The 144,179-nt window shown below is 39.1% G+C and overlaps 3 protein-coding genes across 3 annotated transcripts; all 3 read right to left on the reverse strand.

Annotated features, from left to right (window-relative positions):
- Positions 1-342: 342 nt before the first annotated feature.
- LOC128735919 (uncharacterized) lies at positions 343-828 on the reverse strand. Its single transcript, XM_053830400.1, has one exon. It carries the CDS (start codon positions 826-828, stop codon positions 343-345), a length of 486 nt encoding a protein of 161 aa, XP_053686375.1.
- A 66,723-nt stretch (positions 829-67,551) lies between these two features.
- On the reverse strand, positions 67,552-67,917 carry LOC128735920 (uncharacterized). The gene has a single exon (XM_053830401.1). The coding sequence runs from the start codon at positions 67,915-67,917 to the stop codon at positions 67,552-67,554; it is 366 nt and encodes a 121-aa protein (XP_053686376.1).
- Positions 67,918-70,255: 2,338 nt separating this feature from the next.
- On the reverse strand, positions 70,256-101,323 carry LOC128735921 (meiosis-specific nuclear structural protein 1-like). Its single transcript, XM_053830402.1, has 6 exons — positions 101,267-101,323; positions 91,689-91,779; positions 91,419-91,617; positions 89,542-90,745; positions 70,814-71,171; positions 70,256-70,626 (listed from the first exon to the last, which is right to left on the reverse strand). Exons 1-6 carry the CDS (start codon positions 101,321-101,323, stop codon positions 70,256-70,258), a joined length of 2,280 nt encoding a protein of 759 aa, XP_053686377.1.
- Between the last annotated feature and the right edge of the window lie 42,856 nt (positions 101,324-144,179).

Here is a 144,179-nt window from a genome sequence, read left to right on the forward strand (position 1 = left end):
ATTTTCAGGATGCCCAGTGCAAACGCCGTACTTTTACTTAGTATATTGGTCTGACCGTCGGGAGCAACCTACACATGTGCCTATATGCCTGTTTCTTCCCCGGGTATTTTGATTTCTGTTTCAAAAACGTCACTAAAGAATATTTTCTTGTTTGAAGCGAAAGGTGTCAGGTTCGTTTCATTTGGTGGGCATCGCGCATTCGTAATTTGTGCTCCTTGACATTTTAACTATTTATAACTCTCGCTATTCATAATGTTAGCCGGGGAACCGGAGTCCGCCAACATTTTCATGTTTACTCCCCCTATCTCCAGCATCAATACTTCGTTTAGTTGTTTATCATCGTTAATTGTGAATATCCCTTTTTGGTCCTGTCCACTGTTGGGAATCTCGTTTTCTCCTTCGACAACACGCTTTGAAATGCCCTTTGCCCTCACAACTATGGCAGGTCGCGTTCTTTGCTGCAAACTTGTCTAAATCCTTCGCTAGATGGCCTGGACGGTTGCAATTGTAACATCGTCTGCTGTCAGTATTTTGACTTTTTACCGGACGATTTACTAGTACGCGTTGTACCACTGCTCCTTCAAACGAAGTTGACTTTTCATATTGCTTAGACTGCCGCTGCACTTCTTCTAACGTTTTTCCTAGTGTCATAACATCATTCAGCTTCATATCCTCGGTTAACAATTTCTTGCGCAGCTCCGTAGATTTGCACCCTTCAATGACTTGATCGATCACCATGTCGTCCAAATCAACAAAATTACTCCGTTTCGCCTGGTTTTGTAATTTGAACACGAATTCATGGAAAGCCTCGCTGTCTTCTTGTTTCATTGCACGGAATAAATGACGCTCGAACCTTTTATTAAGCTGTGGTGCAAATTATCTCTCTAACGACGTTATAGCTGAATCATATTTCAGAACGACTACTTCCCCAGATTCTGAAACTTGTTGTACTTCATATTTATTAATTTTATCATAGTACTCTTGAAGCTCTATGCTTCCGAGAACTAGTAACAGATCAAATTTTTCCTCATCATCGTTGATTTTATTCGCCTGTAGAAAACGATCGAAGGCTCTTTGCCACCTCATCCAATCGTTCCGTGGGTCTACTCCCACCTTGAACGGAGGCATTACTGATGAGTCTAAAACAAATAAACAAAGCGACTTGTTGGCTACTTCATGAGATTTTTTTTCATTATTACTTTATAATATACCATCCAGTTACACCTTATAGCTTTGACACACTCAATAAAGATAAAAAAAAACTCAGAAATCATTCATTTTTTTTCCATCAACCATAGCATTTGTATATACAGTCCCAAAACAACAATATCATAGTGCTCGTTTTCATTTCCGTTTGCACGAATCCATGCAATACCATGAAACTTGCACGCAACAGAACCAGATTACAACAAAGCTAAGCAACAACACGCAGCTGCTCATCTTCTAGCATAGGATCAATTCACGATTTTACATAACAAACTTACAATTTCCAACCAGGTAAGCCCCAACAAGCAAAACAGCTCGACATCTCATAGCACGAAGCTAAACAATCTACAGCACGTAGCTTACCTTCTCCTAGCGCATAATCCATTCACAACCTGCACGTAGCCGATGCCTCTCTTCAATGAGCATGTCTTAATCTCAAGTAGCCCATAGCTACTAGCTAAATCTCACGCAGCACGTAGCTCGATCTCACTCAGCACGTAGTTAGACATCACAGCACAAAGCCAAGCATCGTACAGCACGTAGCAAATCTTCCTTGAGCACAGCATCAAACTTAACATTATCTAGCACACAAACTTTATACACCTCTCTTGTACTCATCAGCAGACGCAGCACTCCGAACAATTACTCGCATATACCCATCACTATCGCATACATTCCATCACAGTGGTATATTAATACCCGCACACACAAAAAAACGCCTTCCACATTCTTAGCCGACCGCGACACTCTTCAGCTTTTCAATTGACGCTCATTAATTCCCCCCCATTTTGTTTTACAGCCACACAAAAAAAATCACATCTATTGTTCATTTTCACATAAACCGGCCTTACGTAATTGATTCACTCTTTATTAAATCACAAGGAATAATAATTTCACGGTATTCTTCGCACTTTGCTCACAGAACACTTTATTTAGTATAAATTTCTTACCGATTCTTCTACTCGTCGCCATTGTAAAAGTCACGTCGCGTTGCTTTTGTTACGAGAGTTCATGCGCACCGTCAGATTGTCTACTCTAGAATAACCTATTTCTATCAAGCCGGTTTCTAGCAGGTCGGTATGAGCCGCTTCGTGTCGCGTGCAAGTAGTAGTTCTCGCTTTTACCTAGATGAGTGCAGGGTGGCCAGATCAACTCGTAGAGTTTACTCAGTATGAATAACACATCGTTACAGTTATCAAATATCTGAACTTATAGAACCTTGTTCTGTTTCGTTTCATGTAAATTTTTTGGATAAAAGTGGCGAAATATTGATCCGTCACCCTAGTATCGCAATCTAATCATAGTGTGAAAATGGCAGTTTAGATCCAATCAACTTTTTTACTTGGAACGCAAATGCTGTGCTACCGACATGTTTTAAGAAAACAATTTCCTGAAACTATTCACGTTTGAAACCGCTTGTTTGTTGGTCAACCTTTTAGTCATGAATATCAGCCCAATACTCAGCTGATGCTTCATCTCCAACAATAACATGTTAATCTTTGTATATTAAGGATGCAAACCGTTTCAAAAATTTCATGTTTCAAACAGTTCAGTGACTTTATTTCTACATGCATCCAATGCATCTGTATGTATCTTTGAGTTTTACGCCCCCAACATAAAAAATTAGGGCAGTTACTTGGACACTACGGAGTAAGACGACCAATTTTGAGCACCGCAGACACCGATAGCTGATATTCAGTAGTGTCTAATTTATTTTATTTCTATTTTCATCTTATCTAGTACCTATGACGGGAAAAAAATCCCACTGCAATTCGGAAATCGGAAATCGGAGGGGGGAGGGGGTGACATAAACTTTTTTTCAAATTTATATAAGCCTTATTTTAAACAAAAGGTTGTAGAATGTTTCGGTGGCACTTTCGACGTTTTCGACATTCAGTAAAATATTTTGCCAATCAATAACGTTTAATTTATCTCTAATGCTACCATAATTAGCTACTTGATAGTCAAAAAATTCCTCATATTCACAATCAAACGGCCTCTCATTGCCGTGTACAAATACAGAATATTCGATTGCCGTGTGGAGTGTTTCATTTCTCCATAGAGGCGCAAGTGATTCTCATACACAGAAATCTTCGCTAGTGTTTGTCAACAGAAAGTCTAGGTAACAATTTTGTTTGTTTTTGACGTGATTGATTTGATTAAGCCCTAAACGATTTTGTCAAATATGAAATGTAGCGTTTCGTTTTCTCCAACTACTGGAAGCAAAATGCTTTCGTTTTCCATGTCCGGAATAAAGTCAGCATTGCGTTGATTAAAATCACCAAATATATGCACTTTCACTACAGGTGGTAAACAAGCTATAATTTCTTCGGCAATGGAGAAAAACTTATCATTAATATCTTTACGGGCATTGTTTGGAGGAAAATATACAGAAACAAATATAGGCGTTTCGCCTGCTACTAGCACTTTCGCCCAAACGTGTTCAAAATCCTTAAACTTTCTTGTAGTGATTATTTCAGAGTTAAGTTTCATAGAGACGGCTATTAGGACTCCACCACCTGATTTTTTATCTGACATTTGATAATCTCGATCGTCTCTATAAACGTTGTAATTGTTGCCAAAGAGCTCTTCACTGATTACACTCTCATCCCAACTGGTTTTATTACCTAGAATCACAGTATAAGAGAAACTTAAAATTTTGTTTTGGATTTCGTTAATTTTGGCAGCGCTTCTCATGCGGTTGAAATTTTGATGCTATATTAAGATTTCATTACTGGTATTTAAATTGGGAGAAGAACAAGATGTGTTTAGATTTGGGCTTACTATTGCTGATTCAGATAAACTATTTAGATTTGTTGCCCGGTCGATGCCGCTAGATGATGCAAAACCATCCTCTAGGGAGTGCGTCGAGTGATCAGAAAACACGTGTGTCGAAATGAACACGCGTCATATGCTGCACCTGGAGGATGCCCTGGAGCCATCAGGTCGGAAGTGTGGGTCGGAAGAGATCGTTGTAGGTCACTATTTACCGAATACGGGTTTAAAATTTCACCTCTTTGAAACTGTATTGATGAATAATAATTAGCTGGTGGCCTAGAAAACTGATCTTTTCCTGCTGCAAGAAGTACTCTATCAGGTGGAAGCCAGGTATTTTGATTCTGAGTCCTAGTATGGTTGGAGTTACGATGGCTATTGTTGTTACGATTATTACGATTTGTGTTACGGTTATTATTGGAGTAATAATTGTTGGATCTGAAGTTCACGTTGTTATTATTGATATTTCTGCGGTGATTGTTGATGTTATTGTTGATATTTCTGCGGTTGTTGCTGTAGTTGTTTTGCCCACGGTAGTTATTTACGTTATTATAGTTGTTATGAGCGACGTCACGATTCCTGTTGTAATTATTATTATTGCTTCGTTGGTTGATGTAACGAGAATATAAATGCCTTCGATTTGGCCTCCTTCTACTTCTAGCTTGCTCAGGTCTTCTTTCCTGCTCCAGACGACGTAATTCCTTTTGATCGTACTCAAGCCGCGATGCTCTCCATACCTCTTTGTTGCCCAAAAATCGTCATCCAGAGTTGTCAGCCATAATTTCATTTTTATCGCCCGCGTTTAATTCGGCATACAAACTTGGACCCTCAGCCGGCGGCGAAGGCAAATGTACATTACTTTTATGAGCCACTGCAAAATTTGAAGATAGTATCCTCAACTTATGGAGAATTTCCAGCCCAATTTTTGGGTAGTGCTGCAAGGTTGAGTTAGCCACCATATCAATCGTTACAGTAGAAAGTCTTTTAATTTCGTCATTAAGCTCCGACATCCCTGACGACATTTATTGCAACGAAGAAACTGCATCTTTATTCGATGTCTGCATAGCCAAATCGACCAATGACGCCAGATGGTTTTTTATTCAACCAACTAGACCAGTAGTAACAGCACTCCTATACGCCGTCAGCTCTTTTTTCACGTCACCGAGAAGCGTTTCAATGCGATCCATCGCTTCGTGAATTATGTGTTCATTATTTTGCTGACTCGTGCGATGAACGATCTCCGTATTTTTGTTTATATTTTCACACAGCTGGGACTGTTGATTTACCAGCGCTTTGATGTCAAAGTTTATGGTGATTAGCGCTTGGCAAGTGTTGCAGCAAGGCAGGTAATATGACAGCGGATCAATGATTTTTTTTTCTTCAGTGGTTGAATCTGATTGGCAAATTTCACAGATCATTGTCACTTCACTTCACTTGACTTCACAATCAAATTAATTACGCAGGTCTGTGTTATCCAAACTTAAACGTTAAGCACGGTGAACATTCGCGACGGTTATTAAACCAAACAAACTAAAACAATGACAAACCGGCAGTGAATCCACAATGCATCCGTACTGCTTGGCGATTTATACTGAATGACTAAAATCTATGATATACAGGGCAACTTCGATACGTATATTTCGATTTTCAAGTTGTACGTTATATCGAATTGTACGTTATATCGAAGCACACTAAAAGAACTCAACAATATAGCTCATAGTACTTTATTTTATTGCTGTTTGACTCCGTTTAATAAATACTGTTGATATAATCCAACTAGAAGGGTGTTGTAGCTACCTTTTTCGTACTTTTTCTGTATACAGTCCTGTATACTTACTCTTTTTAAAGATATCATTAAATTTGGCAAATGGTAAGAAATATATAGTCACTGCATTCAGCAAAGTTGTTGATTTTGGTATGCTCTACAACTTTTAGGGTAAAAAAAAAATTTTTGGACGCATTTAAAAAAACAAAATTTTGTATCGCCCTTATAGGTACATTCACGGTCATATTAATAGCGTAATAAGATGCGCTGTACTAATAAACTTTTCCCAAGACACAACTCTTGAAAAATTGCTCTTTTTTTACGTAATAGCTATAATGGTGCTGTTTTTGCAACTCGGCATCACTGTGGTGAGAAATGCCCTGATTGGAACTCAGGATCCTTTACGGAGGCACTACGTGACCATTGCTGGTCTAACAAGGCAGTCGTCGTATGTTCGAATCTCGGCTAGGCGGTGCTTGCTAGTTAGAGTCAGTAGGATTGTTGCACTGGCCCCGTAATTTTCCTGTACTCTAACAGCCGGCTGCGAAGTCTGTCGATAAAGAAGGGTAATGTCTAAAGACGGTATAAACCCATGGCTTTTTTTACGTGACCATTGTGAATTTGTAAGTTTGACAGAATATTTAAATTATTGTGAATGAAACTTCAAATACAGTTTCTGAAGAGATTTGCAACAGTTGAAAATATATACTTTATATCGAGGTAAATTGTACGTTATATCGAATGACGTATCGATAACGAGGGTACGTTATATCGAAGTTCTCCTGTATTACATAATTGAAGTCAAGCATTTAAATCACTTATAGAAAAATTTTGAGGTCAATCTTTTTGTTCTAGATATCTTTTTTTTAAACGTGAAAAACAAAATATTCGCGCAATAATTATTTTTGTAATTATGCAGAATTCTTGTTTTTGATAGATGATAACTTTTGAGCGCATGTTTAAATCACTTTTAAATATAAAAAAGAAGGTGTTGATAAAGTAAATTAAATGACACTTACAAATATTGCACACCCTAGGAAAGAAAATATAATTATTGCACGTAGTACGTTCTTGTGAATTTTACTATTAAATATGGATTGTGAGGCTGATGTTTAAAAATAGAGTCAACTTAATTATAGATGTTCCTAAGAAAATAAAAATAATGATTGTTGCAGTAGAAAGGCTAGGTCACACCGCTAGGTGGATTTATTCGGGTTTTTATCATAAAATTACTAAGTGGGTACAATTGTACCCGGTAGATCAAAATCGGGGTAAATTTTTGACGATTAAAAACTCAAATTTTTTTCTGACACGTTTCCATGTAAATGATGGAATTTCCTTAAATTCGTCTAAAAATAAGGAGGTTCTGAAACCTTTCGGCATTATTTCAAAAGGAACATACCGAAACTGGAGCATAAAATATGGAAAGGTATACCCGGTTGATTAATTGAGGGTTAACACAGTACCCGCTACTTGTTGCATCATCCATCATCATCAGAGATGCCACTATTGCTAGATATTTGACACGCATAAGCTACGCATAATTATTTTTGGTTCCGAAAATACTGGTTCAACTAATGTTGCTAAAACTTAAACACTTCATAAGCAGTTTTTGTTATGCAAAAGATTAGAAAATAAGACTCCGCAGAAAATGATAGGGTCCCAAATTTATGCATGCCGAAATATCTGGCACTAGCTGAGTGCTCGATCTTACTCGGGGCGCCTTTGTCTCACAGCCACTTGTATATCAGTTATTGTAACCGAAATGCTTATAATGCAAAAATATAACGCTTGTTCCTCTTTTGGACGTCCCTCCCCATTTGTCAGCTCCGCCTTTTTTGTCTACCCGGCCACTTACACATCTGTTGTCTTTACGGAAATCCCTATAAAGCCCTATACAGAAAGAGCAACAAAGACATTTATCCTATTCGCAGCTTCCGCTAACAGCGGCCACCCTACCCACAGGTAATGAATAGTTTTGTTATTGTACTTTTCGAAAAAAGTAGAAGGTGCAACAGTTCCATGGATACAAAAAAACCTGTCATTTTTTTAATCTCACTTCAAGACAAAACATGGTGTTCTCAGATCAACTCCACACTGTTTGAATGATTGCCCCCGTGACTCAAATAGAGTCGGCCAGCTACACTTAGCACTAATGGTCGAAGACTTTTTATACGGGTCACTTTTATTCGGCGCATAATTACACGCTTACACTCAAATCTACAGCATCGCCGTTTAGTGTTTTGTATTTTGATTTTTTTCTGTTGTACGAATAAATTGTTACAGTCGTGTGGGCGTTACTCCCCCCTTCCTGTCAGCAACCTTCTGTCATCAGCTCCCTCTTTTGTCTCACCGTCACTTAAGGAAGAACTGTTCAAACATTTCGGAGTCTTCCCCCATCTTTTGTCTACCCCTTCAGTTCTGTTTCCCTTATATCAAGGAACATGTGTGCCAAGTTTGATAAAGAACGGTCAAGGCGTTTCGGAGTTATGCTCCCCCCCCTATTAGGGACCCTCCCCTCTTATCAGGGAACCTCCCTCCGTCGTTTTTGTTAACCCCCAATGCTGATTCTCTTATGCCAAGGAATAATTGTGCCAAGTTTGATAAATAACCGTCCAGCCATTTCGGAGTAATGGCCTTCCCCTTGTTACGAACTTCTCCCCCCGCCCTTTTGTCAACCCCTCAGTGCTGATTCTCTTATATCAAGGAACATGTGTGCCAAGTATGGTGAAGATCGGTCAAGGCGTTCTGGTGTTAAGGTGGAACATACAAACATACAAACCAGCCACGTAGCCAGGGGGAGGGTGGCCTTGCCCCCCCTGAAATATTTCGGCTTACATTTTTAAAAAAATTTCAATGCAGAATAACAATACACCAAGCTAAAACTTTAGCACAAATATATTTTTGTTGAATGCGCATTTGAATAACAATATAATCGACATCTTTTGTATCTCTCATAATCTTTGAACTATGTAGCTCTCCGTTACTCGGAACATTCGCCATGGACAAAGGCGACGAAGGACATGGAATGGAGACTTGGTGCCTGGAGCTGCAAATCGCTAAATTTCGTTGGTGGCGACAGGGTGCTGCTCGATCAGTTAGAACCCCGAAAGTTTGACATTGTGGCACTGCAGGAGATCTATCGCAAAGGCGAGAGGCCCAATTTTTCCGGAGCGGTTGGTCGACCAACTAGCTGGGAACGGGCTTCGTAGTGTTGGGCAAAATGCAGGATCGCGTAATGGACTGGAAAACGATCAACGAGAGGATGTGTGCGTTGAGGATAAAAGGCCGTTTCTTCAATTACACCATCTTAAACGTATATTGTCCACACGACGGTAGACCAGACGACGAGAGGGAAACGTTCTATGCGCAGCTGGAGGCAACGTACGATAGTTGCTCACGATAGGACATCAAGATCGTCATCGGGGATATGAACGCCCAGGTCGGCAAGGAACCAATGTATAGACCGGTGATCGGGCCCCATAGCTTACACACCGACACCAACGATAACGACCAGCGATGCATCAACTTTGCAGCTTTCCGAGACTTGGTGATCAGAAGCACATTCTTTTCCCACAAAGATATTCCTAAAGCCACCTGGAGATCACCTGACTAACGAACTTTTAACCAAATCGACCATATTCTCATCGAGGGCCGGTTTTTCTCGAACATCACCAACGTACGCTCCCTACGGGGTGCGGATATCGACTCGGACCATTACCTAGTAGCAGTACACGTGCGCTTAAAACTATCGGTTTATACCTTGCAACAAAGCCGCTCTCCTCGGTTAAACATTCGGCAGCTAAACAACCCATCAGTTGCCGAAAACTACGCGCAAGTACTGGATGAAGCTCTGCCTTGTTCTGTGGAGCTAGATGCTTCGACCCTCGAAAACGGATGGAGTATTTTACACTCGGCCGTCAACGAGGCCGCAACCGCGGTGCTAAGAGTGGAAGACTCGAGTGCACGAAATGATCAGTTTGATGGGGAATTCCACCAAGCAATAGAGCGGAAAAAAAGCTTGGTAAATCTGTCTAAGCATATCCACGTGAGAGAATTTGGCCTCCACGAGAGATTTGGTATCCACGAGCGCGGAATGATTTGACCACGATCCTGAGGAGCTGGAACAACAATTCCGGGCTAATGACACGTGCAAGATTTATGACAAGGTGAACCAAACTCATAAGGGCTACCCACCCAAACCTGACATGTGTAGGGACGAGGGAGGGGATCTAATCACAAACGAGCGCGAGGTGGTCGACAGGTGGAAGCAGTAATTCGATGAGCACCTCAATATATAGTGATATAGCAATAGGACAACAGCGTGCCGGCTCCCGATCTAGAAGGGATCCGGCGAGAAATTCGTCAGCTGAAGAATAGGACTATCGGTCTGATTAGCGCTTTGTACATCGTCAGCTTAGTGCGGCGTATGCTCCTTGATCGAAGCGTCTTGCAGAGGGAAAAGATGCGAGAGTGCCAGAAGCTATGCAGTCTTTAAAAATCCAGTAAAACATTCTTCTCGGCAGCAAACTAATTAGCAGAAACAATATTGTACGCAAACAAAAGTTCGTATCACCTTAATAGGTGATTTCACGGTCACCCTGATAGTGCAAAAAGATGCGCTATATTTTATTATTAAACTTCTCCAAAGTCACTATGCCTCAAAAATAACTCATTTTTGCATTATTTCAAACTATTGTGGTTTAGATGGTTTCATTAGGTTGATACAAATTTTCGTTTATTTAAATGCGTTCAAAAAGGTATGGTGTCTTCAACAAAGTTGTAGAACACATTAAAATAAGAAACTTTGTTAAATACAGTAACTCTCTCTCTTTTCCTTAACGAGCTATAATAAATTCTATTAAAAAATAACACATTTTTCAATTATTTTCAATCAATTATTTCAATTATGATATTCCTTCAGAGTGCTCCTAAAGGATTTTTTTTTTTCTAAGTAAAATATAATACTTTCATCTATTGGATGTCTGGTCTGTGCGAAGCTGCTGAAATTGTCAAAAAAAATTTTAATATTGCAATTTTTTTTTTTCAATTATTTTATGACTTATTAAATATGCGTCTTAGCGACAAACAGTCTTCGGTGATAATGTGTATTTTAGCATACTAAATAACTTTGGCGAACACTCGAAAGCAGTAAAAAATCGTGTGCAAAGTGATTGAGCATAATTGATTTTTAAGCGCTCCTTTTTTACACGTCATTATATTTCGCAACCGGTAAGAGATAGATAGTTACTATATTCAGCAAAATTGCTTATTTTAGTATGTTCTGCAACTTTTTGGAGAATTTTTTTTTTTTAAATTAAAAAAAAAACAAAAGTTCGTATCATCCTAATAGGTGAATTCACGGTCACCCTAATAGTGCAGAAAGATGCGCTATATTTTATTATTAAACTTCTCTGAAGACACCACCCTTGAAAACGCATTTTTACCCAATTGCTAATGTCCGCGTTTTTTCAAAATTTGACCACTGTGCCCCGGTGTGACGTCGTTCGTTACTATCGGCAGCGGCGGCGGCGTGCAAGTATTTTACACTGTAAAAATACCGCAAAATCTCTTAAAAAATCAAATTAAAGTTGACTAGTAAAACAAATCTTAATATGTAATGCATATTTTGTGAATGATTTTTAATAACACTTTAATCTATGAAATATTTTATATATATATATATTTGTGAATACGCAGTATGGTAGGCACTGGTACGTAAAAGGTAGGGAAGATTGGGACACGCATCCCATCTTTCGCTTTTATGCCATACATATGAACTTACGATTGCCATAAATCGAATTTCAATTTTAGTTTTCTGCCTATGTGTTTTTTTAAATTAAGAGGGGTATGAAATGGGGAAGGCAAATGAGGAGCGTCCAATATAGCTCTAGCCATCCCAAACCCCTCCACGTGGCCATACCTGGTAATGCCGAGGATTTTGACGCGCCCTTCTAGCACACAAATCATCACGCAAGAAGTCTATCCTGGAAGGAGTGTCTTATATTCCGTTGAATCATATAAGCGACATTGCTTATAGATCCACCCAACCCCTTTTGGTCCTTAACAAACAGCATTTACATGAAAGTTGCTAGGTAGATAAATTCGATTCTGCAGTAATTCTACTTGCATACAATGGAAAACCCTTGAGGTGATTAACCCCATACATACATACATACATACAAAGCAAAGCCATGGGTTTATACCGTCTTTAGACATTACCCTTCTTTATCGACAGACTTCGCAGCCGGCTGTTAGAGTACAGGAAAATTTCGGGGCCAATGCAACAATCCTACTGACTCTAACTAGCAAGCACCGCCTAGCCGAGATTCGAACATACGACGACTGGCTTGTTAGACCAGCATCGTACCTCGAAGCTAGCTGGGCTTTACATACATACATGTATTTTTGACGTAGGACTACGTCTTACGGCAAGTTTTGAGATAGGGTGTCATTCCAAAAAATCGAAAAATGCGAGCGTCACGAAAAATGAAAGGTTTTGAGCGCTAATAGCTCAGCGGTTTTCCTATCGATTTTCAATATTCTTACACCAATCGATCAGAAAATCTTCTAAGAATTGACCCAAATGAAGAAAAGTATGGATTCTTGATGTTGAACTATTGAAAAATTGAAAATAATGAACCTATGTTTTACCAGAATTCTCGCTTCGTGATTGGTTGGAAGATTCTTTACGATGATCTAAACCTATACCTATTTGATATCTGTGCTTGGGAAGTAAGCCAAAACAAGTGACCAAGTTTCCTCATTTCAACAAGATTTCTTAACAGCGCGGTTAAACCTAGACCATTTTGATGTCCTTGCTTGGGAAGTACGCCAGAAAGAGTAACAAAGCCCTCTCGTGCCAACAGATTTCTTACGAACGCGATTAAACCTAGTCCAATTTGATGTCTGTGTTAGGGAAGTGCGCCAGACAAAATGACACAAGCTCGTTGTCCCAACAGATCGCAAATTCTTTACTGCGAGACGATTAAACCTCGGCGAATTTGATATCTGTGTTGGAAAAATGTGCTACAGCTGTAGTGTTCGGTTATAATACGACTCTATATGAAGGTGAAATTAGTCATCATCGATTCTGCCAATTTCAAAAGCAGTTTTTTTGTTTGAAACAAAAATTCGGTTTATGAAAATATATTCGCTGTGTTCAGATTGGCAAGAAGAATGCAGTAGGGTAAGATCCCCATAATTGGCCCCAACCCCGGAATTCCCCCTCCCATTGGTATTCCCGTGATTTAACTCAATATATAGTTGAATTAGAAGTTGTTAGTTTAATTTATATTCAATTTAACTCAGTTTTCAGTTATTTGAATAGAATTCGTTGTGTTGTTTTATGTATTTTTATGATTTAATGTGATTTGAAAAATAGGTATTGTATTTAAGACATGATTTTTCCATTCTCAAGAGCGAGCACGCAAAATAAAATTGAGGAAAAATAATGGAAAATCGTGTCTCCTTGCACTTTTTTCGCATCAATTTGGTTATATCTGATTCAAATTTCATAATTGTGCTTTTATTTTAATATTTTATAGCAATTCTGCTGAAAATAGAACATAAATGCACTGGGCGAAAACTGGGTATTGTAAATCATATGAGTTCCAAAATTCGCCCCGGTCGAATCTGTATATACTTAACCGAACTTACTGCGTGAACCAATTTTCGCCCTCGTCTATCAAACATGCACAAATATGACAAACATAAGCAAAAGCAAGTCACAATCGATTAGTTTGTTTGCTGATTTATGTTTATCAAAATGGTGAGTAAAAGTATCGAATAAATAATATTTTGATGTAGAAAGCACATCATATCTTCATTTGAATTCATCTAACAAAAAAAATTACCTTCTAAACATGGGCTAATGGGGTTTCTACTAAACGAAATGTTGAATTAGCAATAATCGACATCGAAATTCACAATAAGATTAAAACCGCACGAATTAGTAAGACGCGCTTAATATTCTCAAAAATCATAATCTTTCTTGTCAGAAGAATAAACCTGACTATTGGAAAATCACGCAAAAAATCCGTCTATTATTTTAAAGCAGATAAGAGCAATAAAATTGTTATCATGCATAAAACTTTGAAAAGTATTTAAAGTGCAATGCAGACAACCAAGAAATAATCATGGTGATAAAACAGAATATTTTGATAATAGGCCTCTGTCAATAAAAGAGTTGAAGCAAATGCTCCCATAAGATTTACACGGGAAAAGCAAAGTAAACTGTTTTATTCATACGGCCTAATATCATGAAATCTCTAATATCTTAGCATTACAAACCCGGTCTAACCAATAATGCTAGTTAGGAATTCCACGTTATGTCAAAAAATATCCCGGTATTCCTAATTGAGTAGGTAAGATTGATATGCTTACCAGTTGCTGGAATATTTAATATAACCGGCATACCCATTTACAGATAGTGATTTATTGTTCCATTGAGTTGATCGCCGCAATTCAAATTGTATCACAAGAAGCAAACAGACAGTGATTTACTAAACAATTTTTTTCTTCATCTTTTTGCCTTTCTACTATATAAATATATAGTATAAAGGTATAGAAATCACTCGGAAAACCGGAAATTGAAAGAAGGTCCTGCGGACCGAATGTCATATACCATCCGACTCAGTTTCGAAAACTGAGCAATTTCTGTTTGTGTGTGTGTGTGTGTGTGTGTGTGTGTGTGTGTGTGTGTGTGTGTGTGTGTGTGTGTGTGTGTGTGTGTGTGTGTGTGTGTGTGTGTGTGTGTGTGTGTGTGTGTGTGTGTGTGTGTGTGTGTGTGTGTGTGTGTGTGTGTGTGTGTGTGTGTGTGTGTGTGTGTGTGTGTGTGTGTGTGTGTGTGTGTGTGTGTGTGTGTGTGTGTGTGTGTGTGTGTGTGTGTGTGTGTGTGTGTGTGTGTGTGTGTGTGTGTGTGTGTGTGTGTGTGTGTGTGTGTGTGTGTGTGTGTGTGTGTGTGTGTGTGTGTGTGTGTGTGTGTGTGTGTGTGTGTGTGTGTGTGTGTGTGTGTGTGTGTGTGTGTGTGTGTGTGTGTGTGTGTGTGTGTGTGTGTGTGTGTATGTGTGTGTATGTGTGTGTGTGTAACGCTTTAATTCTCACTCACTTTTCTCGGAGATGGCAGGACCGATTTTAATGTTCTTAGTGTCAAAGGAAAGGTCTAGGTGTCCCATAGCTCGCTATTGAATTTCATACTGATCGGACTTTTAGTTCAAAAATTATGTATAAAAATACGAAAAATATGGGACTTCATTATCTCATAAGTCCCTTAACCAATTTGAACAAAATTGATTGCATGTGAAAGGGGAGCCTTGCAAACCCTTAACTTCCTAATTTCACGACGATTGGACTTGTAGTTTGAAAGTTACATAAATAAATGTGAAAAAATTGTATTTAAAGCATATTTTTGTAACATATAAGCATCAATTCAATGAAAAACATCACACATTCTATTATTATTTGAAAATTATTGCTGAGATCTATCAAACGAAACCGAGTTATTTAAAATGGGACGGTTCATTCAAAAGTTATTCAAACTTTAACACTTGAGCACCGTATATTAAACCGTTAAAGCGTGTGAAATCAAACCATATCAATCAAATGTTGATTGTATCCAATGTGCGTGATGTATGTGTGTATGTATGTATGTATATATGTATGTATGTATGTATGTATGTATGTGTGTGTATGTATGTATGTATGTATGTATGACTATCTTTTCATGAAATTACATTCAAAAGAAGCTTAAGTTTTGATTTTCATGCAAAAATTATTATCTGAAGGTGCGCCAGCTAAGAAAAAGTTCAATTTCTCTTTTTCACATCTAATGCTTTATTCAGTTATTTTTTCTAATTCAGATATATTGCAAAATTCAAGTCAAGCAAACTTATAGTAAAATTTTGAGAGTAATCATTTTGTTGTAGATTTCCTTTTTCTTCAAAAGCGAAGCATAATAATAATTTTTCTGAACTCTTGTTTTTCAAAGATGCTAACTTTTGAACGCATGGTATTAATAAAAAAATATCAAAATATCAAAACATATGCTATAAACACATATTTCATATTGTCAATTCAAAACAAGTTTTGTATGTGGCTTTGAAGCCCGAAAGTTAAGGCCGTCTGTAGACCCGTTAGAGGGTTAATTTCTAATTTTCTATATATATTCATTCAAGTCTGCAAAAATTATCTCTTGTGTCTACATTATTTTTCTATAAATCACGTAAATATTATAAAACTAAATAAGGTGTTCATCAAGTAACATAAATGACGCTTACAAGTATTTACGCACCCAAGGAAAGAAAATATAATTATTCTACGCAATACGTTGTGAATTTTAGTGGCAAATGAGGATTTTGAGGAATACGGAACGGATATTCAAAAATATAGTCAAGTTAATTATAGATGTACCTGGGAAATTAAACAATGATTATTGCGGCAGTAGAAAGGCTAGGTCACGCCGCTAGGTGGATTAATTCGGGTTTTATTGACTATATATATACCAGTTAGGCTTACTTTTTTCTTGGGGAAGAGGTTGGGTTGTGGACTCGAGTCTCACCTTCGATTAGTCAATATAGATATAGCCCAATATCAAGATTTTCCAGTTCATCTAATTTTTGATTGTTACCAGTAAACATTTACTCTTTCCAAAAAAATTACTAAACTATGATATAAGTAATCATAATATAAATTTATTTAAACTATTAAAATAAACATTGTGCCATTCCGCATGCACTGAATTGTATTTGTTCGCCCACATATGAATAAATTCAAAAAATAACCGGAAAAAGAACCAACAGGACCATTCATTTTCAATATCTTTGACTGGTATCAAAAGCCTTATTTAACTGCAATGAAAATAAACATTTAGTAAAACCCCACCTTCTCTGTGTTTTTTTTAGTTTTACCGTATCAGGTATCAGGAGGTGATCAGTTTATTTCGATATAGATTTACATTTAACGAATCCCTGATACCAATTGATTGCCATATTAAGCAATAATCTTAACGTTAAATGATAGTAACAACAATTCTAACAAAATAATTGAGGTTATTTGAAAAATTTGCAACAAATAACAAGTAGGCGAAATTTGGGTCACATGGGGGACGAATTTTGGATCGCTATGGGCGAAATGTGGTACTAGAGGTTCCTGCTTAAAATTGAGTCTTTTACTATCAAATTTGAATTTTCGTTATTCCGAATAGCCAAAATAGATAGAATATTAATATATAGTCATACTTGTCTGAGTTCAGGGCTGATTTTTTAATAATATGGCGATTTATTCATTTTACAACATAAAAACCTGATAAAAGGGGCGAATTCTGGGTTCGTTACCCTATATACATTTTTATGAACACAATCCCGCTTTTGGGCTGAAAAGCTGCTTCCGAAATTGGGCTTTCCGCCGAAAAGTCAATGACTGCTACCCGAGCAGGAGCGAAGAGCAAAATAATACAAAAACAATATAAAACTGTGTTATAATGGTATATTTTGTTATTGAATAGATATGGAGATACATTGATAACACTTTTTGTTATTGAGTAGATATTTAAAACAGTGGTTGTAAGATGAGTATAATAACTGATTTTGTTATCATATCTTATTTTGGCCTTAAAATGACATTCGATATGTTTCATACAATTTTTTTTTATTGATTAACCGTTATGTGTGCGACAAAAAAAACACCTTTAGCAGGGCGACAAGGGTACCCGGGTACCCAAAATTGATATTGTTATAACATCAACAATTTTAAACCGATTTCGACGAAATAGGTGTCATTTGATTCGTTTATTTATCTAGTTTTGAATCATTTGGCCATTTGGCCACTAAAAGACATACGGGGCCCGAAAATCCGGAATTCCGACAGAGTGTCCGCTGTGAGGAAGAGAAATGATTGTATTGCAGGAAAATCAGTCATGCGGATATAAAAACTCTAAAAATTCATACAATGTACTATTTCATATAATGAGATGAATCAGGTTGGCCATTCCGGAGTAGGTTCCTGTGGGGTCATGGGTGGCCAGTCCAGGATTGGAGGTAAAACCTAGTAATATGGGTATCAAAGTTCTTGGAATTAGTTCGGTAGGTGATATTTTTTACATTTCGATGTATTTTGATTGGTTATTTCGAAAATGGTTTCTACGGGGTCACAGATGATACCGCAGGATTCAAGATAATGCTTAGCATTATCAGAACCGTTCAAAACGTAGAACCATCCGTTATACATTTGGAACCAGTTCCGAAATTATCAATCAGTACTAAACTGACCATTTCAGTTCAAAACATCTAAAAGATCCGCTAAACCAATTCTAATATTGGATTAGGCACCCAACTCGCCATCTGTATCCCTACAGGAACCAAATTCTGGAGTGGCCAATGCGATCTAAAGTCACCAATTTATATAATTAGATGAAAAAAGGGTCCACAGTGTCAAGTTCAAAGCTAATAGGTTTACTGAAAGCTGATATTCTTTCAAAACATGCGGCTTCCCACATTTTACCGGATGTTGCTCCGGAATTACCGATTCCCGGGAACTACTTGTCATTTGATGGCCAAACGTTTTATCTAATCAAAACTAGATAAATGTACGAATCAAATGCCACCGGTTTCATTCAAATCGGTTCAACATAACTAAAGTTATGAAGATAGCAAATCATGGGTACCCGGGTACCCTTGTCGCCCTCCTACGTAATAAAAAAATTCAAGTGACTCTCATTGCTAAACCCCTTTATGGATATGCACCAAAAAAACCTCAATTACTTAAGATCAACGAGTTTTACGATGTCGCAAAATTTCAATGACGTATGTTTTAAATTGAATGAGTTATAACTATTTTAAAACTGAAAAGGTACCCGGGTACCCTGTCGCACACATAACGGTTAAAGAAATTTTAGATTATAAATATTTGATAAAAGGATTTTTTAATATCTCATATACTACTTCATTTGTTATTTAATACCTTAATAATACTAAAATATGTTATTCTAAACTCTGAATACAGTCATGTTATTGCTTTGTTATTCAAATAACACAAGTGGTTATTCTTTTAGCTTTAAAGGAGTAAAATTTTGATATTATTTTTTGTTATTTTACCAACTATGTCAGCCAAAACAAGACCGAATTTTGATATGAGTTATTCGACTTCCAATAACACATTTTGATATCATTTTGTTATTCGCTCCTGCTCGGGTAGTTTCCCGTGAGTACGCATGCTTACCGTTTCATTAGAAGTGTATTGAAAAGATGTGCTGTTGGTAAAATAGGATTGATTTGGTAAAATCCCTTCAACGTGGAGAACCATGGGTAATAAAAACAATCTTTAATTTCAGTAAGGTAGCAGGAAAGCAATAGTTTGTGTTCTTGATTTTGTTAAATTGTTTTCAAATGCACAATCTTTTGAGAATTGAACGTATGCAATGTTACTACTTTGATAAATGTTACATACAACGCATGTAGGATGTATATATGTTGCATATAGCATGTATGAAGAATCGAATGATTACAAGCATGAATACATGCTACTATCACTACAAAGAGACTTATGTAGTCCTGCGTCACCTATATATGCGGTTGTGTCTTGTACACAACCCATCTGATTTTTTATTGGGGCAAATATTCGATTACATAAAATACTTAAGAGTAACTATCCTATGTCATATTGTGTGTTCAATCACAAGTGGTGACTTTTCAACACTATTAGAATTGCATTATATACTATTATTCTGATTTCTTATGATTTGTTACGACAATTAAGATTATTTAGCAGTAGGGATGTAAGGAAAAAATATATATATAAATCTTAACCTAATATCTAACCTAGCTAACTTATGATCTATAAAGAGACCTAATCATAGCAATAGAGGATTGCAACGATTTTTGTCGGAAATTTGAAATAATTTTGTTTGACATAGTTTCTAGGGTTTCAACACCAGTAAGTCTATGTAATTCTAATGTACTAAACCAAGGAGGACGCTTCAAAATCATTTTCAAAATTTTATTTTGAATCCTCTGAAGACTCTTCTTCCTTGTAATACAACAACTTGACCAAATTGGAACGGCATATAACATCGCCGGTCTAAAAATTTGTTTGTAAATCAATAGTTTATTTTTCAGACAAAGTCTAGAATTGCTGTTAATGAGAGGATATAAACATTTCATATATTTATTACATATTGCTTGAATACTTTCGATGTGGTCTTTAAAAGTAAGTTTTTTATCATAAATTAATCCCAAATATTTAACTTGGTCAGACCAACTCAAAGCAACTCCATTCATCTTGATAATGTGATTGCTATTTGGCTTAAGGGAAGAAGCTCTAGGCTTATGAGGAAAAATAATTAATTGAGTTTTACAAGCATTGGGAGAAATTTTCCACTTTTGCAAGTATTTGGAGAAAATATCCAAGCTTTTCTGCAGTCGACTACATATGACACGAAGACTTTTTCCTTTTACGGAAATGCTTGTATCGTCGCAGAATAACGACTTTGTGCAGTCAGTCGGTAATTCAGGAAGATCAGATGTGTATATGTTATACAGGATTGGGCCCAAGATCGAGCCTTGAGGCACACCTGCTTTAACAGGAAATTTATCAGATTTAGAATTCTGATAGACAGCCTGTAAAAATCGATCAGTTATTTTTTGTTATTTGTTATTTATTGATTATTTCATCCGACTTATCATAGTCTTAATGAATAAAGAATATGGCTGGGAAAAGCCACCTTGAAAATGCAGTTTTCAAAGCGGCGCAAAAACCCAGCATCTTTTATGCACATAGTTACATTGATATAACGCTTAACAACTAAACACACTTTACAATGATTTGAATGAACAGAAAACAGCAGTAGACACTAACACTAAAAATTAAAATTACTGTCATTTTCATTATATGCCAAAGCAAGTCGACGGATGGGTTCATGTTGACCATAATTCGTGCGATGAACGTTTACCCGTAGAAGACGTAAATGACGTTGCGGGCGCAGAGGACAATATATCTGGAGCATTGCGAGGATGCTGGGACAATCGTAGCTACCGGTCAGGATTTTGTTGGCCATTTGAGATATTATATCCTTGCGTCGCTGTTCGAGGGGTTTTATTCCAAAAAGAATGCAGAGATCATTATACGGTGGTAAGCTCTCGGGATTTCTAAATAATTTTGTTAAATAAAATTTTGTTAAGTTAAATAATTTTGTAAAATTTTTACAATGTAAATTGGAAAGTTAAAATTTAGCAATTTCGTGATTAAACCTTTATGCCACACACTGTCGAATGCTTTTTCTATGTCTAGAAGAGCAACTCCAGTAGAATAGCCGTCGGCTTTATTAGCTCGTATCATATTAGTAACTCTGAACAATTGATGAGTAGTGGAATGCCCATGTCGAAAACCAAATTGTTCATCTGCAAAAATGGAATGTTCAGTAATATGTGACATCATTCTGTTAAGAATTATTCTCTCAAATAATTTACTTATGGATGGAAGTAAACTAATTGGCCTATAGCTTGAAGCCTCCGCTGGCTTTTTATCTGGTTTCAGAATAGGTGTAATCTTAGCAGTTTTCCATAAGTCAGGAAAATATGCTAATTTAAAACAGTTATTAAATATTTTAACCAAAAGTTGATAAGCGATTTCAGGGAGTTTTTTAATTAAAATGTAAAATATCCCATCGTCACCGGGAACTTTCATATTCTTGAATTTTTTGATAATTGAACGAACCTCATCCAAGTCAGTTTCAAATACTTCATTAGGTGAGACGTTATAAGTAGAAATTTGATCATATTTTTGTGAGACATCGTTTTCAACTGAGCTCACCACGTTCAAATTAAAATTATGAACATTTTCAAACTGCTGAGCAAGTCTTTGAGCCTTTTGTTCATTTGTTAATAGAATATGATCGCCATCTTTAATTGCTGGAATAGGTTTTGATGGTTTCTTCAGAATTTTTGACAATTTCCAGAAAGGTTTTGAATAAGGCTTCAACTGCTCAATCTTATTCGCAAACTTTTCATTCCTCAAAGCAGTAAATTTTTGTTTTATCTCTTTTTGTAATTCTTTATAAATAATTTTCATAGCAGGGTCTCGAGTTCGTTGATATTGACGCCTACGTACATTTTTCAGCCTAATAAGCAATTGAAGATTTTCATCAACAATTGGAGTATCTAATTTCATTTGGACTTTCGGAACAGAATTGTCCCTGGCTTCAATAATAGCACTTCTCAAAGCTTCCAAAGCTGAATCAATATTGGTTTTACTTTGCAAACTTACTTCATGATTCAAATGATTCTCAATATGAGACCTGTATCTTTCCCAATTGGCCTTGTGATAATTAAAGACAGATTTAATAGGGTTTAAAATTGTCTCATGCGATAAACAAAAAGTGATTGAGAGATGATCCGAATCAAAATCAGCATGAGTATTTAACTCGCTGCACACATGACTTTGGTCGGTTAGAACCAAATCAATTGTAGAAGGATTTCTTGTAGAAGAAAAACATGTAGGCCCATTTGGACATAAAATGGAATAGTATCCAGATGAGCAATCATTAAAAATAATTTTTCCGTTAGAATTACATTGAGCATTATTCCATGATCGGTGTTTAGCATTAAAGTCACCGATAATTAGAAATTTTGAGCGATTCCTTGTAAGTTTTTGCAAGTCGCCTTTCAGAAAATTTATTTGTTCGTTTGTACACTGGTAAGGGAGATACGCATCCGCAACGAATAATATTCCAAGTTCCGTTTGAACTTCAATCCCCAAAGCTTCAATAACTTTTGTTTCAAGATGAGGAAGAGTGCGATGTTTAATTTGACGGTGGATAACAATAGCAACTCCACCGCCAGAACTATGAATTCTATCGAACCTATGTACCACGTAGTTGGGGCTATATTTTAGTTTGATATTTGGCTTTAAAAAAGTTTCGGTAATAACTGCAATGTTATTGACAGTTAAAAAATTGTAAAACTCATCTTCGTTCGCTTTTAATGAACGAGCGTTCCAATTTAGAAATTTTATTGAATTATTTAAAGTCATTGCTGAACTTCAACTTCATTACAATTTCATATGTATAATTTGTTCCAATTCGAATAGCTTCGGTCATGGAACTTGCTTGAAACAAAGAAGTCATTAGAGTAGACATTGCTTGTTGCAAAAATAAAAGTTTATCATACCTAGGTCGTCATTAATGGCATCGTCCCTAGGTAGCCCAGGATTAATGTATTTTTTGAACTGCCTGGAATAACAGGTAGGGGAACAAGGGGTAAGAAGGCCCGGCGGGGTAAGAGGGACCACTTCGATTTCGTCAAGAAATCCTTAAATTTTCTACAAATGCCCCAGTATGTTTTGTTTATTAGCCTATCTAAACACTTTCGAGACAACCTGTGGCACTCGGCCGTATCCAACGTCAAAACTAGAATCAAAACAAACTTTTCGTTTGCAGTGTCTTCATGCGATATAATTTCAGCAGTAACAAATTTAAGGTTTTTCAGCAAAAAAAGTATTTTGACGTTTCTCATACCACTGACTTTAATTAGGCAATTCTTGTTCTGCGTGTGGCGGAAAATATATATTAAATAGTACGGATTGAGAGATAAAAGCAAAATAATATAAATTGTTAGCTAGGGGTAAGACGGGCCATTTTTCACGGGGTAAAAGGGCCATACGTCATAGTGCTCATAATTGCCTAAAGTCCTTCTGTTTAGTGTCTTAATAGATTTTAAAAATATTGAATGAAAAAACTAACCTTTTTCCTGTTAAATTTGACTAACTATTTTATTATTCTGACAGATACGCATTTCGTTCACGACTTGCGGGCTTCATCAGTGTCTTTTTCGAAATAGAGTACACCTGTAATAAAAATTATCCTTGAATCTGAGATCATCCTGTCTAACACAGAGCCTCCCACGTCAAAAGAAGCCAACAAGTGCCATTCGAATAACACAATCAATGTAAATTTGGACCTAATGGAATCAAAATTCGATGATTACCTTCTTTACCTTCACCTAAAGTTAATGGTATTCGAAGAGTAAACGTCCTGCTGACAAATCAACAAAAATTACGCCAAGAAAAGAGTAAATAAAAACCAGTCGAGTAAAATAACGTCTACACTTATTTTCAAAATTGAACTAGTAGTAAAGTTCCTTCTTTTAGCAGGTGTCTAAATTAAACTATACCTTCTTTTAGCATGTACCTAAAAGCCCCTTAAGAACTTGTTCTTACTTAGTTAATAATATTGAAATTGTGTTTACAACTCAAAGAAACCATCAAATCTGCCATAATCAGCCTTACTCCGCCATGGTCCGTCTTACCCCTTTGGTGGTCCTTCTTACCCCGCCTGGTTATGAACGAGTAATTTTTAGACGTTTCGAAAATTGATGAAAAATCACGGAAAAACAAACTAATTAATTCTTTATATAATTTTTAATGATAGATACATGAATGCTTTTCCATGTGTGGAACAAGAAAATGTGAATTTTCGTACACATTTTATGCTAGCAATTTATTTGCTTAGGGGGGCCGTCTTACCCCGTCTTCCCCTATGTCCAAGTTTCCGGCTAAGACCGAAGCATATGATTTGCCTGACCTAGCTTGTACGGGTAGGTAATTCACAGGTTCTGCACTAACTACCGGTGGAATTTGCTCACGCTTAGGATTTTGTTTACCCTGATTTCTTCGCTGTAAAATAGCGATTCTAACAGGGCAATCAAAAGAATTACTTGTATGATTATTACCACAATTTGAGCATTTGAATTGGTTTTGCTCCTTCACTGGATAATCGTCCTTTTTGTGTGAAGGACTGCTGCAAATCATGCACTTGGAGTCCAAGTGACAATTTTTTGTGCTGTGACCATATTTTTGACATGAGCGACACTGAGTTAAATGAGGAATATTTCCTCCAAACTTTTTGTATAGTTCCCACTTTACACGCACGTGAAATAAAACACGTGCCTTTTCTAAAATATTTAAACTATTTATCTGATTTCTGTTAAAATGAACCAGGTAAAATTGCTGTGAATGCCCCCGGTTTCCCGAATTTGACGTTTTTTCTTCATTTGAATTACTTGGATAGGGGAAACGCCAAGTAATTCTGTTAATTCAAATTTGACCTCATCAACGGATTGATCGGTTGAGAGACCTTTTAAAACAGCCTTGAATGGTCTTTCATTCCGGCTGTCGAATGTATAAAATTTATACAACTTTTCAGTTTAATACTGAATAAGCAAATTAAATGAGTCTTCCGTTTCGGCCAGCACGCGACACTCGCCTCTACGGCCGATTTGATAATTGACCTTAGCGGTAGGAACTCGCAAAGAAAGCTCCTTCCGAAAATTTTGAAATTCGGTAACATATACCACAATAGGTGGAATTTTACCCCTTTTGTTAACAACATTTTTGCCTTTCTACTATATAAATATATAGTATAAAGGTATAGAAATCACTTGGAAAACCGGAAATGGAAAGAAGGTCCTGCGGGCCGAATGTCATATACCATTCGACTCAGTTTCGAAAACTGAGCATTTTCTGTGTGTGTGTGTGTGTGTGTGTGTGTGTGTGTGTGTGTGTGTGTGTGTGTGTGTGTGTGTGTGTGTGTGTGTAACGCTTTCAATCTCACTCACTTTTCTCGGAGATGGCTGGACCGATTTTAATGTTCTTAGTGTCAAATGAAAGGTCTAGGTGTCCCATAGGTCGCTATTGAATTTCGTACTGATCGGACTTTTAGTTAAAAAGTTATGTATAAAAATACGAAAAATATGGGACTTCATTATCTCATAGGTTCCTTAGCCGATTTGAACAAAATTGATTGCATATGAAGGAGGAGCCTTGCAAACCCTTAACTTCCAGATTTCATGACGATTGGACTTGTAGTTTGAAAGTTACATAAAGAAATGTGAAAAAATAGTATTTAAAACATATTTTTGTAACATATAAGCATTAATTCAATGAAAAACATCACACATTTTATTATTATTTGAAAACTGCTGCTGAGATCTATCATACGAAACCGAGTTATTTAAAATCGGACGGTTCATTCAAAAGTTATTCAAACTTTAACACTTAAGCAACGTATATTAAACCGTTAAAACGTGTGAAATTAAAACATATCAATCAAATGTTGATTGTTTTCAATGTGTGTGATGTATGTGTGTATGTATGTATGTATGTATGTAGGTATGTATGCATGTATGTATGTATGTATGTATGTATGTATGAATGTATGTAAGTATGTATGTATGTGTGTGTATGTGATGACAATTTGCATTTTGCCTTTCTACTATATAAATATATAGTATAAAGGTATAGAAATCACTTGGAAAACCGAAAATGGAAAGAAGGTCCTGCGGGCCGAATGTTATATACCATTCGACTCAGTTTCGAAAACTGAGCATTTTCTGTGTGTGTGTATGTATGTGTGTGTGTGTGTGTGTGTGTGTGTGTATGTAACGCTTTTAATCTCACTCACTTTTCTCGGAGATGGCTGGACCGATTTTAATGTTCTTAGTGTCAAATGAAAGGTCTAGGTGTCCCATTGGTCGCTATTGAATTTCATACTGATCGGACTTTTAGTTCAAAAGTTATGTATAAAAATACGAAAAATATGGGACTTCATTATCTCATAGATCCCTTAACCGATTTGAACAAAATTGATTGCATTTGAAAGAGGAGCCTTACAAACCCTTAACTTCCAAATTTCATGATGATTGGACTTGTAGTTTGAAAGTTACATAAAGAAATGTGAAAAAATAGTATTTAAAACATATTTTTGTAACATTTAAGAATTAATTCAATGAAAAACATCACACATTTTATTATTATTTGAAAATTACTGCTGAGATCTATCAAACGAAACCGAGTTATTTAAAATCAGACGGTTCATTCAAAAGTTATTCAAACTTTAACACTTAAGCACCGTATATTAAACCGTTAAAACGTGTGAAACCAAAACGTATCAATCAAATGTTGATTGTATTCAATGTGTACGATGTATGTATGTATGTATGTATGTATGTATGTATGTATGTATGTATGTATGTATGTATGTATGTATGTATGTATGTATGTATGTATGTATGTATGTATGTATGTATGTATGTATGTATGTATGTATGTATGTATGTATGTATGTATGTATGTATGTATGTATGTATGTATGTATGTATGTATGTATGTATGTATGTATGTATGTATGTATGTATGTATGTATGTATGTATGTGTATGTGATGACAATTTGCAATGAAATTCAAGAAAAGTGAGAAACATGTCAATAGTCAGAAGCTTTTGAAGCCTCTTAGTGGAATACGAACTCTGAAATAAAAGAAAAGAAAAAAACTTTTACCGACTAAATTCCACTATTTAATATTTATTCGCGACAGATACGTATACGCTTTGAAAAAAGACACTGATGAAGCCTGCACGTCGTAGGCGAACTACGTATCTGTCACAAATAAATATTAAATAGCGGGATTCAATTGCAACGTTTTTTCTTTTCTTTGATTTTAGATTTCAATTGTCATTTTCTTCACTTGCTGCTACTCACAATTGTACACGAAAAGCAAAAAGCGGAGAAAAGCAGTTAATTTAAGTATATAAGTATACCACTAGGTGTATAGGATCAAAATACTAGTGAGTTGATTTTTCCAAATAAATTTATACAAATTTCAAACACATTTTGCGCATCAATATATGCTCTTTTCAATCCATAGATACTAGAACTTAGCAATTTTATATGAAAAATAGGAAGTAAACGTTGCACGGTAGTAACTTTGTAAGATTTGTTTTCGTTAGTGACATTTTAAAGGACAGATGTCTTATGTCATGTATCATGTTTTAATAAATAAATCAAAAATGACAAGCACTGGAAATCATATCGATCATATTTCTCATTCTCAAGCATGTTTATGGCTCAGTTTTTGCACTATTTTTCGACCTCATCTTGTTTTCCTAACCCTCTAACATTGTAAAAACGATGCGATCAAGCTAATGACTATCTTTTCATGAAAGTACATTCAAAAGAAGCTCAAGTTTTGATTTCCATGCAAAAATAATTATCTGAAGGAGCGCCAGCTAAGAAAAAGTTCAATTTCTCTTTTTCATATCTAATGCTCTATTCAGTTATTTTTTCTGATTCAGATATATTGCACAATTGAAGCCAAGCAAACTAATAGTAAAATGTTGAGATTAATCATTTTGTCATCATCATTGTCGAAATCCTTTTTTTTTCAAAAGTGAAGTATATAATAATTTTTCTGAACTCTTGTTTTTCAAAGATGCTAACTTTTGAACGCATGGTATTAATATCAAAATATCAAAAAAATCTACCCTTTGGGCTAAAACCACTCAAAAAAAAATATCAAAAAATCTGCTATGAACATATATTTCATATTGTCAGTTCAAAACAAGTTTCGTATGTGGCTCTGAAACCCAAAAGTTAAGGCCGACCGATTATAAAACTAAATAAGGTGTTCATCAAATAACATAAATGACGCTTACAAGTATTTACGCACCCAAGGAAAGAAAATATAATTATTCTACGCAATACGTTGTGAATTTTACTGGCAAATAAGGATTTTGAGGAATACGGAACGGATATTTAAAAATATAGTCAAGTCAATTATAGATGTTCCTGAGAAATTAAATAATGACTATTGTGGCAGTAGAAAGGCTAGGTCACGCCGCTAGGTGGATTAATTCGGGTTTTTTAAATTTGCATTGAAATTCAAGAAAAGTGAGAAACATGTCAATTGTCTGAAGTTTTTGAAGCCTCTTCGTGGAATACGAACTCTGAAACTAAAAAAAACGAAAAAACTTTTACCGACTAAATTCCACTATTTGATATTTATTCGCAACAGATACGCTTTGAAACAAGACACTGATGAAGCCTGCACGTCGTAGGCGAACTACACATCTGTTGCAAATAAATATTAAATAGTGGGATTCAATCGAAAAGTTTTTTTCTTTTCTTTGATTTCAGATTTCAATTGTCATTTTCTTCACTTGCTGTTATTCACAATTGTACAAGAAAAGCAAAAAGTGAAGAAAAGAAGTTAATTTAAGCATGTAGGTATAGTGGTATATAGGATTAAAAATACTAGTGAGTTGATTTTTCCAAATAAATTTATACAAATTTCAAACAATTTTTACGCAACTTTAGATGCTCTTTTCAATCAGTAGATACTAGAACTTAGAAATGTTATATAAAAAATAGGAAGTAAACGTTGCACGATAGTAATTTTGTAATATTTGTTTTCGTTTGTGACATTTTAAAGGACAGATGTCTTATGTCATGTATCATGTTTTAATAAATAAATCAAAAAAGATAAGCACTGGGAGTCATATCGATCGTATTTCCCATTCTCAAGCATGTTTATGGCGCAGCTTTTGCACTATTTTTCGACCTCATCTTGTTTTCCTAACCCTCTAACATTGTAAAAACGATGCGATCAAGCTAATCAAGACTATCTTTTCATGAAAGTACATTCAAAAGAAGCTTAAGTTTTGATTTTCATGCAAAAATAATTATCTGAAGGAGCGCCAGCTAAGAAAAAGTTCAATTTCTCTTTTTCATATCTAATGCTCTATTCAGTTATTTTTTCTAATTCAGATATATTGCAAAATTGAAGCCAAGCAAACTAATAGTAAAGTTTTCAGATTAATCATTTTGGTGTAGATATCCTTTTTCTTCAAGAGCGAAGTATAATAATAATTTTTCTGAACTCTTGTTTTTCAAAGATGCTAACTTTTGAACGCATGGTATTAATATCAAAATATCAAAAAATCTGCTATGAACACATATTTCATATTGTCAATTCAAAACAAGTTTCGTATGTGGCTCTGAAGCCCGAAAGTTAAGGCCGACCGATTATAAAACTAAATAAGGTGTTCATCAAGTAACATAAATGACGCTTACAAGTATTTACGCACCCAAGGAAAGAAAATATAAATATTTTACGCAATACGTTGTGAATTTTACTGGCAAATAAGGATTTCGAGGAATACGGAACGGATATGTAAAAATATAGTCAAGTTAATTGTTGATGTTCCTGAGAAGATAAATATTCATTATTGTGGCAGTAGAAAGGCTAGGTCACGCCGCTAGGTGGATTAATTCGGGTTTTTCATTAATAATATTAGTATCTCCGGCTTCTTGCTCGGAGAGAACGGAAAATTGATTTTCACTAGCAACGCTAGAATTTAAAGAGGGTATATCCCTCTTTCTCTTCCCGAGGCGAGCTTCCTTACTTCGATCTGACATTTAGAAGAAATAAAATAGTTTTTCAAAAATAGGTAGACAAAAATGGATACACTAAAAATCTTTAGCCCTTCGGTAGCCTTTAGAAAGACTGATTACACACGTGGTGAATTTATAGGTAACCTAACCAACAGGCACCGCAAAAGAAATAATTTTAAACTCAGGGTAAAAACCAGGAGGTAGTAAAATATGCGACCGATCTGAACGACAGCTCGAATCACACTGCGAATCAAAGTGCTGATTTAGCGCACCTTTGTGGCTGGCGAAATATAGACACGCTATTGTGCAATCGCAACCAAGTTGCGAGCCTCTTGTGCATCTAAGAGTTGCATTGCACAGTGTGAGAGTTAAGCTAAGTGACTTCTCACCTGACTGAAATTATTTATCAGGGTTCTCTTTCGTCGCATTTTTGAGCGACCGGATGAACACCTGAGTGAACAGTGAAGGACGATGGCACTCAGACGAGGCGAGATAACTAATACACGTTAGAGTAGGTTGACATTAGTGTCATAGAGAGAAATTAAGCATAGAAGAGGGTTTTCCGCTCATTAGACTTAAGTAACAAAACGAATGTACGAAAAATATACGGGGTTCTTTGACTTGACCACCGGCCGGCTAAGGTCGGTGGAAAGGTAAATGCGCGTTTTTATCATTTTCGATCCGGTCGCAGTTCGATTCGATCCCTTCGCAGTTGTCTTAGTATCGAGGGGGCCCTTAAGGCCCCTTCATTTATGGTGACAGCGCAAACAAGGAGGGGAAATACTTCCCTCGGTGCGCCAATCCCGACTGGCTAAGCCACGGTGCTCACAAAACATTTTGCAGTGATTTTCGTGAAAATAGTGAAGAATTAGAACACGTTACAAAGTTGTGAAAACCATCAAAAACGCGACGAACAAGAGCTTATACAAGTGACTATAATCCATTTCCGATGAAAGTAAAATTAAAATGTCGCATGAAGAAGAAATAATCTCGCGTAATTGGGATCTATGGATATCAAATGAGTGAAACTGCAGAATAACGATCGGAGCCACAAAACGGAGTGAAAATAGACTTGCACAAGTAGTCGGTGTTGGCTAGTTGGTGATTTTTATTGCTATCGTACAAAGCATAGTATGAGAAATTAAGGAATTAGCGAAGTGTAGTTTTGAGGAAAGAAATAAGGATCAAAGAATATGTGGAGAAAGTGAGAGAAAAATTGAATTCGAAACTGCTCTAATGTGTGTTGGAAAGAACAAAATATTCTTACGTTCGGTGTGTGACTCAAGCGGCATAGATTAGGGCAAGGTGTGCAGTTATCGAAGATCCTAGTTGTACAAGTTTCGATGTTTTGTCTGAAAAAAAGAAAAAAAAAAAGAAAACGTGACGGGGGACAAAAGTGGGAATAAAGAATTTGATGCAGCAAGAGTAACAGCGGAGTGAAAAATTAACCCTCACCTTTGAGCATTAAGCAGGTAAATAGTGGATGTTGCATGAATATTAGTTTGGGTGTGTAAACTCGGTAGAAGAGTAGACATTTTTGACAGCGCAATTGTGCGAGCAAGTGAAGAAAATCCTGCGTTATTGGGTAGCAGAAAGAAGAAAACAAAGAAGTGAAGACAGGAACAGGAAAGCGTGATCAGCCGACGCCAGCGATGATCGGAATAATAAGCTTCGGGTGAGTTCATTCCATGTTGGTTTTTTTTGCAGAGCTTTTAAAAAAGTCCGCCTATAGCGGCGGTGCAAACACGCTCAGGAGTTTTGTTCTAAATCACGAAATCGCACCACCTAATTTATATAGGGTATGTTGCTGCTTCGTCGTGGGTGCCTGTTCCCGTCCTATCCAACACAAGTTATTAAAAATATCAGCATTTTTATGACTCACAGTGCAAAACTGGTTATTCCCTAATATTTTAGTTTGTTATCTATCATACGGGATCAATCGGGGTGAGCTGAGATCTATTTGAATGCTTTTTGTCGTTGAAGGGGTCCTACCAACCAAATTTCCTACGTTTTTTCGTGCGACGAGGAATGTCCATCGGTCATTAATGAAAATAACGGCTTAAATACGAGGACTTGAAGAAATAAAATCAGTTGCGTGATTACAATGGTATGCTTTCGTAACCGCTTTTCAGTGATTTCAAATTTCGCGGATTGGAGGGTGAGTGTGTTTTGGTCAAATCAGCACAGCAACTTTTGGTGTAGGGGAGAGACGTCTACAGTGAGACACTTTTTTCCAAAAAAAATTAAATTTTTTTGGTGATAGCTATCAACGAACTCTTCAGTCCATTTGGAAGGTATATCCTTCTAGTTGTCTGAAAAAAAATTTCAGTCGTTTTGATTATAAGCTAAATTAGTTATAACCACAAATGTGTAGGTATATTTTTGGCTCACTGTTCCCCAGTAGGTGGGAAGAGTGAGACAACGGGTATTGCCTACTGCGTGGAAGATGGATGTAGCGGAGAGTTTAGAGATTTATAAGAGGTGCTCCTCCACTTTACTAAATAAAGACCCTGGAAACGGTTACTCCTGGCTTTTCAAATATGTGCCAAAACACAGACATACAGGAATACACACAGACGTAACAACTTCTGGTTAAAAAACTTCAGTCTCTCTCCTTCCTCGGATCCCGATTTCACATTTTTCACATTTTTCACAATTTTCGCATAATCCCATTAGACCCTTTCAGGTTTTTCTTCATTTAACTAATATTTTATATTTTTTAGATTTCAGACTCCTGCAACAGAATTAGTTTACCAATAGAATATAGCTAACAATATTATCAGTTTACCTACACCAACTGTGTATACCTACACAGGTAGTTTTAAGCAAACATTGTATCGCTTTACACAGGTAGTCTTAAGCAAACATTGTATCGTTTGGCACAGGTAGTCTTAAGCAAACAATGTATCGCTTTACCTATCACCTTTTGTATACCAGCAGCAAGGAACCTTAAGCTCTTATAAAAACTGTAAAATTGCTTTGGCTAATTTAGTTCGAGAACAGACACTGAGGAAGCCTGCAAATCGTAGGCGAAATACGTATCTGTCATTGAATAAAATACACATAGTAGAATTAAATTGGATAAGTTTTCTTATTTTTTATTTTTAGAATAAATAATAGTTTAGAGGTCGTGCTGTTTATTGTGTCTATAAAGCATACATTATTATTGGATATGATTGAAAATTCCGACTATTTTCAGATATACATTTATACTCATATAAAACACAAATCCTGAACACCTGACTTTTAACTTACACTTTAGAATTCATTTACAGTCAATCCTTATGGATTAATTTGCAATTGAACACAAAAAAAATTTGCATGGCGAAAGCTATGTCTCAGTGTCACCAACGTCTCTGTGTCTCACCGTTGCCAATAGAAATGTTTTATGAAAAGCGCAGTTAGCAAATAATTTGATTGTCATATTTTTTCAAATATTAACTCTTATTGCTATGTGATGCCATGCAGTAATTTTAATTTTAATTTAATATGTATTTTGTTGTTGAAAATCACTTGAAAATGATTGCAAAAGAATTTACTTTGACCCCTCCAAAACTGATTTTTATTGAAAAATATATTAAAAAATCAACAAATTTTTCTCAAACTACATTGTGCGATGTAGGTTCACAAACTTCACTTTGCACCAAAATATCGTGGATCTTGGGTGTTTTATGAGGTAGCTGTTCTCGTTAACCGTTCCTGTTGTCTCACTGTTGACCACTCTCCCCTATTCATTGAATCCATCCAACAAGTGATGAGGATTGGAGTGGCTTTGCTTACTGCGACGGGAAGTAGAAATAAACCCTACTCTTGACTGAAGTTTTTGGAGAGTCTTAGTAGAACATAGAGTATACATAGTGAAATTGAATTGAATGGGTTTTCGTTTTTATTTTTAATTTCAGGTTATATACTATTGTTATATTTTTATCGATACCGTCATCCGGGGCGAGATTGTGACAAAAACCTGATTTAATCCACCTAGTGGTGAAAGGAACCTTTGTTATACGGTCTTACTTGCTATTTGAGATAGAAATCGACACGTCTTCGGAAAATAATTCATCTATTGGTTAAGATTGCGTGGTGCGTTTGTTTCCACAAAATTTTTTTAAACTGAATAAGTTTGCAAACTTTGAACGAAGTAGAAGTACCGTAAAACGAAGTAACATTGATCAGTTCAGGAAAGTTGGCAGTAGTGCTTTATTTCACTTATTTATGCGAATGGTTCATTTGATCAATGTTACCCCGGTGATCAATGTTAGCCCGTTTTACGGCAATTATAAATTTTGATAGTTCTTTTTCTTATGAAATTGCTGAGTAAGTTGTAAGTTGTAATGTGCGTAAGTGCAAGTAAAAGTAAGTTGTAAGAAGAAATATCATTCTTTAACATATACATTGAGTAGTAAAGGTCTAGTTTATGGGTTTTTGAACTATGCATAATTTCCTGTTATGCCATCTGATTCACATTAATAAAGTTTTCTTGAATAAATTTCATCAATTTTTATCAACCTTCGGTTTTTTTCCCGTGTTGGGGACTTACCACCGCGACCATTATTTTGATCTATTGTGGTGTGTCCTCTTTTAATTTATGCCATGTCGCATCGGGCTGGTACCGAATGGCCGAAACACAAATGGCCGAATCACGAATGGCCGAAATCCAAATGGCCGAATTTCAATAACAGTCACAGAAGGCCGCATCATGAAAGACCGAATCACGAATGGCCGAATTACGAAAGGCCGAATCACGAAAGGCCGAATCACGAATGGCCGAATCACGAAAGGCCGAAATTTTTCGAGATGCCTAAATAACTACTCAATAAAAAACCCGAATTAATCCACCTAGCGGCGTGACCTAGCCTTTCTACTGCCACAATAATCATTATTTAATTTCTCAGAAACATCTATAATTAACTTGACTATTTTCTTAAATATCCGTTCCGTATTCCTCGAAATCTTTATTTGCCAGTAAAATTCACAACGTATTGCGTAGAATAATTATATTTTCTTTCCTTCGGTGCGTAAATACTTGTAAGCGTCATTTATATTATTTGATGAACACCTTATTTAGTTTTATAATATTTACGTGATTTATAGAAAAATAATGTTAACACAAAAGATAATTTTTGCAGACTTGAATGAATATATATATAGAAAATTAGAAATTAACCCTCTAACGGGTCTACAGACGGCCTTAACTTTCGGACTTCAGAGCCACATACGAAACTTGTTTTGAATTGATAAAAAAGAAGTAAAATAAAAAGTTATTTATATTCTTTATTCCTACTACTGTGTTTTATTGATAAATACGTATTTCGGTCTCGACGTGTGACCTTCATCAGTATCTAACTAACTTAGACTGTTTTGTTTTGAATTGACAATATGAAATAAGTGTTCATAGTAGATGTTTTGATATTTTGATATTAATACCATGCGCTCAAAAGTTAGCATCTTTGAAAAACAAGAGTTCAGAAAAATTATTATTATACCTCGCTTTTGAAGAAAAAGGATATCTACAACAAAATGATTAATCTGAAAATTTTACTAATTTTGCAACATATCTGAATTAGAAAAAATAACTGAATAGAGCATTAGATATGAAAAAGAGAAATTTCTTAGCTGGTGCTCCTTCAGATAATTATTTTTGCATAAAAATCAAAACTTGAGCTTCTTTTGTACATTCAAAAGAAGCTCAAGTTTTGATTTCATGAAAAGATAGTCATTAGCTTGATCGCATCGTTTTTACAATGTTAGAGGGTTAGGAAAACTAGATGAGGTCGAAAAATAGTGCAAAAGCTGCGCCATAAACATGCTTGAGAATGAAAAGTATGATCGACATGATTTCCAGCGCTTGTCATTTTGGATTTATTTATTAAAACATGATACATGACATAGGACATCTGTCCTTTAAAATGTCACTAACGAACACAAATCTTACAAAATTACTACCGTGCACTGTTTACTTCCTATTTTTCATATAACATTTCTAAGCTCTAATATCTAATGATTGAAAAGAGCATCTATTGATGCGCAAAATTTGTTTGAAATTTGTATAAATTTATTTGGTAAAATCAACACACTTTAATCCTATACACCACTATACCTACATGCTTAAATTAACTGCTTTTCTTTGCAAAGAAAGAAAAAACTTTTCGATTGAATCCCACTATTTAATATTTATTTGCAATAGATACGTAGTTCGCCTACGACGTGCAGGCTTCATCAGTATCTTATTTCAAAGCGTATACATAACATACATACATACATACATACATACATACATACATACATACATACATACATACATACATACATACATACATACATACATGCATACATACATACATACATACATACATACATACATACATACATACATACATACATACATACATACATACATACATACATACATACATACATACATACATACATACATACATACATACATACATACATACATACATACATACATACACACATACATACATAAATACATACATACATACATACATACATACATACATACATACATACATACATACATACATACATACATACATACATACATACATACATACATACATACATACATACATACATACATACATACATACATACATACATACATACATACATACATACATACATACATACATACATACATACATACATACATACATACATACATACATACATACATACATACATACATACATACATACATACATACATACATACATACATACATACATACATACATACATACATACATACATACATACATACATACATACATACATACATACATACATACATACATACATACATACATACATACATACATACATACATACATACATACATACATACATACATACATACATACATACATACATACATACATACATACATACATACATACATACATACATACATACACACATACATCACGCACATTGGATACAATCAACATTTGATTGATACGTTTTGATTTCACACGTTTTAACGGTTTAATATACGGTGCTTAAGTGTTAAAGTTTGAATAACTTTTGAATGAACCGTCCGATTTTAAATAACTCGGTTTCGTTTGATAGATCTCAGCAGTAATTTTCAAATAATAATAAAATGTGTGATGTTTTTCATTGAATTAATGTTTATATGTTTCAAAAATATGTTTTAAATACTATTTTTTCACATTTCTTTATGTAACTTTCAAACTACAAGTCCAATCGTCATGAAATTTGGAAGTTAAGGGTTTGCAGGACTCCTCTTTCATATGCAATCAATTTTGTTCAAATCGGTTAAGGGACCTGTGAGATAATGAAATCCCATATTTTTTGTATTTTTATACATAACTTTTGAACTAAAAGTCCGATCAGTATGAAATTCAATAGCAACCTATGGGACACCTAGACCTTTCATTTGACACTAAGAACATTAAAATCGGTCCAGCCATCTTCGAGAAAAGTGAGTGAGATTGAAAGCGTTACATACACACACACATACATACACACACAAGAAAATGCTCAGTTTTCGAAACTGAGTCGAATGGTATATGACATTCGGCCCGCAGGACCTTCCTTCCATTGCCGGTTTTTCAAGTGATACTATATATTTATATAGTAGAAAGGCAAAACCATGAATTGGCAAGTAGTTAACAAATAACTTTAATCAAACAAAAAACAAACAACTACTATTAAACAAACAAAACATGCTTTACGAACGCCTTTGTTTAGTGCTTAATAAAAGCGCAACTGCGACAACAAAATTTTTGCTGCTCATTTTGTGAGCATTAACACATTTCGAGTAGATTTTTTCGTCTATTTCTCAGCGCGAATTCGGAACATCCCCCTGAAGAATTCTAAGGATGTTCCCCTCTATCGCCTTTTGCTCCACCCGCAGCTCTGTGATGATCCTGGTCATTGACAGGTGATTGGAACCAACAATGGTTGTCCATCGAACCAACAATAGTTGTCCATGCTTCCAAGCTGTTTGTGGTCCGCGGTAGCTTGTCAATGACAGGCTTAAAATTTGACCACAGAGTGGGGTGAAACAATGGCCTGTTGTTCCGGTTCCTCCCGCTTATGTAAGTATCCCGAAAATATCTACGAAAATTCTCCAATTCTTCAGGCATCGTTCCTTCCATCGCGTCGTACGCCTCCTGTATCCGATTTTGCGGCAGAAAAGACAAAGCCTAGAATTTTTATAACATTATAAAAATATCAAATAGTACTTTATCAACAAACCCGCAGCCGTTTTACCGCCATGAATATGTCTGTGTTGGTCAAGTAATGTTGTTTTAGTCCGCGTATACTGATTATATTTTGTGTGAAATGAAAAAAGCATAAGAAGCATAAAGCATTCCGCTTCTGCTTGTTTTTATTGAATAGTATCCCATCAATGGAAAGCATCGGGTTTCCTCTCTGCGACAACACAATTTTAACGACAGGTGCACTTTCTTCGTTGTTGAAACCAGCAACATCGGATGAATCGCCGGATGCACTCATTTTTCACAGGATAACTACCAACTACCATGCGTAAAGCAAACCGTGTTCAACAACAATGGACACAACTGTTGGATTTGCTATGTGCGGTCAACAAAGATGGACACGGCGAGATATTGAATGAAATATTTCGGCCGCTTTAGTAATAGGGTAATAAACTTGTAGTTTACTGCATTTACTTCTTACAATTATAATATAAGCATATATCTACGGAAGATAATTTTTATACTGGTTTTTACTTCATATTTCTTGATTATAAATACATCTTCATTATAAAGTGCGAGACGTATTTACCGTGTTAGTAGCAAATGTTTCCTAGATGATTCAGGGCGAGACGGCCGTAGGCCGCGAGTGTGCGCTGGTGACCCGCCGTCGGAAGCGCCGGCCACTGCGGGGGGGCAGCCCCCCCACAGGAACCACTACTATTTAGGTGCATGCATTTACCTAGGTTTACTGTCTATAAGGGATTATCCCTTAGTTAAGCCCGAACGAGCGGCAGCGAGTAAGGACAGCATGTACCCAATGTTTGCGCAAATTGAAGGCTATGAATATTTTCGGTCGAATATGACATTCGGCCATTCGTGTTTCGGCCATTTATGATTCGGCCATTAGTGATTCGGCCTTTTGTGATTCGGCCATTCGTGATTCAGCCATTTGATATATTATGCCATTCGTTATTTCGGCCATTTGTGCTTCGGCCATTCGTGATTCGGCCATTTGTGTTTCAGCCATTCGTAGGTAATCCGTCGTATCTGTGAGCTATCAAAGTTTGATGAGCCACCTCAACTACTGTCGGCATTTATCCCAATCATGTGATGCATTTCGTATGAAATTTCCAAATATCCAAATTCCAAATATCGCAGGGCTGAGTCAGCCCCTTATCAAGATATCTACGTCGTTTATGATATAGTGCAACACAGTCGCACAACAAATGTTCGGAGCTTTCAATATCATGATTACAAAAGCGACAGTTTGCTTCATTAAGTTTGCCGATGAGTTTCAGGTGGTACTTACAAGGACAATGTCCTGTTATCAAACTGGTGTATGTGCTCAAGTCGGATTTTGAAAGGTTTGCCGGGCTGGCAAATGAGTGAACATGTGCAAATATATCACCTCTGTTTCATAACTCCTATCTCTACCTCCACGAGGTGCCGGCTGGAAAACGGCAGCCAAAGTTGCGCACCTGGTGGTGCGCAACCTTGGCTGTCGTACGCAGACAGAGAAGGTGGAACACTCGCCGTGTGGTTTCCGGCTAGCTAATCATGCAGTTCGGCGCAGGTTTTTCTGAGGGTGTGGCTGCGGGGTGTGGGCGTACCGGGAGAGAGTTATTTTCTCTGCTGGCTTAGCACAGAGAGAGAGACTCTCAATCGGTCTATTTACACAATCTGCAGTTATGCCCTTTGGCGGTTGGTGCCGAATTATACGTTTGGGCAAAAACTGAGCCACGGGACCTGATCCTGCCGTGAGAGTCGGCAAATCAGGAGCCCCTAAGTCAAGGTCTAACTCCGTGCCGATGACTGAATGGCTGGAGGGGTGAAAACATGCCAGTCGCGAACGGAGTGCTTTGGGCATCTGGCCCCTACTGTGCCATGCGGGGCTCTGGTACGGTCGATCTTTGTTGTCCCTTGCGTTTCGTGGGAACAACATAGGAGTCCTGCCCAATTTCCCTTATGTCTGGTCTGGTCCCTTATGTCTGTCTGGTCTGTGTTGGAGATTGTGCATATACTCCGCTAGTCAAATAGTTAGAGTTGCACAAATAAATCTTCAACACAAACGCGCTGCAAATTTGTATTTATGCGAAAATCTTTTTAATAGCTCTGTCACCATCGCATTGGTTCAAGAGCCATATTTTCGCAAGGGGTACTTTCATTCGACGGCTATTGGAAACCAGAACTTTGCTGCTTTCAGCAAAACTGGTATGACAAATCGTTTGATGCCCAGGGCATGCATATTGTTGCATAGGTCAATAAGTGCATGCCTTATCTCTGAGTTGACTACTCCAGATATTTGTGCAGTCACAGTAGAACTCGTCGTGGATGATGTCCATAGGCGCTATGTCCACTGTTCTGCATACTTACCACACGATGAACCGTCTCCCAGCGACGATTTCAGAAATGTGGTGAGATACTGCAAATCTAATGGGCTTCCGCTCATTGTAGGCAGTGATGCCAATGCCCATCACGTCATTTGGGGCAGCTCGGATATCAATCTGAGAGGCTCTGATTTGATGGAATATTTGAGTAGTACCAACCTTGGAATACTCAACATTGGCAATTGTCCAACTTTCATATGAGCTGGTAGAGAGGAAGTGTTAGATATAACACTCTGCTCTAACAGGATCAGTCATGAGTTGACACAATGGCATGTTTCAAATGAGACACCAATATCTGATCATTACTTTATATATTTTGATCATTTGGGTGTCTCCTTGAACGCTGCAACATTTCGCAATCCGAGATTTTCCGACTGGGAACTCTTTGAGGAGGAACTGGCGACGAAATTTCAAGGATTCGAACCGACGATTGAGTCATCGATCGACTTGGATGTGGCTGTAGATGTCACAACATCTTTTATTGCGGAAGCTTTTGAAGTAGCCTGCCCGCTAAAAACTATTAAAACGACTAGAGGAACACCATTGGGGAACTCTCATCTCGCGGAACTAAAGAAACGATGCAGGAGAGCTTGGAATAGACGTCGTAGGGATGGCGTGAAGCCTTTCAAACAGGCCCGGAAAGCCTATGCATGCATATGATCTTCAGCACGCACGAGCTGGCACTGGCTCTGCAGCAACGTTTCCAGTTTCGGCGAGGCAAGTCGACTTAATAAAACACTGTCAAAATCGAAAGATTATCGGGTTAATAACATTCGAAGTTCGAACGGCGAATACTGTTCGAATGACAATGAAATCCTGGAATGTCTCTTTTATAGTCACTTTCCAGGCTGTGTGGAGGCTGAAGTTCGAAACGATCCAGAAATCGTTTTAGGTGGCTTAGACTCATGGGCTTTTGCTCGGAGACTTGTCACAACTGAAGCGATTGAGTGGGCCGTGGACAGCTTCTCTCCATACAAATATCCTGGAACAGATGGAATATACCCTATTCTATTGCAGAAATGATTCAAGTACTTCAAACACATTCTGAGAAGGATGTTTGTGTGTAGTATTGCTATTGGGTACATCCCAACTCAATGGCGCGAAATAACCATTAAGTTTATTCCTAAAAGTGGACGCGCGACATACGAGCAAGTAAAAAGTTTTAGACCAATCAGTCTAACGTCTTTCTTGCTTAAATCACTTGAGCGGGTTGTTGATTACCACTTTCGCAAAACAAGCTTAGTAGAAATTCCTCTTCATTCAGCACAACATGCTTATCAAAGCGGCAAGTCTACAACCACTTTATTACATGATGTGGTGGATAAAATTGAGGTTGCTTTTTCACAAAAGGAATCTTGCTTAGGAAATTGTTTGGATATTGAAGGCGCGTTTGATAACGTATCTTTCGCTTCCATTTTGGAGGCTGCTCGTTATCATAATGTGCCTTCAATAATCATAGAGTTGATAGAACAAATACTTAGTCACCGATTGCTTTTTTCGTCGTTACGGCCAGCAAGCATTTGGAAGCAAAGTGTGTGTGGATGTCCACAAGGTGGCGTTCTCTCGCCTCTTTTATGGAACCTTGTGGCGGATGGCCTACTGAGGAAACTCAATGGTCTAGGCTATCCGTCATATGGTTTTGCGGATGACTGTCTCATCCTAGTAGTTGGAAAGTGTATAAATACATTATTTGATTAAATGCAGCAGGCACTACGCGTCGTGGAAACGTTGTGCCGAGAAATTGCACTTTCGGTAAATCCGAACAAAACATCCATCGTCAAGACGTAGAAATACCAATAGAGCTCGCGCTCTACGCTTTTACGATTCGGATGTTGATGTTGTGAACGAGGTGAAGTACGTGGGGCTGATTCTCAACTCCAAGCTTGACTGGTCCACAAATATTGATTTCCGAGTTAGCGTGCATGGCCTTTGGGCAATGTAGGCGAGAAATTGGCAACTCTTGGGGGCTTAAACCCAAATACATACACTGGTTATACACGGTCGTTGTCAGACCAATACTGGCGTATGGTTGTCTTGTATGGTGGTAGAGAGTGGAAGTTGTGACTGTCCAGGCAAAGCTAAACCATCTTCAAAGGATGTGTTTAATGGCAATGTCTGGTGCATTTACTACAACTACTGCCGCCCTAGAAGCTATTTTCAATATTAAACCTCTACACTTCCACCTGAAGCAAGAGGCACTAATATGTGCTTATCGACTACACGCGATTGGCCTTTGGCAATCTGTGGACGGTTCCACTGATCATACTCGATTGTGGTCGCAAAATGTTGCTGAGGACAAGTTTTCCCTTGCTCCTAGCGATGTAACGCTCATGCGTAGTTTCCCGTATAGGACTTTCTCAAGTGTCTTTCACCCTAGAGAGGAGTGGATGTCAGACTACATGGAAAGGAAAATTTGCGACTATGTGGTCTGTTATACCGATGGTTCCTTGTACGAAGGTCGCGCGGGTGCTGGTGTTTACGGCCGTGAGCTGGAATTGGAAGAAATCTCTTCGTTGGGTACTTACTGCACCGTTTTTCAAGCTGAAATCTTTGCAATTATATGCGGAGCTCAGTTTGCACTTCAGAAAGAACTGATGGGGAAGATTATTACTTCTGTTCTGACAGTCAAGCCGCTATAAAAGCCCTTTGTGCGGCTAATTCTAAATCTAAAACAGTCATCACCTGCCACACCCAATTAGAAATACTAAGCATTCTAAATGCCGTTCATCTGGTGTGGGTTCCTGGCCATTCTGGTATAACCGGAAATGAATGTGCTGATGATCTAGCAAGATCTGGAGCAGAAAAGTCGGTTTTCGGACCGGAACCTGCTTTACCAATTGCGGCATGTTGGATAAAACAAAAGATTCGATCTTGGTTTTCATCTCAACAAGAACGTTATCTTGAAACTTGTCGTCAAACGAAAAGTTTCATTGTTAAGCCTTGTGAGAAGGTTGCGAAATTTCTTTTACAACACTCAAAGGTAAATTGCAGTATTCTTGTCAGATCACTGACTGGTCACTGCAGACTAAATTATCATATGGCTACGATTCAGCGAGCTGAATCGTTTCATTATAATTTATGTGAGTCCGTCTACGGTACACCATATCACGTAATTTGCAACTGTCCTGCAGTAGCACAATTGCGTCATAGGATCTTAGGATCCTACGTCTTAAATGAATCGGATTTTAGGAAACTAAAATTACAAGACATTTTGATGTTTCTTACCGAAAGCGGTATTGAGCTATAAGCTCTTATGTATCATGAGTATACCCCCCAGGGGGTGTACTTTTGATAAGTTAACTACCAAGGATTGCAGTATCCCCTCGGTGGTACAAAAATCTCTCGGTATGTATGTGTTTGTGTTTGTCCAAATTCCTCATCCACCCCTTCCTATTCCTCCTGTTTTCCTTCCCGTCCTCATCAGGTAAATGATGACACGGGCAAGATGGGCAAGGCACAAATCTTCCACATGATTGTGAGGAACGTGCTGCTCGAGCCAAAGATGCTGATACCTGTCATGCCATTCTATCTGATTCACATTAATAAAGTTTTCTTGAATAAATTTCATCAATTTTTATCAACCTTCGGTTTTTTTCCCGTGTTGGGGACTTATCACCGCGACCATTATTTTGATCTATTGTGGTGTGTCCTCCTTTAATTTATGCCATGTCGTATCAGTGAGCTATCAGACTGGCAATCACCACGCTAACGAAAAGCAACCGCACAATCGTATGGTTCAATACTACAAAAAAACAACCACTATATGTGCATGGAAGAAGTCGGTCGGACTCCGTCCAATACAAACGAATATTTTGCTTGCGTCGGACCGACGTCCGGGTGACAAACTATTACTGTGAGCAGCCGATTTGGAAACAAAAAGAGAAACGAAAAAATACGTCACCGTATGCTTCCAGTCAGTTTGCAGTTTATATTCTCAAAGCGCAAAGCAAAACGGGAGATCGACTGTTTGGTTTTGCTGAGATGCCGCATGAATTGTAAGACGGCAGCAGCGTAAGCGGCAGATTGACTGGATTCAAAAAACAGTCAAATGATCGTTCAAAAAGCGGAGTTTGAATGCGGAAAGTTTGCATTCACGGCAGTCACATTCAACTTGCGATCCCTTTTCAAGCCCTGTGCACAAGTAACGGTTTTACCATGCGGCAGACCACGCTGCAGTGGTAGGGATGCCTACTTTATACAAGAAAAATGAAACAGAAGAGAATTTAAAAGAGCATTTTTTTAAGTAAGAATTTGAAGGAATCATTCTTACCGAATTTGACAACAGAACAAGTCAAAACGGTTTTATCAAGGAGACAGACGGAAGAGTGCGGAAAACACCTCATCTTTAATATGACGTATAAGCAGCAAAGAACTGCCAAATTTTGCCTTTTTTCTCTCTCTCTACCAAAATACAATGAACATAAAAGACTTTTAAGGCCGAAAAGGTACATGACAACTTAAATTTAAGACGAACTCCCCACGTAGAAAACATAGGACACAACGAAAATATAAAACAGATTGAAACGGGGAAAAGATAGTAAGAAAATAATAAATATATCCGCAAAAAACGCGAAGGCCGGTGCTTAGAAAACATGAGACACTATGCACGCGCGCAAAAATAAAAAGGGATAGTGAAATCGGGAAAAGGTATTAAATACACAAGGACCGGTGCATAAAAAACGTGAAATACTATGCACACGAACAAATCTATAAAATATAATTTATGAAAAATAAAAAGACAAATATGGAGAAGAGCCAGAAAGAGCCACTCCTCAATAAAAACGCATACATAATGGCAACAGGGAGTCGTAGGACGATGTCTAGAATAAAGGCAGTTAAAAGATTTTTTTATACATACAAAATTATAAAAAGAAAATGGAACAATGCATGACAAGAGGCCATGATGGCTATGACAATGAAAGTTTTTTTTCAGTATCAAAAAAAATAGGCTACTGCATAATAAAGTGGGAAAGTTGGGAAAAGACAGACGATCAAAAACATATTTATTATTGAAGAAGTGTTAAAAGGTAGATGAGAAAGGGAGCGAAATGTGAAAAAGTGATAGAGAGAGAGTGAGAGAGGGGGGGGATATTTTTTTTTTAAAGATTTTATTTTTTATGCCAACGAGGAGCAAAACAGAACTTTTAATTGAATAACGAAGGTATGGGAAAAGTCACCAATCTTACGTTGAAACTTATGAATGAAAAAGGGTCATGAACCCATAGTTCGAACGAAGGCAAAGCGTTCGGCTCGAAGAAAAAAAAACTTATATATATATGCATAAATAAAACAATTAAATAGTAATCGAATCATATACGACTTAATTATATACAACCAAAATTATAACGAAAATGTTTATATTTATACATGTAAACTAAAAACCCCAAAACAATAAATCTAACAGGAATTAAACATTTAAACAAAACTATACATTAAATCAAGACTTGCTTGGAATAGCGTTAAGTAGCTAAATAGGGATCAAGAAAAATTACAGGCATAGGCTGTAAGAAACAGAACACAATAGATAGGAGCAGATAACTTTTTTTTTTCTCAAAAACTTAATAAACAAAGTCATATGAATTATAACGGCCCGCCAAGAGAAAGGTAATCCGCGGTAGCCATCAGGTAAATAAATGAACACAGCCGCTGTGTTTTATGAGAAACTAAAAAAATCGTGTTGAGTTACCGCCGGTTAACGTGTTTAGGAAGTGCTATTTTTAAGAAGTGAATATTACGTTTACACAAGTACGAAAAGACGACGAAAATCAGCCACGGGGATGTGTCGAGCAAGACACCAACGGGCTCAATGTCAGACGATTTTTTTTTTGAGACGACGAGGTGAGTGGGACTGGGGAGTCGCGAGCGTCAAGGATTGGCAGGATTCGAAGGAGACGAGAACCAAGGGACCACAACCAAGAAGCAACTAGTGAATACCAATGACGATAACATAAAATGAGGCCTTTAGTGGATTAAAGTGCCGTCGAATTCCATTCGATGCACACTCGTGAGCAATAGTTTGTTGGCATTCTGCAGTGTGAACCAGTTGACGTAGCTCGTTTGCTGCTCCCACAAAGTTGCGACCGTTGTCGCTATATAAGTCTGCACATTATCCACGACGGGACACAAAACGCCGCAACGCTTGCATAAATTTCGAAGTGGCAAGATCCGGAACCAGTTCTAAGTAAACAGCTTTCGTAGTGAAGCATACAAACACCGCCACATATGCCTTTCTCGGTGCAGCACGACGATGACATGGTTTTAGCATAATTGGACCCCAATAGTCCACTCCCGTTACCGAAAATGGTTTAGCTTCTGTAATGCGCGAGGCTGGAAGCTCTGCCATAAACTGCTCCACGAGCCGCGGGCGTGCTCGAAAACAAGCGATGCATTTGTAAATAATCCGTTTAGCAAGATTCCTAGCTCCGGTAATCCAGTAGCGAAGTCGAAGAATAGTCAGCAATAGTTGGGGGGCGGCATGTAAATGCCTTTCATGGTAATGTCGCACAAGCAAGCTGGAGAAAGCGTGAGTTGACGGGAGAAGAATTTGGTGCTTACTATCGAATGGCAAATGAGCTTGCCGAAGTTGGCCTCCAATGCGAATCAATTGATATTGTGCCATAATGGGGTAGAACCATTTAATACTTGATTTAACGGGAATTGGTTAAGAGGCTAGCACGCTGGCAAACGAACAGCGTTCACATGCAGTACCTTGTAAGTCGCAAGGGCCTGCATAATGTCGTCGTCCCGCCGGTAAACACAAAGTTAGATTAAACTTCTCGGTCGGTGGTCTCTACAGTAGGTGGAGGAAGAGGCACAATTTGTGTTTAAAAATATCCCAACACATGTCGCAACGTTAATAAGGTGGTTTGTGCAGACTCCTTTTGTCCAGCGCCTCTGTGGTTCATAGATACACGGGTACCAATGAGCTACATGCCCTGGCGGGTGTTGTGGGTTCAAATCCGGTTATAATCTTAGATTATAGCTTGGTTCGACTCGTGCACCTTCCAGCATTGGACAAAAGGTATGAGGCACAAAGACAACTTGTTGAGCGTAGCTACCTACTACCCCGTCCCCCTTCCTTTCCACTCTTTCCCCTCCAGTCCCAAAAAATCTTTGTTCATTACTTTCCCTTACCCTTCATCAATTGTAGAACCATCGTTTCAAAAAATACTAACAATAGTAGTTTTTAGTCGGTGTGTAAATTGCGCACGGCAATTATTCGCAAATCGTAAACAATACGCTGTCACACATAGTAAACGAGTGAAATTAGAAAATTTTTCAACATGTTCATCAATAAATGAAGGCTTAACCGCGATGCTAAATGTGTTTTTGGGTTTTGCGCGATGCTCAGGAATACCGGTAGGAATGTATTTGTATTTTGTATTTTGTATTTATTTACTGTATTATCGGAAGGGGAAAAGCAAAGTTGGAAATAACTACTTTAAAATGTAATTTCCTTCTCAGGCATAAAAACCCCTGAGTATCTAATTACAAAGAATTACTTATTGTCTAATAACAATACGATAGTTCATCTTATCTCATAATTTCCTCATCCGTGGATATAACGTATAGATTATTACTACAGACTTCAAACAGTCCTTAGGACTGATGGCGAAGTCTTTCTATCATGTTTATTCGACCAAGAGATAAATTAAGGTCTTTAGATCAACTTAATTCGTGAATCCCAATATATAGTTGCGCAATTCTTTTTTAAATTTATGTAGTGGTGAAATATTTCTTATATTTACTGGTATCTCGTTGAAGATTACAGTTGCGGAGAAAATACAACCTAATCGTAGGTAATTGGTTCGTGGAGCATCAGTTATTAAATTGCTAGCATTACGAGTGTTATATCTATGTGCTTCCGAAATACTTTGTAGAGTTACACTATGCTTAATCAAATTGTTTTTAATTTTATAAATTAGTAGTGCGGCTTCATAATGCTTCATTTGATTAACGTTCATCATGCTATTTAGCCAATATAAACTAATCGTATCAATATGCGGTGTATTGTATTGCTCCCAGAAAAAGGTTCTAACAAATTTGTTTAGCGTACAACTAATTTTAGATAAAACATAAGCTGGTGCATTTTGCCATACGACGCTGAGATATGTTAGATGAGAATAAGCATGTGCATAAAAAAGTGTTTTTCTTTCTTTGATGGGAAGCATAAAACAACAACGGCGAAGTATTCCCAAAAACTTTGACAATTTTTTGTTAACAGCGTCAACGTGGCCGTTCCACTTTAAATTTTGCTGTATGAGAAGCCCTAAATATACAATTAATGACACTCTTTCTAATGGATGATTTCCGAGTTGCAGTCTATTAGATATGTCTTTATACTTATCATTATTTGAAAATATCATGTATTTAGTTTTTGTAGCATTCACTGTGAGTCCATTATTACAGAACCAGCTTCTTATGAGCTCTAAGTCGTATTGCATATCTTCAAATAGGGTTCCAATATTAGAAGCACAATAAATAATTACAGCATCGTCGGCGTATAGCTGCAGTTTTCCTCTTAATGGAAGATTAAATACATCATTAACATACAGGGCCCTTGCTATCCCTCAGATAGATCCCTTTGGCACACCGAATTTAATAGATTGTTCGCTACTTTTATACTACCCTATTGCTACTATTTGTGTTCGATTACTCAAGTAAGATTAGCATAATCACGTACTCCATAATTGTGTAGTTTTTGTAGTAGAATGTCGTGAGGACAACAATCGAAAGCTTTTGAAACATCGATAAAAATACATGAACAGATATTATCTCGTTTATCAATATTTTTTTGAATACGATTGATAAGGGTGACTACAGCACTAGTAGTGTTAGATTTCGGTTGGAAACCAAATTGATCTTTGTGAATAATATTATTCCTTTGCAGAAAATCACTGAGTCTATTGAAAATCAATTTTTCATATGGTTTTGAAACAGCCGACAGTACAGATATTGGTCTATAATTTCCAATCTGATTTTTTAGCCCTTTTTGAAAATAGGCCGAACTTTTGCCTTTTTCAAATTATCGGGAAAAATCCCAGTCTCAACAGAAGCATTTATCAAACAGGTCAATTTTGGTACAATGATATCAGCATTGTACTTAAGCAGTTTAGTAGCAATATTATCCAATCCAGTAGTACTTGATGCGTTTAACTCACGAATGTAGTTTCTTATTTCTATTTCTGAAGCTGGCATCGAGTTGACATTAGATGTCCTTAGGGTGGGTGTTCTATCCATGTTGGCAGAAGATGCAGCTAAATCTATTGATAACTCTTGAGCAATGTTTGTAAAGTAACTATTAAACTCATTACAAATTTCAGTTTGATTTGTTAAAGTATTGTTTGCAAATTCAATTTCTTTGACATCCTCAATAGTTTTCGAAACCTTGCAAAAAACAATTTCGTTCATAATATTTCACACCTTCCTAACATTTAATCTATTAGCATTAATCAAGTTACGATAATAAATTCTCTTTCTATTACGGATTAGATTTGTTACCAAGTTTTTCTGATGCTTATAATTTAATTTAATTTGTACATTTTCAGGCCATAGCAACATTCGTTGATAAAGATAATCCCTTTGACGCATCTCTTGTAGAACATGTTCATTTATCCAAGGAAGATCGTTATCTCTTTTTTTACTTATTCTAGCTGTACTCGAACAATTCGAAATTATTGCGCTTAACGTATCACAGAAGCTATTCAGACCATGCATTTGATCCAGAGAACGAATAATATCCAATGATATCTGGCGATAGTCAAATCTAGTAACTTCACGGGTTCTATTCTCTGAGAGAGTCATTCCACTACAGATGCCAATGAGCAAAGCTCTATGATCAGTGAAATTAAGGTCTTCGAGAGCAATGTTGTATGTGTAACTGTCAGTAACAGTACATATCAGTAAGTACATGATCTAAAATCAATATGGATTGACTTCGTTTATAGGTGTAGCTATTATTATCTATTCTATTCAATAAAGCAAAGCCGTTAGATTCAATCATGGATTGATAACTGCTAGAGTTAGCATTTAGCAAATTAATGTTTATATCTCCTACGTAAACAATGTTCTTGTGTTTTTCTAAATTTGCATCGATGAAGCTTATGCTATCCGCCAAGTTGGCTTGCGGTGGTCTATAAATAACGCCTATCTTCAGATTCGCTGGTTTCAAAGACAACATTATTAGATTGCCTTCGAGAAACTCTTCTTTCGATTCAACATTGTAACGCAATGAATTATGAACAAGAATGCATGCCCCTCCTCCAGCTCGATTCGAGCGAGGACAACATATACTACCATATCCGGGCAATATTACATATCCGAGCAATATTACATAAATATAATTCACTGTCACTCAGCCTGATTTCGGTGACACAGATGACATGAACGGTCTGTCTGAGACGGTGAAGATACATTTTAAATCATCTATTTTATTACGTATGGAGTCAATGTTAATTGATATAATATTTAGTTGACTATTGCAAAAAACCTGATTTACATTTAGATAGTCGACTTTGAGACTGTCATTTAACTTGACTTGGTTCAGGAATTCATATTGTTCGTTTGCAGCCATTGAATGAATAAAAAGTACAAACTAAAACAGCACCGCAGCAACAACAGCAGCAGCAGCAGGACAACCCCTCATGGTTTCATTGGAGATGATTGAATTCTCTTGACATCATTCACACTGTCAATAATTCATACTTCGGAGTGTTCATCACGCTTACAGTAGATTATTCCGTTGTTACACCAGACAAATTTAAGACCGTGCGTCGAACGAAGAGATTTAGCTGCATTAAAGATGATTCTAGTTTCTTTCGTTAAATTCTCATTGATGAAAATTTGTTTTCGTACATTTGCATTGTTGGGTGACACTCGAGATGATCCAGATGGTAAGTTTCCAAAATCAATTTCGTCCAAGTAGAGAGATTTGCCTTTCCGTGCACGCAAAATATCATTTCTAACTCTGGTATTGTTAAGGCGCAACCGAAAGTGGCTAACGTTATTGTGTTAGTGCGACAAACACTGTACTGTACATCTCATGTGTTCGTTAAAAACCTAAACGTTTATTTGAATATTGCATTAGTATTGGTAATATATGTCAAATAGCGGAGCTTGCAAACATAAACAGCTGATCCGCAGCCAACCGCACTGACTACAAACATCCCGAAAAAGGGTTTGTTTTCTTTATCAAGGCATTCCGATTCAATAAAAATTAACAGCAGCAACTGAATAATGCGTAGGATCACTAGGATGTTTAATTAATCCGCTTGCATAGGATTGCGTTTTTGATTCCTGCGTTTGCGTTTTGTTTGTTTATTTTACTCTAAGCTCATCGATGCACAGAGGAGTAACTAGGGCAAAAGCTGGCCAAAATTATTTTCTTACGTATTAAGTAATATTTCGCTCGAATATGAAATGAAACGTAAAAATAGTTAATTTTGTAACTAACTGGCGCCATTACAAGTCATTTCAATTCACTTAATAGTGCAAATTATGCTTTTCTTCTATTCACTATTCACTATTTAGCCTTCTCCAAAACCTACAAATGCATGAGTAAATCAATGAGTATCTTGTTTGTCTCTGATTCATTAAAAAAATGACATTGATTAATACCAAATTGTTGATACTGGAGTAGACTGATTCTTCGACACTAAATCAACGTAGATGTCTTCTCTGTGATATATAACTTTTGTTATGCAATTTATCAAATAACAATCGCGCCACACATACTATTACATACTTTACCGTCACCCAACTAACATTTTTCCTACTATTCTTGTCAGCGAATTTTGTTGAATGGGAATGTAGATTCAAATAGTGACATATTTGGAGAACAGACCTCATAATCCCTAGACATGTAGTATTGCTAGTGTGCCCATTGTATTGAAGGTGAATTCTCTTGCACAGAAGATACGCAACTAGATGCGAATGGTCGATATTTCCTTCAAAACAATGTGAAACATACAATTTTCAAAAGGGTCGCAAATGCCAGTCCGGACGTTTCCGGATGAGCTTTAGGTACCGATTTGTTCAGAATACCACAAAGATTCATTCCTTCATAGAATGTATGACCAGATTCTGCAAGATTAGATAACTTTTTTACCGTTGAAAAAGCACAAAATTGCAAAAAAATAGTTGTTTGACAAAACTATTTAAAACAAGTCATATTTTCAAAATTTTAAATTTTCTTCCTACAAACCAGTTAGAATTACTTATGATGAACCTATGTTTTGATAAATATCCTTTGTTAATCTTTTTGTTTACTTCTGATGGAATCCGTTTCCTGATGCTTGATGGTTTTTAAAAAAAATGTTTCAAATATTGTCAATGTTTGTACACCTGCCAAAACTTACAGGTATGTTTCCGTGTGTTTTGACTAAGAGTACTTTGTGCAGCATCTATTTAAGCATACAAAAATATATATATTATATTAGAAGACCGAAAAACATGTTTTTCTTATTTTGGCCAGCTTTTTGCCCTAGTTACTCCTCTGTGCGATGCGGCGAAAGTTGAAAGCTCTTTAAAAGCTCATTGATGTGACGAAAGTTTGATACTGTGTTGCTGCTTTTTCGGAAATCGCTAGTTCAACGAAATATGTACGTAACCAAATATCTATTAACTAATTTCAAATTATACATTGGTCGCTTTTATGAACACGTAATGATCGATATGTTCAGTTAAATTTATTTTCCATTAGCAATTATGTTTTGCTGAGCGTTTATTGATACGCAGCAGATCGATAAATTGAATTACAAGTTTTAGGACATTATAACAGCGCTGGAAGCACTGATTACGTGGCGAAAGCGTGCTCTGCCAATACAGATGCAGTTTTAAGGCGCAAAACAATACATGCTTCGAATGGTAGCCATTTATCCAGCCATCTTTGAGCCACTTTCGGTTTCCCCTTAAACTCGATATGTATCATGCCATTTTTAGCTCGGCGAGCCTTTTCAATGTCAGGGGAGTACAATTGCACTCCAACGGCAGCAGTAATTTTAGTTACGATTGTAGTCTCAGAAGCAGAAATCCATTTAGGTACACCATTAATGATAAGTTCATTTTTTAGGGCAATTTGTTCAGCAATTCTTAATCTATTCTTCATATCGGATACAGAAGATTCTAAACAGCGTAGCTCATTTGAACCTTGTCAAATTTGTGTGATTTTTTAAGGCTGACTTTTAAACCACTTGTTTGTTTTCAATAAAACGTGGCACAAAGTTTAGCAATAGTAAGAGCTTCCATTTGGTACTAAATCGTTGAAATTGGTTGTGTGGTTCCGGAAAAAATCGTGTCACGTAGTTTTCACAATTTTGCTTGTAACTTTTAAACGAAAAGCCGGACCACGAAACAAGCGAATAGCAATATTCTCCACTATAATACCTTTCAAACAACAGTAATAGCAGACAAATCGGTTCAGCCATCTCCGAGAAATAGGCGATAGAAAATAAGCAGCGCACACACACTCATACACACACACACACTCATACACACACACACATACACACACACATACACACACACATACACACACACATACACACACACATACACACACACATACACACACACATACACACACACATACACACACACATACACACACACACACACACACACACACACACACACACACACACACACACACACACACACACACACACAAACACACACACACACACACACACACACACACACACACACACACACACACACACACACACACACACACACACACACACACACACACACACACACACACACACACACACACACACACACACACACACACACACACACACACACACACACACACACACACACACACACACACACACACACACACACACACACACACACACACACACACACACACACACACACACACACACACACACACACACACACACACACACACACACACACACACACACACACACACACACACACACACACACACACACACACACACACACACACACACACACACACACACACACACACACACACACACACACACACACACACACACACACACACACACACACACACACACACACACACACACACACACACACACACACACACCATACAATTGTCCTAGCGCTATCAAAACATCAGTATTCAGTCTAGATTTGAACTCTTTTGAACATTTTTTTAGATAATTTCATTTCTATAATGAGAAATCTTCCGATTTCTTATCAAAATGACTTAAACCGAGCTCTTGTAAAAAAATGGTCAGCAATTCACAGAGGGATATTTGAAAAATTGTTAATTTTGTCCCAAACAGATTAAAACAGGTCATCGAGAATGTAAATGGTCCTACAGTTGAGCGAGAAAGGACATTTCTTTCAACTAATAGTTAACTGTCCGAATACTTTTTTGGTTGCATTTTTCGCCAATTCAAACTATATGTAGTCTATCTTCAAAACGGAAAGCTTTTCCCCGAGTTTTTGTTGTGCATCTAAATATGCTTTAGTTAAACATTGTTTTAAAAAATATGTGTTACCATTCTTTGCAAAAATACTGCGAAAAATTACTAAAAGAAAAATTTATGCGCTGCTGTCCGAATACTTTTTTGGTTGACTGTATAAGTAGAGAGGAAATTTTATATACCTTAGGTTACTTTATATACACTCAAAATAATTTTCACGTCGAAATTACGGGAAAAGTTATGTGATTATTTTCCATGCAACTTTTCCCGTACTATTTACGTGAATTTCACGTAGTTGGTATTAGTATGCGTACATTTACGTGGAAATCAGATAGAAGTTTTTGTATTTTCCAATAATGTTCAACGTAAAGTCACGTAACTCCCTTTAGAGAAATTTACGTGATTTTTCACGTGGAAAGAACGTGCGGATTATTTTGCGTGTAGATTAAAAACAAATATATTTTTATGTTATCGACATTTATATCGCTACCAGTCAGAATGACTAAACAGCTGGTATATCTAATGTTCAAGAGAACATATATGCAAAGTATCAGCTAAATCAAAAATGCGAAATTTGCGAAACTCCGTGGAATCGCTCTATAATTTAAAATAGTTTAGTATGTAACATATTGAGGCCACTTGATTTATTCTGATTTCAGTTGCAATGATTAACAAAGATTCGTTACCTGAGCGGTGTTGCGGTGATATACCAGTTATAACTGAATTACCACCGGGTGTTAAATGCTGGGGTTTTTGCGTTAATGCTTTTTGCACTAAGCCTGTTAGATTCGCTAGTTGCCTCTCCATCAACTCCACGCGCATACGATGCAAGTTTTCAGGTCTGAAATCGAATAAATATCATACACTATAAATTAGATGTAGTTGTAGAAATAATTTAGTTATTATATTGTGTCTGAGATATTGTGCAACATTGAACTTTTCGCCTTCTATTATATATTTACAGGTATACCTCGTTAATGCGTACTCTCGATAGTACGTAACCTCGATATTAAGAACGTTTTTTAAAAATAATCTTTTCTTTTATTACCTTTGTTACACTATATAACAAAGGTTTAGAAATTGGTCGAAAAACACGAAATTGATCCGAGACCCGGAGTGCCGAATCACATATACCAATCGATCGAACAATCGAACTGAGCAATGTCTGTGTGTGTGTGTTTTTTTTTAACGAGTAGGGAAATCTGCTATCAGACACCTGAGAAGACAACTCAGGGAGTGGGGTTTGGTATCCCGACCCCCCTACTGGGGCGTGAGGATCCAGACCCACTAAAACCCTACTCGAGTCTCCAGTCTCAATCCCCCCTGGAACCACCTTATCGGTATTACTTCAGGGAGGGGCTATTGTGCTTAACGCACACTTTTAGATAACTACTGGACTATGGTAGTTAGGCTGTTTATTCGCCGTTGATCGGCTTTCCAGCGGTTTTGTAGCTCAAGTACGATCTGGGTAGCAGCCGCATTGACCGCACCCCAGACGTCCGAGCTAGAACACATCCTTTGGACTAAGTTATCAGGAGTGGTGTCCTGTCCGCTAACTGCCATCATGTTGCTTCTCACGCCCGCGAAACGAGGGCATATGAAGAAAGCATGTTCTGCAGTTTCCTCAACGTCCGCGCATTCGGGACACTCGGGGGACTCCGCATGCCCAAATTTGTGCAGATACTGTCTAAAACAACCATGCCCTGACAGAATCTGTGTCAGGTGGAAGTTGACTTCGCCATGACGCCTGTTGACCCATCCGGATAGTTCCGGGATAAGTCTATGTGTCCACCGGCCTTTTGTGGAATCAGACCATGCCCGCTGCCATGTGATCATCGAGGCCGATCTTGTGGTACTCCGTATGCCTCTAGTTCCACGTTGGTTGAAGCACTCTACGTCCTCGCTGATGATGATACCAATAGGCATCATACCCGCTAAGACGCAGATTGCGTCATGTGAAACTGTGCGGTACGCACTCGCCACTCTTAAGCACATGAGACGATAGGTGCTTTCCAGCTTGGCTAGATAGCTTTTGGTACCTAACGCCGATGACCACACCGGCCCGCCATACCTGAGTATGGACTGGACCACGTTGGCTAAAAGCCTTCGCTTGCTGCCATATACCGCAGAGCTATTAGACATCATACGAGACAATGCCGAAATAACTGTGGAAACCTTCTTGCAGGCATAGTCGACGTGGCTCCCGAACTTGAGCTTGTCGTCGACCATGACTCCAAGGAGTTTTAAGGACCGCGTTGACGAAATAGTGCAGTCCCCGACGCTGATATTTGCTTGCTGCACCGACTTGCGGTTGTTCACCACGATAACCTCCGTTTTATGATGCACTAGGTCCAGTTTCCTGGAACGCATCCAATCTTCAACAATGCTTATAGTGTGGGCAGTCGTCAACTCAACCTCTCTGATAGATTCACCGTAGACTTCCAAGGTGATATCGTCCGCAAAGCCGACAATCACCACCCCTACCGGGAACTTTAGCTTCAACACCTCGTCATACATGACGTTCCACAACACTGGGCCCAGTATGGAACCTTGCGGAACCCCTGAGGTGATTGGAACGCATTTCTGACCCTCCTCCGTGTTGTAGCATAGCACACGATTCTGGAAATAATTTTCCAGAATTCTGTACACCGACACCGGCACTTGGACGTTCCGAAGCGAGCTGGCTATGGAGTCCCAGCTAGCGCTATTAAACGCATTTCTCACGTCGAGCGTGACAACTGCGCAATAACGAATACCTATCCTCTTGGGCTGGATTGCCACCTCGGCTGTCTTAGTGACAGACAAGATGGCATCCACCGTAGATTTGCCTTTTCGGAAGCCGAATTGGTTCCTTGACAGACCGTTTGTACCCTCCGTGTACTGAACGAGTCTGTTAAGGATAACCCTCTCCAGCACCTTGCCGGCAGTATCGAGTAGACAGATCGGCCTATATGACGAGGGGACACCCGGAGGTTTTCCCGGTTTCGGCAATAGGACCATGTTCTGTCGCTTCCATCTGTCCGGGAAGTGGCTAGCTTCCAGGCATCTATTCATTACTGCCCCGAATAATTCGGGAGCCTCTAAAATAGCCGCTTTAATGGCCATATTCGGGATACCGTCTGGCCCCGGTGCCTTGCTCACCTTTAGGGATTTAGTGATATCAATGAGTTCCTCGTTCGTAACCGTCACTTCCTCCCCGACCTCCAAACCGCCGTCGCCCACGTTACTTTGGATGTTCGGCTGGGAGGCCGACCATCCTACGCTATGGTCTGAGATACTGGAACGTCGGCCGTGGGACGACTCAGCGACCTGGGGCCAGGGCCTTGGCTCGTGACGCGGAAAGAGGCCCTCGATGATCCGCTCCAGCATCTCTGGCGATTGCTCAGCGGGCGCCATCACACCCTTGGTCTTTGCCATTACGACTCTGTAGGCATCACCCCACGGGTTCGCATTGGCACTAGCACATAACCTTTCAAAGCAGGCTCGTTTACTAGCTTTTATCCCACTCTTAAGCGCTGCGCGTGCAGCAACAAGTGCTACTCGACATTCAGCCCTGCCTTCATCCGAACGAGCTCTTTGCTTAATTCTCCTCGCACGAAAGCACTCCGCGGAGTTCCGCAATTTCATCTGTCCACCAGTAAGCCGGTGACCTGCCATACCTAGGTCGACTTTTCCTAGGCATGGTAGCGTCACACGATCGCGACAGTACTTCAACCAAATGATCAGCGTTCGGATCGGGCATACCGCAATCACCGCACTCTCTCCGGATCGCTTCCACAAATACTTCGGGATCGAAGTATGATGTCTTTCATCCACGGGTGGTTGGAGTGTTGGCCCTACTCTCCGCCTGCCGCCTCGTTATCTGACCGACACCATAGCGGACCGCCTGATGGTCACTGTGAGCGTAGCCATTGTCTACCCTCCAGTCTCCTATCAGACCAGGACTGCCGAAAGTCACGTCGATGATAGACTCCGCACCGTTCCTACTGAAGGTACTTGTGTTGCCGACGTTGGCCAGATCTACGTTAAGCTTTGCCAGAGCTTCAAGCAGAATCCGACCCCTATGGTTCGTGCGACGACTTCCCCACTCTACCGCCCAAGCGTTAAAGTCGCCCGCCACAACCACCGGCCTTAAACCAGTCAGCACAACTGATACTCGGTCTACCATCCGCGTAAACTGCTCGATAGACCAACTCGGCGGAGCATAACAACTGCAGTAGAACACTCCACCCACTTTGGCAACCGCAAATCCCTCGTCTGCAGTTGACACAACCTCTTGAACCGGGAACCTGCTTGTCGTCCATATAGCCGCCGTCGCAGACCTATCCGAGACCCAGTTGCCGTTTCCGGCAGGGACGCGATATGGATCCGAGACTATGGCAATGTCCATTGCTGACTCAGAAACTGACACATTCCAGCGTTACGAGACACCATGAGCAACCGTTTTTTCGAAACAAATTTGTTCATATTTTACCAACAATCTGACGAATATCTTTCAAAATAGGTGTTTTGGGATGCTATTTAGTAGTACTTCCTCAATACGAGGGCGAAATATTTATTATAATAAGCATCATTGAATAGTGGCGGAATACTTTTCGTTACGGGACACCATCGCAGAAAATGCGTATTCTGAACATGATTCAAACATTTGCAAAGCTCTGCTCTCTTTCAAGTTTTTCAAAGTCGACATGTTCCGAAAATTTTAAGCTGAAGGCAGCCTGAAACTCAAACTGTAAAAGTATATTCAGGTTTTTGGTTTAGTTTTTAAGATATAATAAAAATCATTTCGTTACGGGACACCATGCGCTGTTGGGCAAACGGTATTCTGCAAATGGTGTCCCGTAACGAAAAAAGTAAACTGCATTATATGGTTTATTTTCTCTAGATTTCTGTTCAGGCCGTCATATTTTTACCTTTGTTATACTATAACAAAGGTTTAGGAATTGGTCGAAAAACACGAAATTGATCCGAGGCCCGGAGGGCCGAGCCACATATACCAATCGACAGGGTTCGACGAACTGAGCAATGTCTGTGTGTGTGTGTGTGTATGTGTGTATGTATGTGCGGGGCGCAACTTTTCTATCGCCTATTTCTCGGAGATGGCAGAACCGATTTGTTCGCTATTACTTTTGTTTGAAAGATATTTTTGCCTAGTATATCACTATTGAATTGTTTCGAGGTCCGACATTTCGTTTAAAAGTTATAAGTAAAAAAGTAAAAATTACGTGACACGATTTTCTCCGGACCCAAATGACCGATTTCAACGATCTTGGTATCGAATGAAAGCTCTTGTTAACACTAAATTTTTCGGATACATTTTATTGAAAACAAACAATCAGTTTAAAAGTTATGCTTAAAAAACCTGTTTTGACAAGGTAATAATTATCGCCTGTTTCTTAGAAATGACTAAACCGATTTAGACGCTATTAGTCTCATTTGACAGTTAACATAACCTAATAGATCACTATTGATTTGTTTTTTGATTGGACGTTTAATTTGAAAGTTATGATCAATTGAATACAACACATTAAAATTTACAATAATTTATAACGATTTCATCTAAGATGATTTATCTAGTTTGAATTATTTTGGCATCTAATTAGAGATTTTAATGCTACAAATATATCTGCAAAATTTCAGAAGAATCGGTTTTGCCGATCAAAAGATATTAACCCTCCAACACTCGCGCCGACTTTTGTAATTCGGTTACTCGCGCGCACAACCCAGCTAGCACCAACTCGTATATTAATGTACGAAAACTATCGTAAATATCTCCTAACAAACTCGAAATCGTAACTAAAGCTGGATAAAGTGGGATCAAGTTGATTTTTTGTCGTATATAATGACAATGACTGACATACATACGATTTTCAGCACCAAATCGTAGAGTAGTATGGAGCAACTCGCGCTTAATCGGATATTATCGTATATAAATACTTATACAGTCGTAACGCTCAAAATTATTCGTAATCACGTATATCGCCTCCAAAATAGTACGGATATGCCAATTTTGCGCGTGAAATACGATTTATTTAGCATGTATATCTGTACGCAATGCTGATTTTTACCTTTTTTATACGTATGAAAATGCTAGCTGGGAATGGCCCAAAGCCAAAAAGACATGCGCATTAGAATTTTGACTGGGAAAACTTGGTTTTAAGTTTATGGAACCTTCGGAAGAATTTCTTAAAATTGAAAGTTCTATCGTCTGGTGCAATTTAAATTTTGATTAATCCCCCTAAAAGTGAAATAAAAAAATTATTTTTCTTCAGTTTCAATATAACACATTGATGTGTTCTGCAAAGTTTTAGAACATATTATTACAAGAAATTTTGTTGAATACAGTAACCTTCTATCTATTAAGCGAAGAGAGAAAAATCTTATTTATTGTATATGACTTTGTAAGATCAGTTTTTTCTATTTTAGCTCTTTTTGTAATTGTTGTATTCCTTTTTCATGTATTACAAAATTGTATAAATAGTAAAAATACACAACTTTGATGAATATAGTATACCTCTATGTTTGTTTGTTTAGATACTGTAGAACTTTGATTAAAAAAAATGCCTTAATTTTGACCCCGAATGACTCGACTACCAACAGATACATTTTAAACATTTTATATTTGCTGATTGTGTTGCTGCATACAGACACCATTTTTACATATGAAGAAACGAGAGAAACTTCCAGGGCCAATCGTGGTACAACTCACATGCTGATTGCTTCGTTTCTGTGATGTCAGTTTATGCTGATCTATTTGCCCAACAATTTAAAGTATTAATGCATTGAATAATTATGACATTTTGCTCATAACGAGGTAATTGAAGAATATACGTTAGTTAAACAGAGATTTGTAACTTTATAACAATATGGCATTCAAAAACCTACACGTGTTGTACAAAATGCGTGTTGTACAGCGTGAGTAATCGAAGGTTAATAAAAATTGATGAAATTTATTCAAGAAAACTTTATTGATGTCAATCAAAAATAATGGCGTTACAGAAATTTATGCGTAGTTCAAAAACCTATAAACTAGACTTTTACTACGCAATGTATATGTTAAAGAATAATATTTCCTCTTATAACTTGCTTTTACTTGCACTTACTCAAATTAGTAACAACCAGCTTACCCTTACTCAGTAATTTCATGAAAAAGGATCTATCAAAATTTATAGGTGCTGCTATTTTGTTTAAATTTTGTAAACTTATTCAATTTCCAAAAATTTTATGAAAACCAACGCACCACGCAACGTTAACCAATAGATGAATTATGTTCCGAAGACGTGTCGATTTCTATCTCAAATAGCAAGTAAGACCGTATAACAAAGGTTCCTTTCACCACTAGGTGGATTAAATCAGTTTTTATATCTGGTTTATATTCACTATATTTTGTAACAATAGTGTACTGATTTGGTGTGTTATAATCTGGTAATAAAACATAAGTAACGAAGTACATGTAAGGTAAAGTTTACTTCCAGGTAAAGAGAAATACCCATGTGAGAACTATACTGAAGTATTATAATGAAATGCTTGCCTAATCTTAGGGTTTGGACACATTAGTAATTAAAATGTAGGGGCTGTGCATTAATTATGTAACGAGTTTTCCCCATTGTTGACTAATCGCCCCCTCCCCCTATGTAAGATTTTGCATGATTTTGACCAAAATAACAAAATTCAAAAATTTTATTTGAAAAAATTTAAAACGGCAAATAAGGTTCGTCTTGATGCGAAAGGTATGCTTTATTTGCGCTGCACGCCAAAATGGTATTAAATAGCAAATATTCGAAAATTAGGTATTTTGTTTTACTTCAGACGTATCAGTTAACGTATCATAACGCATAAATTTAAAAGTTTTTAAGCAACTCTACTATTTCATGCAACATTAACAACTCATGTTGCGAACTATAACTATAACATAAGTTGCTATAGAAGACTAATTTTGCCTATTCTTCAATATAACTTTGTTGAACTTGCAAATTATTCGACGTAGAGGTAGGGGATAAAACAGTTATATAAAATATAAAAAAATAAAACAGTTGAAAAGGGTCATGAAAACTTTCAAAAAAGAAACGCTAAAAAAAGTAGCTGAAAATGATGCCGTTCGAAGTACGACACTTACTATGCATCTTGCAAGCTAAAAAATGTTCTCTGGGCTAGGCTGTCTTGCTAGTGTGCTAAAAAAGCTGACTAAACAACTTTCAGAAACGGAATTCCAAATTTTTAGTCTATTCAAGTATTTTATTGATAAAGTATTGAAGTAAGTCGAAAACGGCGTTAGGTATAAATGTCTTTAAGACTTAATCCTTCTTATTTATCGAGAGACTTTCTTTCTTTTTCATTAACTTATTTTTGTTTTCGGGTATAGTGGGCTGTTAGCCTCAGGTCCCTATCTCACTGACGTGGCTGCCACCTTAAGGTGGGAGGAAGCCACTCTGTCCCCTTCACTGTTAGCCTACAGTAACCGAGATTGCGTACCCCAGCCGGCAACACGTGGACGTAGGGGTAGAAGTTAGTAAACAGAGGTTATGGAATGCACATGTTCACCCTTTGCCTGGAGCCACCCTTTGTCGAGAGACTCTGCAGCTAGTTATTAAAGTACAAAACAATTAGGTTGATTTGTCTATTTTGGATAGGCTTTACGCGTACTTTATTTTGGTTACTTCTATTTGATTTTCCGGTAAATGTCCAAAATAACGTACGCGCAACGTCTGCCCAAAATAGATAAATCACTCTACGGGGCTTGTACAACGATCCTACTGAGTTTGGCAGCACCATCCAGTCGAGATTCGAACATACGACGACTGGTATCATACCTCGTTAGGTATTACTCATCAGGCATCACACCTTTTTTGCGGTGTCCACCTTTCATATAATGTGTCCATTTTTTTGTACAATGTCTAAAAAATATGATTACTAGGTAATGTTTTTGATGTTAAAGTATAAGTTTTGAACAAAATTTAGTAGTAGTATGGCTATATCAAACAGAGATACTTGTGTAGATATTGAATTTTAATCTTGAGGTGCCCGTCTTTACCGCACATTCCCTAATATTACAATATATTATTATATTGTAATCATATTTATACATACTTATAGTAAATACATATTTACTTGCATTCGGTCATCAAAATAATAGATTTGTTATCGTCGAAAAAGATTAATTGAAACATGATGTGATAAGTGCTTTTTCATTCAATTACTTTTTGCGTTAAACAAAACGTTACGGGACACCATTTTGAAGCACCTATTTTATTTTACATAGAAATGCTTATCAAAAGTCAAGCACAGCGCGATTTTGATTGTACATATATGATTAAAGAAAATCCATAGTTTCAAAAAATTCGGATTTAAATTCTCTGGTATATGGAAATGAATGCAAAATTTTCGTTACGGGACACCATTATAAAAGTACCTGTTTTTAAAGGCCGCTTATCTGGAAAATGCTTTCATTTTTCAAAAAACTCTGTATGAACAAAATGTTACCCTAGTAATGAAACATGTTTTGACGATATACAGTTTTAAATTATTTCGGCTTAAAACTATTGACAGAGAATTAATTGCAGCCTTGCCTAAATGATGAAAAAATCTATATTGTTAACCTCCCACTTGCAAGGTGCATTTTAGCATGAATTGTCAATAAACAATATGACAATTCAGGATTTTTGTAAGCTTTATAGTATGTTTGAACATACTACATACAAATATTTTTAATATTACTACTTTCAAAATTTGCTCTCATGGGATAGATGCGCTTGGAATGTGTCAACTGCTTGGTGTAACAGCTGCTGAGCCGTGCTGCAGTGGTTCAGGTTGAGTTGTGTCACTTGCACTATGAATGTGGCTTAGTCGCCGACACACCGGCCGGGCACCTTGGACCTCCCGTTACGTGCTTTGCGTCCCGTTTACCGGTACAGATCAGGCACTTGGGAGGCTCCGCGCAGTCCTTTGCTTTATGGCCAGCACTGCCACATCTCCTGCACAACTGGCTCCTATCTGGCCCCTTGCAGTTCCAGGCTTTACGTCCGTCCTCGAAACACCGGAAGCAAGCTTCCGACTGCTTGGACACGCTCAGTGGGCATACCGACCACCCCACTTTTAGCCTAGCAGCTTTCAGGGCTTTGTTTCCGTCAGTCAGCGGAAGTCGTATGGTGGCTACCTGGGTCCCGGCCGGACCCTTGCGTGGGCGAACCGCCTCGGTTGCCACCACCACTCCACTTTGCTCTTTGAGAGCTTGTACGACCTCACGCACTTCGGTGATCTCGTCCAGGTTCTTAAGCTGGAGAGTCACTTCTGGTGTGAGAGCACGAACCTGCACTCCGTCCCCGAGCGCTCCTTCCGCTATGGACTTATATGCGGAACTCTTCTTTGTGGCGTCCTTCTTTAACTCGAGGATCATATCGCCCGTGCGTGAGCGGCGGATGCTCCGTACGTCCGCGCCCAGATCGTTGAGTAGGGCGTCTCCTCTCATGGCCTTCAGAACCTCCGAGTTTTTCGACCCGTCGGTTTTCAGGATAAGAGCGTCGCCCTTCTTCGCTCGCTTTCTTGCCGGTTTAGGTGGAGCAGTTTTTTTTTACTGGAGCCTCCTCCGCCTTTTCTCTTGGCCCTAACCTCGGTCCACGGGCCACCTGTCTTGGAGCTTTCCGCTGGTTCATCGGTTAGCTCTGCCAACCCGCTAGCCTGAGGGCTTTTACCGATCAGGCGTTTTTTCGGTCCGCACCCCTGGTCCGCATCCCCCGGGGACTGTCTCGGGCGCTTGGCGGATGCCTTACCGCTGCTGGTAGCGCTTTCCGTAGCCTCCTGGGCCGCGTTACGACACTCCGTCAACGGGCAAGCGTCCGTTTGTACTGCCTTCGACGACTTCACGGTCACCTTCTTAGCCTCTCCTGCACGCGCCACGAGGTCGTTGTGCGTTTTGGTCGCTGCATTCAAGGTTCTCCGAAGCATGAGCAAGCTCTGCTTCAGGTCCTTGGAGAAATTGCCGCGACCTGACGTAAACTCGATTATTACATCGAGCTGCTGTGACGCTGCTACCACTTTAGGTACAGCGCCTCTATTTTTCTCCATCGCCCTGATAAGCGCTGGGCCGTTCATCGCTGTGTCCGGCGTGGTAGGCATACCGCTGCCTTTGCCACCCACACTAGCGCTCCTAGTTGCATCCTTCTCCACCCTTGGTGGAGAACGTTGGATGCCTCCTCTAGCGAACGGGTTTTCCACCGTAACTACACTTGTTGTATTTTTGATTTTGTTTTCCATAAGAATCCCACGAGTTGAGGGGAAAGAAAAGTCCGCCACATCAGAGCCCCTCATGATGCGGTAAGGGCTGATTACTGTGGAGGGCGCTCTGGTACTCCACAGGCTCCGTTTGAGGCTGAGTATTTATAGAACCCCCCCCCCACCATTCATCCCTCGGCACGGGTCGCATGACACCTTGGATTAGGGGTTGTGTGTGTGTGTGTGTGTGTGTGTGTGTGTGTGTGTGTGTGTGTGTGTATGTGTGTGTTTTTTTTACAAGGTTTCGGAAAACTAATGCTCATATCCGGAGCCAACCCGGACGTTGTGTGGGACTCTCGCCCACCAAAACCTCATCCTTGCTCTCTGCCTGGATCCCCCAGTACCACAATGAAGTATTACATCCGGGGAAGGCTGTGCTCTTGCACTTTTCCAATTTCCAATCACGCTTTCTAGCGTTACTCCTGCAGGCATATCGAAGGGATGCCATGCTCATGCACTTTGCAGTTATCAACGCAGGCTAACGTTGCTGGTCATTTGCGCAGCTAGCTCGCAGTACCCATCGAGACGTGTACCGATTAGAAGGTGCCGACATTCACAACGTGCACCCCGTCACAGCCACCCTCGCGGGATTTCTTAACCTGACAAGACGTGTACCGATTAGAAAGTGCCCTCCAACATGACGCGCACTCCGTCACAGCCACCCTCGCAGGGTTTCTTTGCTATGCCTATTTCAACAAGGACCGATCTGAGTATTGGGACTATTTCGGGATAAATCCCATCCCCACACATATGAATTCAGTCTAGTTTTACTGCGCCCCGGATCGCGTTGCTTTGGGGTGTCATATGCGGCTCTGAGCGGTTTGTTCCGTAGGCCACCTTTCATTCAAAATAACTTAACTGACGATGCTAGCTCACTGTTCCGCTCTCCACTTACACTGCAGATCAGACATGATGCATGCGATTGCGCTATTGACGGCATTCCAAATACTCTCGTTGCGACACATTTCCTCCACCATATTTTCGACGTTAAGACCGGAAGGCAATTGATCCCTGCATGCTGCAAATCTGGGACAGTCAAAAACCACGTGCTCTGCTGTTTCTTCCACGTTCCCACATTCCGGGCATAAAAGCGATCTGGCGTGCCCGAACCAGTAAAGGTATTGCCTGAAGCAACCATGACCAGACAGGAACTGCGTTAGGTAAAAGTTCACCTCCCCGTGCTTCCTATTAACCCAAACCGAGAGAGTCGATATGAGCCTGTGGGTCCATCTACCTGTTGTATTCCACTCATGTTGCCACTTAGCCAATGATTCTGCTCTCATCAGCTTTCTGATTCATCTTACCTCCTTTTGCCTATAGCACTCGTAGTCCTCCATCAGGGTGATGTCGATGGGAATCATCCCAGCGATTACGCACGCAGCTTCTGATGAGATAGTCCTGTACGCGCTCACAACTCGAATGGCTATTAGTCGGGCCGTACTTCTGAGCTTCGCTCTGTTGCGCTGGGTTTGGAGCGCTGTAATCCAGGCTGGTCCGCCATACCGCAGTATCGACGATGATACACTGGCTAAGAGGCGCCTGTTGCTGCTGCTTGGTCCAAAGTTGTTCGGCATGATCCTAGACAGTGCACTGATGGCTTTCGCTGCCTTTTCGCATGCGTAGTCAACGTGACCGTTGAATTTTAGCCGACTGTCGATCATCACACCCAGGTGCTTCACCTCGCGTTTTCAGGTGTGTTCTCCGACGGTAAGCCCCACGTGTTGGACTGTTCTCCGATTACTCACCAGTAGTATCTCCGTTTTATGGTGCGCTATTTGCAGTTTCGCGTTCTGCATCCAACTCTCCACCCTGCAGATTGACTCAGTCGCCAACGCATCCACTTCCTCCAGCGATTCGCATGTAACCATCATCACGATGTCGTGATGTGGCGAAGCCGACGATTTCCACTCCCGTTGGTAGTTCTAGGGTTAGCACGCCGTCGTACATACTGTTCCAGAGAGATGGACCGAATATTGACCCTTGTGGAACGCCCGCCGTGATCACGGTCGTTTCCTTTCCGAGGTTCGTCCGGTATACTAGCACCCGATTCGTGAAGTAGCTCTTCAGAACGCGACACAGATAGTCGGGGACTCTCATTCTATGGAGCGCTGCTGCGATGGTTTCCCAGCTGGCGCCGTTGAATGCATTCTTAACATCGATAGGGACCACTGCGCAGTAGCGGTTTCCTCTACGTTTCTGCTTGGACGGCTTCTGTGCTGTCTCGGTGACAGTCCGGATCGCATCTAGTGTAGACCTTCCCTTCCGGAACCCAAACTGCCTTTGTGTTCCGTACTCGCCCTCCGTGTATATGGATAGCCTTCTCAGGATAATCCTTTCTAGGAGCTTTCCCAGTGTGTCCAGCAGGTAGAGTGGTGGATATGATGCTGGATCCTCCGGCGGTTTTCCCGGTTTTGGCAACAGTACCAACTTCTGGATTTTCCACTTATCTGGAAAGTGTCCCTCGTTTAAGCAGTTTTGCATCACCGTGCGGAACATGTCTGGAAATGCATGGATTGCCTCCTTAAGAGCTGCATTGGGGATCCCATCCGGGCCTGGCGCCTTCTTCATCTTCAGGTTTTTCGCAATTCTAACAAGTTCGTCATTGGAGACTCTTCTCTCGTCAGCGTTCTCATCCTCTAGCGCTCGGTAAGGGGTAGGGGGCCAGGACGTAGGCTCGTATTCCGGGAAGAGTTCTTTAATTATCATTTTTAGCTTATCTGGGCATCCTTCGGCTGGCATTGCTGGGCCCCTGATCCTTGCCATCACTATTCGGTATGCATTGCCCCAGGGGTTGGAATCGACTTCTCTACAAAGCTCCTTAAATGAGTTTGTTTTGCTCTGCTTAAACGCGTATTTCAGTGCGGCCCCTGGTGCGGCCCTGGTGTGGCCAGAGGTCAGTTCTTCTTTCCTCTCTAGTCTCAGTACTTCTTGCTCTCTGGAAGCACCTTCTGGCTCTGTTGCAATTAGCTCGTAATGCATTAAGTGACTCGTTCCACCAGCAGACCGGACGCCGTCGGTTTCTAGGCTCCATCTTCCTCGGCATGGCTGTGTCGCATGCTCTGGTTAGCGCCTCGGTCAGCTCGTCAGCATCACAATTCTGGGCTTCGCTGTGTGGTCGTAGTGCCACGACAAAGAGGTCCGTGTCGAATGCCTCCATTTTCCACTGCCGTTCTTGAATTATTCCTGTTTGTGCTGCCACGGGGTTCCGTTGGTCAGTAGTGTACCGTATAGCTTGGTGATCACTGTACGTGGACTCTTCGCACTCTCCAGCTAATGTCGGTTCTCAGCGACGGACTGCAGAAGATGACGTCGATGATAGATTCTCGGCCATCTCTGCGGAAGGTGCTGGTGGTTCAAACGTTGCTCAGCTCTACTTCGAGCGATGCCAGTACTTCAAGTAGACTGGCTCCTCTGGCGTTCGTACATCTACTTCCCCATTCGGTAGCCCAAGCGTTGAAGTCACCTCCTATGACGATCGGTCTCCGTTCAATGAGCTCACCATTTAGTTCGTCCAGCATGCGGCAGAACTGTTCCAGCGTCCACCTTGGGGGAGCATAGCAGCTACACACGAAGATTCCGTTAATGTTGGCGACCACGAAACCCTCGTATCGGTTTGTTACCACCTCCTGGATAGGATATCTGCCCGTCACCTATATCGTAACCAATACAACAGTTGCTGTGCAGTGTCGCAGTGATTGAGGTTGATCTGAATCACCTTGTAGGGCTGCCTTTGCCTTCTAGTACACCGGACTTTCTAGTAAAGCCTCCCGTCACGTGGTCGTTGTCTTCCATGCACAACATACACCTCGGTTACTTATTGAGTCCTTCGCAACATGCCCCTCATTGCCGCATTTCCGACACAGCTTCGATCTGTCAGGTCCCGGACAATTCCTCGCCTGGTGACCAAAGTCCATGCATTTAAAGCATCTCGCCATTTCTGTGGATTCACGTGGGATAGCTCTAAAGCTAACCACCGCCCATCCGATCTTGACTCCATCTTCAGTCCATCTTCAGAAGCCGGTTTGCCGCCGAGATAGATAGACGAATCGACGCCGTCTGCGTACTGCCGTAAGCCTTCCGCAGCCGAATAGACATTGGAACGTCGCCCAGGTATTCCGCTCTTGTTAGCACCGCTTTCGCCTCACTCTCTGTTGTGACCTCGTCCAGGTTTATCGCTTCAATGATCGTCTCCTGAGACAAAGCTTTTACTTGAGCTTCGCTACCGAGCGCTGTCTCGACTAGCGCCTTGAAGGTCGCGCTCTTCACCTCCGGGTCTCTCTTGAGCTCGAAGAGCAACTCGCCGCTCTGGGTCTCCGGGTTTTCACGACCTTGTTCCCTAACTCTTTCAGCTTCGGGTCGTCCCTCATTATCTTGAAAAGATCGGCATACGTTGTCTTCTCGCCCTTCACTCCAACAATCAGAGCGTCGCCTCTGTTCCGGATCCAGGGAGGTTGGGGTCTCTCCCTATTCTTCGCCTTTTTTCCGCTTCTTCGCGTTCTGCCGGCATTTCCTCCTGCATCTACTTCTGCCGATCTTCTTTCATCTTTTTTTTCTCACTCTCCTCCTTCTGCTTAGTAACGATTCGCCAGCCGCTAGTCTCACCCTGCTCCTCCGCTCTGTTTTCATTTTGCTCTTCGTGGTCGCCGTTCAGCTCATCCTTCCGCGTTTTTGAGCTTACCTTATCTCCTGGCGATTCCCGATCCCGCTTTTCTGCGCGCGGGGCTCTCAACACCGCCTGTTCCAGGATCGTCGCTACCAGGGCCTCCTCCCCAATTACAGCCCTCCTTATTAAGGCCTCATGCTCAACCTCCTCTGCCAGGGCCTCCTCGGCGACAACAGCCCTCTTAATCAAGGCCTCCTGCTCTACTTCTGCCTCTGTCACCGTCGTTAAGGTCCGTGCCGCTCGCTTCTTGATCTCACCATGGTTGTTACTTTACTCCTTCATGAATTCAATCAGCTTCATGAGCTTTTCTTTGGCAGCTCGCAGCTTGTTCGTCTTTTGGATGACCTCCTTTGACTTCGGGGTGGGCGTAGTGAAGTTTAGCATCGAGCCTTGCCCTTTTGGTGTTATCTGCTGCTGTGTGATGCCGCTAAACATTTGTGCGACTACCTCCTTCAATATTGGCGATCTACACAGCTTCTCCTTCCTATCGAACACGTTGGCGTCTGCGTATCCATCGCGCAATAGTTATCTTTTCCTGTTTTTGATTTTGTATTTAATTTTGAAAACTCATTTTGGATCCCACGAGTAGCTAGGGAAATATGTAGTCCGCTGCGCCAGTGCCCTGCCGTAACGCAGTAAGGGCTTCGAACTAATCGGATGCGCCCCGGTGTTCGCCAGGCTCACCATGCATCCCAGGACACGGGTCGCGTCACATCTTGGATTCGGGGTCCGAGCGCCGAGGCGGGGGATGAAGGGTCCCATTCTTCTACCCGCGCGCGCGTGTGTGTGTGTGTGTGTGTGTGTGTGTGTGTGTGTGTGTGTGTGTGTGTGTGTGTGTGTGTGTGTGTGTGTGTGTGTGTGTGTGTGTGTGTGTGTGTGTGTGTGTGTGTGTGTGTGTGAGTGTGTGTGTGTGTCTTGCTCGGAGATGGCTGAACCGATTCGTTTGCTATTAGGCTTATTTGAAAGGTGTTATCACCTTGTAGATCACTATTGAATTGTTTTGCAGTCCGACAATTTGTTTAAAAGTTATAAGCAAAACTGTAAAAATTACGTGACATGATTTTCTTCGGAGCCGCTCAACCGATTTCAACAATTTTAATATCAAATGAAAGCTCATGCTACTGCAAATTTTTTGGGAGAGTTTTATCGAAAACAATCAAGTGGGTCAAAAGTTATGCTTAAAAATTTCCTTTTAAAGGTGTCAATTAGTCGAACGTTTCTCAGAGATGGCCAAACCGATTTATGCGCTATTAGTCTCATTTGGTAGGTAATATAGCCTCATAGATCACTATTGATTTGATTTTTGATTGAATATTTAATTTGAAAGTTATGAGCAGTCGTGTACAACATAGTAAAATTTACAATTATTTATAACGATTTTAACCAGATAGTTAATCAGATTTCACTTATTTTAGTATCAAACGAGAGGCCTTAACGCTGTGAACATATCTGCTAAATATTATTAGAATTGGCCTTACCAATCAAAAGTTATTCGATAAAAGATTGATGAAATTATTTAAGAAAACTTTAATGATTTGAACCAAATAAAAATAACGCGATCATGTGCTCTAGCGTAAAAATGCTTAATTTTCCGGGTGATGTGCCTTTGGAAAAGTTTGTTAAAAAAATATGGCGCAACTTTTTACACTATTAGGGTGACCGTAAATCTACCTATTAGGGTAATACAAATTTTTGTTTTTTTTAATGCGTCCAGAATAGTACAGTGTCTCCACAAAAGTTGTAGAACACAGTAAAATAAGCAACTTTGCTGTACATAGTAACTATCTATCTCTTACTGGTTGCGAAGTGTAACGATTTTTTTAAAAATGCAGCGAAAATTGAAAAATTGAGATATCGAAAAGCGGCTACGTCACAAAATGTGGAAAAAATTGTTTACTCAGTAGTCGTTGATTTTAGACTATTTACGTCTTAGCAACAAAATTTTGATCTAGGATGGCGCTTTTTTGGCATGAGCTATTTTAGGGTGACCCTTAAATTAACCAAGATCCAGAAATTATCTTCAAAACGAAACAAGATAGAGCGATATTCACTGCAGCAATTTCATAGCTTGAAATATTTTGAGTAATATTGTAGAAGACGAAATCCTTCTATCTCGAACCGTTTCCATATTAGGGCGATTTTCCTGAGTCAAGTTAGGGTGACCCTGCTATTTTGCGATTTTTCTCCATAACTTTTTTATTTTGCATTTCTCGCAAAACACTTCTTCAGATGACTTTTGAAGCACAATAAGACGCAACTTTTGATGAAAAAAGAAATTGACTATCTATTTTACTTCTACACTTATATTAAATTTTATGATAAAAATAGGCCGTTTTCAAATGTTAGTATCTCAGAAAGGTGCAAGCAGAATTAAAATCGGTTGATTGCGTTTGAAAGATCGTGATTTTTTGTGCATAATAAGGGAGGTACAAATAAGTAAAAGTGGCTGCGATCATCTTGCATTAAGGGGCGAACCAGCCACAGACTGAAAACCTCTCAAATATAGAATAATAATAATTTGTTTATTTGTTTATTTAAAAATTTTCCATCTGACAATGATGTCTTAATGAATAAAATTGGCTAATATCTACGGTTAATTACTAATGACCTAATTCTATTCATAAAATTCCTAGTCGGTACGTTAAACTCAAAGTGTTCTTCAACTGCCGTGAAAGCGCGAATGCATGCAGAAACCGGTTCATTGTATCCAAACAACGTTCGATGGAAATTTGGTTGCAGTAGCGTCGTATTTCGAAGAGATCTGCTTGGTATGCGAAAGTTCAAAATTGAGAGTAGTTCAGGGGCATCGATTTCACTATTAAGTAACTTGGCTATAAACAGCGCTTGCTGAATTTTCCGTCGTTGTTCCAGAGTATCAAGGCCCAAAAGCCGGCATCTATCAGGATACGGTGGCAAGTTTTCGGGATCACGCCAAGGCAAGTTTCTCAGCGCCAGACGTATAAACCGTTTCTGAACTCGCTCAATCCTAAGGCACCATGTGAGTTGGTAAGGATGCCATACGACAGACGCATTTTCCAAAATTGGACGAACGAGTGCACAATACAATGACTTCCAGCAATACGGGTCCGAAAAATCCTTTGCTACCTTGGCAACAAACCCCAACTGTCGGGAAGCCTTGGATATGATTGTTGAACAATGCAGATCGAATGACATTTTTGCATCTAGGAGAATTCCTAAATCAGTTACTTTAGTAACTCTTGCCAAAGTAACACCGCCGATGTGGTAGTCGAATAATATTGGCTGGACCGTACGATGAAACGTGATCACTTGGCATTTTCCAACACTGATAATCAGTTTGTTTGTGTGGCACCAATTCGCAAATGCTATTAGCGAGTTTTGTAGGCGCCAACAGTCCTCTAGCGTGCGCACTGTTACGTATAACTTTAAATCGTCTGCATAAACGAGCTGGAAGCTCTCGTCCAATGTGAAAGTAGCGTCATTGAAAAATAAAATGAACAGCAGTGGCCCAAGATTGCTGCCTTGTGGAACTCCGGAGCTGTTCGAGAAAGGTTGCGACACATAACCATCAACCTTGACCCTTAGTTCGCGTCCCGTAAGGTAGGATTCTAACCAAGCTGTCAGTTGCGTAGAAATACCAAGACGGGATAGTTTGTATAGCAGTATTTTGTGGTCTATTTTGTCGAAAGCTGCCTTCAAGTCTGTATAAATGACATCCACTTGCGCTTTTTCCTCCATGCTATGTATTACCTTCGTCGCAAACGTCACTAAATTTGTATTGACAGACCGTTTGGGCATAAAACCGTGTTGAATCGTGGATATAGAATGTTTTGCGGCATTGTGCAGTTGTTTATGCACTATAATTTCAAACAATTTTGAAACGGCTGAAAGACTCGTAATCCCTCGATAATTTTCGACGTTATGGCGGTCACCACGTTTGAAAACCGGTGTCATGAACGACTGCTTCCAGACACGAGGGAATCTGGCTTGTTGGAATGAGCGGTTAAATATATCGCACAAAGGCTGAGCTAAAAAATCAACACAACGACATATTAAAATTGCGGGTAGACCGTCAGGACCAGGAGCAAACGATCGTTTTAGTTGTTTGGCAGCTAATGAGACCATGTCGGGATTTACGGTGAATATTCCAGCATTGATTAAATCAATAGGAACATCGCGAATGGCTTCATCAATTTCTATCCTTGAGGCCGCATCTGGTGCGAAAATAGATGCAAAATGCTCAGCAAATAACTGGCATGAGTCTATGGTAGATTCTGCAATTACGTCATTTTTACGGATATTCTTTGGGATTGTAGTACTTTTCCGTTTTAAATTTACGAAACGCCAAAACCCTCGCGGATTGGATTTCAAATTTGTTTGCACACGTAATACATATGACTTGTACAAAGAAGCGTTCAAAAGTCTGTATGCATTACTAGCTTGCTTAAACCTCTGCTTATTGCTTATCGTTCGCTGACGTCGCAGTTTCCGTTGACAAGCATTCCGTACGCGTTTTAATGAATGTAAATGCGAATTACTCCATACGGGCGTAAGTGGGGGCTGGACTCGTGGGACATTCAAAACCAGCCAATCGTTCAGCACAGAACAGAAACTCTCCGCCATTGCATCTACGTTGTCAAACGTAAAAATTGCATTCCAATCTACAGTTAACAAATAATCCGAAAGCGCTGTGAAATCAAGCTTCCGAAAATTCAACGGCTGGTCAACTTGCCTTTCAATCGGCTCGTCATACACCACATGAACAGGCAAAGAGATTTCAAGCGGGGGGTGATGTGAATCGACAGGCAGCAGCGGTACTGTGCAGCTCATCACATTGGCCTCACAGTTAGGCAAACAAAAAACAAGATCGAGAATGCGATTGAGTGCGTTGTGTACGAGGTTTCTCTGGCTAAGGCACAAATAATCCATGCCGTCTAAAAGAGTGCTACTGGACGGCGGCAGCTGAGTACAATCGCATTGGATAACACTGTCCACTGAACACCAGCGCATGCGTGGTTGGTTAAAATCACCACATATCAAAACATCGTCACCGGGTTTGCATTTTTGGCAAAGTTCGTTTACAGAATTAACATAATCATTTACTACCCTAACATCTTGACTCCTATCCGGCGGAAGGTAAATAGCACATATAAAGATCTGTCTACCTTTTATCGTCGTTGAAACACATATTTGCTCTAGCGTATTTCCGTTAATAGTTTGCACAGCACAGCTGACATGCCGCTGTGAAACAGCGATTAAAACACCACCAAACCGGGATTTGTTGCTGTTGACAGGGTTTCGGTCACAGCGGAAAACGTTGAAGCCTGAACCAAACAGCTGTTGGGAGTTAATGCTATCGTCCAGTCCAGTCTCTGTCATGATGATTACGTCATAGCTGCAGTCATTTACCGCCAGAAAAACGTCGTTTATTTTAGTTCTTAGGCTGCGTACATTTTGATAATAGAACCAAATATCGTCGTCGTCGGAATCGATGCAAACTCTATTGCGCTGCAACGTACAGTCAATGAGTGTAGAAGGGAATTCAAAATCGTCAGAATACTCGCCTTTGGCAGGAACCAGTTGGTTCCCACCGTCCAAAAAACATTGCGTTGTATTTATATCATTACTGCTGGATTGTACTGCGGGGTAAGCATCCACTACTGTCGGGGCGTGACGTACATCGAACGCGCTGCATTTTTTGACTGATCAATGAACTCCCTGAACATCAAACCGTCAGGCCAATTTTCTGCGTTGAGGGCTTGTGTTTTTAACGCCGGATTTAATCCAATTTTGAACGAAACGAATGTCATGGTAGAGACATCTTTCCCTTTCGATACGAGGCGAATTATATTCATAGGTTCACTTGTGTCCAAACAGCGCGCAACAATTTTTTCGATATCTTTATCGGTGATCAATGGTTGAAATCCAGACAGATAAAGCCAGAATACAGGTGTGGGAGCGGCAGGCATGATAGATGGCACAGAGAGATCTTCGAAATTCATTTCCTTTGTGCCTTTATTTACAGTCGGTCGAGTGGTTTGTTCAAAGCTGCCTCGACGACGTTTTGCACTTGATCTCGGCCAAATCGGTGTTCTGTTATCGTTTAGCATATTATGCATAGGCGAAGCAACTGGGCAATCATTTGGTGCATTTACGGAAGGAATATTATCGACTTTCTTGGTCAACACATCTACCTTTTCAGTTAGTTGCTGTAGTTGTGTAACAACACTGTTGGTATTCGTGGACTGGGAAGAATCAAAATCAGCTATGTAAGCACGGATACTTCTTCCATTCAGAGTATTTCTACACGGAGGACATATAAAAATTACTTTTCCCTGTGCAAAAATTTCTCTGCATGTGCGCATATTTATGCCACAGCATTGTTGGCTTATATGAAAATAAGCTTCACAGAATCCGCATCGCAACGGCTCCAGATCATTAACATCCAGTTCGCAGGCGCCACAGTATTTTTGCTCCATTTCTGTTGTTGATACACCTCCGCAGCTGGTAACAAACCCACACAGCCAAACTGAACTAAAACAATACTGTCGCCGATTAATGCTAACGATCACTTTCTTGACGCCGATGTAAATCCACAAAATATTCGATTTATTTCCAAAGAACTGGTTGTACTCCACTTTTCGATTACGACACAGCCGGTAAAGAACTATTCAAATGCCAACTCAAAACGATAAACGGTATATAAATCAACTTAAAGCGTATTAACTAGCGATCGCGAATCAAATAAGTGATAAGCAGACCACAGACAAACAGACAAGTTAACAAGATAATAATAATATCTTGCATTTGGTCTGTTAGAAGTTGTACAAGTGGCTGGGAGATAAGATGAAGAGCGTGTGAAAAGACGGGAGGGTCACAACTACGGAAGTAGAACAATATAAGGAAGACTTTATGTCTCTTTCATTATCTTCGGGGAGACGTACACGTTGCTGTAGACAAAAGGGCCGCTGACCGAGAAGAGTTAATCAAAGGAAGAGGTAGATATGTCTAAATGAGGAAAAAAGCTTTGTTTTTTGTATTATGAGAATTTGCAAACTGAAACGTAGTGTTGTGAAGACCGCATTCGCGTAGTCCAATTTCTCTCATTATTTTCTTCTAACGAACACATATGCATGAGCGTTTCTTTCGGATTTCTTTGCTGATATTAAAGATGTGGTATTGGCTTTTGGTCACGGGTTTCGTGCGAAAATATTATATTTCGTTTATTGTCGACGTTTCGAAGGGTATCCCTTCATCCTCAGGACAGAACGTATGCAAATATTTGCATTTGCGTTCTGTCCTGAGGATGAAGGGATACCCTTCGAAACGTCGACAATAAACGAAATATAATATTTTCGCACGAAACCCGTGACCAAAAGCCAATACCACATCTTTAACAAAACCAACGGTCGTTTTTATTATCATCGAAAATCACAATTTGCTGATATTCTCATGCACTGCGACAAGTTTTTGCCATAGTGTATTTAGTTATCACCTCCCAGTTGGTCTCGATTTATGATGCTGGTCTAATAAGCCAGCCGTCATATGTTCGAATCCCGACTGGGAGAGGCTGTTAGAGTCAACAGGATCGTAGCAACTGGCCTTGCAATTGTCCTGCACTCTAACAGCTGGCTGCAAAGTCTGTCGTATAAAAAAACAGAAGGTCAAGTTTCGATAACGGAATGTAGCACCTAGGCTTTGCAATGCTTTGCTATTTAGTTATCAGCTACGGTCGTTGCTTACGCTCGTCATTGCAACCCAGTAGTTGATACCTATCATCGCTTGCATTGGCCCGCACACTTACCCGCCTGTGTAAGCGAGGGTGTAAAATGAAGAAGAAAAGTAAAATCCGTATCCATACATCCTAATATGCCGCTCGTGCTCACGACCTATGTACAGCTCGTGAGCTTTGGATTCGCGGGCGGGATGTGTAGAAAGTTAATATGAGGCTGTACACTCGCGAGTGTGCAGGTAGCAGAGTGTATATCGGAGACGAATGAATCTAATGATTTAAAGTCTCCGTTAAGGGGGCATAGTACTTTTTCAATTCTAAAAAATCGATTTTTTTTTATTGTTGGTATCAAAAGATTACCATTTTTAGCATATGTGTTTGAAGCCGTTTCGATGAATTCCAAAAAATGACTAAGTTACAGTTATTTGTACCGCGCATGTCTGGAACGATTGCAGAGCGCATAAAAACTTCAATGCCGTTTTTCTCAGAACCAGGTTTTCAAAGTCGGTACCATAAATATCTCAAGAACGGCTCAAGTAATTCTCATGATTCTTTTTTTGTTTTAAAGCCAACAAAGTTATCTAGTGTTTGACCCATCCTTTTTTCGATATTGCAATTTTTGTATTTTTTAGAAATGTTTAAAGTCAATTTTTTCGACGAAAACCCTTACTTTTATGTTTGAATATCCGCCATTTTGTTATGCGTTTGAATTTTGAAAAAAGGATGGGTCAAACACAAGATAATCTATATATATAAAAATGAAATGCTGTTCGTGTGTCCGGTATAGACTCGCAAACCGCTCGACGGATTTTGGTGAAACTTGGCATACACATTGCGTTTGATGTGAGGAATGTTGTTAGCACGGTTTGAGACCCCTCCCCCCGCTAGAAGGGGGGGCTCCCATACAAATGGAACACAAATTTCTTCATAACTCGGGAACCAATCAAGCAAATGGATCCAAATTCGGCATGTGAAGGTTTTTGGAGGCAGAAATTTTTTCTATGGTAGATTGAGAACCCTTCGTCCTCTAAGAGGGGGGCTCCCATACAAATAAAACCAAAATTTCCTCATAATTTGACTATTAATCAAGCAAATGGAACCAAATTTGGCATTTGGGTGTTTCTAAAGATAGGATTTTTTTCTATAATTGTTTGAGCACCTCCCCCTCTAGAAGGGAGGTCTCTCATACAAATGAAACAAAAATTTCTTTATATCTCGGGAACTAATCAAGCAAATGGAACCAAATTTGGCATGTGAAGGTTTTTGGAGGCAGAATTTTTTTTCTATGGTAGATTGAGACCTCCTTCAAAGAGGGGGGCTCCCATACAAATAAAACACAAATTTCCCCATAACTCGACTATTAATCAAGTAAATGAATTTGGGGGTTACTGGAGGCAAAGTTTTTTTCTCTGGCGTATTGAGATTCCTCTCCCATCTGGAAAGGGGGGAGGGCTTTCATACAAATTAAAAAGAATTTTTTGCAATATTCAAAAAGTAATCGAACTCGCGAGTATTGCCGTCTATACTAAAATATAAGATAAATTTGGAACAAAATTGTTAAGAATAAATTGGTGAAACCTAGATAATGGGTCAAATCAAATAAAAGTAAGATAATATAATACTATGAAGAAAATAATGTTGAGATTACACCAAGTTTATGGCTTCTGACCAGTTTTCAACTGATTGCAATCGAACTGCACTGATATTTTATTACGATTTTGCCAACATTCCCATTTTAAGGGTTGGTAATAAAACCCAAATCGTTACGTTGGACTTGCTGCTCGAGTCACAAATGCTGATGCGTTGGATTAGAAATTTACGGCATGATTTAGGAATATCTTGGGTTGTCAAAAAGAAAGCTCTTGGTTGCAAGATTACAATTAATCAAATATTCAGGATTACCCCCTTTTTAGAATGGCGTAGCAACGCGCGCCGGGTCCTCTAGTTTAGTATACTTTTATGTAGTTTTGGAATTTTTCAATTCGGATAAGCCCCCGAGCGCCAATCTATGGTACCGCAATTCATGTTTTTTTTTCGAATGATCATGTTCAAGGAGCCGTAGGAGAGGGGGAAAGAGGTTCCCATATGTAAACAAAATCGTAAATATTAGTCTAAAATACAATGTTTAGAATGCAAAAAATCTGAAGCGATTCGCCTTCCGCGTTATCGAGAAAAAAATATTTGAAATAAGGCCAAAAATATAGTGTAAAAAGTACTATGCCCCCTTAACAAATAAAAAACGAACGAACGCAGAATGTATGCACACAGTGCCAGCAGTTGTTTGGCGTAGGCTTGCGTCAGTGGAGTACGCTTTGGATGCTATGCTTTTCACACACGCTCGCCTGTGATTTTTAACCTTATCGAAAACAAATGTACAAGTGGCTGAAAGACAAAAGTATGGTGGCCTCTGATGAAAGGGGAGGTGGGAATCACGGAAATCCCCGTCGCGGGTAGAAAACTATTTAAACTTCTCATTCAGTAGTTCCACTCCATGATACTATGAAACATATATGATTTCATTACTTTGTCTACCATTCCCTCTGTTTATTGGAAAGTCTACCGTTTTTAATGTCTAACCTCATTATAAAGTTCAAGTCAACAAACATGAGGTTAAGTTTATACATTCTCTTTTAGATTTGGACCACTCACACAACTTATAACGGTTTAAATGCAATATAATTACAGCCACTTTTACCTCCCGCTCCCATTTTCAGCGACCACAGTCACAGTCAAGGCCTTCCGGAGTTATGGCGCAACTCGTTTACTTTTATATACTTAAATATGTTAAAACCATATTCAAAGTGGATTTATTTGAGATAGAAAAAAATCCACTCTCCAATTTTTTGATATTATGCACAAAAAATTACGGTCTTTCAAACGCAATCAACCGATTTTAGTTCTGCCCCTTTCTGAGATACTAACATTTGAAAACGGCCTATTTTTATCATAAAATTTAATATAAGCGTAGAAGTAAAATAGATAGCCAATTTCTTTTTTCAAAAGTCATCTGAAGAAGTGTTTTGCGAGAACTGCAAAATAAAAAAGTTATGGAGAAAAATCGCAAAATAGCAGGGTCACCCTAACTTGACTCAGGAAAATCGCCCTAATATGGAAACGGTTCGAGATAGAAGGATTTCGTCTTCTACAATATTACTCAAAATATTTCAAGCTATGAAATTGCTGCAGTGAATATCGCTCTATCTTGTTTCGTTTTGAAGATAATTTCTGGATCTTGGTTAATTTAAGGGTCACCCTAAAATAGCTCATGCCAAAAAAGCGCCATCCTAAATCAAGATTTTGTTGCTAAGACGTAAATAGTCTAAAATCAACGACTGCTGAGTAAACAATTTTTTCCACCTAATTTGGCTTTCTGGACCATAGTGCATTGAGACATAGCGATTTCTTTTGAAAATCACTTGTGTGGAGCTTAAAGGTTGAAATGGTAATGAATGATCAGCCCACATATTATTGTATTAAATATGATTATGTGTAGCTTGACATGTTTCAATAATCTTACTTTAGGGACGATTTAAATATGACATCCAACAGATTTCTGTTTTTTAGACCACCCCCCTCCCCCTCTGTCCGATTGTGTCACAAAACTCAACCAATCCCCCCCCTTTGGACGTCACTCAAACTCAAAAGAAAAATTAAAGGCGTGTTGAAAGTAAAAAGTTGTTTATAAAAACAGCTTAACCTGTTAAGAGTTAGTGTATGATTAAAAAAACCCGAATTACCCACCTAGCGGCGTGACCTAGCCTTTCTACTGCCACAATAATCATTATTTAATTTCTCAGGAACATCTATAATTAACTTGACTATATTTTTATATATCCGTTCCGTATTCCTCAAAATCCTTATTTGCCAGTAAAATTCACAACGTATTGCGTACAATAATTATATTTTCTTTCCTTGGGTGCGTAAATACATGTAAGCGTCATTTATGTTACTTGATGAACACCCTATTTAGTTTTATAATATTTACTTGATTTATAGAAACATAATGTAAACACAAAAGATAATTTATGCAAACTTGAATGAATAGGGTAATTGATCTTGAATGGACCTATTTAGCGCTTTTTAACACCACCACTCGCACTCCTGCTCAATTTACTCGTCATTTATAAATAATATGTGGTGATGTTACTATTTGTTGGAAAGTACCACCTTTTTTCTACATTATCAGTACTTTAAAAATGTATAATTGATGAAACTTTTATTAAATATATCGTTTTTTGCCAAAGCCTTTTTTTGATCTTGAATGGACCCAACATGATCTTGAATTGGACCTATTTTTGATTTTGAAATGGACCTAAATTAGGATTGTCATAGTTTCTTCCATGTAAATGAACAAAATAATAACAAAGAATTTTTTTTAATAGTACAACTATACTACTGTTATTTATTAATAGGACACAAGGTTGAACAGTTTTTACCTTTCTTATTTTTCTAACAGAGGAAAGGTATGAAAGTCGGTTGAAAAATTTGAAATCGGTCACAGTCACCGAGGGAATTGTTTTTATATCAGCCCAACAATTGAACAATGTTTCAGTGACTTGATATGCGTTGTGTATGTATCTGTGTGTGACATTTGTATATTGGGAATTTATTATTACCTGTTGTTCAGATATGGTTGAAACGATTTCCACGTCATAAAAAATTATGTCGCCTATTAGTTTCAAAAATTTAAACCATTTATTAAAAATATGTAATATAACTTGTATTAAACGTAGTTTATCAAGTACAGTGGGGTTCGAGTTTTTATTTAGTGACTACAGATTTCGAAAGGTCAGACTTTTACTGACGTAGGACTACGTCTTACTGCAAAGCATCTAAAGGTTTGTGACAGCCCCTGTCGAACATTTTGAATATAAAACCGTTGCAATCATGAAAAATTCGTTAATTAGTGGTAATTATTCAATTTTTGACACATTTATATGCAGTTTTTTCAGTTGAAAAATGGTCTAGATTTTGCCACGGTTTCGATTTTGGCAACATAGGCGACACGCATTTGTTGTCAAATTCGAAACCATACTGTAAATGGTGCTTGAAAAAATTAGACTTGGTAATTCTACTAGGTTTAAAGGTAAGCTTAGATACTAGGTTTTAATTTTAAATGATAGTCGATGAAGAACTGTACCAGATAGAAAATAGGAAGTTTCAAAAATGAATATTTTGGATCTCAGGGTCACTCAATTTCGGTGGACAAGGAGGTATTAATTTTGTCACAAGTTAGAGGGGAGAGGTGCCTAAAGAAAACTTTATATCCCCAAGAAAAAAATCAGAGGGGTTGTTTGTGTATAAGATACGACCACGGATGACGTAGTACAACGTTAGTCCGGTTGCTTGATTTTGAATATTTTACTAAACTGATTTTTAATCTATCTGTCAATCGACCAAAAGGTGATATGAAGTCAACCTGCTTACTTATCGGCGGAATATAAGGCCTTTGCAAAATATTTTTTAAGTTTTTGTAACCCCCCCCTTTGGAAATTGGCTTGAAAAATTGGGGGGCTAAAAAAAATTTGGAGGATATGAGTGTAAAATCAATTTTCCGTGGGCTCTACAGCTTGAAAAACTCGAAAAATGAGTGTACTTAACACTTCTAGCACGAAACAGAAATGGAAATTCGAATTCGGAGTTTCCGAAAATCGTCCAAAAAAATTCTCTCGTTTTTGTCTTCTTTTCGTACATTTTTGCATGGAAAATAATAACGTATATATTAAAAACAAGAACAGATTTGGTTTTCACGCTTAAACTTTGTTTTTTGCTCGATTAAAAAATTCACTTTGTCCCCCCCCCTTTAGTGGCCCAACACCGGAGGGACAAAAACTTTATAAAATATTTGTAATGGCCTAATTTTACTTTATTCTGAGCCTCATAATTATGTTAACTAAACTAGAAAATTATCAAATACAATATTATTTTTTTAGGCATATCCAGTTCGAAAATGGTCCAGATATTGATCCAAATTTTATATTTTTTGCACTATATCATTATCCAGGTCTTTACCTAATTTCTAAATCCTCCATTGACGCACAGATGATTTTATTGCCAAACCGGGTAATTTTGTAGGGCGGTTGGACATCACAAAGTTTCACGAGGGTGAGGAAGTTGGCGTTCTTAACCATCAGAAGTGGCTGCTTCTTTTTACTCAGACGACTCTGATTTTGTGACTACAGGATCCGGTTGAATTTTATTGGCCTTAGGGTTTTCGGTCAGCGCGCTAAAGGTGTTTTGAAGCTTTGGTATATGCTTGATTAACGTGTTTAAACTATTTCTCATCTGAGTTTTGTCAAAACTTAAACTTACAGCAAAACTTTTTGCTGTATTTATATGAAAAATACAGGACGTTATTTGTCCATGAAAAAAATTTTGATTCCAACCATTTTTACGATGTTGCCTGTAGATAGTTAAGAGTATTAGATATTAGAGTTTCCTATACAATAAAGCTATATATAAATCTTAGAATTGTATTCTCAAATAACTTGTTTCATTCTTCTGTGCATTACTTTTAATGATACAAGAATTGTCCCGTTTAGCATAACTTGGGAATTTTTTTACATAGGGCGAACAAATTGGGAAAATTTTGCTCTACTTATATAGATTACTTATATAGATTATATAGATTACACTTTTGCTTCGTGCTAAAACAAATACGTAAAATCCAATTGAAAAATTTAAGTGTAACTGGTAACTGGTTTTGTGCTAAATGCAAATGAAGCAAAAATAGCTCTTTTTTAAGGGGCATAGTACCTTTTACACCATATTTTTTGCCTAATTTCAAATAATTTTTTCTCGATAACGCGAAAGGCAAATTGAATCGGGTTTTTTGCATTGGAAACATTGCATTTTATACTAATATTTGCAATTTTGTTTTCATAAGGGAACCTCTTCCCCTTGCCCCTACGGCTCCTTGAAGATAGTCGTTCAAAAAAACCATGAATTGCGGTACCATGGATTGGCGCTGGGGGGCTTATCCGAATTGAAAAATTCCAAAACGACATGGAAGAACATTAAATTATCTCGTATTTGATCCATGCTTTTTTAGAATTCGAACACATAACAAAATGGCGGACATTGAAACATAAAAGTATGGTTTTTAAGCGAAAAAATTGACTTTGAACATTTCTAAAAAACTCAAAAATTACAATATCAAGAAAAGGATGGGTCAAACACTAGATAATTTTGTTGGCTTTCAAACAAAAAAAGAATCATAAGAATTGCTTGAGCCGTTCTTGAGATATTTATGGTACCGACTTTCAAAACCTGATTTCGAGAAAAACGACGTTGAAGTTTTTACTCGTTGTTTAATCGCTCCAGACATGCGCGGTACAAATAGCTGTAACTTTGTCAATATTTGGAATTCATGCAAACGACTTCAAACACATATGGTTAAAATGTTAATCTTTCGAAATAATCAATAAAAAAATTTAGGTTTTAAAAAATTGAAAAGGTACTATGCCCCCTTAACAGAATGCAGTTAGTATCCCTCTTATCTTTTGATCCATCTTATCTTTTAATCAATGATGGTTAAAATTTTTGTACAATACTGAGAATAAATTAAGTTTATATTGTTTTAAGCATAAAATGACATATGTTAGCTAACTAATTAGGAAGACTTTTTAGTTTCAAAACTAGAGGCTACAATGTACAAACACTATGAAGCAACTACGAAAAAGGATGAGTGATAGTTAGTTTTATCAATATAATTAAGTTTTATTTAGGCTATAAATCAAGCCTACTTTCAATATCACGTGCTTATAGATTAATTATAAACGGAGATACTATAGTGACAACAAGCAGTTTTATGGAATATACAACGGCGTGTTCGTTAGTGGTAGGCAATGATAGCTACCGCCAGTGATGTCTCGGAGCGCAAAACTAGGTCCATTCTAAAATCAATACTAGGTCCATTCAAGATCAAAAAAGGGGGTTAACATTTTTAAGGAATTTGAAGATTTTACTGGTTTTACTGAACTTTTAAATACCTAAATTGAAATTACACATATTTTAGCATCATTTTAAGAGTATTGTTTTATTTCAAACCAGAAGGGTTCCGGGTAGTAACAGTTTGAAAATACTCTATGGTGACTGCCAAAACGCTGAAAAACAGCTACTTTTAAATAAGCGGCAATAAAGTGGTTTTGGCTATAATTTTAATTTAATTTTGGTATATTTACGTTCAGAAATGATTAAAGATAAACATAAAAGCTAAATACAGTACAAAGACTTGACAATTATATCCTAAAATTCTTTTTTAAAAATAGGTCCATTCAAGATCAGAATTCGACTAGGTCCATTTCAAAATCATTTACCCTATATACAGAAAATTTAAAATTATCGGGTCTACAGTGTTACTTCGCGTGTCGGAAGGACCACGACAATCAACCCCAGTCCCTGGTCGAACCACTGGGGACTATTCGGGGCTGGGCTCCGAAGGCCTCTTTTTATGGCTAGCTCGAGCGTGAGGTCCGGAGGCTCAAGGTCGGCTGTGGGACAATGTGACACCAATCGGAAATCCAAACGCGGTCTTTTTAGCAAACTTTTTATTCTAACTTACTGGATGTGTAGGGTACGTGTACGGTGCTGGGCCGGCCGGCTGATGCTGGATCTGGCGGTGTCGAATCGGGTGGTGATGGTGTCTGGTGGATCTGCAGTACGGTTGACAATGTCCGAGGGCCAATTTACAGGCCTAGTAATTTCAGCTACGCGTTGTTACCGCTGCCGTACGTTCCGCTCGGATGGCATAGACCGCGGCTTACCAGCCACGCGGTTGACTTTGAGCAAATTAGCAATAATGGGTCCTGGAGGTTGGGGAGGGAGGAACAAAACGAATCTTTCTATACCATATCTGCCTACAATTTTCAGTTTTCTTGCCAATCATACCTGATTCTATCAAATCTTTGTCTTTAATTTTCCTCTATCGTTTGTCACTTTAACTTTCTTCACACGTATCTTACTTTTATCTTCGATACGCTATCTTTGCTTTGCTAATCAACTCTCTCTGTAGTCTTTGGTGGTTTAGCGACAAATGGTATTACTTCTCAGGCTTCAATCGTTTCTAACCTAACTGCCCCTTCCTCCCTTTTCCAACCTCCTTTTGCACCTCTGACATCCCTCCCTCCAGTGCTCATTCCATCCAGGTGTTTCCGCTTTCCCAGATCCAGCAATATTTTGTGTTTAGTGTGTTAACAATTTCATTCCTTATTCTAATCCTAGCCTTAGACCGTAGATTATTAATTTTAGTGCCTTATTTAACCCTATCTCCTAATATACAAATAACATTTATTACAAATTATTCAAAAAACTACCAATGACAATTATGACGGGACTTTAGATTAATTATAGCAACATTAAATAGATGCAAATCATGCTGAATAGCAGTATACCCGTTCTCTCGCGTTGCTATTCCTGTGTGGTATATGGGGTAAAATGTGCAAACGGTAACACTACCCCACACTTCCTCCACAAAAATAAATTAATAGAAATATTAATTTATTTTTGTCCAATATTTACTTCAGACTAATCATGCTCAGGGTTGAGCTGCTTCTTTCAAGCTTATCGAAATTCCTAAAAGGAATCATCTAGATGTCAATTTACCAAATAGTTAATTTTGGTCTTGCAAAATAAACCATTTTCGACCTTTACCCTATCGCGGATCTTTTTAATCGATCTTATTTTCTCCCAATAATCTAAACATATTTCTCATGTTCAGCGAGAGAAAATCGATCTCCCCTGATCCACTGTGGTGAGATTCAATCAAATGAAGCTGTTACTCAAATATGGACTGTCATGGCGGATAAAAGGCTTGATATGCCATTGTGAACAAATAATTTGGATTTTAATTGGAGTAATACGGAAATATTTTACGCGGAATGCTGTTTTTGTGAAGAACTAAGTGTTTCAGAGCGATTTTAGTGCAACGTGCCTATTTACTGAACTGTAACGCAGAGTGAACCGGTTAATACATCTGCTTAAGGGGATTCGGAATTCGGAATTCATCAGTTGGCGTCTCATTAGTCGGTTTTATTCCGAAACCTCAAATTACAGATCTGAAGAAGACCGCTGGATTATTAACGGCGACCAAAATTAAGTTGACTTGGATAAACATAGACGGACCATGACAATACAATTGAACTTCATTTATCTCACGAACTTTGACCTTGACTTTGACTTCGACGAACATCTGACTCTAAATTAACGTGTTATAAACCTGACCTATACAAATGACTTGGACTTAATTGACTACAAAATGTGATTTTTCTTTTATTATTTACAAGAGTGCGTAGATAAGTGATCAAATTTATTCCGGAACTCCCGGTTTGAGATCTGAAGCTGACTCAAAACCGTTATATAGCAAATTTGTGAAAGCATTAGTCTGATTAGGGGATTTTAAAGGATGAATATCAGCTTCCCCCCCTACGCTGAGTTCTTCTCGTTTATTGAACAATTGGGACAAGTTTTTGTGAGTACCCCCGGGAACCCACAAATTCGACAGAATATGCTATTTGGCTGTGAGCATTCTTTATAATGATGACCATTTTCTCTATAATTATAACAGGTTCCTATAGGAGGACGCTTGTACTGGCTAAGCAGCTGTTGTAATGTACCTCTGCTGGACCCTTCCATGGCTTCCTCATTAGTTGTCTGCGCAACTTTATTTTTAACGCAAATTTCTTGAGGCTTCTGATTGCCTTTCGACTCATTTTTGTTTGGCTTAGATTTGCTTAGCGAGCTGTTAGAAGTTTTATCGAAATTATTATGAAAACTTGTGGTAATCTCATCTATCTGGCTGGTACGAGACCTATAATTATTTTCGTAGGACCGTTGGAACCTATTCCAATAGTTTTCGTCAATTAGCCTGCCATATTTCTTCAAGTGCGCGAGGGATTTAATTCGCTTACCTACCATAGCATTCTTATAGTCGAAGCGCATATTTCGCCAGATAGTTTTAAACTTTCTTCGGTCCGAAATTGGCCGAGTCATAGATTGAAACAGTTTGTTCATATCACTAAAATAGTCTGCAAACTTTTCATTGCGTGTTTGTAAGCGATTTGTAGTTTGTATTTCTTTAAGAAACTCGATTAGCCTTCGACCATTATCCTTGCCATCGTATCGTAATTTCCATTCTGAAATGGGCACTCGCTTTAAAGATTCTCGATTTTTCTTATATTTCCTGTGCTTTTTAATTATTCCTTGTCGCGCTCCTGACGAATCAGAAGTTGTTATTTCTGACGAGTAATCCTGTTCTGAGCTTTCAAAAGACGACATTTCATCGGATGTATCCGAGGAGCTTTTGTGTTTCTCTCTAAATTTCTTAAATTTGGCGCATTCTTTTTTTCCAATTTTCTTGGCTATTCGTTTGGGTTCATATTCGTTTCGTAAACTTGTATCAGACTTTTCCGAATTATCGCCTGGTAGGTCGATAATCTCTTCTGGCTTAACATTATTCAGTTGAACTACTTTCTCCTTTCTATTATTTTTCTCGGTATCATCTTCTAATTTCAGCGGCAGGGGAAATTCTAGCTTTGGTTCTGGGGCACTGTTTTTCATTCGTTCGTTGAGATTCTGTAATAATTTTTCCAAACGTATTTTCCGTTCCCTACTTTTCTTAGCTTCCTTTAACATTCTTTCCTCCCTCTGAATTTCTTTTTCTCGGTACTGCCGTTCTTTTTCAGTGGTTTGTGCCACAAAAGTTTTCAAATGCTTTATTAAATCTGTGGGTATTTCTTTGTTTCCTTGCTCGTACTGCGATAATTCTTCTAATATTTCCTTTGATCTAGCGACAGATGATTCTATTTCCTGCTTTTTAGATTCTATTGATTTTTCTTTTACCCCTCCGCAAGCTCCCTCTGAAAAATCGTCAGTCTCCACTATTCTGTCATTCCCGCTAGCAGTATCGTTCAAAATTTCAATTTCATTTCTAACACCTTCGATGGCTTTACTAATATCGGTTGCTATCTGATCGGGTTCATTCAAACTTTCATCTCCCGAAGCTGTGCTACTTGGGAAATGCTTCGCAAACGTCTGAGCAATCTGCTTGCTAATGGATTGAATTTCACGTTCATGTCTCAGGGCTTCTGGTGCACGAGAGAGCAAAAATGTTCTGACTCTGTAATGTACTAAACGTGTTTTTAATTTATCTCTTTTGTGGACATCGGTTTTGGGATTATCTAACCGGTTTTTGATATCTGACGATTTTGAATAAATGACTGAAATTTCATTCGCGACTTCTCTCCAAGTGGGAGAATATGTAAATGCAACGGTGGACAATTCTCTTTCTTGCTTCATTTGATCCTTTAATCTTCTTCTCTTGACGCTCTCATGTTCATTTACATCAAAAACTATTCCGCGAACTGATAGTTCGTGTTCTACTTCATCTGCCCACAAATGAGCAACGTTTAAATTTTTATACAACGCCTGCAGATTCATTGTATCGACAATTGAATCCTATTCGTAATGAATTAGAAACTGTGTACGTGAATGGTAAGAGTTATTTATTGAATATTTGAGCAACGCTTCATTTGAATAAATATATTCACTATGTTTCGACTAAACGGTTGAATCAAGACCCATTAAAAAAACTTTCTTTATATAATATCACACGACTTTCCCGTTACCTGGTAAATTCACACACTGAGATGGATTACTTTTGCGGATGTACGCGCACTAGTAAGCGAGATTAGTCTCAATTAAATTCTGTGAACAAAGGTGTTCTCGGATTAGCGGTTGCACACTTTGCCTTTCACCACTTCGAATAGACTGCGATTTCCTACTCACTTTACCCTAGCTGAGGCACTTTTTCTTTGGACTTCTGATTGGTTTTGTCTTTTAGTTGGGCGCCATTTGTTATTTCGCGTGTCGGAAGGACCACGACAATCAACCCCAGTCCCTGGTCGAACCACTGGGGACAATTCGGGGCTGGGCTCCGAAGGCCTCTTTTTATGGCTAGCTCGAGCGTGAGGTCCGGAGGCTCAAGGTCGCCTGTGGGACAATGTGACACCAATCGGAAATCCAAACGCGGTCTTTTTAGCAAACTTTTTATTCTAACTTACTGGATGTGTAGGGTACGTGTACGGTGCTGGGCCGGCCGGCTGATGCTGGATCTGGCGGTGTCGAATCGGGTGGTGATGGTGTCTGGTGGATCTGCAGTACGGTTGACAATGTCCGAGGGCCAATTTACAGGCCTAGTAATTTCAGCTACGCGTTGTTACCGCTGCCGTACGTTCCGCTCGGATGGCATAGACCGCGGCTTACCAGCCACGCGGTTGACTTTGAGCAAATTAGCAATAATGGGTCCTGGAGGTTGGGGAGGGAGGAACAAAACGAATCTTTCTATACCATATCTGCCTACAATTTTCAGTTTTCTTGCCAATCATACCTGATTCTATCAAATCTTTGTCTTTAATTTTCCTCTATCGTTTGTCACTTTAACTTTCTTCACACGTATCTTACTTTTATCTTCGATACGCTATCTTTGCTTTGCTAATCAACTCTCTCTGTAGTCTTTGGTGGTTTAGCGACAAATGGTATTACTTCTCAGGCTTCAATCGTTTCTAACCTAACTGCCCCTTCCTCCCTTTTCCAACCTCCTTTTGCACCTCTGACATCCCTCCCTCCAGTGCTCATTCCATCCAGGTGTTTCCGCTTTCCCAGATCCAGCAATATTTTGTGTTTAGTGTGTTAACAATTTCATTCCTTATTCTAATCCTAGCCTTAGACCGTAGATTATTAATTTTAGTGCCTTATTTAACCCTATCTCCTAATATACAAATAACATTTATTACAAATTATTCAAAAAACTACCAATGACAATTATGACGGGACTTTAGATTAATTATAGCAACATTAAATAGATGCAAATCATGCTGAATAGCAGTATACCCGTTCTCTCGCGTTGCTATTCCTGTGTGGTATATGGGGTAAAATGTGCAAACGGTAACAACAGGCGGCCATAACTTTCAGGCTTCAGAGCCACATACGAAACTTAAATTGACAATATGAAATATGTGTTTATAGCAGATTTTTTGATATTTTGATATTTATACCATGCGTTCAAAAGTTGGTATCTTTGAAAAACAAGAGTTCAGAAAAATTATTATTATATTTCGCTTTTGAAGAAAAAGGATATCTAAAACAAAATGATTAATCTCAAAATTTTACTATTAGTTTGCTTGGTTTCAATTTTGCAATATATCTGCATTAGAAAAAATAATTGAATAAAGCATTAGATATGAGAAAGAGAAACTTTTTCTAAGCTGGCGCTCCTTCAGATAATTATTTTTTCATGAAAATCAAAACTTCTTCTTTTGGGTGTACTGTCATGGAAAGATAGTCATTACCTTGATCGCATCGTTTTTACAATGTATCCCGTTAGAGGGTTAGGAAAACAAGATGAGGTCAAAAAATAGTGCAAAAGCTGCGCCATAAACATGCTTGAGAATGGGAAATATGATCGATATGATTTCCAGTGCTTGTCAATTCGATTTATTTATAAAAATATGATCCTTGACATAAGATTTCTGCCTTTTAAAGTGTCACTAACGAAAACAAATCGTACAAAATTACTACAGTACAATGTTTTCCTCCTATTTTTCGTATAAAATTTCTAAGCTCTAGTATTTTTTGATTGGAAAGAGCATCTATTGATGCGCAAAATTTTTTGAAATTTACATAAATTTACTTGGAAAAATCAACTCACTAGTAGTTTTAATCCTATACACCACTATACCTACATGCTTAAAATAAACTGCTTTTCTTCACTGTTTGCTTTTCTTGTACAATTGTGAGTTACAGCAAGCGAAGAAAATGACAATTGAAATCTGAAATCAAAGAAAAGAAAAAACTTTCCAATTAGCATTATTTGCTAAAATGCCAACTTTCCAAAATCTAACGCGCAGTTGAAGCGCACAACTATAGGCGCTCATCTATAGTTTTGCTACGATGTTTTTTCACTTAGCAACCTAGCAATGCATATGGAATACCACAATTAAAGGAACATCAAACTTAATTAAGGAAACATTAGCGCAACTGTTGGTACAATATAATTGAATCGGAAAATTCATTTTTTCTTTATAAATCTTCTCGTACAACGAAAGCTATTGTCTTGCCTTGTGACAAATACCTTGTATTTAATAAATTTAAATCCCACAAGCATTAATTGAAGCGTATACCTCAATAAACAAGCAAAATGAAGTTATATTGTGCTTAGTGGCGCAACTAATGGATCATCTACCCTATCTAATATTTATATGCGACAGATAGGTACGTAGTTCGCCTACGACATGCAGGCTTCATCAGTGTCTTATTTCGAAGTGTATACGTTACTGTCGCCAATAAATATAAAATAGTGGAATTTAGTCGGTAAAAGTTTTTATTTTCTCTAATTTCAGAGTTCGTATTCCACCAAGAGGCTTCAAAAACCTCAGACAATTGACATGTTTCTCCCTTTTTTTGAATTTATTTTAATTTTAAATAACTCGGTTTTGTTTGATAGATCTAAACAGTAATTTTCAAATAATAATAAATTGTGTGATGTTTTCCATTGAATTAATGCTTATATGTTACAAAAATATGTTTTAAATACTATTTTTTCACATTTCTTTATGTAACTTTCAAACTACAAGCCCAATCGTCTTGAAATTTGGAATTTAAGGGTTTGCAAGGCTTCTCTTTCATATGCAATTAATTTTGTCGGTTAAGGGACCTATGGATTAAGAAGTCCCATATTTTTCGTATTTTTATACATAACTGTTGAACTAAAAGTCCGATCAGTATGAAATTCAATAGCAACCTACAGGACACCTGGGCCTTCCATTTGACACTAAGAACATTAAAATCGGTTCAGCAATCTCCGAGAAAAGTGAGTGAGATTGAAAGGCGTGATATACGCACACACACACACACACACACACACACACACACACACACACACACACACACACACACACACACACACACACACACACACACACACACACACACACACACACACACACACACACACACACACACACACACACACACACACACACACACACACACACACACACACACACACACACACACACACACACACACACACACACACACACACACGCACAAACACACACGCACAAACACACACGCACAAACACACACGCACAAACACACACGCACAAACACACACGCACAAACACACACGCACAAACACACACGCACAAACACACACGCACAAACACACACGCACAAACACACACGCACAAACACACACACACACACACACACACACACACACACACAAACACGCACACACAAACACGCACACACAAACACACACACATACATACACACACAGAAAATGCTCAGTTTTCGAAACTGAGTCGAATGGTATATGACATTCAGCCCGCAGGACCTTCTTTCCATTCCCGGTTTCCGAGTGATTTCTATACATTTATACTATATATTTATATAGTAGATAGGCAAAACAAAGAAAATAACAATTAATAACAAATAATAACTGCGTACAAGGGCTCTAACAACATTCAATTGCAAACTGTTGCAAATCAATGAAGAAATGAAGCTTTGGTTTCAACTGAAGTAGCACGGCTCCGCTTCAAAACAAGCTTCAATCTGCGTCAGCGAAGCAGGTTTCACTACATCGCACAATAGTCGGAAAATTGCAATTTTTGGCCAAAATTATTTTTTAATTTCAAATTTATTCTAGGTTATATTTGTTACAAAAGAAATGATTTAAACTTATAAGAACTCATATTTAGGGTGATTTGGGAAAAAATTATCAAATGTGTCCGATATAAATATTTGCTTGACAAAAAAATTTTTTTTCTCGCAGGGACTCTGTTTTCTCATTGAAACTCTCTTCAGGTACTAAATAAATTTAGTAACAATGATAATCAAATTTGTTGAAAGAGTACTTAAAATTTTAAAGATTTGCTAAAAATATGACAATTTTAAAATTATTTTTTTTCGGAAAACGCAAATTATAGCAAACTTTCAATTCATGTTTTGATACAACATACTTCGAGCTTTCAGACGCACTGTTAGAAACTGCAGCGACAAGAGGCGACAAGAGCTGTTTTTTTGATTAAAGTTTATGAGAATTTCATTTTTATTATAAGTAGCCTATCGCGCACCTCATTGAGTTTAAATTTGTTTTCATTTAATTTTTTGATAGGCTAAGGTATCAGTTTTAAAATGATATATAACAATAATATTTACACCCGCGATAAGTATTTAATTTTTTGACTTTTTTAAAATGACCTATTTTTCAAACTTTTGAAATGGGCAACTTTGACAGCTTATTTCTACATGATATTTTTTTTTCTATCAAAATTTTATTCGCGAATCATAAAAATATAGACAATTTACTACAAAACCGCGTTTAAGCATGTGCTAAAATGTGAAATTTTACATTCGGCAATTTTGGCCGCTACTTTATATGGAGTCCTTCTTATGTGCATCGTGACGATAGCTTTTAGAGTGCACTGTACTTTTCTATCCAATATTTAGTAAAAAGCTAGAAACTTTGATTGCAAATGAACTGAAATCAATTTACCGTGACCGCTCCTTATATAGCTCTTTACATAAGTATTTTTTAACATTGTGCATAACTATGATCATTGCGTTAATTTTTTAATAAATGTCTGCTGAATATTACGTCATTATTCACAAACGGGCCATAATATTTGAGAGCGAAATAATGTAACGTGAAACTGATAGTATTTTATATGGCAGAAAACATCGTCGTTAGCACCAAAGCTAAGATTGTCCTTCTAGGAAATTAACAAATTTATGATCGAAATTCTTTGCAATCATCAAATCACCCAGCATAATTAGAAAGAATTATTAATTTTAGTCATGTTTTAGACAAAAAGAGTGATTGCATGCATTGCTTTCCTCAGAAAAATGCGATGCAATAATGCGCAGATTTAGACACAGATTTTTTATTCATGTTCCAAATTCTGCGCAGTAATGTATCCTACGAAGAAATTGCGAAATTGCTGAGGTATAGAGGCATAAATATTCAAGTAGAATCTTTAACTAGCATTGATTGGAATCCTGTGCTGTGTCTCGGGGTTCGAACCTACGAGCGCCAATTCATGAAACCATGTCTTCTATTTTTTTAATGTCCAGGCCTCATGGGGCTGTCAGAGAGTGGGAAAGTGGTTTCTATATGAAAACACAATTTTTAATATTAGTCTAAAGTGTAATATTCAGTATGCAGAAAAACCAAATCAATTCGCCCTTCACGTTATCGAGAATAAAATATTTAAAATGAGGCAATCAAGATGATAACAATATTCCTTTGCACAAGAAGGCCGGATCATGGATTTAATTATGGTAATGGCTAACGCCGAAGTTTTTGGTGTTCTTTCAGCGTATAAAGACATAAACAGCATGGCAGGAGTATTTATTTTCACTTTTTGGGTGCGCAGAATTAGGAGCAAACATGCGCAGAATTAGGAACATGGACAAGAGAGTGCGTAGAAATAGGCACCGTGGATACGTTTACAAAACAAAAAATATACTCAATTGTTGGTCGACTTATAATTCCCATATTTTTTTACTAGATATTATAGACCGTAGCACTACACGTTGCTGCTATCCACGTTGTTAATTTAAATCTAGAATACTTAGAATAGCGGAAGAATCATAAAAATAACTGCGCAGAATATGGTACGTTCACGGTAAATCGTTTAAAAAACCAGATAAATGAAAAGCATGCAATGAAACTTTTACTTATCTGTCGATGTCACTAAATATGCCGTCGGATCACTAGCAATAGATCACCAATAGCACTTGATTTCACACAAAAAATATACTTTCAAACTAGACACAAATAATACGCCCCATATCATCAAAAATCTGGGTTTTGAAAGTAGATAGTATTTTGAGTACAAATTAGCTCAAATCGAAAGCTGTCCTCTATGCTCGGACACGATAAACGGATCTATTAAAACCAGGATCAATAGAAGAAAAAGTTCCTAGAACAATTTAAAACTCCAGCACAGACCTTGTGACTCCAGTCCTGACAGGTTTGCTGTTGAACTGTTGAATAAAGTTCTATTCACATAAATTTTTTGTTGAGACTGCTGGTAATGTGGAATGCATGCAAAAATGTACGCAGCAACTCCATTTACAAGGCATATCGATAGGTTGACATTTTTGCTGATATTTTAATGCAATTTTTTCTGATTTTTTCTACGTTTTGCATTGCTTAACTAGTTTTATTTTACATAGGAATCAAAGATATAGCAATTCTAGATGAAATAAGTATATTTTGCTGATTACTTTACTGTCCGGTTATAGAGGACAGGTTGGTGTCCGGCCATAGAGAATACGACACAGTTTCAAAAAATTAAGTTTTTTCTTCAAAATCTCACATTTTCATATCAAATTTAAACTGTTTCGAACAAATAACTTTATCAAGCCAACGTTCAGAAATATCGCATCATCGCATCACTTTTATGAAATTTACTTGATTCTACCTGTTTTAATGGTTGAACCGTTGGACAGTTCTCATTTGTTTACTTTTTGAAACAATGACATCATAATTCAGATACCATAAAATTTTGCAATTTACTATTGTTCCATGCTTTCCGAATATTTTTTTAAATCTTTGTTTTTGAGAAATCTTAGTGTCCGGCCATAGATGACTTCCCCCTGCATTGTGTAGTAAAGGTCTAGTTTATATGTTTATGAACTCTGCATAAATTTCTGTAACGCCATTCTTTTTTATTCACATCAATAAAGTTTTCTTGAATAAATTTCATGCTGTTGCATTTTGTACAACACGTGTAGATTTTCGAATGCCGTATTGTTATAAAGTTACAAATCGCTGTTTAACTAACATATATTCTTTAATTAACTTGTAATGAGCAAAATGTTATAATTATTCAATGCATTAATACTTTAAATTGTTGGGAAAATAGATCAGCATAAACTGACATCACAGAAACGAAGCAATCAGCATGTGAGGTATACCGCAAATGGCCCCAACTGGAATTTTCTCTCAGTTCTTCATATGGAAAAATGGTGTCTATTTGCAGCACACTATCAGCAAATGTTAAATGTTTAAAATGCGTCCGTCTATTGGTAGTCGAGTAATTCGGGTTCAAAATTAAAGTATTTTTTATAATCAAAGTTTACAGTTCCTAAACAAACAAACATAGATGTATACTGAGAGGAGATGATCAATTCTCATTATATATAAGAATAATGGTATTATACTTTGTTTAGTACATTCTGACCTCTAAAGCTTAACAGTCGTGTCTTCTTTATCAGCGTGGTATCCGAACTCCTTTAGCTTACAATTTCGGTCGTAACAGTACTGGCGACGAGAATAAAACGCGGTTTAGAAAAAAAGTACTCGAGAAGTGAATAATTCGCGGATTACAAGTGTTAATATCGACACCAGATTTGTGATAACGTGACCGCATGTCGATTTCGGACAAAGCAACCGAAACAAAGGTCGCAGTAATGGACAAAAGAGTGAAAGGGAAATTCCCTGTGTATATGCCCGGGCTAAATGTAAGCTCATATTTGCAGACCGTGGATATTTTTTTTTTGCATTAAACAAAACTCCGGATGATGAAAAGGCATTGGAGTTTATTACAAGCGTAGGCCAAGAAACCGCAAATCGATTAATTGGCAGTTTTAAACCAGATAAAATAGTTAACAAAACATTTGAACAAATAGTGAACAAATTCAAACTATTGCATGAAGAAAATAAAAATGTGTTTGCTGAACGTCACCGCTTAATAGAACGGAAACAAAATGAAGGCGAATCTTTAGATGATTTTGCAATAGATTTGCAAAATATCGTTGAGCACTGTAGTGTTAGTCTCGAAACCGAAGCTACCATGGTGCAATCGATATTCGTGGCCGGAATACTGGACGGTAAAACGAGAGAAGCAATGTTACGAGAGGCTAATCATAACATGAATTTGGCACAACTCTTGGAAAAGGCTAAAACTGTAGAAACAGCTTCTACAGAATCACGAAAAATGGCAAAACCAGATGAAAGGGCGTTAAACTATGTGGGACCGAGTAGTGAAATATACCGTAAAACAGTCATTAAACCGGGAAAATTTTCCGAACGTGTAGGAAATAGAAACATTTCTTTTCACCGTGAAAATCCTAAAGTTAGCAATGATACGGTTTGCTATAACTGTTACAATAGAGGACACTTGTCATACCAATGTACCTTACCAAAAGCCAAAAAGCCACGGTTTGAGCCGCAACGGTCTAAGAAGGTGTGGAGCAGAAAGAGAGCTTTCGATGAACGAATTAACCAGCTAGCAGCTGCTGTGGAGGATCTCAAGATGAATTTGGGGGATGACGCTGACGCTGACGATAACGAACAACTCGATGAGCTTGCAGGCAATTATTACAACCAACCTAATGGGATAAACAACGTTTTGCTTGGTAAGTCAAACAATTTGCAACCAGCTTTTGTGGAGTTAAATGTAAATGGGCAAAATCTGTTGATGGAGTGTGATACGGGGGCTTGCGCGACAATTTGAATCGTTTGTTTGAGAAACCCCACAAGTCCACTCGACACTATTGTTGGAAAACAACAAAAAACTGATTTTCTCAAAATTTTGAACCAACCCCTATATTTTTTGGTATGAGGTTCTATGCTAATATCTAAAATACATTATGTAGACTTATCTTTTGATCGAAACAATGATTCTAACGGAAATTAGAAGGCTTTACATTTAATGGATATTTGGGGTTTCTCAAACAAACGAGAAATTGATGGTGCACTTACATAGTTTTAGGCCGTTTCTAGTCAGACTTATGATCTTTTCATGATCATAGTATGTAATTTGTTACCATATATCACTGTGGCTGTTAAAAAAGTACGTACCGCTAAGAAGAAGAAGAGGGGAGGGGCGCTAAATATTATTTATAAAAAAAATTGAAGTAGAATAATACAAGTTTTAGAAAAAGTTTTATATTTTTTTAATAGAAATTTTTATCATGGTTTTCATTTACCTATTAAAAAATAAAAGGTAAATGGAATAACAGCGGTTTTTGAATTGCATAAATGGACCAGAGTAACACGAATTCACATCGAATAGAATACCTAGATACTTTGCTAGTAGTAATTAAAGATATAACCAGAAAATAAAATAATCTTGGAGAACAACCGTACTATGATTATGGAACAAAATCTGAGAACAAGGGTCTGTTCTCAAATTACGTTATACCAAAAGGAAATGGAGATACGTGAACAGCACCTTAAATACTTCGAACGGATAAACTATTGATTTTACAGTTACTCGGGAGTGCTCGACGGTTTACTCACATTAGGAAAAGCAACGAGTTAACAAAAAAGATTAACTATTATTAACATTGTATAGTAAATGGAGGGTTACTGCTTTTGTGAGAAACGCATGGATAGTTTAGTCTGTCGATTTCTGGAACGCGATTGCAACAGTTTTTACTGTATCTAGATTACAAGAACGGTTTATTTACGTTTATCTTGTCGACCAACTAATCCAAGATTATCTGCATTTGCAATCAGCTCTAACTTTTACAGTTAAAACATCCTTTTCTTTTCGATTTTATACGCCGTTCTTATACGAAAGGCGAAAGTTATCGCCTTGTATTCTGTAGTCCGCCGAACACTATCTTTCTTCTTTTTGACTATCTCCAACTCGTAATTTGTCGATTCCGAAGACATTTTTATACTATTAAATTGTGTTGCGAATACTACTTACAACATTGCACGTAGATATTGAATGATAATTTTATACCTATCGCAGCGCCGCTCTAGGTGATTATCGGAAACATGGTGTAGGCGACGCCTGGACGATGCGGATGACGATACGGCGAATAAACGGGAACAGAGCAGATATGGCACAAGTGGCCAACTATGGAACAATCTCCTTGCTTTCAGCACACACAATACTTGCCCAAAACGTGGCAATGAATGACGATTCGGTTTAAGAGCGATAAAACACTGTGTGTTGCGTGTTCGATAATCGATTTAATACTGTCTACTGACTGATCAATTTGGTTAATACGTATTTACACGATCGAGAAGCGATCGGACCAGGCGAAAAGATCGATAACAAGATTCGATTAGATATGATCCGATAGGCTAATTATTTATCGTTTTAGATTAATTTTAATAGGGTTGTACAATATAAATTTTGATTTCAACTGAATTAATTATTTTGCAATAGCGTAGTTTAAGCTCTCCAACATGCCGGGCCCCGTTGAAAGGACACTTTCAACCAATCCCCAAGCGACTCCCTGCTCAGTGGGTGGTAGATCGAACGGGTGAAGCTGGTGGATCAGCGTGGTCGTCTTGTTCGGTGTGATGATCAATGGGTAGTGGGCAAATCTCGGTGATTGCCCGTCGATATGTCCCGTGCGCAGTTTGGACCTGAACCACACGGACACGCCCGTCCTTGCCTGGAAACGTCTGCTCGATCCGGCCAAGATTCCAGCGCATAGGCGGCATGTTGTCCTGTTTGAGAAGCACCAGGGTTCCAACGTCAATGTTCGGTTGAACGACTGGCCATTTCTTTCGATCCTGTAGTTGGGCTACATAATCACGCGACCAAGCTCTCCAAAAATGCTGAAGACGTTGTTGCATCTTCTGGAAAGAATCAAGTCGATTAATGGGGATGTCACAAAGATTCGGCTCGGGGAGAGACTGAAGAGGTTCTCCCACGAGAAAGTGTCCAGGGGTTAGCGCAACGACGTCCGCTGGGTCCGATGACAGCGGAGTGAGTGGACGCGAGTTCATTATGCCTTCCACTTGGACGAGTAGCGTGTTGAAGTCATCTATGTTGAGCTGAGTATCTTTGATGACCCGATAGAGATGATATTTAAACGTCTTCACGGAGGCCTCCCAAAGGCCCCCGAAATGCGGCGAACGCGCAGGATTAAAATGGAAGGTTATCCCATTGTCTGCGCAATACGTTAGCAGCTTGCTGGACTGGTGGATGGCGTTGAAATTCAAACGATTTTCTTCGAGTAGACGATTGGCACCAACGAACGTCCGGGCATTATCGCAGTAGATATCGGTTACACGTCCGCGACGCCCGACGAGGCGTTTTAGCATGTTCACGAATGCATCAGACGTCAGACTATACACCATGTCGATGTGTACAGCTTTCGATGCCATGCAGACGAAGATGGCGACGAATACCTTCACCGGCGGACCGCGACGGTTCGGAGTTTTTACGAAAAACGGACCGCAATAATCAACACCGCAGTTGATGAACGCGCGCGACGCCGTTACACGGGATGCTGGTAGTGGTCCCATGACCTGGCAGATACTTCGTGGGTTGCAACGAAAGCAGGTAATGCATTGTCTAACTATTTTCTTTGCTAGATCTCCTCCCCGAATAGGCCAAAAACGCTGCCGCAGAGTCGCAAGGAGTAGTTGTGGTCCTGCATGCAGCATTCGAACATGAGTTTGTTTGAAAATAAGAACGGTCAAATGAGCTTTCTGAGGCAACACTATAGGGTGCTTAGTGTCGTATGGGACATCGAGATTGTGTAAGCGACCAGCGATTCGAAGCAAGCCTTCAGCATCAACAAATGGATTGAGACCTTTTAGCTGTGATTTGAATTTGAATTCCTTTCGGGTCGGTCGATTGTCTTGCACGAGGAACTCAATTTCTGACGAAAAATATGTTAGTTGAGTTTGCTTAATCAAACATTTTAATGCTCTTTCCATCTCAGCATATACCAACGGCCCAAATTGACGATTTTGGGGTTCTTTTGTGCGACAATTTTGAGCAAATCTCAGCATCCAAGCAACTTTGCGTTGCAAACGAAAGAGAGTAGAATGCTGTTCTATGAATTCGATTACCCTAGATGTGGTGGAAACGACAAGAGAAACAACTGTTCGGCCTTCCTCGGTGCGAGCTTGTTTGTGAAGTGGCGACAGTTCGATAAAATTTTCCGGCCAAGCACTCGTATCTTGTTGAAGATAGGGTGGCCCATGCCACCAAAGATCGTCGGTTTTCAACTGCGAAGGCATTATACCCCGTGAGATTTTGTCAGCTGGGTTTAATTCGGAGGGAACGTGACGCCACATGCTGCCTCCGGTTAGTCGATGAATTTCGGCAATTCTATTGGACACGAACACTTTCCAAGATGATGACGACGATGCGATCCAATGTAGAACAATCGATGAATCGGTCCAGTATGTAATGGGACAGGTCCACTTGGTTGACTCGAGCACAAAATCTGCCAATTGCGCTCCGAGAACCGCTGCGCATAGTTCGAGGCGAGGAGTTGACAATTTACGAAGTGGACTCACCCTCGATTTTGACATCACTAAATTGCACGATTGCTCACCAGTAGCAGAAATAGACCTCACGTAAATGCAACACCCATAGACACTGTCAGATGCGTCTGTGAAGACATGTAATTCGAGGGTGCGATAATTGTCCACTAAAAGCCGTCTTGAGATTCGAAGCATCGAAAGGGTTTCGATTTCAGCACGATACATAATCCACCATTTTTGATATTCCACCGATAGCACGTCGTTCCAGTTGAGCTTGTTCGACCACAAAGCTTGCAAGAATATTTTGGCACTCACGATTGTTGCTCCGACTAGTCCCATCGGATCGAAAAGACGCGACATCTCTGAGAGCACCAGACGTTTCGTAATCGGCTCTGACGATGAAAACTCGGGGACATTGAAACTAAATTCATCCGATAAGGGATGCCAAAGAAGACCGAGAGCTTTTACCGAACCCGATTGGCTGATTTCAAGTTCAGTTCGAGAGTCCCGAAGTGGTTCAGGAATGTTGGATAAAACAGTCGCACTGTTGCTGCACCATTTTCGCATATTGAAACCGCCTGAACGTAGAAGGTCAATTAACTGGCGGTTCGTTTCCACCAACCGATGCTCGTCGTCGTCCCCAGATAGATAGTCATCAACGTAAAAGCACCTTTTAACCATTGGAGCTGCTAGCGGGAAATTAGCTGCTTCGTCCTCAGCGAGTTGATTTACGACGCGTGTGGCAAGGTATGGAGCAGGTGCAGTTCCATACGTCACCGTTTTCAAACGATAAGTCTTCAGTTCCTCGTCGGGCGATTTGCGAAACAGGATGAGTTGCAACAAGCAATCCGACGAATCTACCCATACTTGCCGGTACATTTTCTCGGCATCCGCAGTCACTGCGTACCGAGGCAAGCGAAAATTGACGAGTGTGCTCACGAGTGGTGGCTGCACCGTAGGCCCGATGTAGCAAAGGTCATTTAACGAAATGTTGTTGCTGCCCCTACACGAGGCATCGAAAACCACGCGTGTCTTGGTGGTAGTACTGTCGGGTCGCTGGATCGCATGATGAGGAAGGTAGAAGTGAAGTTTCAATAGATCAGGATCGAATTCATCCATATGCCCCAACGACAGATACTCATCCATAAACTTTGAGTACTCAGCATGCAACGACGGATCGGATGACAGCTTCTTCTCAATAGCGCGAAATCTGAGTTCGGCTATGTTGACCGATTCTCCCAAAGATTCAAGCATTTCCTCCCGAACCGGTAAACGCACGACGTACCGACCGTCAGAGGCTCGACGATGTGTCTCTCTAAAATGATTCTCGCAGTATAATTCCTCTAATGAGAGCGCCTTACCTCTCTCGAAGCTTTCCACTTCCCAGAACTTGCGCACGATCGACTCCAGGTTGTCGATCGACGAAACGTTGCAGACAACGGTTGACGTCGGTTGATTGATGGCTTCACCGGCGACAACGTATCCAAAGACGGTTTTGCGTAGCACAGGCAAACCACTGCCGAGGGTAAATTGTTCATTTTGCAAAATCGAAAAGAAATTTTTGATCCCGATAATCAGTTCAACGTCATGAGCTATATTGAACTTGGGATCCGCAAGGGGGAGGTGGCGAGGTATGACCCATCTCGATAGGTCCACGTTAGCACTGGGTAGGATTCTTGTGAGCGAGGGCAGAATCAAGAAATCCATGCTGGTGGTGTACGATCCAAATCGTGAAGACACTGTAATTGTTGTTTGGTGGTTCACTTTTTTGACTGATTGGCTTATACCGTACACTTCAATATTAGTTGATATGCGTTTTGAACACAACCGTTGCGCGAGAGATTCGGTTACAAAATTGGCTTCGGAAGCGCAGTCTAATAGAGCGCGGGCGAGAATGTAACTGCCATCAGCGTGCATAACTTTTACATAGGCAGTAAGCATGAATACAGACGACATGCATGCTTTCGAAACGAGAGACTGGCTGGCTTGGCAGTTTGTAACTTGTGATGAGCTTGACGGTTTTGCAGACGAAACCGACGGCGGACGATACGAATTCGAACGATTTTCAGGCCCATCCGACGACGACGGGGCCAGTCCCGTAACCCGAGGACCACGTGACATTGATCGGCAATGCACGCTACCGACGACGGCGACTCGATAATAGTAGCCGGTTGTACGGCATGCTGACATTGTCCAACCTGAGCTGCAACAGTTTTGTGGCTATTCGAAGCAGTTTGCGAATTTAAATGCAACAAAGTATGGTGGCGTCTGTTGCATGTACGACACGGACCAGCAAAGCAATTTTTCATCAAATGTGACGATTTTAAACAATTCAGGCAAAGCCCTTGCCTTTTAGCCACTTCAAAACGTTTTTGTGGTGTAAGCTTCTTAAATTCATCGCACTGCGACAGTGTGTGCGATTGCTTACAGAGACAGCAATTTGGTAAATTATCACTAGCGGTAGCAGAGTGATACGAAAATGTTTTCGACCGGGCAAGCTTGGACTCGTGCTTCGATTCTGGTTTAGCAACAGATGGTGAATTTTGGGAGAGCGAGATGGATTGGAGAATACGAGAACGTTTCTGGATGTAAGCCACAAGATTTTCATACGTGGGTCGCCTATCATCCTCAAGCTGGTTTTCCCATTCCTTCTGCGTGACTGGATCTAGCTTGCTGCTTAGCAGCTCAACAAGAAAGGAATTCCAATGGTCTTGGGACTCCTCCAATTTATTCAGCACACAAATGTGCTTGTCGAATTCGTCGGCCAGACTGAATAGAGCCGATGAAGATTCCTTATGCACCGAAGGAGTGGTCAATAATGCCGAGAAGTGTTGCTTTATTAACAGATTCCTATTGTCAAATCGCTTCTTGAGCAAGTCCCAGGCAATGACGTAGTTGGCTGCTGAGACTGCTAAAGATTGCACAAGTCGCAATGCATCTCCCTTCAGTACAGTTTTCAGATACTGGAACTTTTGCACTGCCGAAAGTTGAGAATTGATGTGGATGGTGGTGGAGAAAAGATCGTGAAAGTTCATCCACTCATCAAAGTTTCCACTGAAGTCCGGTATTTTTAGTTCAGGGAGACGAACAGAGGGAACATGGGCAGGTGGAGAGCCAGGAATATTGGCTGGTGTCTCAATTTGTTCTTTCGCGATCGCTAGTTTACCCGCAAGAGAGCCCTTTAATTCGAAATATTGATTTTCGAAATCCGCTCGCTCGTCCGCGAGATCACTGGATAATTCGGTTTCACATTCGATTTCTGACTGGACGTCGTTAAATTGCTCCCACAGGCTATCTAATTTTTCAATGCGAAATTTAAGTTGCGGAAAATCGCGATCGTAAATGTAATTGGCATCAAATTCCTTTATGAGTTTCGCGGATCCAATTATGCTGTTCCGTCGCACCAAAAGCCTTTTGGTTTTCTTTGTGTGTTTCATTGTTTGCACAAAATGGACGAGATTTCAATAGCACACACAAAAGCCGATTTATTTGTATAGAAACAATAGCTTGTTGGACTCACCTGATGGTTTGTGAGCGTTACCTGGCCTCCTTTGGCTATACCTGCGTTCCTTGTTCGAAAGCGACTTCCCTAAATCCGTGTAGATGTCCAGGTCGAAAGAATATTCCGAGCGATGGCTTATCCGGCTGACGAGATCCGGGCGACGAAAATCCACGCTAACCTCACCGGTCGGTCGATACGATGAATGGGACCTGGCAGTCCCGGGTTTCGGCACCAAAAAATGTAGGCGACGCCTGGACGATGCGGATGACGATACGGCGAATAAACGGGAACAGAGCAGATATGGCACAAGTGGCCAACTATGGAACAATCTCCTTGCTTTCAGCACACACAATACTTGCCCAAAACGTGGCAATGAATGACGATTCGGTTTAAGAGCGATAAAACACTGTGTGTTGCGTGTTCGATAATCGATTTAATACTGTCTACTGACTGATCAATTTGGTTAATACGTATTTACACGATCGAGAAGCGATCGGACCAGGCGAAAAGATCGATAACAAGATTCGATTAGATATGATCCGATAGGCTAATTATTTATCGTTTTAGATTAATTTTAATAGGGTTGTACAATATAAATTTTGATTTCAACTGAATTAATTATTTTGCAATAGCGTAGTTTAAGCTCTCCAACACATGGATATTTGGGGTTTCTCAAACAAACGGATATTCGCAACCCCAATTTATTTATTTATTTATTTATTTATTTATTTATTCGCTTAAGATTCATCTGACGTTGTTGTCTACATGAATAAAAAACACTTACTTTATAACTTATCTAAAAGCACTAGAGAGCAGTAGTTGTTGCTTAAAATTACTACACGAAACAGAGAAATCGAAGAAATTGTATACGCTATTAAACAAACAACACATAACACGAATGGGCTCATTCTGGCTATACTCGGTGCGTCTGAAGTCCGGTCGAAGAAACTCTCTAATCCGAAGAGGGCGTGGGATGGCACTGACGTTGATTTTAGCCAAAATTGCGGGACAATCCAATTCGCCGACTAATACCTTCCCAATGAATACGACCCTTTCAATTTTTCGTCTTCTCTCCAATGTGTCCATATTCAACAAACGACAGCGGTCTTGGTACGGAGGCAGATTAAATGTGTTTCTCCATGGGAGATATTTAAGCGCGTGTCGAATAAATTTGTGCTGAACGGCTTCCAATCTTGACGACCAGATACCTGTGTAAGGGCTCCAAACCACAGCTGCATATTCAATTACGGAGCGCACGAGAGAGTAGTAAAGAGCGCGCAGGCAATATGGATCCCGAAATTCGTTGGTGACTCGAAATATAAATCCCAAATTTCTGTTGGATTTTGCAATTATGTAAGAGTAGTGCTCACGGAACGAGAGCTTTTCATCAAGGTATACACCGAGGTCTTTTATAACGGGGACTCTATCCAATGACTCGCCATCGATGTTGTAGTTCCATATAATCGGACTCTTTTTGCGGCTGAAAGAGATGACCGAGCATTTACGCACACTGATGATGACCTCGTTTGTTTTGCACCAGTCGACGAAGATATTGACAACCCGCTGGAGCTCGCGACAATCTTCAATGGACTTAACACTGAGGAAGAGTTTCAAATCGTCTGCATACAAAAGTCTGCATCCTCTAGGTAACACTGCGCATACATCATTGAAGAATAGTGAAAAGAGCAAAGGTCCCAGATTGCTCCCTTGTGGGACACCAGATCGATTACAAAATGAACTTGACTGTGCGTTTCCTAGCCTCACAGAAAGACGCCGGTTAACTAGATATGATCTTAGCCAGTCTACAAAGTTAGACACCGCACCCATGTGCTTTACTTTGGCCAACAGCAAATCATGGTCCACTCGGTCAAAGGCCGCCTTCAGGTCTGTGTAAACAGTATCTATTTGAGTACCGTTTTCCATATTTTGAATGCAGTGTGATGTAAACTCAGTGAGATTTGTAGTAGTCGATCGTCCTGGAAAAAATCCGTGCTGGTCACAGGAAATGTGACGCTTAGCTTCATGAAATAAAAGCTTATTTACAAGAGTCTCCAGTAGCTTAGATCCTGCGCATAAAGAAGTAATTCCGCGATAGTTTTCTACAGCCGTGCGATCACCTTTTTTGAAAACAGGAAATAGAAACGATTCCTTCCAGGCATCTGGAAATGTTGACTGACTCAACGACAGGTTGCATATTACGGTTAAGGGTGTACATAGAGATTCTGCACAGTTCTTGAAGATGATTGGAGGTATACCATCCGGTCCCGGTTGCAATGACGGTTTAAGCTTCTTGATTGCTGCTGCAATATCTGTTTCGGAGAAGCGAATATCCCGCATCTCAAGTATTTCCTCTGGAACATTTTGAAGAGCTTTGTCGATTATTCGTGTAGCAACTTTTTTAGGTCTTAAAGACACTAGAGAAATGATTTGCAAATAAACAACAGATTTCATTGACAGAGCTCGCAGTGTCTGCCCCATGTGACATTACCGATGGGAGGCCTCGCTCTTTCCGTTTTCCATTCATAAACGACCAGAACCGTTTGGGATTCCGCTTCAGGCTTCGTTGAGTACGCTGCACATGTAAAGTGTAAAGCAATTGATTGTAGGTTCTGTAGCAGTTACTGGCTAACACGAATTCTCGTCTCGTATACGGGTTGCGATGGTTAGAGTAGTGCCGAAGCGCTTTAGCACGTCCTCTTTTTAATTCTCGTAATCTCCGATTAGCCCATGGAGGTTTCTGTTGTGGACGAGCGACTGGCACGTGAAAACTGAACATTTCATTTAACGTGTGTAACAGATAGTCAACCGCTTCATTGACATTGTTGGCATTGTACAATGGGGCCCAATCAACCATCATTAAGGAACGGTTCAACGCAACAAAATTAGATCTTCGGAAGTCGAACTGAAATTCCTCCTCAGGTTCGGAAAATGAGGCAGGCATGGAACAATTCACGGTGGTTGTTATAGCTGGGTGGTAGGAATCAAGGTCTACAAGCGGTTCAACAGCCTGGAGTACAGCGCATTCACGGACGACATACTCATTTACAAAAACTAAATCGAGTATACGATTTCGGATGTTCAAGACCGAATTCATCTGCTTCATGTCTAATAATGACATACCGTCGATAAGAACTGAGCTGGGACCGCTAAATAGAGATGTCGATGGATCTGGGAATAACCAATTTTCAGTGCCTTTTTTCCAGACGAGACCTGGCTGGTTATAATCACCATACAGAAGATGGGCGTCATGAGTGTCCAGTGAATTGACAACAGCATCAACACATTCAATGTGCCGTGCAAGGTAACTAGAGTCTACTGCACAATCAGGGGAAACATATGCTGCACCAATGAATACATTCCTATCGGTAGTGAAAATGCGAACCCATAGCTGTTCAATGTCGTCATTGCCAGGTAAAGTTGGAATTTTTTTCGAACCCAGACGATTCGACACTGCAATAAGGACGCCTCCGCCTCTCTTTTTCCCGGTACTATCTACATCACGATCCCTACGGTGTACAGTATAACAATGGCCAAACAGTTGCGGTGAAAGAAATTCCTCATTTAGCCAAGTCTCAGTAAGAACGATTACATCGTAGTCCGCATCCAATACAGCCAGATAAAATTTGTCGACTTTCGTACGGAGCCCTCTTGTGTTTTGGTAGTAGATGCTGAGAGTACTCACCGGAACTGGCATAGAGTCTTTGGTGTGTGTAGCAAAATCCGAAATTGTACTCGTGTCACGTGGAGATCCCGAGCTGGAAGCGGGAAAAGGAACACGACTATCAGCTACTGGCAGGAACTCGGGGGATCTTATGATGCCAACATCAATGCCACTCATATGATATTGAGGTGATGACTGTCCAGAAGTTGGTAGAGGTTGAGATTGGCTGGAAGCGATCAATAGATCAGGCGAGGCAACGTTCACAACGGCACTGTATTTGCCTGAGAGTGGCTGTCGGGAGATCCCGTCACCAACCACGACCGAAGGACCAGGACGACTCTGTTGGCTGGAACTGAATAGAGCTCGACAAATACGAAGGCAGCAACTATCAGGATACTCGACTTGGTCGGGTGGCTCAGGGACTCCCTTAGTATCGTGAGCAGTGCGTCCTGGTTGTCCATGAAAGCAGCAATCAGAAAGGGAGTCGTAAGCAATGGGAACTTTACTGATAACAGGTTCACTGCAGCTGTAACGTAAGAAGGAATCAGGCAGATGGACGATGCTGGAACTCGCATACTTGCCTGAGAAAGGTTTACGGAAGTACCCGTCACCAGCCACGACCAAAGAGCCAGGACGACTTTGTTGGCAGGAACAATTACGAGGATCCGGGCGATTATGTTGACAGGAACTACCAGGATGCGCGGCTAGGTCGGGTGGCTCAGGGACTTCCTTGCAGCTGTAGGCAATGCGTCCTGGTTGCGGTGTCAGCTGGGTATGCACTAGTTGCTAGCAGGAATAGTCGATGCGCTGCTTTGCTAATTTTAGCCGTTTTTTATGAAGCGGGCAGTTGTGACTCCAGGCAGCATGGGCAACGTCGAGCGGTTCTTCATTCTGCTTGCAGAGACGGTTTTGTTCTTTGAAATTGATGCAAACTTCAGTCTGTGACGGACAATCGCGAACGTTATGCTCTCCGGAACACTTGGGGCAGCAGAAAGTGTTCTGACAGGAAGATGATTTATGGCCGAATTGCGAGCACTTGAAACAGCGCATTGCGTCGATGACTTCGTAGATCAGGCATCGTTCCCATCCAATATAGACATACCGTGACTTCATTAATGAATCGAAAGCCACTGCATTGCATTCAAAAAAGGCAGTGAATGTTTTACCAGAAACGTTATTCACTTCGTTTATTCTCAGCAACTTCATCTCAGCCGACTCAGGCAGACGATTTTGTTTTTTCAGCTGGTCGGATATATTGTTAGGTTCCTCGATAATGCCAACAATTTTGACTCGCGGTTTAAGAGGTTTCCGGGTGTCGATCTCGTATCTATCAGAGAGTGACTCTCGAGCCACACGCACCATTTCGTTTGCAAGTTCATTGGAATCACATCGAACAACAACATCACCATTATCACGATAGCGCACATCCTTAACCGCGTAGGAAACTGGATTAAATTTACTACGCACGTCTTGTTTAGTGACTTCAACCGATTGGGTTTGCTTTGGTTTAAAAATAACAGTCTGCTCAAACAACTTTAGTTGTTTTGGCTTACTTGATTCAAGGCTGATGGTGGTAGTAGTAGTAGTATTAGGTTTGTTTGCTGGTGGTTTCGGAGAGACGATGACACGTTTTCTTCCGGACCGCAATGATCCCGCTAAGGACTCAGGGGCACTAGATCCAGCGGATGCAGTTTTAGCTTGTTGGTCAGGAACTCTTGATGCGTTTTGAACTGTTGGATCACAAATCTTTCCAACTACATCAGCATAGGACATTACTGAAGCACTATTTTTTACATCATCGATGCACTTTTGCACAATTGAATGCAGACGATCTTCGAAAGCATCGAACTGCTCTTTCAGAACCAGATTAAATTTCGATTCACTGGCCTTCGCAGAAGCTTCCAATTTGTCAACTTTCATAAACAAATCAGTGCATTTCAGCAGGATGTCGTTCAGGCTAGTCTGTCTTTTTCTGCACTCAAAGCAAAAGTATTTCAGCGCTACACTTGTTTTCAAAGCGGTAACGGCAGGAGCAGACAAATCACTACATTTCGAATGATAAATTTGTTGGCATTCTCCGGAACAGTATACACGATCAGCCTCAGCAGTTATCCGGTGTGAGCACACATCGCACTGTACAGCAGTCATTGTTGGGACAAAGCCGGCAGTTGCGGCTGCCCGAGATCGGGCTTATAAGAACAAAGGCCAATAGATGGATCACCACAGCACTTATCGAGGATGGTTAATTGAAGTGAATTTTTAGCAAAACTCAATTTATACCGCACAACACAACAGACTAATAATCTATCGCGATTTAAAATCGGCAGACGTATCGACAGTGATAACAACTAACAACGAAAGGTTTCGAAAACACGTACTAAACCGATTCAACAACGCAGTTGTAGCCAGAATGACTGCCTCTGTTTTGATGGCGATGCGACTTTAAAAGGGGTTCGTGGAACTAACTTTGTCTGGAAATTTGAGGGAAGGTGTAGATATCCTCAAGGATTCGAAAACTGTTAAAAAGTCAATTTTCCTAAAAATGGCGTTTGTGGGGTTTCTCAAACAAACGATTCATTTGTTCATTTGACACATATAAAGAAAAGTTTAGTAAATGTGCACTTCTGCCAGAGCAGAGAAAATTTTTTGTTATCTCAGGAGAGACCGTAAATGTGGTGGGTAAAATAAAAGCTACCGTAAAGCTTGGAAAGAGATTGTTAACTTTGCCTTTATTAGTAATTAGATCTCCCAAAAGCTTTGTTTCTCTACTGGGTCGAAATTGGTTGAACACGATCTGGCCAAAGTGGAGAGACGTTTTTACTATTAACACTATTCGTGAGTCGGGACGAAGGCAATGGGTAGATAGTACGGTCGCGAGATTAAAAAGTGAGTACGCATCGGTTTTCGACGACGATCTAACCGAGCCTATCAAAGATGTAGTAGTTGATATCAGAATAGATGATCAAACGAGACCTTTTGTTCATAAACCGTATACGGTTGCATTTAAACATCGTGAAAAAGTAGGCACACATTTAGATGAACTCGAAGCTAAGGGTATTCTAGAGAAAATAGAATATGCGGAATGGGCCTCTCCCATAGCCGTGGTAGTGAAACCAAACAAAAAAGATATCCGTATTTGCATGGATGGATCGAAAACTGTTAACCCTCACATTGTAACACACCATTATCCCCTCCCGATTATAGATGAACTTATTACAAATAAGAGCGGGGCAAAGAAATTTGCTCTAATTGATTTGAGAGGAGCGTACCAACAACTAATAGTATCAGAAGCAGCGAAAAAGCTTTTGGTAATAAATACTCACAAAGGTCTGTATGCGTATCGCAGGTTACCTTTTGGGGTAAAGCCAGCAGCGACAATTTTCCAATCGGTCATAGACAAAATATTACTGGGCTTAAAAAACGTACAAGCTTACATTGATGATATTCTCATTTGGGCCGAGTCAGATGATGAACTATTGAATAAAATTAAAATTGTGCTAGGGCGACTGAAAATATATAATGTCAAGGTGAATGCCGAGAAATGTGAATGGTTTGTTTCCCAAGTGAAATATTTGGGTTACATTCTTTCGGAGGCAGGAGTATTGCCAAATCCGGAGAAGGTGAAAGCGATAACGGCCGTGCCAGAGCCAAAATCGAAAACACAACTAAAATCATTTCTCGGCATGGTAACGTTCTATACTAAATTTGTCCCAAAATTAAGCGTCATTCTTTTTTCACCACTTTACAATCTTTTAAAAAAGGACAGTAAGTGGAATTGGGATATAGCCCATAGAAAAGCATTTGAGCATAGTAAATCCGCAATTTGTAGTGCGCAAGTTCTAGCACATTTTGACCCATCTAAGCCCATCACCGTGACATGCGATGCAAGTGACGAAGGAATATCAGGCATTCTAAGCCACACAATTAACAATACGGATGTGCCAATATTTTTTGTTTCACGCCGGCTATCACAGACTGAAAAGAAATATCCCATTCTGCATAGGGAAGCGCTAGCTATCGTATTTGCAATGGAGAAGTTTTATAAATATATATTAGGCCAAAAAGTACTTATAGTCACCGATCATAAACCACTATTAGGTATATTTGGTGGCAAGAAAGGAGGGCCTTCAGTTATCGCCACCAGGCTACAAAGATATTTTTTACGTTTATCAATATTTGATTACACTATCACGCATGTGGCAGGCAAAGATAATCAGGCAGCAGACTGTTTATCAAGATCACCATTAAATCAACGATTAAGTGCTGCGGACTTAGAAGAAAGCCAACGTTGTTCATTTAACAAGCTTAATTATTTAGTAGACGATCAAAAAGTCAACATCAATGCTAAGATCATTGCTAGTTAATCTATTTTAGATCCAATATTATCACAAGTGATAAATTATGTTCAAACCGGGTGGCCTAGCCACGTCCAAGGTAAATTCTTGAAAAACTTCTACGCGAAAAGACATGAGCTAAATATATATCAATTTTGTTGATTTTTTCGGTGAAAGTAAAAACTATGATGCTTTCAGCGGACGTTTCGACTTACTATCCTTCAGTCATTGACTACGCATTAAACGTCTATTCTCACTGCGTCGTCCTCTATAACTATAGTTATAGAGGACGACGCAGTGAGAATAGATGTTTAACGCGTAGTCAATGACTGAAGGATAGTAAGTCGAAACGTCCGCTGAAAGCATCATAGTTTTTACTTTCACCGAAAAAATCAACAAAATTGATATATAAAATTCACGGTGACGAACTCCAACAATACATGAGCTAAATGTTGAATCAAGTTGCCTAATCTTTGGCGAACGAATAGTAATTCCCCACACATTGAAAACGCCTTCCCTTCAATTACTTCATGCAAATCATAGAGGAGTCCATAAAATGAAACAAATAGCGCGAAGATATATATATTGGGATGGATATAGCACGGATATAGAAAATTTTGTAAAATCATGTAAAGATTGTCAAATGTTAGGAATAGACAGATCTCCTAGGGTATATGGAAACTGGCCAGCGACACACAAGCCATTCGAACGCGTTCACGTAGATTTTTTTCATAAATTTAATCGTACCTTTTTAATATTAGTCGATGCTTTTTCTCGTTGGATAGAAATTCGTCAAATGAATAAAACTAACGCTGAGAATGTTATGCACGAGATGGATAATATTTTCACCGTATTCGGTTTCGCATCGACCATTGTAAGCGATAACGGCCCACCGTTCAATAGTTTTCTATTTGAAAACTACTGTGCCTCTCGAAACATAGAACACATTTTGTCGCCACCTTATCATCCAGCTAGTAATGGTTTAGCGGAGAGGGCAGTACAAACCACAAAAGCTGTGTTGGGGAAATTAATCAAAGGGAACGATGTCTGCTCCTCTTTACAGATCGACCATGAAATCAACAGGTTTTTGTTCCACCATCATCAAACACCGACAACAGAGGACAATATAATACCAAATGAATGCATCTTTTCTTTTATTCCACGCTCAGAAATATCGGGATTGAGACCAACATCAACATTCGGCACTGAAGAAGATTCTAAACAACAACAAAATACTATTAATATCAACAGTAAAATAATTTATACCAGCAAGTCGAACGGAAGAGCATGTAGGGCAGAGGGAACGGTAGTCAAAAAATTATCAAATCTAGTATATTTAATTGATATAGACGGAGATGTTCGAAAAGCTCATAAAAATCAGTTAAAACTTATCCCACAAAAGCCGTTTGTTTTAAAAAATCATATTCAACTTAAGTCAGATCAAGAAAGCAATGACACTAGTAATAAAGAAATAAATTCAAATTGCAAGCGTACATCTATGAATAGAAAGAGATCCAGAATATTAGTAAACCAAGCTATACGCAGATCAACAAGAACTAATAAGTCTAAGTATAGAAATTTAAGCTCAATAATACAGAAAAGGAAATTAAAAAATTAATAACCCTTAATATGTGAAATATCGATTGCAATGATTAAATTGTTTTATATTTTCATTCTGAACATTCTTGTAAGTTACATTTTATATTCCTAAGCATTAAGATTTCTTTATATTTACACCATTATATTTCTATTTCTACTATAAAACGATTACTCATAATGTTTTAATTATTAGAATGTAAATATTAATTTAAAGGGGGAGATGAGAGGAGATGATCAATTCTCATTATATATAAGAATAATGGTATTATACTTTGTTTAGTACATTCTGACCTCTAAAGCTTAACAGTCGTGTCTTCTTTATCAGCGTGGTATCCGAACGCCTTTAGCTTACAATTTCGGTCGTAACATATACTATATTCAGCAATGAATGTTGTATATTTTTACTATTTGTGCAACTTTGTAATACATGAAAAAGTCATACAACAATTATAAAAATAGCTAAAATAGAAAAACTGGTTTTACAAATTCATATACAATAAATAAGATTTTTCTATCTTCGCTGAATAGACAAAAGGAACCGGAAATGGAAAGAAGGTCCTGCAGGCCGAATTTCATATACCATTCGACTCAGTTTCGAAAACTGTGTGTGTGTGTGTGTGTGTGTGTGTGTGTGTGTGTGTGTGTGTGTGTGTGTGTGTGTGTGTGTGTGTGTGTGTGTGTGTGTGTGTGTGTGTGTGTGTGTGTGTGTGTGTGTGTGTGTGTGTGTGTGTGTGTGTGTGTGTGTGTGTGTGTGTGTGTGTGTGTGTGTGTGTGTGTGTGTGTGTGTGTGTGTGTGTGTGTGTGTGTGTGTGTGTGTGTGTGTGTGTGTGTGTGTGTGTGTGTGTGTGTGTGTGTGTGTGTGTGTGTGTGTGTGTGTGTGTGTGTGTGTGTGTGTGTGTGTGTGTGTGTGTATGTGTGTATGTGTGTAAGTATGTGTGTAAGTATGTGTGTAAGTATGTGTGTAAGTATGTGTGTAAGTATGTGTGTAAGTATGTGTGTGTGTATGTGTGCAAGATATAAATACTTATATAGTCGTAACGCTCAAGATTCTTCGTAATCACGTATATCGCCTCCAAAATAGTACGGATATGCCAATTTTGCGCATGAAATACGATTTATTTAGAATGTATATCTGTACTTAATGCTGATTTTTACCTTTTTTATACATATGAAAATGCTAGCTGGGTATGGCATTCAAACCTACACGTGTTGTACAAAACGCAACAGCGTGAGTAATCGAAGGTTAATAAAAATTGATTGAATTTATTTAAGGAAACTTTATTGATGTCAATCAAAAAGAATGGCATTACAGGAATTTATGCATAGTTCAAAAATAATATTTCCTCTTACAACTTGCTTTTACTTGCACTTACTCAAATTAGTAACAACCAACTTACCCTTTTTTCCATGTGTGGACTCATTACTGCGACCAGTATAGTTGATCTATTGTAATATCGCCCGGGTGTTTGCTGTATGACCTGCACTGCATTTCTTTTAGCTATAATCGCTATTGAATGAGCGATATGCTTATTAAGTTTTATGCGTGCTTGTGTGTATTGGGGTTTACCCTTCCTTCAAAGCTTGATTTACTTTACCCACATATTCTTCGCTGCCAGTACTATCCCATATTATAGCCGTCCCAGGCGAGGACTCATTCGTACCTCTGACCCGTACACTTAACTATAGGAGGGACATTTGCACTGAGGCGTCAGAGGGTAAATCTAGAATTCAATATGAAGGAAGGGTAAATGGAGGGGCCTGAGAATAAACCCATGCTAAAGTCACTTGACATCGAATGGCTTGATTCTACTAAGATTCTTCTTCTACTATACTAAGAATTTTTGGAAACTGAATTGAATTGAATTGAATTGAAAAAGCGAGTGGTCGTGGGTTCGAACCTTTATTTAAAAATAATAAAAAAGATTCGAACCCACGACCACTCGCTTGTTAAAGCAGACTCGAAAACCTTGCGGCTACGGAGCCCCCCCCCCTTACCCTTACTCAGTAATTTCATGAAAAAAGGATCTATCAAAATTTATAGGTGCTGCTATTTTGTTCAAATTTTGTAAACTTATTCAATTTCCAAAAATTTTATGAAAACCAACGCACTACGCAACGTTAACCAATAGATGCATTATGTTCCGAAGACGTGTCGATTTCTATCTCAAAGAGCAAGTAAGACCGTATAACAAAGGTTTCTTTCACCACTAGGTGGATTAAATCAGGTTTCTCTCGACTTTTTTCGATTGGAAATGGAATGTGAAAATAGTTTATTTATAAACCTAATATTTCCATGTTTAGAATCGAAGCAGGGGGGCTCCTATACAAATCTATGCCTATAAAAATGGATTTCTGTCTGCCCTATGTTCCTTATAGAATCGAAAACTACTGTTTTTGGGGGTTTTTGGGATCAGGGAAGGTTCTTATGATGGTTAGAGATCCCTCCCCTCACTAAGAGGCGGGGCTCCCATACAAATCTATGCCTATAAAAATGGATTTCTGTCTGTCTGCCCGAATGTTCCTTATAGAATCGAAAACTACTGAACCGATCAGCGTGAAAATTTGCATATAGGGGTTTTTGGGACCAGGGAAGGTTCTTATGATGGTTATAAATTCCTCCCCCCACTAAGAGGGGGGGATCCCATACAAATGAAATACAAATTTCCTCATAACTCGAGAACCAATCAAGCAAATGGAACAAAATTTGACATGTGGGTGTTTTTGGAGTCAAGAATTTTTTCTATGGTGAATTGAAACCTCTCCCCGCTTTAGGAGGGGGGGGGGGCTCCTATACAAATGAAATACAAATTTCCTCATAACTCGAGAACTAATCAATCAAATGGAACCATATTTGGCATGTGGGTGTTTTTGGAGGCATGAATTTTTTCTATGATGAATTAGGACCCCTCTCCCTTTTTAAGAGGGGGGAGGGCTCCCATACAAATGAAATACAAATTTCCTCATTACTCGAAAAGTGATCAAGCAAATGGAACCAAATTTGGCATGTGGGGGGTTTTGGAGGCAGGAATTTTTTTAATGACGGTTTGAGACCCCTCACCCCTGTGGTAGGACTCTCATACAAATAAAATAGAATTTTTTGCGTAACTCATAAACTAATCGAACTCGAAAAATTTCAGACTCTTTCATAAAACATTAATCAATAACAAGACCACCAAAAACTGCGGAGCGCAGCCCCCCAATGAGATCACCTCTATCTAGGTTTATTTATTTTCCTGGATCTGCTGACTTCTATTACTTTCCTTCAGATGTGTCACCCCTGCGAAATGGTACTTTCTATGAAAAGATTTTTCATGAAATGGTACATCCCGCGCAAGGTTTTTCGCGTTATGGTCAACCGAGAATTGGTGTTCCGCAAAATGGTATTCGGCGAAATGGTTTGTAATGATGGCGAATATTTAAATGCTATCCGCTTTATTTTATCAGGCTAAGCAATGGGAGGAATTGTTTTCAACTTTACTGTGAGGAAAATTTGTATATTAAAACACCCTTGAACTTCCCAGAAACTTGCAAAACTCAAGATTGTGACAAAGGTCATCCTAGATTCACGATTTATGTACAACACAGTTTAATTTGTGGCAATACGAAGTTTGTCGGGTCAGCTAGTACAAATATAAAAATTGCCAAAAGATTTCATACAGTGAACAGAATTTCGTGCCAATTGATCCATTTTGTGGGTCATTTAGTTAGTGACTAGCTGAAATTTGAAGTGGAACAGCTAAACCGGTGTCGATGTCTGCTACGCCATGGAAGTGAGAAATAATGTTCTGGATTGGATTATAAAATTATGCCGTGAATTCGTTCATCTACGGTTTGCTATCCTGCGAATTCCATCAATTTACGAACAACAACAGCTACAGCTCTTCGGACATCAACGTACGGAACAGGAGAGTTCCAGAATCAGATTATAATCGTTTAGCCAGGAATCTGCGGCTCCTTACGACATGACCACCAAGAAGCAGATAGTGTACTATCTTTGTCCATTAATTTCGGAGCGATCGTTCAACGACTCCCGGAGCTAGTGTCCATATGATTGTAATGGATCCGTCGAAACACCAGAACATATTCAGTACCTTATGTGACAGTCCACAAATTTTCAAAAAATGGAACGGATTAGAACAGAAATAGGCAATCTCGGTGAGATCGAGATCATTTGTAGGTAACAAAGTTTGCTTTTCCTTTATTCATTTATTCCATTATTCTTCAATTTTTGACGGATAACCAATTAATTAATCTATGCTAATATCTTTTGGTAGCTAGGTAGATGGTATTTCATTTATTTTCAGAGAGCGAAATAAGGCGCTATAACCTTGGCCAACAGCAGCCGGGCTTATGGTCTAAATACCGTAAGTTCACCCCCGGGGGTCCGGAGTATCATTTACCATTTATTAGCAAAGATACTCCCAACGACACAAAGTTACAATTAATCAGAAACGGTTGGTACGAGACGTCCCCGTTTCTTCTTCCCCTGTTGATTTTGAAATGCATTTATGTATGAATAACTTATTCACACAAGATTCATTTCGTAAATTGTCTTCGCGGCAATACTTCACAGTTGGCCTGGCCGATTGAACACTTGCAATATATCACTGATATTATGCAAATGTTAATACAGACAAGACAATAATTTGAAATATTTTTATAAATAAAAATAATTAAAATTATTTCCAGATATCCTTAATTGTGGCTGTGATGGTATTAATAAGAATAAGAAAACCTAATATTTTCATGTTTATCTATAAGTAAATACTAGCAATTAAGTAACCATTAATTGTTCATTTAGACCCAATAAATAAATAAATAACAATAAAAAGATTTGACAAAACGGGTCTTTCCTTTTAAAAAGGAGGTACTACCACTAACCCTGGGGGGTTAGTCTTTCAAAATCTTTCAGACCAATTAGCCTCTCGTCAATTATGCTAAAATTGATGGAGAAACTAATTGACGACTATATTAAATCAAAATACTTAGAACTAATCCCTCTAAATAAAAATCAGTTTGCATACCAGCATGGAAAATCAACAATAACAGCGCTTCATACACTGGTAACAAAAATTGAAAAGACTTTTGAGGCCAAGGAGGTTTTGCTAGCTGCCTTCCTGGACATTGAAGGAGCATTTGATAATGCATCTCACACTTCAATGAAAAATGCTATGGAAAAACGACATTTTGACAAAGCTATTGTAGGTTGGATTTTTGAAATGTTACAAAATAGAGAAATAACTAGTAGCCACGGAATGTCAACAGTCACGGTGAAGACTGTAAAGGGCTGCCCACAAGGAGGAGTTCTTTCGCCTCTGCTATGGTCACTTGTTGTTGACGAATTATTATCACATCTTGAAACGTTAGGATTTGAAATAATTGGGTTCGCTGATGACATTGTGATCATAGTTCGTGGGAAATACGAACACGTCATTAGGGATAGATTGCAACACGCTCTCGATGTCACAACAGCGTGGTGTAGGGACGAGGGGCTGTCTATAAACCCTCACAAAACCACCGTGATTTCTTTTACGCGAAGAAGGAAAACAAAAATTCCCGACTTGTACCTGGAAGGTATCAAACTAGATATTTCTCCAAAAGTCAAATATTTAGGAGTAACTCTTGATAGCAAACTAAATTGGAATTTACATTTAGATGAAGTAATAAATAAGGCTATGAATGCTTTATGGATAAGCAGGAAAACGTTTGGAAATAAATGGGGATTGAGACCTAAAATGATTCATTGGATCTATACGGCAATAGTAAGACCCAGAATAACATATGCAGCCTTAGTATGGTGGCCGAAAACTAAAATTAAACATGCACAGAAGAGACTGGAGAAGTTGCAAAGATTTGCTACAATCTCCATTTCTGGAGCAACCGGTAGTACACCATCAAAAGCACTAGATGCTATTTTAAGTTTACTGCCACTACACCTATTCGTGCAATTGGAAGCTGAGAAAAATGCACTAAGGCTAAGAAGAACAAAGAAGCTTCTTGATGGAGACCTTAGGGGCCACCTCAGTATTTTAAGAGATTTCAAAATTAGTCCTATATTAACCCAGGAAGACTGGATGGATAGGCAATATAACTTTGAACGACTATTCCAAGTGACCGAGACAAGTCGCACGGAGTGGGAATCAGGTGGGCCTAATATTCAACCAGGATCCATCATCTTTTACACTGACGGTTCTAAATTAAACAACAGAGTCGGAGCAGGGGTAACGGGCCCCGGAGTCAACATATCAATATCTATGGGTCAATGGCCAACTGTATTTCAGGCAGAAATACAGGCAATAATTGAATGTGCTACAGTTTGTCTGCGACGAAATTATAGACATGCAAATATATGGGTCATTCCACGGGAAATTTACAGTCAAAATTTTTTTTCTCTTCGGAATATTTTTTTTACGTTCTTTGTCCAAAAAAAATCGACACGTATTTTTCTATTTCGATGTTACTGTTGGAATTCGCAAGATACGATTTTTGAAAGTATTGTAATCTGAAAAAATCACTATTTTTTAAATGCTGATTGTAAACATAGTTTGTAATATCAAAAAATGACTTTCTACCAGATGTATTCACTATTCCACCAGCTTTCAAAATTGGTATAACATACCCCCTTTCGATTGTTTTTCAATAGTTAAATAGTGCATTTTTATAAACAATTGCAATTTTTTCAAAGTTGGAACTTTTTTTTCTCGATTTTTTTTATTTTAAAATATTTCTTCATCTTTCTCGAAGAAGCATGCAAAATTTGGAAATGGAGAAATGAAAACTCTAGAAGCTATGCATGTTTATATCGAAGCGCGCACATTAATGCAAACGAGCGGTTATGCTCAATCGATGCTCTAACCCACGGGCAGCTTCATAACGAGGCCGCCTTTGATGCTATTAAGTGTAACGTGTCGTAGAACCACGCGCGTTCGTCCGGTCGTTTGCATTAATGTGCGCGCTTCGATATAAAAATTCATAACTTCTAGAGTTTTCATTTCTCCATTTCCAAATTTTGCATGTTTCTTCGAGAAAGATCAACAAATATTTTAAAATAAAAAAAATCGAGAAAAAAAAGTTCCAACTTTGAAAAAATTGCAATTGTTTATAAAAATGCACTATTTAACTATTGAAAAACAATCGAAAGGGGGTATGTTATACCAATTTTGAAAGCTTGTGGAATAGTGAACACATCTGGTAGAAAGTCATTTTTTGATATTACAAACTATGTTTACAATCAGCATTTAAAAAATAGTGATTTTTTCAGATTACAATACTTTAAAAAATCATATCTTGCGAATTCCAACAGTAACATCGAAATAGAAAAATACGTGTCGATTTTTTTTGGACAAAAAACGTAAAAAAAATATTACGAAGAGAAAAAAAAATTTGACTGTAAATTTCCCGTGGAATGACCCATATGTATATTTTCTGACAGCCAGGCTGCATTAAAAGCACTAAAGTCAGTATCGTGTTCATCGAAGCTGGTTTGGGAATGAATTCAATTGCTACAGCAGGTGGCTAAAAAAAGTACAGTAAGTCTTTTTTGGGTACCTGGGCACTGTGGAATTGAAGGTAATGAAAAAGCGGATCAATTGGCAAAAGCTGGATCGATTAAACCTTTCATTGGACCAGAACCATTCTGTGGGGCCTCAACGTGTACCCTCAGAATGGAATTGAGTAACTGGGAAAAATCAATGATAAATGACATATGGAAGAATAATTTAACAGCTCGCCAATCAAAGCGATTTATATCACCTGACAAAACAGTTACTCAGAGACTTCTTAGTCTATCTAAAAAAGATTTACGTACTTTCTGTGGCCTGGTAACGGATCACTGCTCTAGTAACTATCACTTAAAACAGCTAGGCAAATTGGAAGATGACTCTTGTCGTTTTTGCAACCTAGATAGCGAAGATGCGGAACATCTGCTTTGTAACTGCGTAGCACTTTATCATAGAAGGAGCAAATTCTTTGGGGAGGGTTTAATACAACCCTCAGTTGTGTGGACAAGTTCCCCAAATAAAGCAATTAACTTTATTCGTTGTATTATACCTTATTGGGACAATGCCATTAGTCAACAAGTGGAAACCACTCCTATTAATAGTAGTGATACGACACCTTGACGTGGCTTACAGTAAATAGGGGCCCGCCACAATAGATCAAATTACTGGTCGCAGTGGAGAATGTACCCAAAGGAAAAAAAAAAACCCTGGGGGGTATCAATCAGCACCACATTTAAGATTTTTGCTTTCTGACCTAAAATGAACAATCTGATAAAATTCGGTTCAAGTCCATGAAGATCGATTACACGGTTATCGGATACTTTGCAGAAGGTGACTCTGATAGATAATTTTTAGATTTCACATATGAATAACTTGAGAGCGGCTGGGCCTAAGAAACAGTTTATATGAGAATTTTGTTCAAAGTGAAGCCTATAGAATTTGACACTGTCAGTTCTATAAAAAATACAAATTCAAATACAAATCAAAAGCAATATTTGAGCTGGAAATGCCCATATCAAATGACACATACGATGGTATAACAAAGGTTCCTTTCACCACTAGGTGGATTAAATCGGGTTTTCCTTAACTTTTTAGATGGTTTGAATTTACTAATTCTTCGAGCTTTCGGTCAAATACGCGCGATTTCCTTTTATGTTTATTTTTCATTTTTTCGGTTTATTGTCGCCTTTCCACTGTTTCATACAGAGTCGCATCATAGCAGCGATTAAATTAAACTCTTGCATCGATTAACTTTGCCGAGATCCACTGTACCTACATCGTTAATAACAATTCGGAAAAAAGAAAACTTCATCCTATACTAGTCTTTTCGGAGCCAACGCAGCTGGTGAGCCTAAGACTTTTTGACGTAGGACTACGTCTTACGGCAAGTTTTGAGATAGGGTGTCATTCCAAAAAATCGAAAAATGCGAGCGTCACGAAAAATGAAAGGTTTTGAGCGCTAATAGCTCAGCGGTTTTCCGATCGATTTTCAATATTCTTACACCAATCGATCCGAAAATCTTCTAAGAATTGACCCAAATGAAGAAAAGTTTGGACTCTTGATGTTGAACTATTGAAAAATTGAAAATAATGAACCAATGTTGCCACATGTACAGATTTATCTGGAAAAGTACAGATTTTTCCGAAGTTTTTGGTACAGATTCTGTACGGTACAGATTACAGATTTTTGTCATAAAGTACAGATGGGTACAGATTTTTTTGGGTGTCAAAAACTAATTTTTTTCTTTCAGTTTTGTTACTTGAAATCAATAGAGGAGCACCTCTTGACATGAATGCAAACAAAACAAAACATGTCTGTCTTTAAGGTAATGTACCAATATCATCAAAGAAATCAGTAATTTGCGATTTTTCTATTTTTTAAAGCAAACAAACCAGGTTTCCCTATGTATCAAACCAACTTTGTGGTACAGATTTTGGTATAGATTTTTGAAAGCAAAAGTACAGATGAAAAAGATTTTTTTACCTTCCAGTACAGATGAATATGTGGCAACACTGTAATGAACCTATGTTTTACCAGAATTCTCGCTTCGTGATGTAGCATGGTCATCATTCTACAATTTTTACGCCACTTACGCTCACTGTTCAAAACTGCGGAAATCACGTTTAGTCCGACGCTTGTATTCAAATATCTCCGTCGCGTTCAAAATTCAGCGCTTTTCAAAAACTTATCCACTGTTTCCGTCTCACCAAAGCCGAATCGTGCAAAAGAAGGGAAGCGCGATTGAACCGACATGCGAAAGAACGGGATGATACCACTAAACCTTTAGAAAGACACGAACGTTGAAGAGTCGTTTTCTAAAGAAAACGTACTTCCGTGAAAAGAATTTGAATGCCTACTATTTTATCTGAGGATTTACAAATTTCTGCCCTTTTTTTTCGATCCAGATCGTGGAAGAGACTAGTGGTATTTTAGTAGTTACGCGTGCGTTATTTTGTAGAAGTATTAGCTAGTGCGGTCGAAAGCTTAGGCAGTGCGGTCCTTCGTCTACGGACGATTTTTCGTGTGTTGTGTGACAGACAAGAAGGTGAGATAATTTAAAAAAGGTGTGTGATGGTAAAAATACTTAAAGGCGTCGACAGTCGGTCGACGGCTTCTTTTGTCAGATTTTCTTTTGCTGCGACCGTTTCCTGCCAACCCGCTTCTAGCGACGCCTAAGCGGTACCACCACTTCACGACGGCATCGAAAAGCAGCGCGAAGCACACCACGCGCTTCGCTTTCTTCTGGCAACGCTCAACCATCGCTAGTGCAACGGCTCAACACTGCCGCGCCGCCATCGTAGCATCACGTTTCCGAACGACGCTGTTCGACGCCATCGCAGATCTTGTTCGGCGCCATCGCAACGACGCCATCATTGCAACGGCCGACGCCGTGCTTGTCATCAGTTACAGCCAAAAAGCAACTGACCGATCAGCTGATCGGACCGTGAGTAAACAAACGTGCACGTAAAACCTAAAATCCACACACACGCCTTTTCAAATCTTACCGCTCGAAGAACGAGCTCGAAAACAAACGAGTAGACCTTTGTGCCGTTCTGTGACTATTACCAGAACGAGCCGACAGAGACCGCACTGTAGGAAAGGGGGGAAAGAGATAACCAGAGTTAGGTCTATTAATAGAACTGGAGACGTCGATCAAGAAGACCGAATTGAATAAACCCTCGTTGTTGATTGTATAGCGGTATTTTATCTGTAACCCTCGATACTCCCTGTTATAAGTCGCCCCTGAGAACATTTCTCACATTCGCGTCCGATATTTTGAATTTCACTTTGTTTTTCTACTCCGCTTGGCTGGCGGGAAACAGCCACACTATTACTCTGAAGCGAGAAGGAGAGAAGGATAGGGAGATCTTTGCCGGTGATGATAACATTCTACTTATAGGTTCTGTCTTCTTTGAACCGGTAAGGCGGTCGTTGTCTTCGCTGAAGGTAATAGTGGCACCATCTGGACGCGGGTAGATTAACGTTCCAGGTGTGCAAATCAACCGTTCCTTTGCGCGATTCGGGACCCATTTTCCACAACCTGTCCTGAGGTTAGGTTTCGTGCCGGGCAACCTTAACCGAGCGAGTGGTCCTCTTTCAGAGGTGGCGCTTAAGCCACTCGTCTTAAACGGCCTGAAGAGCTCTGGCGAACGGAAGATAACTCGCGGGCAAGCCGCCCACGTTATAGTGATTGATTGGAAGATTCTTTGCGATGATCTAAACCTATACCAATTTGATATCTGTGCTTGGGAAGTGCTAAAACAAGGCTGGCAAATGAGTGAACATGTGCAAATATATCACCTCTGTTTTCTAACTCCTATCTCTACCTCCACGAGGTGCCGGCTGGGGTACGGTAGCCAAAGTTGCGCATCTGGTGGTACGCAACCTTGGTTGTCGTATGCAGACAGAGAAGGTGGAACACTCGCCGTGTGGTTTCCGGCTACCTAATCATGCAGCTCGGCGCAGGTTTTTCGGAGGGCGCGGCTGCGGGGTGTGGGCACACCGGGAGAGAGTTATTTTCTCAGCTGGTTTAGCACAGAGAGAGACTCTTAATCGGTCTGTTTTACACAATCTGCAGTTACGCCCTTTGGCGGTTGGTGCCGAATTGTACGTTTGGGCAAAAATTGAGCCACGGGACCTGATCCTGCCGGGAGTCGGCAAATCAGGAGCCCCTAAGTCAAGGTCTACCTCCGTGCCGATGACTGAATGGCTGGAGGGGTGAAAACATGCCAGTCGCGAACGGAGTGCTTTGGGCATCTTGCCCCTACTGCGCCATGCGGGGCTCTGGTACGGTCGATCTTTGTTGTCTCTTGCGTTTCGTGGGAACAGCATAGTAGTCCTGCCCAATTTCCCTTATGGGTTTTACGCCAAGTGCGTTCTGGCCAATATAATTGGCTTCGCTTACAATTTGCTGTCTGATCTGTGTTGGAGATTGTTTGTACATATACTTCGCTAGTCAAATAGTTAGAGTTGCACAAATAAATCTTCAACACAAACGGGCAGCAAATTTGTATTTATGCGAAAAACTTTTTAATGGCTCTGTCACCAGCGCATTGGTTCAGGAGCCATATTTTCGCAAGGGGTACTTTCATTCGACGGCTATTGGAAACCAGAACTTTGCTGCTTTCAGCAAAACTGGTATGACAAATCCTCGTTTGATGCCCAGGGCATGCATATTGTTGCATAGGTCAATAAGTGTATGCCTTATCTCTGAGTTGACTACTCGAGATATTTGTGCAGTCACAGTAGAACTCGTCGTGGATGATGTCTATAGGCGCTATGTCTACTGTTCTGCATACTTACCACACGATGAACCGTCTCCCAGCGACGGTTTCAGAAATGTGGTGAGATACTGCCAATCTAATGGGCTTCCGCTCATTGTAGGCAGTGATGCCAATGCCCATCACATCATTTGGGGCAGCTCGGACATCAATCTGAGAGGCTCTGATTTGATGGAATATTTGAGTAGTACCAACCTTGGAATACTCAACATTGGCAATTGTCCAACTTTCATACGAGCTGGTAGAGAGGAAGTGTTAGATATAACACTCTGCTCTAACAGAATCAGTCATGAGTTGGCACAATGGCATGTTTCAAATGAGACACCAATATCTGATCATTGCTTTATATATTTTGATCATTTGGGTGTCTCCTTGAACGCTGCAACCTTTCGCAATCCGAGATTTTCTGACTGGGAACTCTTTGAGGAGGAACTAGCAACGAAATTTCAAGGATTCGAACCGACGATTGAGTCATCGATCGACTTGGATGTGGCTGTAGATGTCACAACATCTTTTATTGCGAAAGCTTTTGAAGTAGCTTGCCCGCTAAAAACTATTAAAACGACTAGAGGAACACCATGGTGGAACTCTCATCTCGCGGAACTAAAGAAACGATGCAGGAGAGACTGGAATAGACGTCGGAGGGATGGCGTGGAGCCTTTCAAGCAGGCCCGGAAAGCCTATGCAAAGGTTCTACGATCATCAGCACGCACGAGCTGGCACAGGTTCTGTAGCAACGTTTCCAGTTTCGGCGAGGCAAGTCGACTTAATAAAATACTGTCAAAATCGAAAGATTATCAGGTTAATAACATTCGAAGTTCGAACGTTGAATACTGTTCGGATGACAATGAAATCCTGGAATGTCTCTTTTATAGTCACTTTCCGGGCTGTGTGGAACCTGAAGTTCGAAACGATCCAGAAATCGTTTTAGGTGGCTTAGACTCATGGGCTTTTGCTCGGAGACTTGTCACAACTGAAGCGATTGAATGGGCCGTGAACAGCTTCTCTCCATACAAATCTCCTGGAACAGATGGAATATACCCTATTCTACTGCAGAAAGGATTCAAGTACTTCAAACACATTCTGAGAAGGATGTTTGTGTGTAGAATTGCTATTGGGTACATCCCAACTCAATGGCGTGAAATAACCATTAAGTTTATTCCTAAAGGTGGACGCGCGACATACGAGCAAGCAAAAAGTTTTAGACCAATCAGTCTAACGTCTTTCTTGCTTAAATCACTTGAGCGGATTGTTGATCACCACATCCGCGAAACAAGCTTAGTAGAAGTTCCTCTTCATTCAGCACAACATGCTTATCAAAGTGGCAAGTCTACAACCACTTTATTACATGATGTGGTGGATAAAATTGAGGTTGCTTTTTCACAAAAGGAATCTTGCTCAGGAACTTTTTTGGATATTGAAGGCGCGTTTGATAACGTATCTTTCGCTTCCATCTTAGAGGTTGCTCGTTATCATAATGTGCCTTCAATAATCATAAAGTGGATAGAACAAATGCTTAGTAACCGATTGCTTTTTTCGTGCTTACGGCGAGCAAGCATTTGGAAGCAAAGTGTTTGTGGATGTCCACAAGGTGGCGTTCTCTCGCCTCTTTTATGGAACCTTGTGGCGGATGGCCTACTGAGGAAACTCAATGGTCTAGGCTATCCGGCATATGGTTTTGCGGATGACTATCTCATCCTAGTAGTTGGAAAGTGCATAAGCACATTATTTGACTTAATACAGCAGGCACTACGCGTCGTGGAAACGTGGTGCCGAGAAACTGCACTTTCGGTAAATCCGAGCAAAACATCTATCGTCTTATTTTCAAGATGTAGAAATACCAATGGAGCTCGCGCTATGCGCTTTTACGATTCGGATGTTGATGTTGTGAACGAAGTGAAGTACGTGGGGTTGATTATCAACTCCAAGCTTGACTGGTCCACAAATATTGATTTCCGAATTAAAAAAGCGTGCATGGCCTTGGGGCAATGTAAACGAGCAATTGGCAACTCTTGGGGGCTTAAACCCAAATACATACACTGGATATACACGGTCGTTGTCAGAGCAATACTGGCGTATGGTGGCAGAGAGGGGAGGTTGTGACTGTCCAGACAAAGCTAAACCATCTTCAAAGGATGTGTTTAATGGCAATGTCTGGTGCATTTACTACAACTCCTACTGCCGCCCTTGAAGCTATTTTCAATATTGAACCTCTACACTTCCACCTGAAGCAAGAGGCACTAATATGTGCTTATCGACTACACGCGATTGGCCTTTGGCAGTCTGTGGACGGTTCCACTGGTCATACTCGATTGTGGTCGTAAATTGTTGCTGAGGACAAGTTTGCCCTTGCTCCTAGCGATGTAACGCTCATGCGTACTTTCCCGTATAGGACTTTCTCAAGTGACTTTCCTCCTAGAAAGGATTGGATGTCAGGCTACATGGAAAGGAAAATTTCCGACTATGTGGTCTGTTATACTGATGGTTCCTTGTACGAAGGTCGCGCGGGTGCTGGTGTTTACTGCCGTGAGCTGGAATTGGAGGAATCCTATTCGTAACTACCCACTGCACCGTTTTTCAAGCTGAAATCTTTGCAATTATGTGCGGAGCTCAGTTTGCACTTCAGAAAGAACTGATAGGCAAGATTATCTACTTCTGTTCTGACAGTCAAGCCGCTAAAAAAGCCCTTTGTGCGGCTAATTCTAAATCTAAAACAGTCATCGCCTGCCACACCCAATTAGAAGAACTAAGCATTCTAAATGCCGTTCATCTGGTTTGGGTTCCTGGCCATTCTGGTATAACCGGAAATGAATGGGCTGATGAACTAGCAAGATCTGGAGCAGAAAAGTCGGTTTTCGGACCGGAACCTGCTTTGTTTTGGATAAAACAAAAGATTCGATCTTGGTTTTCATCTGAACATGTACGTTATTGGGAAAATCTTGAAACTTGTCAAACGAAAAGTTTCATTGTTAAGCCTTGTGAGAAGGTTGCGAAATTTCTTTTGCAACACTCAAAGGTAAATTGCAGTATTCTTGTCAGATCACTGACTGGTCACTGCAGACTAAATTATCATATGGCTACGATTCAGCGAGCTGAATCGTTTCATTGTAATTTATGTGAGTCCGACTACGGTACACCATATCACGTAATTTGCAACTGTCCTGCAGTAGCACAATTGCGTCATAGGATCTTTGGATCCTACGTCTTAAATGAATCGGATTTTAGGAAACTAAAATTACGAGACATTTTGATGTTTCTTACCGAAAGCGGTATTGAGCTATAAGCTCTTATTTATCATGAGTATACCCCCCAGGGGGTGTACTTTTGATAAGTTAACTACCAAGGATTGCAGTATCCCCTCGGGGGTACAAAAATCTCTCGGTATATATATGTTTGTGTTTGTCCAAATTCCTCATCCACCCCTTCCTATTCCTCCTGTTTTCCTTCCCGTCCTCATCAGGTAAATGATGACACGGGCAAGATGAGCAAGGCACAAATCTTCCACATGATTGTGAGGAACGTGCTGCTCGAGCCAAAGATGCTGATACCTGATACCTGATACCTGAAGCTAAAACAAGTGAGAGTGACAAAGCTCCCTCATTTCAACAAGATTTCTTAACACCGCTGTTACACCTAGACCATTTTGATGTCTTTGCTTGGGAAGTACGCCAGAAAGAGTGACAAAGCTCCCTCGTGCCAACAAATTTCTTATGAACGCGATTAAACCTAGTCCAATTTGATGTCTGTGTTAGGGAAGTGTGCCAGAAAAAATGACACAAGTTCGTTGTCCCAACAGATCGCAAATTCTTTACTGCAAGACGACTAAACCTTGGCGAATATTTGTTTATTTGTTTATTTAAAAATTTTCCAATATGATATCTGTGCTGGAAAAATGTGCTACAGCTGTAGTGTTCGGTTATAATACGACTCTGTATGAATACGCATGCTTGCCGTTTCATTAGAAGTTGTTGTTGTTGATAAAATAGGATTGAAGTGGTAAAATCCCTTCAACGTGGGAAACCATGGGTAATAAAAACAATCTTTAATTTCAGTAAGGTAGCAGGAAAGCAATAGTCTGTGTTCTTGATTTTGTTAAATTGTTGTCAAATGCACAATCTTTTGAGAATTGAACGTATGCAATGTTACTACTTTGATAAATGTCACATACAATGCATGTAGCATGTATATATGTTGCATATAGCATGTATACATGAAGAATCGAATGATTACATGCATGAACACATGCTACTATCACTACAAAGAGACTTACGTAGTCCTGCGTCACCTATATATGCGGTCATGTCTTGTACACAACCCCTCTGATTTTTTGTAAGATTTAGTTACTTTCAGTATGGGTGTTTTGAATACACGATTGTTAGTTAGTTATCGCCGCAAGAAATTTTTTCCAGGGCAAAAAATCAGTCGTGAAATCGCGAAAAGCATTCCCAACGGCTGATTGGTAGGTGTCTTCCAAGAAGGACGGCAGTCATCAGAAGACATACGAAAAGCCACACAAGGTCTTTCATACGATTTGAAACATGTTATTTTTATGTTATTACATGATTTGAATAAAGTTTATTGAGAGAATTCGCAAAAAGTATATTTTTATTTTGATCCATAATATGATGAAAATTGTTTCATAATTGTGACCGCTTCCAAAAGTGATCCATAATTGTGTATTTGATTAGTCATAATATAAGCTTAATTTCCGTGGAAAACTTGCACTAAATGGGTTTAATAACTGAATCAACTGAAAGATTACATATTTCTGTAACTAAAAACATTTATGAACTGCTTCTAAAAAATAGTATGCGCTACAATTGATTGTTTTAAAATCATACTTCTGCTTAAATGGTCCATAATTGTGGGGGAACTGTACTAGAATAACAGATGTCAAAATGAAATAATCAGTTGCAAGAACTTCGTCAAAAAGTGGTGAATGACCCTTCGGGTTAAAACCACTCAAAAAAAAAAAAAAAAAAAAACTTCGTCAAATATCATTTAAATTAAAAAGTTAAACTAAAAAGCTCAAAATACAGCCTTTACATGTGAAATGCATTGTCTCTTAAGTTCCGATAGCGTCGTTGTACGTCTGATGTACCTAGGTATCGAATTGTATATCTTAATTCCTTTAAAGAACAAAGAATTTTGAGAAGCACTAGTTATAAAATTAGGTGTTCTAATCTCTGCCGCATTTCTTGTATTATATCTATGGATGATGTCACTTCCCCTTACAATTCGATCACACAAATATCGAGGTAGCAATCCGTTAACTACTTTAAATATGAACACCATTGTCAAGAAAACAATTCGTTGCTTCACTTCATTGCATTCGTTGCATTGATTTATAGAGATGAATCTTACTAAAAGTATTCAGCTCTTTTTTCAAACGACAGAGAATCCCAATCTTTTTGATGACATTGTCAATATAAGTATTGAATTTGAGTTTGTCATCAATAATGACACCAAGATATTTAATCTCGTGTACCCGTTCAATGATTTCGCCGTCAATCTCTACATCAACGTGATCATTCAAACGGTTGCGCGATATTACCATGTATTTGAATATAGCCCAATATTACCCAATCTTAACCTAGTTACAAAACATAAACATAAAACACACTTCTTAAAAAGAATAGTACATATAAACAATAAAGACACTAATACAATTGTTCTCTAAAATATAATCTAAGCTTATGTCTAATTGTATCTGGGGTCATATCAATGGTAACAATTTCCTGCAGTGTGTAGTAGGCATTCATGAAGCGGGACGTTGGCTCATTCTGTGTGTAGTTCCTGGTTCGCAACGGTGGCTCGAAGGTTCTCCTTCGCCGTAGCGAGACTGGACTATCGTTCAATATTAGTCGGTTGGCAAGAGGTTGGCTGACAGTTCGTCCTGCAATAATATTCGTGAAGAACACGATGTCGGCTATCTTATGCCTCGCGAGGACCGAGTCAAGGTCTACCAGGCAGCACAGGTCCTGATAAGGTGGTAGCTCTTCTCCGTTCCATCCGAGATTTCTGAGAGAAAATCTAACGAATCTCTTCTGGATTCCTTCTATTCGCTGAATGTGAGTTACGTATTGCGGGTGCCATATTACGCTAGCATAGTCCAATTTGCTTATAACAAGACCTTTGTAGACTGCTAATATTGCATAAGGATCTTTGAGGTCACGGCCAAATCTCCTAATGAGCGAGAACAGTTACAGGCTTTCTTTTACTACATTATCAATGTGTCTATTGAAGGAGAGCGAGCCGTCGAATGTTACACCCAAGTCACGAACATATTCTGTGCGCGGCACTACTCTATTTTGATACCCGTAATCGAAGATCACGGGGTTAACTTTTCTGGAGAATGTCATTACTGAGCACTTGTCTGCATTTACTCTTAATCCACGGTTTTCGCAGTACTTTCCAACGTGGCCTAGGTCGAGCTGTAATTTCAGGCAATCTTCCGTGGACTTGATAGGAAAGAAGATTTTTATATCGTCTGCATAAATTAGAATTCTTGCGTGGGTGATAACATCAGGCAATTTGTTCATTAGAATCACGAACAGCAACGGTCCTAAGTGACTACCTTGTACTACGCCAGAATGTACGGTAAATGAGCAAGATTTGTTACCGCGAATTTTAACAAATTGTACTCTATCCATCAGATACGATATCATTCAGCTGTACAATGGACCTCGAACGCCAAACTCTTCAATTGCCTCCAAGATGCTTTGAATGCTAACTGTATCAAACGCTTTGCTCATATCGGTATATATGCAGTCCACTTGAAAACCTTTCGATATGTAGTCCGTAACCATTGAGGTGAACTCACACAGGTTTGTTACAACTGATTTCTTCTTCAAGAATCCGTGTTGCACAGAAGAAATACGTCCGACTACAATGTCATAAAGGTGGCAATAAACTAATGATTCGAAAAGTTTCGGGATAGCCGATTGTATAGCAACCCCACGATAATTTTCTACATCGCCTCTGGCACCTTTTTTATGTATCGGAGTGATGTGCGAAATTTTCCAGATTCCTGGGAAATGACCGGCGGCCAGCGACGCATTGAATAAGCTAGTGAGCGGAAATACAAATTCTTGCCGAAATTGCTTGAGAACACTATTTGTCAGCATATCAGGACCAGCGGATTTGTTGGCATTGAGTGCACAAATGCCGTTTTCCACACAAGTCTGGGACAGTTGGTACGGTGCCTCTTCATTAGTAATAGGAAGTTCTCTGATACTACCAGTTGTTGCAGTGAACACACTTTTGAAGTAAGCCGCAAAAAGTCCGGTTGACGATTGGGCATCGGTAGCTGTGACATCCTTATACTTAACGCGACCCGGGATGCCGGTACTTTTTCTTCTATTATTCACAAATTTCCAAAACGACTTTGGGTTGCTTTTCAAACGGATTTGAATATCTTCGATGTACACTTGATACGCTCTCAAACCATTTATATGCAGTACTCGTTATTCTGAAGCGCTTTACTGTTTGCCAGTAGCTTTGTGACAGCGGAAGTGGTTACAGTGGTTGTTGTCTCAACGCAAGTTTTTCTTTCCAAAACAGTATTTTCAAGCGCGATTGGCCTATTGGGTGCTATTCTCGTCTCTCGAGACCGTAAAATTGTATTCAACCTGGCGTATCAGTGTCCGCGTAGTCCAGACAAGTTTCAGCTAAATTTTGCTTTCGAGAGAGAAACACGTGGATTGGACTCACATAACCTAGAAAGTGTAGTGCATAAAAAAGGAGCAACTTTCTACTATCGAAGACTGATAATCGACGTCTCTGTTTCCTTTAGTGTTCATACCGCCCCTTAGGGGAGCGGAATCAAGAGAATGGCCTCGAGTAGTGCAGGAATGTACTCCTTTCCGCCGTTACTCGATAATAGAAGCACAGTGAATAAGTTTGCGCGTTACGTTACCGCGCAAAGTCCGAACGGATCTCTGGCAAAAGTGAATATTTTCTTGGTCACCAAATCCATTAAAGCTTGTGCAAATGTCGAAGACATTCGGAAAAATTTTCGGGCAGGAACGTATACTGTGAAAGTACCATCTGAATCTCAAGCCAACCAGTTGAAGGAAAAACTAATCAATTTTGTTGATGGTGGCAATATCGTACCAGTACAAGTAGTTGACGATGTACGCAGGAACTACTCACGAGCTGTGATAACATGTCGGGACTTAATCGGAATATCAGAGGACCAGATAGTCGCCGAGTTGGCTGACCAAGGTGTTGTGGCAGTACGCCATTTTCGACGCGGAGCAAACAAAGAAGAGACTGGTTCATTGTTACTAACATTCAATCGGGTCAATGCACCCGAAAAGATCAAGGTCGCCTGCTATGAATCTGTAACAACTCGCCCCTACTTCCACCACCCGCTCTGTGCTATGAATGTTTCTCGTACGGTCACATAGGCAAGCAATTTAATTTAATGGATAAATATTTGCGTAAATTGTTCACAATTGTTTCACGGAAAAAACACACCCTGCCCAAATCCAGCAAATTGTAAGAATTGCGGAGGAGATCATCCTAGCAATAACCGAACATGTCCAATGTGGACAAAAGAAAACCTAGTAGTGCGAACCAAAGTAGACAATAATATCAGCTACCCGGCGGCCAGGAAGCTTATGGAAGACAGAACAGGATCACAGAACTATGCTAACGCAGCAGCAAGTGGAATAGACAGTGTAGACCGAAATAAGTGGATCAGTGAAATAAAGAAAAAGGAAGAAGAAATGAATAAAATGAAAGCAGAATTTAATGAAAAACTTAGTGAAACGGAGGAAAAATACCGAAGATTAGAAGTATGTATGCAAAAAATTGCTGAACGAGTTACAGAGCTTACTAAAGATTTGGAGGCAAGAAGGGTTGATATTTCACCTGGAACAGACAACGGAAAACTCCAAGCCAAAAACCTCTACCAAGAAGGCTAACTCAGATATTTTGAAGAGAACTCGTAAACAAACCGGGAAAACAGAGGTAAATCTACCTCTGCAGATTCGAAATCGTCCAATTCTCCTTCTCGATCACCAGTATCTAAAACACTAGCTATCGAAGACAACCGTAGTCTACACGACCCTTCATCGCAGGCTATGGAGCTGGAAAAATCGCCATCACTGGTTTTTGATCTTTTCTCCACGCCAGCAAATTCTTAATCCAATGGAACTGTAATGGAGTGCATTCTAAATTTGCTGAAATCCAGCTCCTGATAAATGACTACAATCCATCTGTCATTGCACTTCAAGAAACCAAATCGTATCAAAAAACGTTTACCATAAAAGGGTTCAACATCCTTTCCAAAACGCGAACGGCGCACGGAGGAGGAGTCATGTTAGCAATTCGCACTGGCACTGGCACGCACTGGAAATGGAAGAAATATATTTACGTATACCACTCGAAGCGATAGCTGTTAAAATAAATACACCATTTAAAGTAACAGTACGTTCAATATACATTGCACCGAATTCTGACGTCAGCAAATGGGACATCGAAGATCTTCTAGAGCAGCAGAAGGACCTGTTATCCTTGCAGGCGACATGAATGCCAAACACCAGTTATGGAGTGAATCAGACGATCCTCGGGGCCGCTTCATTGATGGAATTCTCGAAGAACACCATTTCGTAGTATTAAACAATGGAGAGCATACCTATTACCCGCATCAAGCAAATCAGTGTTCATCATGTATTGACGTCACAGCATGCAGTGCTGAACTTGCAAATCGGCTAAATTGGCAAATATTCAACGACCTGTACGGCAGCGATCACTCCCCAATTTTCATAGGATTCACTATAGTAAAAACTTCGATCAGACGAAGGCCAAATTGGATTCTTGGCGCTGCAGATTGGGAAAAATTCGAAAAGAAAATTACAAATAGAGTCTTAATAGAACGACAGTATACAATAAAAGAGTTAACAGACATAATCATAGAAGCAGCAGAATTTGCGATACCCAAAACCAGAGAAAAGGTACCGTCAAACGGGGTAACTTGCAACAGTTCTCAACTATGAGTGCTAGTGAAAACTTATCTGTAGTACATTTGAGGACAATTAATTAATACAAAGTTATTAGGTCTACCATAGAACAATTTCACATATTGAGAAAAAATATGCGATCAATATTGGCTGTTGTAGAATTTTTTACCTAATTTGTTACTAGTAACCCCTAAACGGGGTAACTTGCAACAAACAATATTTTTTGGAAATTGAACGAATTTAAAGATTTGTATGAGTTTCTTTTGACTTGAATATGCAAATGATAATCCGACTTGAGATTTTTAATTGCATTTGCTATGAATATACGCATAAATATCCTATGTCACGTTGGTGAAAAAAAATATGAGCCCCGTAACGGAAATTACAGAAATAACGTTTTATATCATTCATGCAGTTGATATTCCTTGTCTGGATCCGATAGAGCTGCATTCTTTAAGGACCATTCACATATTACGTAACGCACTTAAGGAAACGGGAGTTGTGTAACAACGCATTACACGTCGTATATCCACTATGCAAAATCGCGTTATGAAGTGAAGCGGGAGAGTTAAAAATCATCGATATCTCGGTTACGTAATATATGAATGTTCATTACGTTACGAGTGATCGTAATTAGACACTATCATATTGCTGGTCGATTCTCTCAGTAAGGTTATTTTCGTTTTGGCCTCTTCTATTGCCATTTTCAGTATATCCAGAGAAAAACTGGCAAATTTCCGACTTATCGAAAGTATCTTACACTCTTTAGGCATGCTTTAGTATTGTTTGATGCAAAATTAAATGATAACGTGCCTCTTGAAGGTAACGGAACACAGCTTTTTATATCTACCAGCTGTTGCAAGTTACCCCGTTTAAGTACTTGTTTTACGAATAACGTGGTAACAAGTAAGATAAACAAAACTAGTCATCAAAAATCAATTATTTTGTTACCTTATTATTTATTTTACTATAAATAATGTATGTTAGGCTTCTTTTATTTGAAGTGCCTGTGGGCAACACAAACGTTTTACTGACGAAAAATTGACGATGAACTTGACACCAACTTGTGGGATTTTTTAAAAATCACCAAAACAGCAGATCATCAACATAACAGTATTTAAGGCTTCTTTGAACTGTTAACAACAAGATTCAGTGACTGATATAGATTACAACTTGAAGTAACAGATCAAAAAGTATAGTAAATTGGATCGATATTGCGTTGTTGCATGTTACCCCGCTGTTACAAGTTACCCCGTTTGACGGTACATACAAGAACAGTTGGTGGAATGAGCGTGTGGCACGAGCAGTTCAGCTTAGACGACGTGCGTTACGCAAATTGAAAAACATTAAAAATAAAAAAAGTGAGAATAACAGTCTAGTGGAAAGCGCTCAAGAAGACTTCCGTGTAACTAGCAATGCAGCTAGAAAAATTATAGAACAGGAAAAATCGCGATCGTGGCAAGAATATGTGTCGGAAATTAATGAAAATACTCCCACATCTGAAATTTGGCGGAGGATCCGTGCTATCGCTGGAAAAAAGACGTCGACCCGCACATGGTCTATGGAAATCAATAGCAGATTCACTTCGGACACGTCAGAGATGGCAGAGCATCTGGCTAAACACTTTGAACTCTCTTCATCGGATGAATCGTTCACAGCAGAATTCCGCGAAAAAAAGAGGACAGTCGAGCGGACACCTATTGTTTTTCCAAGTGACCGGCAGGCGAAATACAACAAAGAATACACGTTTGATGAACTTCTAGTTCAAATAGACAATCTAACCGGTACATTACCAGGCCCAGACAGCGTGCACAATATCATGTTGAAACACCTTTCTTTCTGCGCCAAGAAAAAAATTGCTAGATTGTTACAATTTAATCTGGGAAAATGGAACTTTTCCGAATGTATGGAAGGAAACCATCCTAATACCAATACCGAAACCTGGCAAAAATCCAAACATACCAGAAAACATGAGACCAATACATCTCTCTAGCTGCGTTCTGAAACTCTTCGAACGCATGGTCAATCGGAGACTAATGAGCGTACTAGAAGAGCGGAATATTTTTGGTCAGCACCAGGATGCCTTCAGGAAGGGAAGACAGACGCCGGACGCGCTGGCAAGCATCGAGAGTTATAGCAGGAAAGCAGTAGCAGAAAACATCGACATCGAAAAAGCATACGATCGAACCTGGCGCCGATTAGTATTGCAGGAGTTGGCTAGAGCAAGAGTCGGTGGACAAATGGCAAGATTTTGTGTTGCATTCCTCAAGGACAGGTACTTTCGAGTATGTTTAAGCGGGCATTTTTCTACGTTGAAACGTTTCCAAAATGGCGTTCCTCAAGGATCAGTGCTGGCAGTGACGTTCTTCCTGCTAGCAATCAATAGTATTCAACAATACACTTCTAATGAAACTTTTTTGGAACTGTTCGCAGATGACATAACACTGGCTGTGTCAGACTCTAATGTTTTGAGAACCCGGCAAAAACTACAAAAAGTGCTTTCTCAGATCGATAGTTGGTGCAAAGCAACGGGCTTCTCCATATCGATTGCCAAGACCGCCGCTATGCATATATGCTACAAACGTTCCCATGTTGAAAAACAGCCTTCACTGAAAATAGGTGAACAAGAAATTGAATTCGTTGGGATACAAAAAGTGCTAGTAGTATGAATCGATAGTCATCTAACATTCAAAAAACACATAGCTTTAACTAGAACTGAAGGACGCAAAGCGTTGAATCTGCTGAGGTGTCTAAGTAAATCTAATTTTGGAGCAGATCGAGTAACAATGATACGCATTGTTCAAGCTATAGTGCTACCAAAACTCATGTATTCCTATTATATGCGCCGCAGGAGAAAAAGAATGCATGCGCTTAGCACCAATTTACCACGAAGCAATACGTTTAGCTTCTGGGGCTTTCCGATCAAGCCCGATAGAAAGTATTCTTTCGGACACTGGTCTGCTCCCTTTTACGTACCTCGTGAATGAACAACTGATTCTATATGCTACCCGTCAAGCAGAAAGAAAAAGAATTCAGGAAAGCGATTCTGTTTATTGTAGAGCACTAGAGGCTGCTACAAAATTCAATTTAACTATTTCGAATGTGGAAACAGCAAACCTACCTATAGTCGATGACTGGGCTCTTGAAAAAGGATCTTGTCGAATTGATCGATTTATTCCTGGTCCTCCGCGAATTCTTCGATCTACGACACTGTCAAATCTTTACAGGTGGATCAGTGAGTGAATCCGGTGTTGGCTGTGGAATATACAACCAAACAACAAGCCGAAGTATCCTCTTACCATCAACTCTTTCTATTTTCTCTGCCGAAGCTTACGCAATATAGCAAGCTATTAACATGTTAGAAACTTTAACGGGACCTACTGTTGTATTTAGTGATTCGCAGAGCGTTATTTTAGCTGTTGAGGGGCACAATACGAACCATCCATGGATAGTTAAAATAAGACGCAATATCGTGGGAGAATTGATTTATGCTGGGTACCCGCGCATGTCGGGATTGATGGCAATGAACAAGCCGATGCACTTGCAAAAACTGCCTCTATGGCATCAGAAAGTATCACCGAGGTTTCTGTACCTTATCCTGACTTCAAACGAGTCTTACGAAAGAAGTTAAAGTGCTTGTGGAACAGCAAGTGGTTTGAAAGTGACACCAAACTCAGAGAAATCAAATCAACCAGTGTTGAATGGAAAACATCTAGACTATTAGGACGCCGGGATGCTCGAGTGATTACAAGGTTTTTTTTTTGTATGGGCTTATCACTTTGACCACAACATTATTGATCTATTGTAATGTTGCCCGGGTGTATGCTGTATTCTGCACTGCATTTCTGTGCTTTATCGTTATTGAGTAAACCATAAGCTTATTTTTTTATGTGTGCTTATGTGTTGAGGATTTTACCCATGCTTCGATGCATGTCCTACTATACCAAACCTGTTTCGCGTCGTTATAGTTAGCACTGGTGAGTCCTCCTGAGGTTCAAAACCATTACCTCATTAGGTGCTCATACCAGTATACTAACCATAAGAAGCGTCTTCGAAATAATGTAGAACTCAGCATGAAGGAAGGGTGATGAGGGGCCAGAGAATAAACCCATGCTAAAGTCACTTTGACTTCGAATGGCCTGATTCTACTAAGATTCGAACCCACGACCATTCGCTTGTCAAAGCAGACTCGGTAACCTTGCGGCTACAGAACCCCCACAAGGTTACGGATAGGTCATACAAAAGTAACGCACGGCTATTTAATGAGTCAAAGCGATCCAGAACTTTGTGAATCACACGGTTTTTTCATTACTGTGAAACATCTTTTATCAGAATGCACTAAATATGAGCTGGAGCGACAAGACAGCGGAATGTCAACTTCTCTTTGCATATCACTGGGAGATAATCTTAAAGAACTAGAAAAAACACTAAATTTTTTAAATATGACAAATCTTTATTCCAAAATTTAATGTATATAATGTAAATTGTAAATAGTATGTTGTATCCACAAATTGTGACCCGAATGACTCTAGAGTTAAAGGGTCATAAATGTAAATAAATAAAATAAATAAAATTTACTGTTTGCAACAATAAGGGTCTAGAAATCGTTTCAAAAGCACGTTTGAAATGCAAAAACACCGCAACAATTGTATCTTTACGCTCGATATTCTCTTTCCATTTTGCTAACACCTAATTCAATGCAGTTTCACAAGAATGATCTTCCCGATTTCCTGTTTGCTCTGGTATTAGCAAATCGTTATTACTAATGTTCAAAAGCTGACCTTTCACAACAAGCTCTAAAATTTTCTCTAAAGTGTGCAACATATTGATAGGGCGAAACTCTTAGGCTTTAATCGTCCCAGCAATTTTTTGAATCGGAACAACTAACGATTCCTTCCAAACATGCGGCACGTGCCCAGTTTGCAATGATTCATTTATAAGGC

The sequence above is a fragment of the Sabethes cyaneus genome, chromosome 2 (assembly GCF_943734655.1).
Source record: "Sabethes cyaneus chromosome 2, idSabCyanKW18_F2, whole genome shotgun sequence".
In the NCBI taxonomy this organism is placed as follows: domain Eukaryota; kingdom Metazoa; phylum Arthropoda; class Insecta; order Diptera; family Culicidae; genus Sabethes; species Sabethes cyaneus.

Excerpts from the sequence above, each read along its gene's own strand:
- LOC128735919 (XM_053830400.1), bottom strand. The coding sequence starts at position 828 with ATGAAACAAGAAGACAGCGAGGCTTTCCATGAATTCGTGTTCAAATTA.
- LOC128735920 (XM_053830401.1), bottom strand. The coding sequence starts at position 67,917 with ATGATCGACAGTCGGCTAAAATTCAACGGTCACGTTGACTACGCATGC.
- LOC128735921 (XM_053830402.1), bottom strand. The coding sequence starts at position 101,323 with ATGTCTTCGGAATCGACAAATTACGAGTTGGAGATAGTCAAAAAGAAG. Across the intron at positions 91,780-101,266 it reads TCAAAAAGAAGAAAGATAGT|ATCCACCAGACACCATCACC; the intron begins GTTCGGCGGACT and ends ACCGTACTGCAG. Across the intron at positions 71,172-89,541 it reads TCGACTATAAGAATGCTATG|ATCAAGAAGCGAGCGGCACG; the intron begins GTAGGTAAGCGA and ends AACCATGGTGAG.